The sequence below is a fragment of the Amphiura filiformis genome, chromosome 6, assembly GCF_039555335.1.
Source record: "Amphiura filiformis chromosome 6, Afil_fr2py, whole genome shotgun sequence".
Classification (NCBI taxonomy): Eukaryota; Metazoa; Echinodermata; class Ophiuroidea; order Amphilepidida; family Amphiuridae; genus Amphiura; species Amphiura filiformis.
Window position 1 is genome coordinate 34207454 of NC_092633.1, and position 144179 is coordinate 34351632.

Here is a 144179-nt window from a genome sequence, read left to right on the forward strand (position 1 = left end):
TATCTACCGGTTTATTGATCGCGAAACCCAACGAACGCTTGGGGCAACGTCTATTTCTAGCAAACAGAGGGAGTCGGTGATTAAAAAGATCAGATGTGGAAAATGTATCAATTATGCATAACTTAATACAAATTGATGTTTATGTGTAAATTCAATATCTGGAATATGCACGATCTTCGGGCAAATGGATATGGAGAAGTCTAGAATGAGGAACCTGGCTGGATTCCCATTGAAACATAGCTCCTTGTGTACGTGTAAATGTTAATCATTGGTATAATTGCATTATATCGTAACATGTTCCTCCCACCTGACGTGAGCGGCGGCCAGCGTGTTTTGCTAAAAGCCATCTCTGTCCGCGGTCTAATATGGAGAGCAAGTCAACCACACCACCGCTGCAATCGCACCATAAAAGTTTGGTGTCATACCACAGCTAAATAAAGTCCGCTCTACACGTTCATTATGAATTGTGTTAATTCCTCAATTTGATCGTGCTCAAATAAAAGTTAAGGCCACTCAAATAAATAAAGGGCTTATACTTTTTTTCTGTTATTTCCACTATTATTAATTAAAGCCCACGGAAGCTTTAAATTTATATTAAAATCAATATGGGAAGGAAATGGTTTGAGCAGATGACTAAGAACACTTGTTGTTTGAAATAGTTCCTAAGTAAATAAATGCGTTTGCAAATAGTCCAAAGGTCGATTCTAAACCTGCGTCCGTCTGCGCGCCAGTTTACAAACGTCCACTGACAAAACGAAGATGGCTTCCGCAGTATCATTGAAACTAGCAGTTAGTTCTGTGTTCATTGGCTTGGTGCTATATTATAGTAACGTCCCCGTACCAGAAGCTTTTCAGTCCTCACCAGATAGATGGAGAATGAGGTTATTGGTTGCTGGAGGAGATTTTGTAAGTATTTCATTCATATCAAGCTATATCATTATTTTAATCAAGTCATGTGTCGATTGATCAAATTTGACCATTTTATCCTTCTTTCCACTGATTTTTCACTATTATTTTCTGAAAGCTGATGTTTTAAGGAACCTAATTTTGCTAGAATTTAGTTAGTCATGTATACTGGGTAAGTAAGAAAACGGGGTGATGTCATCAAAACTAAATAATTTATTGCATTTTCATCTGATATGAAATATTTCAAAAGTAATTTCATGTTGTTATGCACTGAAAGTTTGTTACAGTTTTGGAAATATTTTCTTCAGGGTGTATCCTACATTACTGTATATTTAGGATTCCCCAAAATGTATTTTTCTGATCTGAAGTTGTATAATTCTCAAAATAAAACATAAAAAGCCAAAGGCATTTTGTGACTGAAATCTTGGCATTTTTGTGTAGATGTAGTGAAGATGTTGAACAGGGAATAAATTGCAGTCCGTATGACGTTTGTCAGAGAACCCTGTTCAAATATGATTTTTAGATAGATAAATTTAATAGCTGAATTCGAGTTTAGAGTTAATAAGCTTTCATTTGAAATCAGATTTGCATGTAGCGCAAAAGTTTGACAATGATATCGTTCAAAATTCAAAAAGATGTCATGTCTCAACAAAATTTCTTCAAAAAACATAAAGGTGCGCTAGCCCTATCTTAACGATTTATAGATGACATACTAGTTTCTCATTTCGTTTCACAATCATCATTTTGTTCAAAATGATGATAGCCTGTTAAAAATCATACTAATGACTGTTAGATTTGTCATGATGCCCGACCCTATTAGCCGACACCCCTTTGATTTCCTTGGGATGACCATTGTATAAATTATGATATGTTTCCAATATTTTTCCATATTGATACAAAGCTTTCAGGTTTAGAAAATAGCGGTCTGATACGACTGGCCGTCTGGTGGGAGAATATCATGATATCATTCAGAGGTTCGTGGGGTGCTACAAATGTAACGTTTGCCGATACAACATTTGACGGAATCAAAGTTCGTGTATACCAACCGGCGAATATGAAACATAGGAAAGAGATGATTGCTGGGGTAGTGTTTATTCCCGGTGGCGGATGGATATATGGAGATTCAGGTAATTATTTTACATTGATAATTGCCGAATAGGGCCTACTTACTTCACATCTAATTATAATTACGAACCATTCTGCCTAACGACACACAAGGGCGCAACTAGTTTTTACCTGATCATATCGACTCTCAATTTCAAACCCTATCCCTAATCAAACCCCTTTATCGGGCGTTCAAGTGTGTTTATTTACTTGTTTAGAATTTAAAAAGTCAGGTCTAACTCAGGTTTAAAATCACAGATGATGATGATGGACGCTATAAATACCGTCCAATATCCGATACTAGAACCTTTTCGAGATATGGCGGCCACAATTAGGATGGCGCCACACGAATTGGGTAAAGTCTTTTGAATTTGCCGGGTCACCCAGATTGAAGACTGCCGATGCCCTCCTATAGCCATGCTCGTGTGTTACTTCGAAAAGGCTATAAATGGATGTAAATAAGAAATAAATTGAAGTACCTAACTTGTGACGGTCACTGTTTCCTTTTCTCTATAGATTCTTATCACGGTGTCACCGTCCACATCGCATCAAAACTCCATGTTATGCTTGTATCGATAGAGTAAGTATAATAATGATAATTCAATGGGCAAAGTGCATTAGTCAATATAATCGCACGAGGCCGTGGAATTACTGCATTTAGTTCGAGAGCCATTGACGAATGTACTTTTGCGAAGTAATTATCCATCATATACTTCTGAGTGCATCAGTTAATATAATAAAAGAATAGGAAATTAATGTTTTCATTGATTATTTTGGTTTGAACAGTTAGCGAAAAATCTTAAATTACAACGCTGTCAGTTTAGTGATTATTGATATAAGTATTATGACACAACGCGCATGTCTGGAACCAAGGTCTTGAATGGATATGAAATAGGGCACAATTTTATATCTTGTAAAGATCGAAATTACACAGCATCATCCTAATTTAATCACGTCTACTATACAAGTTTGAAGAAATCAGTTACAGGTGGAATCAACTTATGCTTATTCTATTTTGCATAGGCCTAACGATCACAATCATGTTCAGAATTTGAATTATTTCGTTTATTCACTCAACAGCTATCGCAAAGCTCATGAACACCCATTTCCCGCTGCAGTTGACGACTGTGAAAAGGCAACAATATGGTTTCTCAAAAATGCAGAAAGACTGAAAGTCGACCCAAACCGTATAGCAATCGTTGGAGAAGGCTCTGGAGGAAATCTGGCGGCAGCAATAACACAGAGATTGCGTTTCGATGAAAAACATAATACCTTGCCCAGTGTAAAACTTCAAGTGTTATTTTATCCAATGCTACAGGCGTTTGACTTCAACACTCCATCATATCAGCAAAATGGTAAAGATTCAAGTTTGCTATTTACCAGAGCAGCGTCGGCAAGATCTTGGTCTTTTTATATGCATGGAAATGACGCATTAGTGGAGGAATTGGCCACAAACAATCACACAAGCTCGTCTGCCAAAACTAATTCATCTGCAAGCAAGATTTTGTCACATGATAAAATAAAATACAAACTTAAGAGTGACAATTACGTAACACCGTTAAGTAACTATGGAAACGAAGACACCTATAAAAGAATCCAACTTATTTTAGAGAATCCGGATTTTAATCCTTTGTTCTGTGACGATTTATCTGGTTTACCACAAACTTATATAACAGTTGGTGAATTTGATGTCGTTAGAGATGAAAATATTATTTTTGCAGATAGACTCGAGGAAGCAGGGGTTGCGGTTACCCGAAGATATTATGATAAAGGACTTCATGGAATGTTGTCTTATTTTATGGAACCGTTAATGTTTACGGATGGAAAGCAATGCATGGTTGACTTTATTCAATTTGCTAGACAACATTTGTAAAACCAATTACGCGAACATTGTCCAATTTGGACAATGTCGTCGTAATTGGGTTTACAAATGTTAGTGTACAGGTGTATGAGCCTGGCCTCAGCAAATGGGGTGTTTGGAACCAGTTGGGAGGGGGGCAAAGTTGCACTGCTATCAGAGATAGATGACATCATGGGCTACACAAAAAAGGCTGATAGTAATTGAACCGGAGTAGCTTTTGGCAGGAAAAGCCTCGACCTATACACAGGGTCAAATTTCAAACTTGCTCAAATTGTGTTAAATTCCAATGTATTCCTCTGGTCACAAGGATTCAGAAAACGTATAGTTTGACCCATCTAGGACGTACCGTTCTTGAGTTATAACCGAAAAGGTCAAAGGTTACGTTTTTTTGGCTCTGTGTGGGTCAAAACATCAAATCGTTCCGATTTTTGCCAAAGGAGGTGTCAAATTGTTCATTTTGATAAATCAATTTAAAAAAAGGATAGGATTGCTCCATCTAGGATGTTACGTTACCTAGGTAACACAGCAAAATAGTTCAAGTTAGTACCATTGAGGTCTATAATCTCATTCTATTAGCGGCTCAGCGGGACGAATGGGAAATTTCGCCCTCTCTCTTGGGCCGGAGTCCCCGATACCATGATACGCACCTGGTATAGAAGAAATAAGACAGCTTGGCACGACACAACTGCTTTTAAAAGAATCGTTTTATTTCAGTTCAGCGAAGGAAACGTTTGTGATTCAATTTGAATCTAGTAAATACCCGGGAGTAAATATTAATTACTTTTGGCATTATACATATCAATATACATTGTACTAATGGTATCACTTTGCATCGTCATTGTTCATGTTGTTACAAGCATACTTATTGTATTGTCATATCTTGAAAATTATGCACGATGCGCGACTAATTAATTGTTTTTAAATTGTTATGAATATTATGAGTAAACACAGATTATATTTACAAAATATAGCCAGTCACGTAATAAAGTTGATTTTTTTTTCAGAAAATAAAAAATAGATTATTTTGGCGAATGGCTTTTCACATAAAATCATATCATCTGATACTAGTCCATGGTGATTTCAGGATCACATGAAGACTAGTACAAAGATTTCTCAAGAGCTTTATAAAAAAATTGACAGGCATGTGTATGATTTGTTCTGGACGTCGATGGGTATGGATCTTGGCCATCTAAAGCCAAAAAATATATATTTGTCTCATGTCCCATGTGTAAAATCTATACAGTATGCATTTACCCTTAGGCAGAGAAAACCAAAAAGGACAACGAAACAAGTTTTGGTAATCGACAATCAATGAATGATAAACAGAACCCTAGATCACGCCCCCATTGTCCTCACGCCACGGCGACTCCCATTGGTTCATGGGCCCTGACAGCAACAACAACCGTCGGCACAGCACCGACCCGACCAGGAACAATGGAATCGTCAATTCTCAGCATGGGTAAATGAGTTTTACTTTTGTTGCGCCTTGTAAAACTTTAATTTAATTTTTTATAAATTGAACAACGCCAATTTTGGGTATTTCATAATATCAAAATCAAAAATATATTTGGCTGGAATACAAGCTACATCTAGCGTTAAAATTTTGTAGTTGCGGTGCGATCCGAAACAAGATTGAAATTGTACATTGATTTTACAGTCGAAATTCGGCCAAAATTCGTTAAAATGGGAAAAAAACGAAATAAAATTGAACTTCTGCACAGCAGAAATCAAATATGCGTGGGGAACATGAGACAAATCTATTTTTTTGTCTAATGGATCAATCAAATGAAGGCAGGTTGGGGCCTTTTATGGGGGGGGCACAAGGGCCGCTATACCTGCAATGAGACTCTTCGATAAAGACGCGCTGAAAACGCATGGAATTGCTCCTTGATGAGTCATTAACATTGTTTTTAGGGCTTTAAAAAGATTTTTTTTATCTTTTTCCCTAAATTTTAAACTAATTTACAGAAATTTTTGGTTATTTTCTTTTATATATACTTAAGGCACGCTGGCGATTTCAAAAACTAGGATGATATCCGACAATTGCCATTTTTCGTCATTTTGACGCACATGAACGCATTACAACATAACTTCAAAATTTAAACATTCGAAGTACGTGCAGAACATTTAACACAAAATGACAATCAAATATTTTGCATAATTAAACAAGCATGCAACTGGAAGTATGAGGTTTTGATCATTTTGTGCTGGATTATTTTCTGTTCATGGCTTGATACACATTTTGTATAATTCTTGGTAATATGGCTCTGCACGTGCTGCTAACTTCACGACATCTTCTGGAAGCGGAGTGGGTAAATCTTCAGGCGGTGGAAACCCAGTGCTTGAGAAAAATGGATCGTAGAACCCAACGATCTGATTGGCTGCCAAGTACCCTCGTGATATGTGCCAATTAGGCGTCGGATCTCCTGCTGGCCACGTGTGCATACTATCGCTGTATGGAATGCCAGTTGCCTCGCAATATTTACGCATAATTGACTCCGGATGCTTCAGAAGGTCGTCTGCATCAATCACGATAGGATTTGATTGGACCATGTCGCGATCCTTGAGGCACGCAATCAGATCTAGTAACTCGCCATATCCATACTTCGGGTAGATTTTCCAGGACGGTACGTCATTTATGTCGAACTTTGCTGCAACCTCCGACGGGAGATTCTCCATCGTGCCTATTCTGTTGGCAAGAAACACACTCGTGGGGTTGCGGATGAAGAAAGTATGAGTGAAACCATGTGGAACCTTATCCTTCTTCGTAGATATGGGATATATGTAATCTTCACAGAAAACAAACTTCTTGCCCGGCCAATCACCTTCGAGGGTGTTCTTAACCCAGTCATACGTGCACTTCTCATCATCCCATCCGTGATCGTACTTGCCAGGATTCTTCTCGATCTCCTTTTTAACGCTATCGAGAAAGTCACCATATTCTTTGATACCGTTCACGTGCCCAGTCTTCCTGAACCCTTCCGGGCCAAAGGTCATAGCACTGTTGTAAGGCTCGTTGATGATCTGAAATTGAGGAATATAGCTGAAACATTTCAGCAGGACTGTCGATGATGCACGTGGAAGTGTCCACATCATGATTCGCTTTGGGTCTGATTCGGCCATTTTGCTGTAATGGAAATAAGAAAATCATTATATTAGTAGTAGGATTACGTTTTTTCCTACCAATTTAGGGAAGATACCGTAGTGCAATATATGCGCGAGTAGGCCTCGGTCGACAGATTTCAAGAGTTCCTCAGGCTGTGACACGAACTATTTGAACAACAACTATTTTTATTACTTTGTAAATTAAATCTAATACTGGAACTAAAATTTGAAACTCATTTTGCTATGTTGCGTCCGAAAACATCGGACTTCATCAGGCATCTGATTGTTGCTGTTGTAACGTCCCATGCGTGTGACAACTGGAAACGTCTGACTTCGCAACATCTGATGTCATAACATCATCATTCAGATGCCTGATGAAGTCCGATGTTTTCGGACACAACGTAGCAAAGTGAGTTGCAAATTTTAGTTCCAGTATTAGAATTAATTTACAAAATAATGTTTTGAACTACAGGATGAATAATCTACACTAAGATAACAACTTTTAGTTCACAAGCGCGCGAGCGTAGAAAAACAGTGTTTTGCCCCTAATTTTAAAGGGAATTAATTTTCGTTTTCAGTCAATGTTGGTACCCTCGGGAATTAAGGCCAGGGCTTTTCGGAGAAAATTATGATCATGAAGGCCTAAATATAACATATTGAAGCTTAAAATAATGGCCAATATGGTGTAAACTGCAACATAACTCGCGCGAAGCGGGCCTAAATTTGATTTTTTTTAAAAGCTGAAATGACCAAATAATTATGATATTAATCTTATCAAAATCACATGCATGCACGCAGGGTTTTCTCTTCTCTTTTTCTCCAATTTATTTTTTCTTCTTCTTTTTGATACCCGGGTGGCGCGCCCGTTTAAAAAGGATGTATATGCTTCTCCATTGAGCCCCACCACCCCCCTCCCCACCCACTAACGTTTTTCGGACAAGATAACAACCAGTAATATAAAAGATACAGGTCAGCTTGTGGTTTCATAATATAGGCCTATAGCTCATCCGACTCTAGGAATTAATGTTCTCATGTTTTCCATTAAAATATATTAATAAAAGGGGGACAAAATCAGTATTTCCTAAATTAATTATTTCAACCTTATCTAGTGGATATTTCTTATAGTTGGTCAAATTTGAAAAAAAAAATAGATCTTCCTATCCATGTTTTGAAAGAAAATTAACAAATAATATACCAAAAGGTTTGTTTGTTTGTTTATTTCTTCTTTATACTGGGTCCATATTCAGGGGAAAATTTAAGTATTCCCCTGTTCTTCCATATGGCCCAGTTATCATGATTCCCATAATAATTCCAGGATTAAGGTGGAAATGCTCCAAGCATTTTCTTTTTAGATTTTTCAATTATTTTAAAAACTTAATGATTTATGAAAACTTCATGCTCATTTTACACAAAAAAAATCCTCCCCCATCAATTCATGAAAATCCTCTGTACGAGAACCAAAAAACATTAAATTACGGCCTCAACATAACACCAACACGACTCGTATTTCAATGGAAGGATTTAGTGGTGTGCTCCCTTAGAGTGACCTGTGCTGTGCTAGCTTGCACTGTTTAATATTCCCGTGTTTAGTGTTTTCTCACATGCTCATGCGAAGTTCAATGTGTTTTCCAAAGGATAGCATAATTATTGGTAAGTATTAATATTATTTAATATTGAATAAATTGATTTTCCATGGACCTAAAGCGTACGTGCGTACCTTACGGATTGGTAAACCAATCAACCAAAGGCAATATTAAAGCATACTATTTTTATATTAAGGCTATCGGCCCGGGCTATCGGCCACTGTGTAATAATAATTCTTAGCAGAAATTAGTATTAAATACTGTAAATATATTGCTTCATACTAGGCTAAATATTAAATGGCTATGACGCGCATACAAACAAATCCCTGAATGCCCAAAACTTACCTCGCCTTGGATAGTAGTACGTAGCTCCTTGACTATGAATGATGTACGCAACTCAGATATATTCAATAGCTCTTTACTGGCTCTTTACTAAATTAAGGGAAATTATGTGCAACCTGTGCTATATAACCACGATCTTGTTATTACTCTGTGTGGTGCAAGAATTAAAGGTAAATATTAGCACAAAGGGCAATCCTACGGGCTGTCTTTTGTTAAAATGTCTTTGACCTATATAAATGTCATGGTAAAAACCCGCGAAAAATATGTACATTTATTTCAGATTCGATTCGTTTGTAACTAGTGTATTTGTTTAATGTGTGTTCCACTTGGAGATATTAATAAGTTTAAATGTTTTAAAATTATGTTGTCAACTTAATTTAGTGTAAAAATATAAAAATTTTGAAAATAAAGGATAGTCCTATGACTAAAACAAATATTCAGAGGTGAACTCTTGCAGATAAAGCTATGGCAGAGATTTCACAACAGATGCCAAAGGGCACTTAAAACCAATAAACACGCGACCCGGTCTCACGAAACAAGGAACATAAGTACTGACCGTTGCCAGAAAAGGGAACGTGCAAAAGTGACCTGTGCTACCGTATATAACCACGATCTTGGTATTGCTCTAGTGTGGTGCAAGAATTTTCTTTGGATGGGGGGGTCCCAAATTTACAAACTTCCCCCACCATCGATCCACCTTACCCCATAAACAGGCTAGAATTGTACAGTATTGAAATCAGTCTTTTTGAATAAAATAAACACTGTGGTCATCTTATGACTCCCTACATTTTGGTCATCAAAATTTTTTGACCCCCTCCCCCCTATTTTTCTTTCCAAATATTTATGACACCCAGTATTGGGACCCATAAAAGAATGATGGCAGGAGATTGACAGTTTACAACACAATAGAATCCAACGCACTGAAGGGTCTATTGTTCTATTGTGTCCGATTTGAGCGCTGACATATTAAATTCATGAAGTCGTGCGATCGACACCTAACAGCTGTTCAATTGGGCGACTTTATTGTTAGGTGCTTTTATTCATACATTGGGCGTATCGAGCTGCATCGGTTGGCTTGCAAAATTCGGACAAGTTTGGTCCGCAATTATATTTAATATAGCATTATAGGCCTACAAGTATGATTTGCTTTGCTTTATTGATTGATCGACTGACTGGCGGCTGACAGAATGATTGATTGATATGTTAATAGATCGTTTGATTTATGCATATTTACCGTTAGCTTGCCATATGATACGCCGCCGTGCCTATGTAAATTATTATATGGTAGGCCTATAGGCCTACATAATAACATACTAAATAAATACTACAGTAGGAGCGAAATGAACAAAATATACATGCGTTAATATGGAGTAGGCCTATATCATAATTACTTCAATTATGTAGGCCTATTGGCAAACAATATAGACAACTTACTTGTGTAGATTCTTATATCGGATATCCGCCACACAGAGCGCACACTTTACCCATGCTGCTGAACTGTCCGTAGCGAAATGGTAGAGCAAAGCGTGTTCACCGAGTATAATCAAATGAGCGCCCAAACCAATTTGGGCGCTGCAATAAATAGGTTTGTATTGTAGGCGAACCTCTGTTTTGTGTGCATGCGACAACTCAAGCACACCCTTGGGTTGGATTAGAACAAAGGGTACCTCTCGCTCGTGTAGGCGCTTTCACGTGACTTTCGTTTCATCACTTATTGACAGTAACCTGCCTACTATAGCGTTAATACGCTGTCAGGTCAGTTACCGATTTAATGGCTGAAGCCCTTTGTCTCGAACAAAAGGTACCTCTCGATGAATAGCGTTTCGGAAACTTAAATAGGCACAAAGGAACAATAGGCGTTACGTAATCTATTTCATCTCCTTTCTATATATAACCTCCTTGATAGAATCTAACACCGATTTTTGAGCGGCCTTAAGGGCTGGGGTATGAACGTTTGGACAGTATTTATTTTGGGACATTAGAGCACATCAGACATATCGAATTGCATTCTGAATACGAAGAATGTCATTCTGATATCAAATAATTTTGAATTTTTGAAATTCGGAATTTAATACACATTTTATGGCAAATCATTAAAAAAATTATTTTTGATATTTAACAGTACTTGAAGTAAACTTTATAAATCTGATGATTTATACTTAAAGTGTATGTAGGTGGGTTGAAAAGCCGACGATCAATTGAAAATTTTGACCTTTCGTATTGAAAATATGGATTTTTTTCCCAAAACACCAAAAAAAATTAGGTCTTTTTGGGAAAAAAATCCATATCTTCAATATGAAAGGTCAAAATTATCAATTGACCGTCGGCTTTTCCTCCCTGCTACATACACTTGAAGAATATATCATTAGATTTATATAATTTACTTCGAGGACTGTTATATATCAAAAATTCGAAAAATATCAAATTTTTATAATTTGTCATAAAATTTGTATTATATTGTGATTTTCAAAAAATGAAAATTATTTGATATCAGAAAGACATGCTTCGTATTCAGAATACAATTCGATAGGTCTGAGGTGCTCTCATGTGCCACAAAAAATACTATCGAAACGCAATAAACGCTCATTTTAGATCCCTTAATCCACCCAATTGGCATTAGAGAATGAATTTGGAGAAAACCTTCCGATAATTACAAACACTCGCTGAGCAGCAATACCTTCCCTCTAAGCTTTTAATCCGATAAGCTGATTATCTATTTGTTTTCATGAATTGGAAGACATTCTTTGATGTATTACTGAGCTCAATCATCTGAAATTACTGGAGCGTGAGCCGCCCAGGCTGGTGGCTCAGCATAGTATTTTATTAATAGATGGTTTTCTCCAAATTCGTTTCCTAATGGGCAGTCATAACACCAGTTTGGTGCTGCGGGGACCCAGTAATGGCCGATCAAATCCTGACCATGACTTGGCTCGTTGGATTCGTCTAGTACAATGTGGCGGGTAATATAACTCATAAGGAAGTGATGTTGTTGTAAATAAGAGATCCAATGAATGCAATGATGATGTCATAAACATAATACATGTATAGAAAGACCTTCATACAAGTAGTATAGTTGATTATCTAAATCTATAATAGTGAATATAACTTTATATCTCACTAAACAAATAAACATCGAAATTTGATGGGTACTAATCATTTTGATACAGCCTGTACTAGAAACACAAATATTTAGGTCAAAGATTTTAAAGATAATTAATTAAATTTACAAATTCCTTTCATAAATGATCAATCATTCCTATTTAAATGTTAGTTTTGACTATAAAAACGGGTGGTTTTAATCGAATGAGTATAACTCGGGTTTACAGTAAGCAAATAGGCCTACATTGCAACAAAGTTTTAATTTAAGACGTTCAGAATCTGCTATTTTCAATAATATTTTCATTTACAGCAGATTCCTTCTACAGCCTGTCTCCAAAAAAATTGTGCAAGTGAAACGCGCCCTCTTTGGCAACTAGAAAATACCGTTGTGACATGATGCTTACATCAACGTCAAGGGCACAGTCTTAGCTCTCAAATACCGTTTGTTCTGTTCAATTTGCTCTTTTTAATCTCGAAATATGTTTAGTTAACAACGAAAGGGTAAAATCACAATTGTGCCACTTTTACTAGGAAATAGGGCTGTACATGCAAATCAATGATAGTTGATGTTGATGCGTCTAATGCACTCCCCCCCCCCCCACCTTCAGGGCTCGTGCATTAAACGCATCAACACCAGCGTGCGTGCACTATTTTGTCTAATTTCATTAATTTGTCAAATTTCATGAACTTGTCAAAGTTAACCTATAAGTGTGCAATATTTGTTTGTCTTTTAACATGTCTTGAACGACAAAGAGAACAGTATTTACCATGGTAAAATCATTGACATGCACATGTATTTAATTTTACAGCAGAATGTGACATATTTATTTATCGTTTAATTTGTTGAAAAAGAGAATCATTATACCTTTATCATGATAAAACACTAAAAACAATTTTGTATTGTTGTGTAATTGATGCATTTTTTTGATTTCACGAATGAACTCTTGATAAACTTGATGCTATCATTGATTTACATTGTACAGCCCTCTTCCCTAGTAAAAGTGGCACAATTGTGATTTTACCCTTTCATTGTTAAGTAAGTGTATCTCGAGATTAAAACAAGCAGACTAAACGGCATTAGCTAGCATTTGAGAGCTAAGGCTATGCCCTTGACGTTGATGTAAGGATTATGTCACAAAGGTATTTTCTAATTGCCACAGAGGGCGCTTTTCACTTGCACAATTTTTTTGGAGACAGGCTGTAGATGTCGTAAAAATGCCCCACAAGCATAAGTTCACTTCATTTAAAATCATCCAATATACAATGTATCACAAGCAAATACATTCAAAACTAAATTTCAAGAATTTGACCACTATTATTTATTAGGCCTAGTCTTATTTTTCAAAATGAAGTGCACAAAAATGTTTTGTTTTTTTCCTCTTTAGTGGGAGCTTGTTGAAACGGAATACATTATTAATTGAATATGACTGTATCATATCACAAAGGAACCTCGACCTGAACCTCGACCAAAGAACAATGGTCAAACGATATAAGTTGGCACACATACGATATTGATATTGATATTGATATTGATAAGTTATTATAAATAAATTAGTATAAAGTGATTATCATATAGCACGTGCTGTCATTACCCGGTTAAACGGTACGTGTAATTACCATTTTTGCTTTGTTTTTATACAGAGTCGAACATGGGTCCAAGATTGAATCGACTATCGCTTAGGGTACAAGTTATTCTAGCGCTATTCGTGGCATATATTCTTCACTATGCTACCCTACCTGTTCCAGATGATTTGAATCAAATTGACAGATGGACGATGAGGTTTGTTGCAATGGGTGTAGACGGGGTAAGTTCTTCGAAATGTTTTGCAAATTATTACTATTATTGAATAGAATGTTCCGGAGTACAAGCCAGAACATCTTGAGGGGCCGGGGGCACTGAGTCTAATTCAGCATGTTCAGGGGCACAAATCTGCACCATGACCGCTCATTTTCAATTAAATTATTACGTCGACTGGACTTTTGGGAAATTTGGACATTTGTTAACAATTTTCAATGTTTTCTGTGAGGGGACATGGATCCCGGACACACCTGAATGGGGCAGGTAGAAAATGACGCCGCGCTAAGTCGATCCGGAGTTTATCCTGGTTATATATCCAGAGTAAACGTATGATCTTAAAAATACACTGTCTCGACCTGGTTTTTGCTGATCAAGGTCTCGGTCTTGATCTCGGACCTCAAAAGTTTCTGTTTGTTGAGACCTGAAGAAAAAAAAAGATTATCTGTTGTTGTTTTTTCTTACTCTAATGAATGTTGAAACGCATACTATAAATAATCGAAATATACTAACTGGAATGACGGTACTGCCATCTTTTATTTAAAATATGCGTTTATGAAGTTGAAAGGGCGACGAACCAAACAAAAGGACAAAGACCCCATAAACATGATAAACCAAATAAACAAATTAAACAAGTAAACAAATTAAAGATCATTCACAAGCTAGAAATAAATTTGATTTTAAGGACATTGAACCGTTAAAAAGGCCTGCATAATTATACAGGGTGTATCACAAATATCGGTACCTATCAGTTTCCATTGATTATGGACAAGACTACAATGTACCTCATCGAAATGCAACATAAGATCCACCATATTTTGTAGATTGATGTTATATAAAAGGTGTAAATTCATTATTTTATTTGAAGGGTCGACTGGCAGAAAAGTTCGAAACGCCTTTCCGAGTTCCGATATTCAACTCTGTAATATGGTTTCTCGGGGCATGGGGTATTCGTGACGTAATGCATCAGGACACATTCATTGACGGGGTGAAGGTTCGGATTTACGAACCCAAACACAAGAGACCCGGTCCAATGGCGGCAATTATTTATTTGCACGGCGGTGGCTGGGTTTATGGTGACACAGGTGGGTATGAAGAAGAAATAAACTACAAATAATTAATCACTCTAATTATTGTTACTATTGAATCTAAAATCATTTCCTAAGGAAAAAAATATGTGTCACAGCTTCTGCTTTTACAATACTGGTCGATCACGATAGGATTTCGGTTCTTAATACTTAGAAACTTTTCTGATGAGCGTTTTGATCTTGTTTGAGCCCTCTTTAGCTAGCTTTTGATTCATCAAGCTACTGGGGGGGGGGGTCCAACCTTTTAATTATTTTATGTAAGCTAATCCTAACCCTATAACCCTAAGCCTATTCATAACCCTAATCCTAACCCTAACTCCAACCCTAACCAATCAATGACATGCGACAGTGCCTGTTTCAAGCCTGTAAGCCTCCGTGCATAATCGCCTGCCGAATTCGACCTCCTTCGACCGGAGTTTAGACCCAACCCTATTATGGCTGAAATCCTATCGAGATCGACCAGTAATGTACTGATCATTTTAATGCATAATGTGAAAACTTGCTGAACCATAATAACATTCAATCAAAAGCTGATCGCTCACATTCAGTATCAATTTTGTTTATATATTCCAGGTTCATATCATGGCTTAACTGGATATCTTGCTTCAGAATTGCGGATAGTTGTCGTGTCTGTTGAGTAAGTAGGCCATATCTGTCTATTTATTGGTTTATATGTTTAGAGGTGATGGGTTCGAGTCCCCTGAAATGAACGAAAATTACAACAATCCAATATGACGTATACATTCCTTTGCATATTGTTCAACCAGCCCAAACAACAACACCTTGATCACTCTTAACAATCATGACAATGGATAACCATAAATGTAAGGACTAGTTATGAAAATATTAATTTGCTTTCAATCTACAAAATTTTAATAATTCAAATAAATTGTAAATCCTTGACCTTGCTGAAACCGCCAGCCTATGTACACGTAAATATTGCCACATCCGCGAGAGGTTTTTGGCTAAAAAAATAATTCACACTCAATCGGATATGTCAAGGTTTTTCGAACAAAGCATTGATACGATACTGATATCCCAAATTTCGAGAGCTTACCGGTATATGGCGGAAGAGAAGAGCGAAAGTCAGGGGCGTAGTAAACAGGTGGACAGGATGGACGAAGTCTATGAGCCCCGAGGGTTCAGGGGCCCCGAGCAAAAGCGAAAATGAAGTAGGGCTGATAAAGGAGGGCCCGCACTGCTCCTTGTCCATGGGCCCTGAGACTCTTGCTACGCCCCTGACGAAAGTCCCGTACCACAGAGAAGAGAGGCCTTTGGTCCAGAGAATATCAAAAGATAATAAGATATTATGGTTTTGGTATTCAAGTACCGCCAAACAGTTGATCTAGTTTGTGGTATGGGTATCGACGTCACAAATTTGAACAGAAAGAGCTACAGAGGTACTGGTCGGATGAAAGCTCTGTCTCCCTATATACGATTTATTAGAGATTGAAAAGACGGTAAAAGATTCTCCCGAAATGATAAGGTCACGTGGTTAGCTTTTGTATTCTACCGGGTTGATCCTATTTGTCACATGGTGAACAATGTCCACGGTGCCTCTGGGGTTTCTGAATTGTTCTCCTCCAAGGTGGTCATCTATATGGTGTCCTCACTGGAATCCTGGAATTTTTTCCCAGTGATGGAAAGTAGGGTAATTACCCTGTAGTTCAGTGGATCCAGTTCATCACCTTTCTTGAATGCTGGATGTTATCATGCCCTTGATCCAGCAGCTACCATTTACCCTTCCGCGCAGGCGGTGTGATTATTTTCAGGGTTTCATCGGAGATTTCATCCAATCCATACGTTTCGGTGTTTTGCAATTTCTTGATGGCCTTTTCTGTTTCCTATATTGAGACAGGTATGCCTGTAGAGTTTGGATTAGTAAAGGTTCCAGGATAAAGTACAGATATACTTCCTCATCTCAGGGGAATTCGGTGTTCAGATGTTTGTTTTCCGCACTTTATCCCGTCTGGATCATTTCTAGGAGAGCCTGCACGTTTGTCTTTGGTGGCTGCTTGCAGTTGCACTCTTTCACCAGCTAGTTTCCGGACGCTTTTGGACATCTTCCAACTTCCTTTTCAATCAGCTTCTTCTTTCCAAGGCTTTAGTTAATACTTGACTGACTTGTTCAGTTTGGAGATGCTAGACCTGTTGAGTTGTTTATCATTATGGTCCTAGCTCACCTTTTCTGATGACTTACTTTTGGTACTTCTTCAGTGAGCCCTCTAACTTGCTGGACCCTCTTCACATCCATTGTCTCCTCCATTTTTATTGTTGATTGCTTCCATTGTAAGTTTATCCATGAACCTTTCTACAGTGTCTTGCAAATGTGCAAAAGCTTATATCTTTGACTGAACTCTTCTGCAATTGTGGTGCCATTGAATCGACTGACGTCAGATATATCTCTTGGGTACTGTCAACCACAAAGTACAAACATTTAAGTAGCACCATTTTGTGATTGCCAATGACAAAGCCACGTGGCATTTCAAAGGAACCTCAGTTTTCATGGTCTTACATTCCTTGGATTCCTTAGGGGACAACCCAAAAGTTCGATGAAGCCCTATAAACGAAAGTCATTTCGTTAGAAGGCTAACCCCCTCCCCCCTCCCCTCTAACGTATGTGACAAATATCGAAAATTCCAACCCGTATATTCATATAGGATACAGGGGCCGTCGCTATATGGTGCATGGGGTTGTGGAGGGGATGCGACAATGCTAGGATATTGATCATGTTTATGGAAGAAACGAATATTGCATTCGATTTTAACATATTTTTTCATTATCTTTTTGGCACGGAAAAAAATAGGACTTGCTGGATTTTCAAATAAAAAAGAATGTGGTATGAAACACAAAACGTTTTCGACATCATTCGCCAAAGGTTAGAAAAAGTGGTCAGAAAACGTTTAAATGTCGGGTTATATAAAGGGTATGTTAGTTAAAGGTAGTCCCGTAGCTCGACCTATTGGCCAGCCATATGGGCAGTGGATATTAGGGTTTCACTGATACACGGGCTCGGCTTGAAAAGGGCGGATGCCCAGTCCTCTCCCTTGAAAGGGTATATAAAGGGTAAAAACATTTTCATATTAAAGATTTGAAAACATTTTGATAACCCCCTGCAAATATTCTAACATAATGTTCTTTAAACAATATTTTACAATAACTTTTTGAAAACATTTAGAAATAGTTTTGTAGTATGTTTTCATACATAACGTTTTTTCATGACGGTAAAAATGTATATAACCAGGAGATGAGACTGCTCAGGCGAAATGTCGGGACCTAGGTCACAATTTGAGAAGAAATGATATGCCATGTTCGAAGTTCCCTAATCGGTCCATGAGTGACCAAACCGTTCCTGGTAAGCCGTATAGGGGCCTACTTCTATTACAGTATGTGCAGTCTACATGTTCTTTGTTGACAAGGGGCAGTCTTCAGTGAACAGCTCTCTTTTTCAGAGCCAACAAACCTTTAAATTTAGCAGATCGGCGAGGTCTGCTTGTTTTCTGTAGACAAGGGGCAGTCTTCAGTGAACGGCTCTTTTCAGAGCCATCAAAACCTTTTAAATTAGCAGATAGGCGAGATCTGCTTAATCTCTGTTGACAAGGGGCAGTCTTCAGTGAACGGCTCTTTTCAGAGCCACCAAACCTTTCAATTCAGCAGATAGGCGAGGTCTGCTTGTTTCTGTAGACAAGGAGTAGTCTTCAGTGCTCTTTTCATAGCCACCAAAAACCTTTTAAATTAGCAGATAGGCGAGATCTGCTTAATCTCTGTTGACAAGGGGCAGTCTTCAGTGAACGGCTCTTTTCAGAGCCACCAAAAACCTTTTAAATTAGCAGATAGGCGAGATCTGCTTGTTCTCTGATGACAAGGGACAGTCTTCAGTGAACGGCTCTTTTCAGAGCCATCTGTAGGCAAGGGGCGGTCTACATGTCTCATTGTCCTGAAGAGGTCAGAGCTACTCCTGACGAAAGCTTGACAGTTCTAAACTTGTCCGACGGCGAACCCGGTAAAAAAACCCACTAATTGTTATGAATTCCCGTCGTAAAAGCCTATCCCACAATTTCCCTGATATAACCCAACATTTAAATGTTATTAAAACGTTCATGATGCAGTCATGTCTACAGTAGAATTCATCTCGACCTTTGCAGGACTTAACCCCATTAAAAGCTATTAAACCAAGATAACACTCATTGAAACAGCTCAACTGATTAAATCGGATCTTCTCTGGTTGTGCACAAGTGACTGTTTTCATGTGCGATATCGCAATAAAGCTGGTATTCATAGCTTCAGTTGGGTAACCGATTATAAAGGAAACGAAAGGAAACAATGTTATGTGTGGCTTTGTTCACGAAATCAGACAATGTCGTGCTTTTTGTAAACCAGCATTCTTGAAAATGAGCAACATAATGATTTTTGACTTAACACGGTTTAGAAATAATTTCTTCATATTTTTGGTGTTATCTGTCGTTTACATGTCCTTCCTAAAACACAAAAGTACGACCCTCTCCAAACACCTAAATTAGCTAAAAATTTAGGACATGTTACAAAACTTTATTTTCTAGAACCTATTTAGAATAATTTAAATGTAGCTTTTACCGGGTTTTTTGTGGCATCCTTCAGAAGTGAGCGGTCCGATACCAATATTTTCGGTCAAATCTCCATTCAAATAACACGGGGAGTTGGCTAGCTATGCCTTGCCCTCACTCATATTTTACAAAAGTGCGACCATTTCTGAACATCTAACCTAGCTGTAATTTTAGGTCATGTTAGAGAAATATATTTGCTAGAAGTTTTGGAGAATAAATAAAATATTGGCTGGTTATTTTTCACACAGTGATGTTAACTAGGCAAGTGTCCATTCTCCCAACATACATCATTTGTAGGGGTCACGCGTCAATGGTGAGAGCACTGTGTATTGTGTATAGGAAAACGGACAGTAACTGCAGTATGTTTTACCAAAACCAAAACCCCAAAATATAACTTTAAAACGTTTTGTGTTTGCTCGGTCAGTTGCTTTAAAAATGAACTTACATGAAGTTGCAGGTTGCGAGTACTGCACTCCATGTTGATTTGAAATCATTTTGAAGAAACCACTGTAAAATCTAAATATCGTACTTCGGAAAATACTAAAATGTGAAAATTATATTTTAAATACTTAAAAAAAGATAACCTTTGACCGATGTTTTAACTACTTTTTTACAAACGTAATCGGACTTTCTGACCCCCTCCCCCCCTAACGAAAGGACTTTCGTTTATAGGGCTTCATCAACTTTTGGGTTGTTCCCTTACTCAATGGCCACTTTGCAACATCATTTAATGTGGTCCTCGGATTCAATAAAGATTGACCACCTCTGAAACAATTACCACTAAAAGCTTTCCTGAATGTAGCAATATGGACAGTGAGTATTTCTATTTGAAATTACTTGGTACTCTAGGTCGGTACCGATTGGGCACAGGTTAGGATTTCGACGTTGAATCAACGTTGATACAACGTCGAAGTTTCAACCTAACCTGATTTCAACCTGATTGGAGTCCATCAGGTTGAAGTCCATTTGCAAATACAACGTGATTTCAACCTGATTTCGACGTCAAACTTGATTTCGATGTCGAAATTTCAACGTGATTTCAACGTCAGATGTGCCCACTGGGTAAACATGAGTAAGATTCTGAAGATGGCACTCGGTCGAGTTCCGAAAGCTCAGCAGCCTTCTGAAAAGGACTTTTCTAAGGAAAGATTAAATTTCACTCATTGAGTATTTCTGTTGAGAAATGTTTATTGGTGTTATGTTATGGATATTGAATATAATCATGTGTGTTTCATTCTTTTCAGCTATCGTACGCCGCCTACGCATCTCTTCCCTGCTGCCATCGACGATTCCACAAAAGCTGCCGTGTGGTTCTTACAACATGCAGCAGAGTACAATGTGGACCCAACTCGCATTGCTGTAGTAGGAGACAGTTGCGGAGGAAATTTAGCTGCGGCTGTTACGCAGAGACTAACTTTCCAACCAAAGTATAAGCACTTACAGAAGTTGAAGTTTCACGGATTGATCTACCCGGTTCTCCAATCTTTTGATTTTAACCTACCGTCTTATCAACAAAGTGGTGATAAATCTACTCTTATTGTACGCAAAGAGATGATGATGGAATTTTGGAGTGTTTATATGTTTGGTGATCATAGATTAGTAAAACATTTTCAAACAAATAACCACACTACAGCTGAGGCAAAAACAGACTCTTTTGCTAGTAAAGTTATATCTCATGATAATTTACCTAGACAATATCTTTATGACCCGTACACTCCTCCCGGTGCCAGCAGAATAGGCAATGAAGAAGTATACAACCAAATAAAAGAGACTCTTTTCGATCCAGATTTTGCTCCGTTGATGAGAGAAAACCTAACGGGACTTCCGCCGGCGTATGTGTTAACCGCTCAACACGATCTTCTACGCGATGAAGACATCTTGTATACACAGAGGCTTCAGAAGGCTGGGGTTGATGTCACGTGGAACCATTATCAGCATGGTGTCCACGGTATATTTTCTATGTTTGCAGTACCGGGGGTAAATATTGCGGCTGGTCGTGAATGTATGAGAGACTTCATCAAATATGCACGTGAAAAACTTCAATGTGTTGAAGATTGTAAGCTCTGAGCGCTTCTAAGACTAATTACTTGACCTTGTGTGTTCTCAAATTAATATACTTAAAATTATTAAAACAATTCATATATACGAAGTTTGTATCCATTGCTTTATTTCTTTCCCTTCTACTGTCTGACTGTCTATGCAGAGCTATGCAGAGACGGATGAATTTCCTGACGCAGTGAAAAACTTTTGTAAACATTTAAAATATAATGATGTTGTGACGATACTTCGTCCCAGCATACTTTACTTAGTTAATATGCGATACAATCCTCCTGTATTGCCCGTTGGAAAGTGGCGGGAGCATTATGTAAACCAAATGGCATAACATTGAATTCATAGAGACCGTCTTGGGAGATAATTGCGGTTTTGGGCTTAGCTTACTCCTTAAGGCCAATTTACCAGTATAATTGAGGCATTAGCGCCAATTGAAATGTGGGGGACACCGGCCAAAATTGTTAAAAAGTAGCTGAAAAGAACAAAAAATTGATCATTTTGGCGAAAGGTGGGGGACACGTCCCCTAGTCCCCCTGGATTGACGCCCATGACAAGAGGCTAAGTCTCATACCGCAGTTATCACCCAAGACGGTCTTTATGAATTCAATGTTATGCCATTTGGTTTACATTATGCTCCCTCCACTTTCTATCGCGTGGGCTATATTTGGGTCAATATCTAACCTAGCCCGGTATAACAAGCATTTGTCTGAAGATTAAGTTCTGTACCATCAAATCCTGGATAGTCCAGAATTGGAGGCTCAAACAGAGGTTTAGTTTGAAAGTTTGAAATGTTTTCTGCACTTTTCATTCCAGACAAAATATACATTTCTTTCTGGTTAAAGGGATAGCAATTTTGTTTATTAAAGCATTTCACTGTGTGTTTGACACCACACGTCTCTGCAATCTGGCAAGCAGCGGGAGGTCCAAGGGCAGGAAAGACTGCATGGGTTTGCTAGTTTGTGTTGCAAAAACGATTATATTGTATTCACAACCACGGGGACATCCTGATTATATTCATGATTTCTTGGTATTGCATTAGTGTCTTGACATGCCTTGGCAATAGGCCATCAAGCGTCTTCAACAATAGAAATCATAGAAAATAAACAATGAAAACACAATCTAAGATCAGTGGCGGCACCAGGAATTTTTTCAAGGAGGTGTGCAAAATCGACCAATTTTGCGCAAAATTGCCGTAATAAGTGGAAATGTACGTTATTTTGGGGTTTTTTGCCTCAAAAGAGGGGAACTGGGGGGTTTTCTCGTCTCATGCTAAAGCTATGATTTAAAAAAAATTATTTCATAAAGCTCCAAATGCTATCATCAGTAGACAACAAAATATTTTCAACCTTTCTCAATTTCTTTGTATTTTATAAATAAATTCTATTTTGAGTAGATAGCGTAAAAAAAGAAACGAAACATACAAACAAAAAATTTGTGAAATATTTTCTGTTGTTTTATTAGGCTCGCAATGCTATCTTCAGAAGATGGCCATTTGCGCGTTCCGAGAAAATGATGCAGGCCATAAGTGGGCTATGCTCGCGTGTGTCCGCAACGGGCCTATATTAAATGATTGGAAAATCGCACCGTAAATGCTATCTTGAGTAGATATGATAACACACAAACAAACATGAATATGGAAAAAATATATACCAACTGACCTTTTTGACTCATCTCATGCTACAATCTATATGATTTCTTTCTTTTTTGTATTATTTCATTAGGTTCATAATGCTATCATCAGAAGATAACAAAATATATGCAACCTTTCTCAATTTCTTTGTATTTTAAAAATAGATATACTATCTTGAGTAGAAAACTGGCAAACAAACAAATAAACATAAAACGTCAAAACAAACTTTCCTAACAGACGATTTCTGTGTTGTTTATTAGGCCCACAATGCTATCTTCAGAAGATGTACCGTAGCTGTTTGCGCGTTCCAAGAAAATGATGCAGGTCGTAAGTGGCTCAGCGCGCGTGTGTTTGACAGCAGATGATGCATGTCGCAAAGGGCCTACAATGATTTGCAAATCGCACCGTAAATGCTATCCTGAGTAGATAACAAACAAACAAGCAAACAAACATGTAATATAATACAAATATACCAAATGAAATTTCTGACTCGTCTCAAGCTTAATCTATGATTTAAAAATTTTTTCATAAGGTTCCAAATGCTATCGTCAGTAGATAACAAAATATTTTCAACCTTTCTCAATTTCTTAGTATTTTTTGAATAAATACTCTCTTGAGTAGATAGCGTAAAACAAACAAACTAAAAACATCAAAAACAAACCTTCCTAACAGACGTTCTCTAAATTTGTGAAATATTTTCTCATGGCTCGAAAAAGTGGGGAATTTGGGATGCTCATTCCCAGGAAATGTTGGTGTTTGGAGGGAAATTCTGGTATTTGGAGGGAAATTGTGTCTTTTTTTGTGTATAAAAACATGCTATAAATTGTGGGAAATTTAGTTTGCTTCCCGAAAGTTAACATTTTTTCGAGTCCTGTATTTTCTGTTGTTTTTTAGGCCCTCAATGCTATCTTCAGAAGATAGCCGTTTGCGAGTTCCGAGAAAAGGATGCAGGCCGTAAGTGGGCTATGCTCGCGTGTGTTCACAGAATGTCGCAACGGGCCTTTATTAAATGATTGGCAAATCGCACCGTAAAGGCTATCATGAGTAGATAAACAAAGAAATAGACCAACAAACATGAAATGTAAAAAAATATACCAACTGACTTTTTTGACTCGTCTCATGTTAAATTTATGATTTCTTTCTTTTTTGTATTATTTCATTAGGTTCAAAATGCTATCATCAGAAGATAACAAAATATATGCAACCTTTCTCAATTTCTTTGTATTTTAAAGATAAATACTATCTTGAATAGATAGCGGAAAAACTAACTAACAAACAAACAAATAAACAAAAAACGTCAGAACAAACTTTCGTAACAGACGATTTCTGTGTTGTTTTATTAGGCCCGCAATGCTATCTTCAGAAGATAGCTGTTTGCGCGTTCCGAGCGAGAATCGTAAATGATGCAGGTCGTAAGTGGCTTTGCGCGGGTGACAGCGGATGATGCATGTCTCAAAGGGCCTACAATGATTTGCAAATCGCATCGTAAATGCTATAGATAACAAACAAACAAGCAAACAAACATATAATATAGGCCTAATACAAATATACCAAATGAAATTTCTTACTCGTCTCAAGCTAAATATATAATAAAAAAAAAAATCATAAGGTTCCAAATGCTATCGTCAGTTGATAACAAAATATTTTCAACCTTTCTCAATTTCTTAGTATTTTATAAATAAATACTCTCTTGAGTAGATAGCGTAAAACAAACAAACCAAACTAAAAACATCAAAAACCAGGCGGCGAGTGGTATGATTGAGCCGGCAACTTGTGAAACTGCCCGGCCGTATGGCATTTTCCATATACTGGTTAGTTTTGTGGGGTTCATTATCGAACCCCAACGGTTTTAGCTTGTATTTATATTATTTATTAACATAGGCCTATTTGTTTGTGATATTTCAAGCGTTTTAAAATTTCAAAATAATCCCATTCAATTACACGGTTGACGATGAAAATTTACTGAATTTAGAGAATGCAATGCGACCACCACCTGTCAAAAACAAACCTTCCTAACAGACGTTCTCTAAATTTGTGAAATATTTTCTCATGGCTCGAAAAAGTGGGGAATTTGGGATGCTCATTCCCAGGAAATGTTGGTGTTTGGAGGAAAATTCTGGTATTTGGGGGGAAATTTAGTTTGCTTCCCGGAAATTAACATTTTTTCGAGTCCTGTATTTTCTGTTGTTTTATTAGGCCCTCAATACTATCTTCAGAAGATAGCCGTTTGCGCGTTCCGAGAAAAGGATGCAGGCCGTAAGTGGGCTATGCTCGCGTGTGTTCACAGAATGTCGCAACGGGTCTATATTAAATGATTGGCAAATCGCACCGTAAATGCTATCTTGAGTAGGTCATATCTCAAAACTGGCTTCAAAGACACGTCTTGCGAAACTGAAGTAGGCCTATGTTGCATGAAACATGACTTGTGAATGATGAGTGTCTTACAAAGAGACGTGACTTTGTGTCTAACCAGACACGTGTGCCAAACTTAGCTTCACAGGATGTGTCTTTCTGCAAGACATCGGTTTTACCTGTGTACAGTGTAGGTGCAAGATAAGAGGATGCCAATAGGCCTATATAACATTATTATAAAATGCTATTTTAAAGTGGCATTTCGTGATTTAAGCATTGCTTTTTAGGGATTGGTTCAGTTCTGATCCACTAAAATAGCTAAAAATGCCCATTTCCCAAATTTCAATTGATTCTCACATTGAATTAGCGATATTAGGCCTATGGTTAAATTTTAGTATTTGACTTTATGGTTTTTAACGGGGTTTCATAAAAATTAACCTAATAGAAAGTTACGATTTTGCGCTCTTCGCCGCACACCATATTTCATAATTTTAGCTTCAATATGGCAAATTTTTCGCGCGGGCCGGGTGACCCGGGGGGTGATTTACAAGTAGGTCATAAACTTAGGCCTATTCTGTCGCCAAAATGTTGTGCAAAATTTACCAAGTTTAAGGGTAGGCCTACATAACAAGTTTTTATAATCTTAGGCCTAACGTGCAAAAAAGGGGTCGCGTTTTAAGGCCATATAAAGTCGAATTACCGTTGAACTTTGAAATATATAGGCCTATTTGATAGGCCTATCATCTTAATCAGAAAAATTTTCCGGCTACTTTTTGAGAAAATTAGCGCTATATAAAAAGTATTTGATTGACTTACTTCTGCGTCCCCTAACCTCCCCTATCCGCTCGGTATATGCCTATCCCCGAATGCCCGCACCACACCAATGTCAAGAAACTTTTTATCTTTTGCATAGGATTTAAATGTCTTATGCTTTTATTAGGAAAAACACACAAACAAATGAAAGAAAAATTATTGTATCATTAGAAATCAAAAAGTTTAGGCCCTATGTCAAAAAGGAACTTGACTGCTCACAAGCCTTCTGAATGCTACAGAAGGTCCTACAGTCACTAGGCCCCTACGCCTATTAATTATTTAAAATAGACTTGTGTCAAGACTTTGAATTTTGTTGCTGCAATTGAAAGAAAACATGTAAACAGGCTTCATTCAAAACTGCACGTTCAACTTAAGAATCGTGAGTATTTTTAGCTATTTTTATAGATTAAAATGGTTTTTCTATCAGCCTATTTTTACTCGTTTTTACTCTCGGTAACTCGCGATGCCCTACTCATCAATTATATACGACCTCTCACAGTCGGGGTCAAAGGTTAGTTTGGGACAGCCCGACGTACATGGTTTTGCAATCACAAATTCGTGATTTTCGTACAATAAGAAGTTACATATTATAGACCTCAAAAGACCCCAAAATAATTGGTTTTGCTCAAATTGAGAAGGTGAGTTGTTTGCTGAATGAATCTGCATATTGATCACGAAAATATTTACGGCGACGATCCGAACAAAGGTTAACTAATTCTGTAAATTGTGTTAAATTAAGTAAGCTTAAATTTATTGTCAACTCATTCATACTCATAGGACATAAATTATAATAGTCATATATGATTTATAAATATCTTTGCATTCTCTTGGTCAGGTCATGCATGAAAATACTACTTCTATGGTCAGGCTGACGTCACACAAAAAGCCTTGTAAAACTTGTGTGCGCATAATGTGTGTAGTTCCTTTTCGTAGTAGACTCGACCGAGGAACCCGGGCGGGCTGCGGAACTCGAGTCATTTATCTTTTGGTCGTTACATGACTCTCATTTGGACTGAGTTCTTATAATACATCTTCCGAGGACATGAGGAACACTTTTTAGACAATAGCTTGGGATTATTGGGGCAGAGGTTATCTTTTTAAAACTTTCATGACCACTGAAGCAAAGTCAAACCTGTCAACGACACTCGGCGTGAATTGAAAGACCATGATGTCACTCACCACAAATTAAAAACTAAAAATATCTCCTTAAGATTTATAAATTTATTATTTCACACAAAAGGGCAGATTTTGGGGAATTTTTACAAAACTACACATTTCTTTCTTTCCACAGAATATGGATTATCTCAATAGGTTTTACATCTTGTTTGCTATTCTTAAAATTTGCAGGTTAATTGCCATGGAGTGTTAACTTAAAACTTGCTAGTTGCCGGTAATCCTTTCAATAAAGGACCATGGGAGTGCATGGTCTTTGGCAGCTGCTGGAGTCTACAGGAAGGCCAGTCACATTGGAATCTTTAGAAGGCAAGATTCTTGCTGTTGGTATCCTTATTTTTAGATGATTAATAGATTCATCTTTAGGTTACTTTAGCAATTCTTGTTGTTATCACATTGTATAGCTTGTAATTAACTACTTGAAATTTGAATTCCTAACTTTCCAATTTACACTATATTTGAAACTGAAAAGTTGAGCCAGTTATCCTCACAGGTCCCTGTAACACCAAGATGAGTATGGCAAAGATAATTGAGTAACTTTTTCTCACAACATGTTGTTAAACATGTAGGCCTTATGCTGGTTTCAGAGTGCCGCTTTGCCACTCCACCACTTGATTTTTAGGTCACTAAGCAATCTGGCAAGCAATGCCATAGGCAAGCCGAGATATCGATCACTATTAGCTTTGCCTAAATCACTTGGCGTGAGCTCAGGAGTGTTGCCGCTCTGATGTGTGGCACAGTATACAAAACCAGCATATAAAATCAGCATATTTAAATCAATTAAAAGATGGTATTAAAAACAGAACATACTATAAAATACTTCAATTTCACTGCAACTTAATTTGGCGAATTGGCAAGAAGTCATCTTTTAATGGCAATTTAAATTCCAGAATTTGTATCCTCTTGCTATGTAAATAAATAAAAATAAATAAATGTAGATATTTATATAGCGCTTTATGCCGTAAACAGCCTCAAAGCGCTTTACATTTATTCCGCCGTTATCAGAATATGTCGGAACCACGCTTGCAGCCTACAATTGGCGCAGGGGCCATCAGTACAACGACTGTGACTACCCCTAACAGCTTCCCATTACACCTGGGTGGGGTGAGGCAAGCGAGGCAAAGCGCCTTGCCAAAGGGCTTAACATGGTGGTGGGACGGGACTCGAACCAACGCACATCGAGCAAGCTCTCAGATTATGAGTCCAAGGCCGTAACCACTGAGCCACCGTGTCATAAAACCATTATAAATGAACTATTTTGCGGCAATATAATTTAGCGATTGAAGGCGCTAGCGAAATTAGCAAAATTAAATTGCTAGCGAAATATAGTTGTTTTACAGTATATGTCTGATTATAATTTTGCCCTTAACAAGAGTTGTTGTGATCAGATGTGAGTTTATGGCTTCACCAAGCTGTGCGAGGCATGCGTGATGACCAAGGAAATGCAGCCACCAATGCTCATCTACAGGTGTTGTTTAATCGCATTTGTAAACTGCTTTTCTACCGCATCAAGCCTGTATTTGTGTTTGATGGAGGAGTACCTCAACTCAAGAAGCAAACAATGGTAAGAATTATTAATTGTTCAGGCAACATGTTAGTTTATACCATGTATGATGCCTACTAAAGCCAGTAGCTGACAAGGTAACATAAATATGTTTCTTTGTTCTATTATTATTATTTAAAACCTTATATGATAAAAAGGCACACAAAAATTCTAATTTTTGGTATCCACTGATAGAATTTGAAGCATAAATTTTTGTAATATAAAATGTTATTATTGAAAAAAAAATGTTAACCACACATTGCATGCCTCATTAGTAATGATATAGTTGTAATCATGTTTTACTTTGATATACCACTAGGTTGCCAGGAGACAGAGGAGGGACATGGCTTCCAGTAATCTGAAGAGCGCTGTCAATAAGGTTTTAAACAACTACATGAAAACACATGCTTTGAAGGCTGTTGTTGGCTGTGCCTGTGAACTGTGAGTAGATACGTATAATAAAAATAAAACAAGCGTACATAACTCTTATTAGACCTATTCTTGAGTATGGAGCCGCTTATATGGGATCCATATACTCAAATTCTCATTGATAAGCTCGAATCTATTCAGAGGAGAGCTGTTAGGTTTATTATGAATGATTATGGCCGTTACAGCAGTGTGACAGATATGATGTCCAATCTTGACATTGAACCCTTGGTTAACCGTAGAAAAATTGCTAGGCTCACTAATTTCCACAAGGCACGGGTGGGTCTCCTTGCAATCCCGGTACAAAAACTACTTCGCCCGGTCACCCGGTTCTCACGCCGCCTAACATCAACAGCTATATCCCATTACAAGCCAATAAAGACTGTTTCCTGAACTCATTTATACCACTTACGACAAGAGACTGGAACGCACTACCTCAACACATCACCAGCATCAACGACAGCAACCTCTTCAAGCAAGCAGTAACAGACCTCTACCTCAAATAATTTTTTTCAAAGCGCACCACCTAATCCTACCCGCATTACCCCTCCACCAAGGGGAGTTGGGTAGTACAACTACAAGACAAGACAAGACAAGGGATTTAGTTTTATAATATGCAGGTGAATGGAAGTGAAGATTTTGAGGATATTGGTAAAATGTGAATATTTTGGAGTGAATATGTGCAAAAGTCTAATATTTCAATACTGGTTGGATGTCTTGCTCACTTTAGGCATTGCTTGAATTACTTAGTCAAAGAGATATTTAAAATTGGTTGATAACTCTCACAGTTTTGATCCAAATATCAGTCTACACCCAGCTGATGACAGAGAACAGTTTCTCTGAAATATTCGGATCAAAATGTGACTGATGTTGACCAGTTTAAAATTTCTCTTTAATGTCTTACACTACATTCACAAAGTTAACTGGCCTCTTTTTTTTTTTTTTAATGTTGAGAAAAGAAATCTTCAAACAGATTAGAAAATGGTGGCAACAATTTCACTGGTGTTTTGCCTCTTTAGCAGGATTTTGGCATCATAGATAGCATAATCACAACATTGGTAAAGAATATATTTACAAATTGTTCATGATTTTGAAGACATCATAATACTAATCGTATTCTTTGAATGCTACCTGCTTTTCAGACCAGAGCCACCAACCAGAGTACCATTACAGCGTGGTGGCAGCAGCAAATCACAGGAACCAGACTTATTTGAACTGCCACCGATGCCTGAAAACTCAGAAGAGGGGTAAGGTCTTTTAGCAATAAGTAACCAAAAATTGAACATGAGTACCAACACGCTTAGCCCAAATTTGGTAATTTTGAAAATATGAGTTATCATTGTGAAATTATTGCCCATGCGATGGTGTAGTACCATTGCTTTTACCAAGCCTTTTAAAAACACAGCCCATCCATCTTTTAGTCAAAGCGTTGGTGTCTATCTAAATCAGTAGTTGTGGAAATTGTGCCCCATTTTGAAATTTTGCCTGGTATTCCATCGATAAATAACAGCATTTGTGTTATGCTATGGGTTGCGCCATGAAATTTGAGTTTGGGAATCATTGATTCTAAATTATATTTCAGAACAATTTGTGTTTCTTATTCATGGCCAAAGTATTAGAACTCATGTTTACTCTTTTGTTTGCAGTGCAATGCAAACAGTGTAATTACATGTATGTTGTATATATGTAGGATACACAGATGTAAATCTTTATTTCACTTTTGTATATAACCTCACAGACAAAAAGATGAAGAAGAACCTGAAGACATGTGGGTAGAGAGTCAGCAACATATGTCAGAGTTTGCACGTGAAGAAGACGTTGATGTTATGGATATCGATTCTGATGTGTTCAAGGCATTGCCCCTAGAAGTACAACATGAACTAATTACAGTCAAGAAAGAGAAAGGAAAGAGGACTTCTTGGAAGAAAATCAAAGAATTGCCAAAGGTAAGAAAACACAGAAATATTTCTTAATTATTAAAAAAAAAGCTTTTTAAACACATAGTTGAAAAACACACTTCACACATAACTATATAATGGGATATTTTTGTGGGGTTAATTTTTCGGCGGTTTTAACTGTTCAAAACAGCTTTGTTGTTTCTTTTATTTGTGAATAATGAAGAAGGAGGCGGCCTATATGCTTCACCCTAGCAGGGCGTAAGACAATGCGAAACACAAAGTAATATATGCGAGGATCGGAAATAAACGATGCAAGCTAGAGAAATTATAATTTAAATGGCGTGATTTGTGGTTTGAAAAAGCCACATAACTATTGAAGCATTAAAATATTTTGAAATGCAGCTTCAGTTTGTGAAATTTGAATTTACTATATCAAAATGTTCATTATTTTATGGTTGTGTATAGTGCATCAGTATGCATGGTGCACATGCAGATATCTTATCACAGAGCTCTTTAACAAATTGTATCATTGCTATTTCGAAAGATCAATGAAGTCCTATAAAAGAAACTAGTTTTTTTACTCGTGTGACCTCCTGCCATATGTGATGTGATCGAGCAAAATCAGTCGGAACTCGGAAATATTAAATTTTCAGTTTCTTATAGGATAATAAAAAGTATTTACAAAGCTGCATTTTGCAGAAAACCCCATTGAAATTGAGCAACCAGTACCAAAGATATGAGCAATTAAAGAGTTTCCAAAACAACAGAAAACATACGCAAATATTTCATTTGTTTGTTTGGCTTTATCTCAAAATCAATATTTCTGAGTTTGACTGATTTTGCTTGATCGCATCACATATATGTTACCTGCCAAATACATAATCATGAAATGTTGATTCGTTGGCCATATCTTTGGATGCACAATGAGCAAAGCAAAACTATCTATTATTTGCAACCAACCAATACAATGCTCTTTGTTTTTTCCATTCACCAGCAAGCTGGAGACTTCTCCAACTATCAATTGTCAAAACTTCTGAACAAAGGAAAGATGACTCAACGTTTGGACGAATTACGTAAAGAAATGAAAGTGCGCAACACTGGAGCTGTAGCAAACTTGCTAGATTATGAAAATAACATTGATGAACTCCATGCGGGGCGAATCATGTCCGAAGATAGAGAACATTATGTGCTTGTCAAAAATAAACCGTCCGATAAAAATGCAGATAAAGCCTCCTCAAGTGGTGCTAGTCAAGAAGCTTCTTCTAGTGAAAAATTGGAAGAGGAATTATTGACAGACACCAACAAATCCACAGCTGAAGTCAAAGATAGCAGCACATCATGGGATGTTGATTTGACCGAAATGGAGGATTCTTCACCCACTGCTGAAAAATCTAAGGAAATCTCCGATGCAGTCAAGTCTTTCTTTGCCAAGAATAATTTGCAAGTGCACTCTGGTGCAAATTCAAAAGAGCAAGATCAAACAGACTCAGAAATTCATAGCCAAAAGTTAACAGCAGAAAGTAAAGGTGCAATCAGAACGATATCAGAATCAGAATCCAAAGAGGATGATGTAGAGATAATTAGTGATGGTGAAGTTGATGCATCCCCTCCAATGGATAATGTTGAGATTGTTGATGTGAAGCGTGGCACAAAGACCAGAAATATGCAATCGTTAGTTACCACAGCCATTGACCTCATATATTCTGAGGTCACAGACTCAGGAAAAGAAGGCAATACGGATATGACATCAAGTGGTAAAATTGTTAGTGATGATGTCATTGCATCAAAAAGCCAGGAGAAAGAGCAACTTGTTGAGGAGAAAGCAGAGTCAGATGATGTTATGTCGGATGATGTCATGATTGTGGGTGAAGTTGAGGGCACAAAGAGTTTGAAACAACCAGCAAAGATGTCAAAACCTCCGACAAATATGCAGAAAATGGCAGGCCCTTTCCCTTTCATGTCTTCATTGATGGATAAGCTTATCGCCTCGGCTCTCTCTGACAACTTGGAGGTTAGCGAGGATGTTTTGTCTAAGAGAGCAATGTTGTCAAAAGAGAATGGACAAGATGGGAAACCAGAAATAGTTGGCAGTGGTGATGATTCAGGAATGTTAGATAATAGCGATGATTCAGATGGTAAGCCACACAGCTTTGTAGTGACATATCCTTGGTCATAAGTTTTCTTACTTCCTGAAATTGAATATTATTATAAAAAACCCTTACACTTCAGTCAGCTCAAAGAGTTGGACCATTTCTTAAGCTTACATTAACTGAGAGATCCTGGGTGCATCTTATTGATGATTGTCTAAATTCTCTTACTGTCTAAACTAATCTTGAACTACCTATTCAATTGCTGGCTTAGAACAGATCATGTTTGCAGGTCAAGCCTGATAGAAAGAGAGAGATTCAATATCCATATATGTTACAGCCCACCAGGCCACCACAAACTTCTCCAAAAGTCCTGGTCAATGTTGTTTTATTTTACATTTATAAAGCATAATGTCAGAAGCTTTAAAATCATATATTATTTGACTTTATACGATATCTTGAAGCGGTGTTATCATTGGCTGCACTTGCCATTTCATGTACAATACATACAAATACAACATTCATGCTTAGTTTGCACTGTTACTAGTTACTCAAACAAAATCAGATTTCCCAACTTTACGAGAGGCTGTGGACAATTACACATATTATCTTGTAACATAGACCAATCTCATTTTGGAATTCATGTCATCATACTTATACCATTGGCGTTTATTAAGTTCTGTAGTCAGAATGATACTGTCAAACCTTTTCACCACAGATGACTTTGTAGAAGTACCCGTCTACCCCGTGAATGACTCACCAAAAGAAGAAGCAAAGCCCCAAACACCTGCATCACCTGTGCTAGAGAGAGAAGTGGTATTAGAACCTGAATCACATGAACATAAAGATGAGAAAGATGTTACTGCTGATGTGATAGATTTGGAAGAAGGGGACATGAACTATGAGGAAGATGCTGATGAACACAATGAGGTGGAAATTGAGGAGGAGGCGGCAAGGTAGAATCAGTTGGGCTTTTCTATTTAAATCCATACTACCCCTGTGGAAGATTTAGCTAAAGTCTTCCACAGAGGGAGTATGAGTTTTGAATAGAATTGGGTAACTTCCATTTGAAATACTCACTCCCTTTGTGAAATGTATAAGTAAAGCCATAATACAGAGGGAGTATGGGTTTCAAAATGATTAACCTGACCAATTAGATTTGAAAAGCATACTCCCCCTGTGGAAGATATTTCCAAAATCTTCCACAGAGGGAGTGTGAATTTCAAGTGGAATAGCCCATTGGCATTAATATTTAAATGATAGTTTTGATAACACCAGTTTCAGCAAAAAATAAATGATATGATATGATGTGATATGATATGATAAATATATGAAGTGATGGAAATCAGTACATGTAGAAAATGACAAGGATGTGTAATTAGGAGTCATGTTCTGAGGATATCATTTGACAAGGTAGACACAGGGCAATGCTAGGCAAACTAAGTGAAATAGGGCAGTAAGGTCTGAGGAGCAGCAAAAACATACACAAATCAGCCCTTTGAAGCCTTCAAAGGTGGCATCAGATGGGCATCTCCTTATATAGGCTGCACTGAGTAGACAAATGTTACCCATCACATCAAAACCGACCATTTCGAGGCAGAAATGAAAAAGAAGATTTAAACACTCGGATAAACTGCTTTTCTTAGCGTTAATATGACACCTTACTTGTTGAAATCAGACACAGTAATAATGTTTTATGAGGCACAACAAGCTCAAATTTCTTTTTGTTTTCTTTATATTTTCTCATCTTCTTTCATTGTTATCTGCTAATGAAGCCAGTCGCGAAGTGGTCGGTTTTGATGTGATGGGTCACAAATATCAAAAGCGAGTGAAACTTTCTTGCTTTTAGGAAGGAGGACATGCATGGAATTAGTTTTCCATCATTTCAAACGTTTCTTTTTTCCCCCCAATTATAGTGAAAAGGATGATAATATAGACGATATCCAGGATGATGATGGTGATATTGCCATGGAAACCAGAGAAGAAGAAAATCAGGAAGGCCAGAGGGAAAGTGCTGTTCAAGAATGGGCTGGAATGAATGTAGTAAGCTTAAACTTTTTTCTTTGAATATTCTAAAAAAAGTAAAGAATTCTTTACAAATTTGCTATCTATTCATCATGAGAGCCTATATATTGATAAACATTGATTTACTTTTCAAATTTGAAAATGGTCCTAACACTTTTCAAAAATAGTGTTGTTAATTAACTTAGCCATTTAGGGAAAGAAAGAACTGCCATACTGTATTATTTGTCATCTATATAATCATAGGCGTAGATCTTGGGGAACTCCCCCAATATTTTGCAAGGGGTGGTCCATACAATCACCCCCCCATGTTGACGCCTGCATGCGGGATTCTAACCAAATTGACCTCTTAATTGGCCATTTTAGCCTCAACAGTGCCATTTTTTGAACACTTTGCACAAATTTATTCCACTTTTGCACCATATTTCATCAATTTACCTTCAATATGGCAAAATTTTTCACGTGCTGTGCACGCATTTGTACCATAAACTTATTCTGTCGCCAAAAGGTGTTGGATTCACTACACTTCAAGAAGTTTTTCAAACCCATTCCCCATGTCAAAAAGAAATCTACGCCACTGTATATATAATATACCTATAGCTCAGCACTGTCTAGACTTCTTTGGCCATTGATATTTTATAAGAATGTTCTGTGCTAGATCTCTCAATACCTATTTGAATATGTATTTAAAATTTCACAAGAAATGTGATCGAGGACGGATATAAATGTTTTAATATTTTATCATTGTTACAGGAAAACCCATCACAGTTACAGGATGACTTGGAGAGTGAAAGACATGCGCTAGCCACAGAACGTCAAAGGCAAGAGAGGGTAGCTGTCTCCGTCACTGATGTCATGTATGCTGAAAGCAAGGCAAGGTGCAATTTCTCTGACACTTGGATATTCCATTTAAAATCCACACTACCCCTGTGGAAGATTTTGGAAATATCTTCCACAGGGGGAGTATGAATTTCAAATGGAATTAAACATTAGCAGCTCCATTTAAAACTCATTCTCCCTTAGGGGAAGATTCAGGTTGAATCTTTCTCAGATGAAATTCAAATGGAGCTGCCTAATGTGCTTGTTCCATTTGAAATTCGTACTCCCCCTATGGCAGATATTTCCAGAATCTTCCACAGGGGTAATGTGGATTTTAAATGGAATAGCCCAATTTGGCAAATATAATCCATATTTCGAAGTTCAATTCCTACAAGCTCTGTTGATAAATTTATATTATATCACAAATTTAAAAAAAAAATCAAAATTATTTGATATCAGAAGGACATTCCTTGTATTCAGAATGCAATTTGATTTGTCTGATGTGCTCTCATGTCCCACAAAAAATACTGTGTAAACATTGCTATCCGTTCCCTTAAGGGCAGAGTAATGGGAGAGAACATGGACCTTTTCGAGCTTCATTATTTCTGAATTGTATGTCCAAAGTATATAAAACTATACATTTTTGGAAAGGAAATGAGTCAAGGAATCCCATGGTGACGTCAGATTTGTTCAAAAATCTCAAGTTTTAGAAAAAATCACAAAAATTCACTTTTTTGCCCCAATTTTTTTGTGACAACTTAGAAAAAAATCCGTTCGGAGTAAAAAAAAAATTCAGTTAGCTTTTCATGAAGAAGAGACATGAACTTAGGGAAGGTTTTTTTATTTTTTTGAAATTCGTCTCTTTTTTCGAAATATTGAAAAAAAAACGTGAAAAAAGCCATTTTGTCACATTATTAAGCTAAAAATTGCACATAATGGTGTATATTTTTGTTTAAAACAAATATTTTGAAAAAATGAAATAACCTTCCCTAAACTTTGATGTACTATAAAGGATAGCGCAAAAAGTTTACCCTTTGCTTGCATATTTTTCGAAAGTTATCTTGTCACAAAAATCGCTCAATATTGTCAAAAGTGAACTCTGAGAAATCTACGTTTTAGTATTATGCACAAAACGTCCTTAAATTTTAAAACGGTAAGACTTTCACACTTGTAAAAGCTGTATCTGGTGCATGGTCTAAATATGCATCTTTTTGCACCAATGAATCTATAATCTCTGCTTTCAGTGCGCCAACATTCAAAATAATTAAAAAATCTAAGTGGCATTTTGACTGCAAATTTTTGTTTTGTTTACACCACATTTGCTGGCGTTAACAACATACCGAATGCGCCTTGACTGCGTTGGGCATACGCGCAGAGTTACGCCACGTCACGTATCGCGCTCGTAATCACAATATTTTGCATTCGCGCATTTCTGACTCATTATTTCCCGCCAATTTACTAAGCTGTCTTGAGCCATGTGACTTTTTAGAGTTGAAAAGAGTGAAAGAAATCAAGCAAAAAGACGAATAAATATTAGCAAGTTGTATTTTATCAGTTTCAAGTGAAAGAATGCATCTTAGTGTTGATAAATATCAAAAAATCTCAAATTCGGTCGTGGACGAATGTGTCTTCCATTACTCTGGCCTTAAGTGAACTGATAAATCTAATCTACGAGTCTCTCCATGGTTTGTTGAAATAGATTCTAACTAAATCCATGTTATCTCATTTTGTAAATCCTTTGATTGAATGCATATACATAGATGATGTGTTGCTACTATTGATTTGGAGGTTTTGATAAGAATATGTGATACATTGTTGTACTTTCATTTGTTTATAAAGTTTAAGAATCTTACTCATAAATCAGATGTCCACATTCAATGGGTTTTGGACTATTCTTTGGTATTTTCAAAGAATGAATAATGAACAAAATCAAAATTGAAAATTGTCAACATAAGGTTCATTCTTCTTAATCATGTCACATTTAACTTTTATTTCCAACTACTAATTACAGGAACTGTTGCAGTTGTTTGGTATTCCTTTCATTGTAAGTCCCCAAGAAGCCGAGGCTCAGTGTGCATACCTAGATGTCACCGGGCAAAGTAATGGTACCATTACTGATGACAGTGATGTCTGGCTCTTTGGTGGTCGCTATGTCTACAAGAATTTCTTTACAAAAGGCAAAGATGTGGAGTTCTATAGGAGCAATCACTTGGAGAAACAGCTAGGTACTGCAAAATTGGAATGTTACAGCAGTGGCGTAACTAGGGGGCGGGGCGGGCAACATGCCCTGGGCACCACCCTTAGGGGGGCACCAGATTGACCAATTCAGCATCAATTGAAAGAACATTTTAGTATCAGTGGTATTTAGTGGTAGGCCTTATTTGTCAAAATTTCGCGTGCCCCGCGCTCAATTGTTTCAAGAATTGGGGGGGGGGGGGATTATGGATCCTTAGCCCTGGGTGCCACAACCCCTAGCTACGCCACTGCCCGCATCTAAGATATTCTCAGGTGGGGGTAGGGGCGCCAATTTTGCTTCTTGCCCCGGGCGCTACCAACTCTAGTTACACCACTGTGTTGCAGACAGTTTCATGTCTTTCATATCATGTATTGTGTTCATGATGTGAAAGACATGAAACTATTGTTACAAAAGTCTGGTACCATCCGGTATACAAACATGTTTCATACACTCTTAGATATAGCGAGAACCAATCAGAGCAAATTAGAAAACTGCGAACCATGCATTGATTGTGTATACTAGCATATGCACAGTGCTTTCGGACGTGTTCATTTTGCTTGTGGGTTGATGCATTTATATTTGCTTGTATTTTCCAATACATTTAGTGACAATTCTGTTATAAAAATAGCAAAAATTGTGGGAATTTTTTCTCAGGTATCACTTGTTGCTTGAGAAATTGTACAAAATAATGCACTTGTACTAAGATGTTGATGTGTCTAATGCCATTAGCACAAATTCAATCAAACTTGAAATTTTGATGTGTGGCACGCATCTTCATCAGAAGAAGTCTTATGATGAAGATGTGTGTCATACATCGAAAATTCAAGGTTAGTTGAATTTTTGCAGTAAGTCAGTTTAAACTTTCACGTATGAACATACATTTGAGTACAAATTCAATGTTTTGTTTTTTCATTTAATTTTTATAAAATGCCCAATCTTTTTATTTATTTGCAGTATTGACGAGAGAGAAGCTGATCCAGCTAGCATACTTACTAGGGAGTGACTATACAGATGGGGTACAGGGTGTAGGTGCAATCACTGCCATGGAACTGCTTAGTGAATTCCCTGGGCAAGGCTTGGATGCATTGGAGAAATTCAAGTAAAGCGCAATTTTGCTTAGGGATATATATTTAGTTATTTGTTACATGCATTTATATGGTGCTCTACAATATATGTATGTGATGTGGTAAATATCAGAACAGGCCTCAAATAGCTTTTGTTTTTATTTTGGGGCTACTTAAAAAAAAGCCCACATAATGTAATTGTCTGTGGCTACTTTCGGTATTTCAGGGGCTAAATACCCATATTCACCCCATTAATTTTGAGCTACAAGGAATTTTGAGCCACAAAGGAATAGTTTCCTTTTACTCAAGTTTCAGGGACTACTTTCTATTAGAAATCTCCCCCGTTATTTAATTTTCAAGGGCTAATTTGGGATATTTTTGGGAAAATGGCCCTTGTGAGCTCTGTCAGAATCAAATCACTTCCTCCAAGTGGAAGCCTTTCAATACACATCTTGTCTTTACTATATTGTAAATATCCAAACAACACCAGGGCTAATTGGGGCATATGAAGGGTTATTGAATTTGGAGGGCTTAGCCTGAACACTGACAGGGCTTTTTATTGCTGGGAAATTAAAGAAGGAAGTTTTAAAGGAAGAAAATGAACAAAGAAGTCAGTTACCAGCAGCCACATGGTTTTACTGGCTTGGCCAGCGAAACCATGTGTATACATTAAGGTGATTATGTCATTGCATCACATGGGATACATGTATGCACAGTGCCTTCACTTATTAGTGTAGGGTTAGTGCGTTACCAAATGGGGTGAGCATTTGTTCATCATATGAAGCCTAGGAGCTGCATGTGGTTTGAAGTTGACAGTGCAATTCAATAGGAGTTTGAGTTTGCAGAAAAAGTTGGTACTGAGGCATCTTGTTTCAATACATATAATTTCTCCTATTCTCCCATAGAATTTAGCCACAGCCAAGCAACTACTAACCTGTTTGAGCCTGTCTAATGAAGTGTAATCATTCTTTTCTGATTTTCAATTGCAGAGACTGGTTGGAAAAGGCCCAGAAACAGTTGATGCCTCCAGTAGAATCAGTCATCAAATCTAAACTGCGCAAACTGACCATCAACCCAGGCTTTCCCAATCCTCATGTGAGGGAAGCTTATTTAAAGCCCGTGGTAGATGAGTCCAAGGAGAAATTCACATGGGGATCACCAGATTTAGATTTACTCAGGGAATATCCTTTTTATGATTAGTGCTAAAAACAACCAGCAACATCATCAAAAATAACAGGGAATGAAAACTAACACTCAATGTTGTTCACATTAAGAATATGCAAACAGAAGGATGTGTTAAGTTGTTACGTGTACAGGAATAGTATGAGATGTAATGTCAGGCAAGTTAAAGTGAAATGCAAGAGGCTTAACGACCTTATGCTATACGGCCATCTTAATTAATTTAATAATTTGTATCAAAGCCCCCCGCTCGCATTAGTAGCATCATCCGTTTTTGTGCGTGTTATTTCAGCTGGATTTAGTAAATTGCAAGTTTTTTTTGCGGCTGTTTTACTTTTTTTTCAAATCCACCATTCAAAACCTTACGTCTGACATCATCAGACATCAAAATAGCTTATCCATAAATCTCAATAAAATCCTTCATCTTGACCACATTGAAACCTCCTTGAGAGATGAAAAGGTGGTCTATTCTTGTCAAAAAGCTCACCCCACAGATTAAAAAAATGAAAGTAAAAAAAAGAAAACCTAAAAAAATCGCATTCCTCATTAGGTTTTTAACTTATGAAGGGCTTTGAGACATTTTTTCCATTTCTTGACAGCTTTTGTTTCAAGCATGCTCTATAAAGACTCATTTTTAGGAGTATTGAGGTGATCAATTTTGTTAAAGACAACTTCTGACTGAACTCCTTTTAAAGTCTTTTAAAAGTCTTTTGAACAAGCGATGTTTCTTGAGCAAGTTGTGAGCAATGTTGCAGATCAGTCATAGGGAGCAATTTCAAAAACATGCTACATGCCCATACAAAAATTAAGTTAGATATCAAACTCTTGACTAACAAGTCTATTTTCTTTAACCTTCCGTGAACATTTGCTTCTGCAAAGCTTGGTTGGAACAGATCAAAGATCGATGAAATGCTACTACCAGTGTTGCGAAAACTCAATGAGAAACAGGTAGGTAGGAAAGAAGACATAAAGTTATGGGCACTCAAACGATTGGAACTTGGGACAGTTCATGTGGAATAATGAAAGGTCCCTGAGAGCACACAGTGGTGGGCTAGTTCTTTCTCACAATACTGAGGATCAATACTTGCCCTATTGCAAAGAAATTCCTTTTTAAATGACTATTTTTGAATTTGGATTTAAAGAGGCATGAAACTAGCACTACAGCCCTGTTATATTGATTTTTCAAAGCAAAATGCTAATACCAATTTCAATACATCCAAAGGTCCATGGAAATTAATGAGGTGTCACTGGAGCTGCAATCTTGTGCGAAAATCATTGGGACAGATGATGTTTTATAGATCAAATTCCTGTGAATTGAACATAAGGCTGAAAATACATGATACGTTTCATAGGTCATGTTATGTACTTGCTTACTTCCCCTCCCCTCCCCCTTGGAAACAATGTTGGAGCAGATATTGAGCGCAACCACTTTTGACTATTTTTCAGCATTCAACATTGAATAAGGGGAGCAGGGATGCGTAAAATAAACAAACTGTCCCAAGTTTTTCGCGCAGGATTGTGGAATGGATAATAGTAGTACTATTACACTTAATTTGTAAAAAGTGTTTGGCAAGAAAATTTTATGTTTCTTTGAGTAATAAGTAATCCCTAATCAAAGTCAATACTTTGCACTCTACTTACAGGTTCAGAGTAAAATCAATCACTACTTTCCTACAGAGGATAACGAGCCAAGACCAATAAAAAGCAAGAGACTCCAAAGGGTATTAAAGAAGTTCCACAATCCAGATGCTGCAGATGATGAAGTGAATTGCAAAAGGAAAAAATACGAATCTGAAAGTGACGATGACGATAAGCCTATGTCACATTCACGGAAAGGAGAACAAGATGAAGTCAGGAGAAGTGGACGAGTCTCACGAAAAGTTATTCCGTCATTAGGGGAAAAGAAGAAGAAAAAGAGAAAGAAAGAAGGAAATGATGCCGATGTTCACTCGGCCATTCCATCTGAAAATACCAGTGCTGATCATGTGCAAGTTATTGATAGTTCCAATGGTGCTATGGAAGTTAAAGGGAAGAGTGAAAGTTCAACTCGTGGAAATACAGGGAAGGGTGAAAGAAGGGGGAAAGGAAGAGTTGGGGTCAAAGGTAAAGGTAAACTTCTTGCCAAAAAAGGTGGGGGTAATAAGGGGACATCAAGATCAGGACCAAAATTATCAGAAAGTAGCAGTAATGATTCAGACTAATCATAAAAATGAAGCAACTTTTACTTAGTTTGGCTAAAGATAGCTATTGCAAGAGAATTTGCCAAAGGATAAATCATTAATGAGTCCAAATTCTGTCATGTTTACTTTATATGTGATGCGATTAAGCAAAATCAGTTGGAACTCGGAAATATTGATTTTGAGATATAGCTAAACAAAGGAAATATTTCCTTTTGTTTCCTGTTTTGGAAACTCTTTGATTACTCATATCTTTGGAACTGGTTGTTCAATTTCAATGGGGTTTTCTGCAAAATCCAGCTTTATAAATGCTTTTTACTATCCTATAAGAAACTGAAAATTTAATATTTTTGAGTTCCGACTGATTTTGCTTGATCGCATCACATATGTCACTAATATAGCATCACTGGGTGGGAAAAACATCATGTACTTATGGCCCTTGAACATGGATAAAGCCTTGTAGGTGTAGACTTTATATTGAAGAGGTTGCTTCATCCATGTTCAAGGGCAAAAATTGCATATGTGACACGATCTGGTCCATGGGGGCCAAAGGCGGCAAATGTGAAACTGAGATAAAGGCAAAAATATGGAGTAAAAAAACAATAAAACACATAAGAAAATAGACATCAAAAAACTTCATAACTTTGGAACCAAGTGTGCTATACCTTTGGTGTTTTCAGTAAATGATAGCCTATTGTATTTATAATGTGATAATTACAGTAACTCAATTTTCAAAAATGCCTCCTTTGGCCCCCATGGACCAGATCGTGTCACATATGAGGTTTTTCGCACCCATTGACGATAGGGCAAAATACTGTGCCTCTGGATTATTTTGCCATGCACCTAGCAAATACGGGTATAAATATGGTTTGTGTATGCATTGTGCTGATAAACAAATATGGGCTATTCAAGTTGGACTCCATATACCCGCTGTGGAAGATATAATAATAATAACAACAATGATAATAATAATACTTTATTAAGACATGACTTTAATTTTACACACAGGGAGTGTGACTTGCAAATGGGGTTACCTTAATGTGTGACTCCATGTGAAATTCACACCCTGTGTCTTTCATAGGAGTGTATGGATTTCAACTGCAAGAGCCCAAATATCAATGCACCCAGCAAACAAAATGTTTTATAGACAAAGTTTAGATGTCAGTTTATGTAAAGGGTATATAAAGTGTACAAAATGTTTTAATGATATTCAAAAACATTTTTAGAGACTTCTTTCAAAACATTCTGTTATTTAGGTGTTGAGAAGAAAAAAATCCCAAAATGTGTGCCAACAAATATTTTACTATAACATTTTAATATGGTGTTGACCGTGTTGTAGTGTTTATTCAAACAAAGTATTTTAAAGTCATTTTTGAACCTCACTTACAAACCGTCACAGATATTTATTAACCCCCTGGACACTACTGGTCATCTAACAGCATTGCTGATTGGTTGATAACTTGAAATGCTCATTTCAATTGCCAATTATGACTAGGCTAATTTATGGTCAAACTTGCATTTGCAGATGCTCTTAATTAATACCCTCATTGATTGGTTCAAAATTGGACACAATATTCATTTTGGCCAATCAGCAGGTAGTTCTCATGGGTTTAACCCTAACACTCCCAGGTACTACAAAATACTACATGATATATGCACTGCGCATGCATGCAATAACCTTAAGTGATATATAGGCACGCTTTCATTGGTTTGGCCACAAGGGGTCTTGGGTTCGTATCCCGACCAGAGCAAACAACATCTGTGTTTGTTTTCTCTCTTGATTCTTTCCTTCTTTCCCTTCCAGTTGCCAAAAAGCCCTTGGGGCATTAGGGTTAGTGTGGAATGGGTAACCATGATCATTCTTAGTAAGTCTTTTAGCATAACCAGGGAGGAGCATACTGATTGGCCTATAAGTAGGGGTCTTTAATATATCAAAAGCATGGGACCCATGTTTGTGTCAGATCCCTGTATGGTCATTTGTACTGAGTACCCCCAGGCTCACTTATTTAGTTGTCAGGTTTGGTAGATTTCATTTGGTGTCATTTCATATGAACTGGGTTTCTACTTGGTGTGCTGATGTATAGATCCTTTGGGATGTATAATGTGCACAAGGGTGCACTAGAAATTGTGAGTGCATAGCGCTATTGAGCACATCAGCAAGAAACCTACACATCAGCGTAGGCTTGGCTCAGGCTGGTCACAGCTTACTTGACTATTTTGCCATGGTGACTATTTTGCCATGGTGGATATTTCGCCATGGCTCTAAACTAGAACTAGGGTTTTCATGTTCTTTTTTTCTTTCTTCATTTGAGAAGGTTAGTGTGATGGTGCTATTCATTTGTTTTTGATGTAACCTTTTTAAATGAAGAATTTAAAAAGAAAACAGTCAGAACGGGTCTTTGAAAAGTAATCATTAGAAAAGGGGGGAGGGATTTGGGGGGGCAAAATCAAAGAATTTTGTGCAAAATTGCTGCAAAAAGTGGAAATTTACATAATTTTGGGTTTTTACTGGGGGAAACAAGGGGGCAGTAATTCTGACTGGGGGAATTGCCCCCATGGCCCAGCCACTGCAAGCTACTACCTGTTTCTGTATTTCACAGCAGCGTAGCCAGCCTTAAAGTGTGTGGGGGGAGGACAAAGCCAAAATTTTGTCCCCATTTGTCAATTTTTCATCCCGTTTTTAGTCATTTTAATTACAGTTTACTCTTTGCTGTCCCATTTTTGGGACAGCAAAGTTGGCTATGTCACTGTAATTTCACTAATATTATTTAATGCTATTTCTATTTTTCTTATTTATTTTCATAATTTATGCAGATATACAAGTACAGGGTGTCAATTTGTGTGGTGCAGTTTTGCCCCAAAACACATTTTGTGTTCAAATAAAAAATGTTCAATGCAGCAGAGGTCATTTCAAATATTTTGGATAAATTTGCAATTGAGTGCATACATTATTTAGTTCTTATATTGTAAATGAATTTTGTTTTGCTCCAAGCAAGCATGAAATCTTGTATAGATTAAAACAATTATATTGATATGTAATTATGTATGGTATATTGAAAAAAGAATGTTTGCAAATAGAACAAAATTAATGCAGTTCTAGAAATAAAAATTAAAGGTCAGAATCGGACAATCCTGATTTGCTTTCTTTTGTCCTGTTCTCATGGTGCACACCGACATCGCCTGGTTAATAATTACATTGTACAGCAGATACACTAAAATGAATACACGGATCGAATCGATACATGTGAATGTGCTATGCACGATTTGATATTCAGACGATAAATCTGTGGATACCGGGTAGAAAATGATGAATATCTCCGGTAATTTTTTTATTCTAAAGAAGCCATATTTTTTTCCTTGCACTTGAACATATGTGTTGAAAGGATATGATAGTCGTTAGCTTTCAGTATTGAGAAAGAAGCGCGTATTGAGCTCAAAAACTGACAAAAATTCTGATTTTATATGTGCCGAACTATAGCACAGCGTAGGCTAGCTGCACTCACTTGTGGAGGCAGTCTAAAAGCAGATGACCTCATGGCGTATACATGCTCACTCACACACAGAGAGGTCAGTTACCAGGCTATTGTTAGTAGCCTTAGTCAGATGTCCCTCGGCTCATTTATGCGTCTCAAAACTATTAAACAGGTCAGAACAAAATGGCCATGCGTGGCTGTGGATTCAACCTACCATGGCGATTTCTGCCATAAAGATCTTCATTTCATTTCATTTTATTTAGCACTCAATATACATCAAAAATTGAAAACAAAAAGAAAATACAATAGATTGCACATTATGGATAAAATACTTTAAAATCTACTGTACATGTATGTAATTCAGGGTACCAGAATAAACTATTGCACAAGGTGACAATGGAATAAATACCAATGAGTACCAAGTCCTTGTAAGGCAAAAAAAAAACCCAATTAAGCAGCAGCAGCAATGATTGAGGCAGGAGGACGAGCAAAACATAAGACGAAAAACAAACGAGCAAAAAAAAGGGCATAATAATTTTCGTGATGCATAATATCACGCTCAGCCAAGCCTGTTCAGAAAGGTGCTTCTTGACAGCACGTTTGAATTGCGGCAAATTCCCAATTTCTTTGATTTGGGTAACAAATTCCAATGGTGAATAGCAGTGAAATAAAAAGTATTGTATGCTTGGCCTTTGACTTTGGGGACAATGAAATTGACTGAGCTACCCCTGGTACTATATTTGTGAATGGACGAAATACGGGTAAAATTGGAATTAAGATAATCTGGGGCGGTACCCTGAATATTTTTAAAAACGTTATTCATTTTCATTTGAATCACCCTATCTTTCACTGAGAGAAATCCTATCCCGCTCTCTCTGTCCAATATGGGAGCGAGGACCTAAGTTTAAAATAAGTCTTACCACTCTGTTTTGCATTGTCTGTAACTTTTTCTTGTAATGTACAGACAAACCTGAAAACCATGAAGAACATGCATAGTCATAGTGACATAAAATCAGGGCAGTGCTCAGAGTTTTTCGGCACTTTTCATTCAAAAAATGAGCATGCCTATACAAAAAAGCAAGTCTAGCGCCAGATTTTTTAAGAATATCACGGGCAATTTCTTCCCCAGATAACGAATCGTCAAGGGTTACACCTAAATACTTAGCTGAATTTGTAGGCTTAATTAACTCCTTAATTTGATTACTATACTATTGATGTAACTGAAAACTTTTGAACCAAATATTATACTCTCAGTCTTTCCAAGATGTAAGGAAAGTTTGTTATCAACAAGCCATTGACGACAAGTCGCTAACTCTTTACTTAGTTTATCAGCAATACACTTTGGATCTTTGTCTGAAACTAGCAGAGCACTGTCATCTGCATAAAGCAGGAGTTTACATTCGACACTGACGGCCATGTCATTTATATAGCACAAAAAAAGGAGTGGCCCTAGGATACTGCCCTGAGGAACTCCACAAGAGATTGGAAGGGGGTCAGAATCCACCTTGTTCACGTGGACAATCTGATTCCGACCGCTCAAATATGATCTAAACCATTCCACCATGTGTGTGTGACAAATTTAGGCTCTCACCGCCGTGGCCCGGGTTCGATTCCCGGTGTGGGAAGAAAATATTTTCCCTTTTTTATTATCCAATTCCTGATCTTTCAAAATCCCACTTCATTCGCTGGTACTATCAGGGTTCCTTGTGTTATTTTTTTCTTCATGGCATGAGAAAGAAAGAGGGTCGAAACTCCTAGTGCCACCGAATATATCATTATCTTGGTCAACAAACTTAACATGTACATTGAGCATAATCTACCAAAAAACGTAAAAAGGGGCTTTTCACCCTTTTTTAAATTTGGTCCTATTTATGAAAGTGTCTTCCTAAAATATGAAAAGGTCAGATACGAGTATCAAACTAAAGGCTTGGATAGGGACAGGTGGAATCATACAGGTCTTCATGATGATGATGATGATGATTATGGATTATGATGATGATGATGAAAGAAATTTAAAAAAATTATATTCGTTGCTCAAAAAAAAATCATTCAAAATGAGTAGCAGTGGCATAGCGTCATAGGGACACGGGGGGGGCAGGCACGTGCCCCAATCGATCTGAAATTTTAAAAATCCCATAGGAAAATTGCCGAAAAACGGCTTGTGCCCCCCATCAGATCCGGTGCCCCCCCCCCCATCATGGTCAGTGCCCCCCCCCCATGTGATGACCCACGCTACGCCACTGATGAGTAGGCCTTAGGCCTATGATAGCAACAGCAAAATTGTGTTTTTAAGTTAAAATGACCCGCAAGTTACGCCACTGCTTAACTCATGTTAATCATTTGTTAATTGACAGACCGTCAAAAATATGAAAGAAAAACTTTGCACTACAATTTAAACAGTTTGTAAATTGAAATAGACCAAGGCTTACTAAGACCTGCTCTGAGGCAGGGCCAAGAAAAGCCGCTGTAAGCCTGGTCTAACAGGCTTGCGTAGACTACGGCTACAGAAGATTTCGGCTTCAGTAGTAGCAGATTATGTATCACTGAATTGTTGAATATCATTGGATAGCTATCTTTAGTAGATAGCAGATTATGTATCACTGAATTGTTGTATGTCACTGAATTGCTATCTTCAGTAAATAGCAGATTGTGTATCACTGAATTGTTGAACATCACTGGATGCTTTAGGTCTTTTTTGGAATAAAATGTGTATCTTTAATACGAAAGGTCAAAATTTTTAAATGTTCGTCGGCTTTCCTCCCAGCTACATACACTTCAAGTTTATATCATTAGATTAAATAATCGAGTACTGTTAAATATCAAAAATAAAAAAATGTAAATCAAATTTTAATAATTTGCCATAAAATTTGGATTATTATATCACGATTTTTTTTAAATCAAAATTATATGATATCAGAAAGACATTCCTCGTATTCAGAATGCAATTCGATATGTCTGACGTGCTCTTATGTCCCAGACAAAATACTATGCAAACGTTGTATCCGAGCCCTTAACCGCATATATGTCTTAATTGACTAGCCTAATGAAGACAAAAATTAACATAAGGAACATTGCAAAGTAGATGTATGACATGTATAATAAGTGAAATTTTGAAAGATCAGATATTTTAATAATAAAAAAGGAAATGATTATTTCCCACACCGGGAATCGAACCCGGGCCACGGCGGTGAAAACGCCGGATCCTAACCACTAGACCATATGGGATGTGATATTAGATATATGCTAAATACATTATTAATTTGCAATTTAATTACTAACTATGCGTTTCTGCAATTTTACCTGTTTTTTTGTTATTATTATTATTATTAATTTTATTATCCCTCATGTAAAAAGTTTTAATAGAATACTGAGACGTAGGCCTATAATTATGCCCTTTTCGCTGAATTGTTGAATATCATAGGATAGCTATCTTTAGTAGATAGCAGATTGTGTATCACTGAATTGTTGTGTATCACTGAATTGCTATCTTCAGTAGATAGCAGATTGTGTATCACTGAATTGTTGAATATCACTGCATTGCTATCTTCAGTAGATAGCAGATTGTGTATCACTGAATTGTTGAACATCGCTGGATGGTTTAGGTCTTTTTTGGAATAAAATGTGTATCTTCAATACGAAAGGTCAAAATTTTTTAATTTCGTCGGCTTTCCTCCCAGCTACATACACTTCAAGTTTATAATATTAGATTAAATAAGTTTACTTCGAGGACTGTTAAATATCAAAATAAAAAATTTCAATACTTTGCCATAAAATTTGGATTATTATATCACGATTTTTTTAAAATCAAAATTATATGATATCAGAAAGACATTCCTCGTATTCAGAATGCAATTCGATATGTCTGACGTGCTCTTATGTCCCAGACAAAATACTATGCAAACGTTGTATCCGAGCCCTTAACCGTATATATGTCTTAATTGACTAGCCTAATGAAGACAAAAATTAACATAAGGAACATCATACTGCAGTTACTGTCCGTTTTCCTATACACAATACACAGTGCTCTTTCCCATTGACGCGTGACCTTTACAAATAGCCCTACGTTAACAGTATGGGGATATGACTAGTTAACGTCGCTGTGTGAAAAATAACCGGCCAATATTAAAAGTACTCTTCTAAAGTTCTAGAAAATATAGTTTTTAACATGTCCTAAATTTTTAGCTAATTTAGATGTTTGGAAATATTCGTACTTTGGTGTTTTAGTTAATGTTATAGGTAATAGTACATTGCCTAGTTAACGTCGCTGTGTGAAAAATAACCGGCCAATATTAAAAGTACTCTTCTAAAATTCTAGACAATATAGTTTTGTAACATGTCCTAAATTTTTAGCTAATTTAGGTGTTTGGAGAGGGTCGTACTTTTGTGTTTTAGGAAGGACATGTAAACGACAGATAACGCCAAAAATATGAAGAAATTATTTCCAAACCGTGTTAAGTCAAAAATCATTATGTTGCTCATTTTCAAGAATGCTGGTTTACAAAAAGCACGCTATTGTCTGATTTCGTGAACAAAGCCACACATAACATTGTTTCCTTTCGTTTCCTTTATAATCGGTTACCCAACTGAAGCTATGAATACCAGCTTTATTGCGATATCGTACATGAAAACAGTCACTTGTGCACAACCAGAGAAGATCCGATTTAATCAGTTGAGCTGTTTCAATGAGTGTTATCTTGGTTTAATAGCTTTTAATGGGGTTAAGTCCTGCAAAGGTCGAGATGAATTCTACTGTAGACATGACTGCATCATGTTGCAAAGTAGATGTATCACATGTATAATAAGTGAAATTTTGAAAGATCAGATATTTTAATAATAAAAAAGGAAATGATTTTCTTCCCACACCGGGAATCGAACCCGGGCCACGGCGGTGAAAACGCCGGATCCTAACCACTAGACCATATGGGATGTGATATTAGATATATGCTAAATACATTATTAATTTGCAATTTAATTACTAACTATGCGTTTCTGCAATTTTTACCTGTTTTTTTTTTGTTATTATTAATTTTATTATCCCTCATGTAAAAAGTTTTAATAGAATACTGAGACGTAGGCCTATAATTATGCCCTTTTCGCTGAATTGTTGAATATCATAGGATAGCTATCTTTAGTAGATAGCAGATTGTGTATCACTGAATTGTTGTATATCACTGAATTGATATCTTCAGTAGATAGCAGATTGTGTATCACTGAATTGTTGAATATCAATGCATTGCTATCTTCAGTAGATAGCAGATTGTGTATCACTGAATTGTTGAACATCGCTGGATGGTTTAGGTCTTTTTTGGAATAAAATGTGTATCTTCAATACGAAAGGTCAAAATTTTTAATTTCGTCGGCTTTCCTCCCAGCTACATACACTTCAAGTTTATAATATTAGGTTAAATAAGTTTACTTCGAGGACTGTTAAATATCAAAAATAAAAAAATGTAAATCAAATTTTAATAATTTGCCATAAAATTTGGATTATTGAATCGAACCCGGGCCACGGCGGTGAAAACGCCGGATCCTAACCACTAGACCATATGGGATGTGATATTAGATATATGCTAAATACATTATTAATTTGCAATTTAATTACTAACTATGCGTTTCTGCAATTTTTACCTGTTTTTTTTTGTTATTATTATTATTATTATTAATTTTATTATCCCTCATGTAAAAAGTTTTAATAGAATACTGAGACGTAGGCCTATAATTATGCCCTTTTCGCTGAATTGTTGAATATCATAGGATAGCTATCTTTAGTAGATAGCAGATTGTGTATCACTGAATTGTTGTATATCACTGAATTGCTATCTTCAGTAGATAGCAGATTGTGTATCACTGAATTGTTGAATATCACTGCATTGCTATCTTCAGTAGATAGCAGATATTTGTGTATCACTGAACATGATGCAGTCATGTCTACAGTAGAATTCATCTCGACCTTTGCAGGACTTAAACCCCATTAAAAGCTATTAAACCAAGATAACACTCATTGAAACAGCTCAACTGATTAAATCGGATCTTCTCTGGTTGTGCACATGTGTCTGTTTTCATGTGCGATATCGCAATAAAGCTGGTATTATAGCTTCAGTTATGTAACCGATTATAAAGGAAACGAAAGGAAACAATGGTATGTGTACCTTTGTTCACGAAATGAGACAATGGCCTGCTTTTGTAAACCAGCATTCTTGAAAATGAGCAACATAATGATTTTTGACTTAACACGGTTTAGAAATAATTTCTTCATATTTTTGGTGTTATCTGTCGTTTACATATCCTTCCTGAAACACAAAAGTGCGACCCTCTCCAAACACCTAAATTAGCTAAAAATTTAGGACATGTTACAAAACTATATTGTCTAGAATTTTAGAAGAGTACTTTTAATATTAGCCGGTTATTTTTCACACAGCGACGTTAACTAGGCAATGTACTATTACCTATAACATTAACTAAAACACCAAAGTACGAATATTTCCAAACATCTAAATTAGCTAAAAATTTAGGACATGTTAAAAAACTATATTTTCTAGAACTTTAGAAGAGTACTTTTAATATTGGCCGGTTATTTTTCACACAGCGACGTTAACTAGTCATATCCCCATACTTTTAACGTAGGGCTATTTGTAGAGGTCACGCGTCAATGGGAAAGAGCACTGTGTATTGTGTATAGGAAAACGGACAGTAACTGCGGTATGATTGTTGAACATCGCTGGATGCTTTAGGTCTTTTTTTGGAATAAAATGTGTATCTTCAATACGAAAGGTCAACATTTTTAAATGTTCGTCGGCTTTCCTCCCAGCTACATACACTTCAAGTTTATATCATTAGATTAAATAAGTTACTAATGAAGACAATTAACATAAGGAACATTGCAAAGTAGATGTATGACATGTATAATAAGTGAAATTTTGAAAGATCAGATATTTTAATAATAAAAAAAGGAAAAGATTTTCTTCCCACACCGGGAATCGAACCCTAGCCACGGCGGTGAAAACGCCGGATCCTTGCCACTAGACCATATGGGATGTGATAGTAGATATATGCTAAATACATTATTTGTTTGCATTTAATTACTAACTATGCGTTTCTGCAATTTTTACCTGTTTTTTTGTTTTTATTATTATTATTAATTTGTATTATCCCTCATGTAAAAAGTTTTAATAGAATACTGACATGCAGGCCTATATGCCCTTTTCGTTTTCGTTTTTACAATTGTATTACAATTTTGACGAATATAAAAGACATGCCAAAACGTTTCCATAGTGTCCCTGAAAGAGCCTTTTCCACCAATCCTCCGAAATACCACCAGGAGCAGGCCCGTAAAATGATTGAGAAAATAAGCAAAAATGCGAAAGCACATAGTAAGTAATTAAATTGCAAATAAATAATATGTTTAGCTTATATCTTGTGTCCCATCCCATATGGTCTAGTGGTTAGGATCCGGCGCTCTCTCCGCCGTGGCCCGGGTTCGATTCCCGGTGTGGGAAGAAAATCAATTCCTTTTATCATCAAATTCCTGATCTTTCACAATTCCACTTCATTCGCTGGTACTCTCAGGGTTCCTTGTGTTAGTTTTTTCTTCATGGCACGAGAAAGAAATTAGAAGAGGGTCGAAACTCCTAGTGCCACCGAATAGCCGAGATCATTATCTTGGTCAACGAACTTAACATGTACATTGAGCATAATCTACCAAAAAAAACGTAAAAAGGGCTTTTCACCCTTTTTAAACTTTGGTCCTATTTATGAAAGTGTCTTCCTAAAATATGATAAGGTCAGATAGAGTATCAAACTAAAGGCTTGGATAGGGGCAGGTGGAATCATACAGATGATGATGATTATGGATTATGATGATGATGATGATGATAATGGATTATGATGATGATGATGATAAAAGAATTTTTTAAAATTATATTCGTTGCTTAAAAAATCATTCAAAAACGACTAGCAGTGGCGTAGCGTCATAGGGGCAAGGGGGGGGGGGGCACGTTCCCCTCAATCGATCTGAAATTTTAAAAAATCCCATAGGAAAATTGCCGAAAAACGGCTTGTGCCCCCAATCAGATCCGGTGCCCCCCCCCATCATGGTCGGCCATGCTAAATACATTATTTATTTGCAATTTAATTACTAACTATGCGTTTCTGCAATTTTTACCTGTTTTTTTGTTTTTATTATTATTAATTTTTATTATCCCACATGCAAAAAGTTTTAATAGAATACTGACACGCAGGCCTATATGCCCTTTTCGTTTTCGGCTGAGGAGAATTGTATTTTGTATTACAATTTTGACGAATATAAAAGCTATCAACATGCCAAAACATTTCCATACTGCCCCTGAAAGAGCCTTTTCCACCAATCCCTCCGAAATACCACCAGGAGCAGGCCTGTAAAATGATTGAGAAAATAAGCAAAAAATGCGAAAGCACATAGTAAGTAATTAAATTGCAAATAAATAATATGTTTAGCTTATATCGTTTGTCCCATCCCATATGGTCTAGTGGTTAGGATCCGGCGCTCTCACCGCCGTGGCCCGGGTTCGATTCCCGGTGTGGGAAGAAAATCTTTTCCTTTTTTATCATCAAATTCCTGATCTTTCACAATTCCACTTCATTCGCTGGTACTGTACTCTCAGGGTTCCTTGTGTTAGTTTTTTCTTCATGGCACGAGAAAAGAAATTAGAAGAGGGTCGAAACTCCTAGTGCCACCGAATAGCCGAGATCATTATCTTGGTCAACGACTTTATCTTGTACTTTGAGCATAATCTACCAAAAAACGTAAAAGGGGCTTTTCACCCTTTTTAAACTTTGGTCCTATTTATGAAAGTGTCTTCCTAAAATATGTGATGCGATCAAGCAAAATCAGTCGGAACTCGGAAATATTGATTTTGAGATATAGCTAGCCAAAGGAAGTATTTCCTTTTGTTTCCTCTTGTTTTGAAAACTCTTTAATTGCTCATATCTTTGGAACTGGTTGTTCAATTTCAATACGGTTTGCTGCAAATGCAGCTTTGTAAATGCTTTTTACTACTCTATAAGAAACTGAAAATTTAAAATTTCCGAGTTCCGACTGATTTTGCTTGATCGCATCACATATGATAAGGTCAGATAGAGTATCAAACTAAAGGCTTGGATAGGGACAGGTGGAATCATACAGATGATGATGATGATGATGATGATGATTATGGATTATGATGATGATGATGATGATGATGATGATGATGATGATGGATTATGATGATGATGATGATGATGATGATGAAAGAATTTTTTAAAAATTATTTTCGTTGCTAAAAAAATCATTCAAAATGAGTAGCAGTGGCGTAGCGTCATAGGGGCAGGGGGGGTGGCACGTGCCCCCCAATCGATCTGAAATTGTTACAAATCCTATAGGAAATTTGCCGAAAAACGGCTTGTGCCCCCAATCAGATCCGGTGCCCCCCCCCCCCCCCATCATGGTCGGTGCCCCACACGCTACGCCACTGATGAGTAGGCCTTATGATAGCAATCTTTAGTAGATAGCAGATTGTGGATCACTGAATTATTGTGTATCACTGAATTGCTATCTTCAGTAGATAGCAGATTGTGTATCACTGAATTGTTGAATATCACTGCATTGCTATCTTCAGTAGATAGCAGATTGTGTATCACTGAATTGTTGAACATCGCTGGATGCTTTAGGTCTTTTTTGGAATAAAATGTGTATCTTCAATACGAAAGGTCAAAATTTTTATGTGTTCGTCGGCTTTCCTCTCAGCTACATACATTTCAAGTTTATATCATTAGATAAAATAAGTTTACTTCGAGGACTGTTAAATATCAAGAATAAAAAAATATATATCACATTTTAATAATTTGCCATAAAATTTGGATTATTATATCACGATTTTTTTTAAAAATCAAAATGATATGATATCAGAAAGACATCCCTCGTATTCAGAATGCAATTTGATATGTCTGACGTGCTCTTATGTCCAAGACAAAATAGTATGCAAACGTTGTATCCGAGCCCTTAAGGGGGTACTAAACCCCTGTGGTAAATTTGCGACTATTTTTGCATTTTTCTCAAAAAATAATAACACGCTGGTAACAAAAGTTATGTATATTATTGGGGCAAGGAATCCAATTACTACACTGAAATTTCAGTGACTCATGACAAGCAGTTCAGTATATATGATAGGAAACGAGGTACATCATAGCGGTACCTTATTTCTTATTATAAATAACAAATCGCTTGTCTTGGGTCACTGAAATTCCAGTGTAGTAATTGGATTCCTTGCCCCTATAATATACATAACATTTGTTACCACTGTTTTATTAGTTTTTAAGAAAAGTGCAAAAATAGACACAAATTTATCGAGGGTGTAGTACCCCTTAACTGCATATTTTTCTTGACTAATGAAGACAATTAACATAAGGAAGATTGCAAAGTAGATGTATGACATGTATAATAAGTGAAATTTTGAAAGATCAGATATTTTAATAAAAAAAAAAAAAGGAAAAGATTTTCTTCCCACACCGGGAATCGAACCCGGGCCACGGCGGTGAAAACGCCGGATCCTAACCACTAGACCATATGGGATGTGTTATTAGATATATGCTAAATACATTATTTATTTGCAATTTAATTACTAACTATGCGTTTCTGCAATTTTTACCTGTTTTTTTGTTTTTATTATTATTATTAATTTGTATTATCCCTCATGTAAAAAGTTTTAATAGAATACTGACATGCAGGCCTATATGCCCTTTTCGTTTTCGTTTTTACAATTGTATTACAATTTTGACGAATATAAAAGACATGCCAAAACGTTTCCATAGTGTCCCTGAAAGAGCCTTTTCCACCAATCCCTCCGAAATACCACCAGGAGCAGGCCCGTAAAATGATTGAGAAAATAAGCAAAAAATGCGAAAGCACATAGTAAGTAATTAAATTGCAAATAAATAATATGTTTAGCTTATATCTTGTGTCCCATCCCATATGGTCTAGTGGTTAGGATCCGGCGCTCTCACCGCCGTGGCCCGGGTTCGATTCCCGGTGTGGGAAGAAAATCAATTCCTTTTTTATCATCAAATTCCTGATCTTTCACAATTCCACTTCATTCGCTGGTACTCTCAGGGTTCCTTGTGTTAGTTTTTTCTTCATGGCACGAGAAAGAAATTAGAAGAGGGTCGAAACTCCTAGTGCCACCGAATAGCCGAGATCATTATCTTGGTCAACGAACTTAACATGTACATTGAGCATAATCTACCAAAAAAACGTAAAAAGGGGCTTTTCACCCTTTTTAAACTTTGGTCCTATTTATGAAAGTGTCTTCCTAAAATATGATAAGGTCAGATAGAGTATCAAACTAAAGGCTTGGATAGGGACAGGTGGAATCATACAGATGATGATGATTATGGATTATGATGATGATGATGATGATAATGGATTATGATGATGATGATGATAAAAGAATTTTGTTTAAATTATATTCGTTGCTTAAAAAATCATTCAAAAACGAGTAGCAGTGGCGTAGCGTCATAGGGGCACGGGGGGGCACGGGCCCTCAATCGATCTGAAATTTTAAAAAATCCCATAGGAAAATTGCCGAAAAACGGCTTGTGCCCCCAATCAGATCCGGTGCCCCCCCCCCATCATGGGCGGCCATGCTAAATACATTATTTATTTGCAATTTAATTACTAACTATGCGTTTCTGCAATTTTTACCTGTTTTTTTGTTTTTATTATTATTAATTTTTTATTATCCCACATGTAAAAAGTTTTAATAGAATACTGACACGCAGGCCTATATGCCCTTTTCGTTTTCGGCTGAGGAGAATTGTATTTTGTATTACAATTTTGACGAATATAAAAGCTATCAACATGCCAAAACATTTCCATACTGCCCCTGAAAGAGCCTTTTCCACCAAATCCCTCCGAAATACCACCAGGAGCAGGCCTGTAAAATGATTGAGAAAATAAGCAAAAAATGCGAAAGCACATAGTAAGTAATTAAATTGCAAATAAATAATATGTTTAGCTTATATCGTTTGTCCCATCCCATATGGTCTAGTGGTTAGGATCCGGCGCTCTCACCGCCGTGGCCCGGGTTCGATTCCCGGTGTGGGAAGAAAATCTTTTCCTTTTTTATCATCAAATTCCTGATCTTTCACAATTCCACTTCATTCGCTGGTACTGTACTCTCAGGGTTCCTTGTGTTAGTTTTTTCTTCATGGCACGAGAAAGAAATTAGAAGAGGGTCGAAACTCCTAGTGCCACCGAATAGCCGAGATCATTATCTTGGTCAACGAACTTAACATGTACATTGAGCATAATCTACCAAAAAACGTAAAAAGGGGCTTTTCACCCTTTTTAAACTTTGGTCCTATTTATGAAAGTGTCTTCCTAAAATATGTGATGCGATCAAGCAAAATCAGTCGGAACTCGGAAATATTGATTTTGAGATATAGCTAGCCAAAGGAAGTATTTCCTTTTGTTTCCTCTTGTTTTGAAAACTCTTTAATTGCTCATATCTTTGGAACTGGTTGTTCAATTTCAATACGGTTTGCTGCAAATGCAGCTTTGTAAATGCTTTTTACTACTCTATAAGAAACTGAAAATTTAAAATTTCCGAGTTCCGACTGATTTTGCTTGATCGCATCACATATGATAAGGTCAGATAGAGTATCAAACTAAAGGCTTGGATAGGGACAGGTGGAATCATACAGATGATGATGATGATGATGATGATGATTATGGATTATGATGATGATGATGATGATGATGATGATGATGATTATGGATTATGATGATGATGATGATGATGATGATGAAAGAATTTTTTAAAAATTATTTTCGTTGCTAAAAAAATCATTCAAAATGAGTAGCAGTGGCGTAGCGTCATAGGGGCAGGGGGGGGGGCACGTGCCCCCCAATCGATCTGAAATTGTTACAAATCCTATAGGAAATTTGCCGAAAAACGGCTTGTGCCCCCAATCAGATCCGGTGCCCCCCCATCATGGTCGGTGCCCACACGCTACGCCACTGATGAGTAGGCCTTATGATAGCAATCTTTAGTAGATAGCAGATTGTGGATCACTGAATTATTGTGTATCACTGAATTGCTATCTTCAGTAGATAGCAGATTGTGTATCACTGAATTGTTGAATATCACTGCATTGCTATCTTCAGTAGATAGCAGATTGTGTATCACTGAATTGTTGAACATCGCTGGATGCTTTAGGTCTTTTTTGGAATAAAATGTGTATCTTCAATAAGAAAGGTCAAAATTTTTATGTGTTCGTCGGCTTTCCTCTCAGCTACATACATTTCAAGTTTATATCATTAGATAAAATAAGTTTACTTCGAGGACTGTTAAATATCAAGAATAAAAAAATATATATCACATTTTAATAATTTGCCATAAAATTTGGATTATTATATCACGATTTTTTTTAAAAATCAAAATGATATGATATCAGAAAGACATCCCTCGTATTCAGAATGCAATTTGATATGTCTGACGTGCTCTTATGTCCAAGACAAAATAGTATGCAAACGTTGTATCCGAGCCCTTAAGGGGTACTAAACCCCTGTGGTAAATTTGCGACTATTTTTGCATTTTTCTCAAAAAATAATAACACGCTGGTAACAAAAGTTATGTATATTATTGGGGCAAGGAATCCAATTACTACACTGAAATTTCAGTGACTCATGACAAGCAGTTCAGTATATATGATAGGAAACGAGGTACATCATAGCGGTACCTTATTTCTTATTATAAATAACAAATCGCTTGTCTTGGGTCACTGAAATTCAGTGTAGTAATTGAATTCCTTGCCCTATAATATACATAACATTTGTTACCACTGTTTTATTAGTTTTTAAGAAAAGTGCAAAAATAGACACAAATTTATCGAGGGGTGTAGTACCCCCTTAACCGCATATTTTTCTTGACTAATGAAGACAATTAACATAAGGAAGATTGCAAAGTAGATGTATGACATGTATAATAAGTGAAATTTTGAAAGATCAGATATTTTAATAAAAAAAAAAAAAGGAAAGATTTTCTTCCACACCGGGAATCGAACCCGGGCCACGGCGGTGAAAACGCCGGATCCTAACCACTAGACCATATGGGATGTTTTATTAGATATATGCTAAATACATTATTTATTTGCAATTTAATTACTAACTATGCGTTTCTGCAATTTTTACCTGTTTTTTTGTTTTTATTATTATTATTAATTGTTATTATCCCTCATGTAAAAAGTTTTAATAGAATACTGACACGCAGGCCTATATGCCCTTTTCGTTTTCGGCAGGAGAATTGTATTTTGTATTTCAATTTTGACGAATATAAAAGCTATCAACATGCCAAAACGTTTCCATAGTGCCCCTGAAAGAGCCTTTTCCACCAATCCCTCCGAAATACCACCAGGAGCAGGCCCGTAAAATGATTGTGAAAATAAGCAAAAAATGCGAAAGCACATAGTAAGTAATTAAATTGCAAATAAATAATATGTTTAGCTTAATTCTTGTGTCACATCCCATATGGTCTAGTGGTTAGGATCCGGCGCTCTCACCGCCGTGGCCCGGGTTCGATTCCCGGTGTGGGAAGAAAATCATTTCCTTTTTTATCATCAAATTCCTGATCTTTCACAATTCCACTTCATTCGCTGGTACTCTCAAGGGTTCCTTGTGTTAGTTTTTTCTTCATGGCACGAGAAAGAAATTAGAAGAGGGTCGAAACTCCCACTGCCACCGAATGAGGAAGGTTCGGGATTGGCTCTTAGCAAAATTAGCGCTATTTTGCTAAAACTGCTATTAGCCCGAAATTAGTGTATAGAGTCTATGAAAAATAGCGCTATTAGCAACGCTATCCCAAAAAGTGTTAATTCTGCTAAGAGCCACTCAAGAATTAGCACTAATTAGCGTATTATTAGCGTCATATGCAATTGTGCTAAATTTGAAAATAATCTAACTATAGGGAAAGTGCGCTATTAGCGCTAATAGCAATTAATAGCACGTTATATGCAATTGTGCTAAATTTAAAAAGATTCTAAGTCTAGGGAAAGCGCGCTATTAGCGCTAATAGCGAGTAATAGCACGTCATATGCAATTGTGCTAAATTTAAAAATTCTAAGTCTAGGGAAAGCGCGCTATTAGCGCTAATAGCGCTATTAGCGATAATAGCGATTAATAGCACAACATGTGCAATTGTGCTAAATTTAAAAAGATTCTAAGTCTAGGGAAAGCGCGCTATTAGCGCTAATAGCGCTAATAGCGAGTAATAGCACGTCATATGCAATTGTGCTAAATTTAAAAATTCTAAGTCTAGGGAAAGCGCGCTATTAGCGCTATTAGCGCTAATAGCGAGTAATATCACGTCATATGCAATTGTGCTAAATTTAAAAACATTCTTAAGTCTAGGGAAAGCGCGCTATTAGCGCTAATAGCGAGTAATAGCACGTCATATGCAATTGTGCTAAATTTAAAAAGATTCTAAGTCTAGGGAAAGCGCGCTATTAGCGCTAATAGCGAGTAATAGCACGTCATATGCAATTGTGCTAAATTTGAAAATATTCTAACTCTAGGGAAAGCGTGCTATTAGCGCTAATAGCGAGTAATAGCACGTCATATGCAATTGTGCTAAATTTAAACAGATTCTTAGTCTAGGGAAAGCGCGCTATTAGCGCTAATAGCGATTAATAGCACGTCATATGCAATTGTGCTAAATTTGAAAATATTCTAACTCTAGGGAAAGCGTGCTATTAGCGCTAATAGCGCTATTAGCGCTAATAGCGATTAATAGCACGTCATGTGCAATTGTGCTAAGTTTGAAAATATTCTAACTCTAGGGAAAGCGTGCTATTAGCGCTAATAGCGCTATTAGCGCCAATAGCGCTAATAGCGGTTAATAGCACGTCATTTGCAATTGTGCTAAATTTGAAAGTATTCTAACTCTGGGGAAAGCGTGCTATTAGCGCTATTAGCGCTAATAGCGAGTAATAGCACGTCATATGCAATTGTGCTAAATTTAAAAAGATTCTAAGTCTAGGGAAAGCGCGCTATTAGCACTAATAGCGAGTAATAGCATGTCATATGCAATTGTGCTAAATTTGAAAATATTCTAACTCTAGGGAAAGCGTGCTATTAGCGCTAATAGCGAGTAATAGCGAGTAATAGCACGTCATATGCAATTGTGCTAAATTTGAAAATATTCTAACTCTAGGAATAGCGAGTAATAGCACGTCATATGCAATTGTGCTAAATTAAAAAAGATTCTAAGTCTAGGGAAAGCGCGCTATTAGCGCTAATAGCGATTAATAGCACGTCATATGCAATTGTGCTAAATTTGAAAATATTCTAACTCTAGGGAAAGCGTGCTATTAGCGCTAATAGCGAGTAATAGCACGTCATATGCAATTGTGCTAAATTTAAAAAGATTCTAAGTCTAGGGAAAGCGCGCTATTAGCGCTAATAGCGCTAATAGCGATTAATAGCACGTCATATGCAATTGCGCTAAATTTGAAAATATTCTAACTCTAGGGAAAGCGTGCTATTAGCGCTAATAGCGCTAATAGCGAGTAATAGCACGTCATATGCAAATTCAGGGATGCAAATTGTGCGGGAGCGGGGAGCACCGCTCCTAGGAAATGAGAGTCAAAATTGAGGAAATAATGCCATGGGAAGAAAAAAGAAAGAGAGGGAAAAGGAGGGAAAGAGAAGAAAAGAAAAATGAAGAGGAAGAGGGAAAAGAGGAAAGAAAAAGAAGAAGAGTGAGGTACAAGATAATAGGGGAGGACTGTGGGGCAGTGAAGCTACTGAATGGAAGAGAGGAAATCTTTTAAGACACTGGTTGTGCAAAGTTTGGAGGAATTCACATTATTGTTCAAGAAATAAGAGCAAAAAAGAGGAAGGTGTTGGCGTTAGATAGAATATGAAAATGGGATATGAGGAATTTTACAATTCATCACCATAGGAGGTATTCGATGTAATTTTAAACAGGAAAAAAAGAAGTTGGGTGAAGACATGTGGAAACAGGGCTCATATCTATATCTGAGGAAGTTTAGAGAGCCGGGAATCATATCTGAGGAAATTTATAGAGAGGCAGCAATAAGGATTTTATGGGAATGAAAGTCATGAAGGAATTCAGTGTATCAATACTAATGCCACTGAGAAGAGGACAAACTGGAAAATATTGAGGAAATTTAAAAAGAAGAACCATAAAGCACTAAACAAGTTGTGCTCCTCTGACAAAAAAAGAAAGAGGAATGGGGTAAAGGAAAACTATAGTGTAAAATACCAAATTTTTGCGCGCTACACGCGTACATTGTCATCATAAAGCCCTTTTTGGAAGCTTGAAAACCTAATTATACAGTCGCTCTAAAAATACACGCTATGTTAACATTGTCATCTTTTGAAGTGCAGAATAAAGCTATTTTATGCATGGTATGATTGAGGAAATCTTGAGCCTAAAAACGTTGCTCCTGAGGAAGAAATCACAATTTGCACCCCTGTATGCAATTGTGCTCAATTTAAAAAGATTCTAAGTCTAATGATTCATTAATAGCGCTAATACCGTTATTACCACACCCTGTGCTATTATCGCTAATAGCACCTACCATCCTGAGAAAATTTTGCAATTTTGCAAATATTACGCTAATAATACGCTAATATACGCTAATAGCGCTAATGCAATAATAGCGGGGAAATAGCGCTTACGCGTTAATTCTGCTAAGAGCCAATCCCGCACCATGTACCACCGAATAGCCGAGATCATTATCTTGGTCAATGAACTTAACATGTACATTGAGCATAATCTACCAAAAAACTTAAAAAGGGGCTTTTCACCTTTTTTAAACTTTGGACCTATTTATGAAAGTGTCTTCCTAAAATATGATAAGGTCAGATAGAGTATCAAACTAAAGGCTTGGATAGGGACAGGTGGGATCATACAGATGATGATGATGATTATGGATTATGATGATGATGATGATGATGATGATGAAAGAATTTAAAAAAAATTATATTCGTTGCTAAAAAATCATTCAAAATGAGTAGCAGTGGCGTAGCGTCATAGGGGCACGGGGGGGGGCACGTCTCCCCCAATCGATCTGAAATTTAAAAAAATCCTATAGGAAAATTGCCGAAAAAAGCTTGTGCCCCACAATCAGATCCGGTGCCCCCCCCCCCAATCATGGTCGGTGCCCCACACGCTACGCCACTGATGAGTAGGCCTTATATGATAGCAATCTTTAGTAGATAGCAGATTGTGTATCACTGAATTGTTGTGTATCACTGAATTGCTATCTTCAGTAGATAGCAGATTGTGTATCACTGAATTGTTGAATATCACTGCATTGCTATCTTCAGTAGATAGCAGAGTGTGTATCACTGACTGTTGAACATCGCTGGATGCTTTAGGTCTTTTTGGAATAAAATATTGTATCTTCAATACGAAAGGTCAAAATTTTTAAGTGTTCGTCGGCTTTTCTCCCAGCTACATACATTTCAAGTTTTTATCATTAGATTAAATAAGTTTACTTCGAGGACTGGCGTGAACAAAAATGCGAAAGCACATAGTAAGTAATTAAATTGCAAATAAATAATATGTTTAGCTTATATCTTCTATCACATCCCATATGGTCTAGTGGTTAGGATCCGGCGCTCTCACCGCCGTGGCCCGGGTTCGATTCCCGGTGTGGGAAGAAAATCTTTTCCTTTTTTATCATCAAATTCCTGATCTTTCACAATTCCACTTCATTCGCTGGTACTCTCAGGGTTCCTTGTGTTAGTTTTTTCTTCATGGCACGAGAAAGAAATTAGAAGAGGGTCGAAACTCCTAGTGCCACCGAATAGCCGAGATCATTATCTTGGTCAACGAACTTAACATGTACATTGAGCATAATCTACCAAAAACCGTAAAAAGGGGCTTTTCACCTTTTTTAAACTTTGGTCCTATTTATGAAAGTGTCTTCCTAAAATATGATAAGGTCAGATAGAGTATCAAACTAAAGGCTTGGATAGGGACAGGTGGAATCATACAGATGATGATGATGATGATTATGGATTATGATGATGATGATGATGATGATTATGGATTATGATGATGATGATGATGATGATGATGAAAGAATTTAAAAAAAATTATATTCGTTGCTAAAAAAATCATTCAAAACGAGTAGCAGTGGCGTAGCGTCGTAGGGGCACGGGGGGGCGACTGAATTTTTAAAAATCATATAGGAAAATTGCCGAAAAACGGCTTGTGCCCCTAATCAGATCCGGTGCCCCCCCCCCCCATCATGGTCGGTGCCCCACACGCTACGCCACTGATGAGTAGGCCTTATGATAGCAATCTTTAGTAGATAGCAGATTGTGTATCACTGAATTGTTGTGTATCACTGAATTACTATCTTCAGTAGATAGCAGATTGTGTATCACTGAATTGTTGAATATCACTGCATTGCTATCTTCAGTAGATAGCAGAATGTGTATCACTGACTGTTGAACATCGCTGGATGCTTTAGGTCTTTTTTGGAATAAAATATTGTCAATACGAATGGTCAAAATTTTTAAGTGTTCGTCGGCTTTTCTCCCAGCTACATACATTTCAAGTTTATATCATTAGATTAAATAAGTTTACTTCGAGGACTGTTAAATATCAAAAATTAAAAAATATATATCAAATTTTAATAATTTGCCATAAAATTTGGATTATTATATCACGATTTAAAAAAAAATCAAAATTATATGATATCAGAAAGACATCCCTCGTATTCAGAATGCAATTTGATATGTCTGACGTGCTCTTATGTCCAAGACAAAATACTATGCAAACGTTGGATCGAGCCCTTAAGGGGTACTAACCCCTGTGGTAAATTGCGACTATTTTTGCATTTTCTCAAAAATAATAACACACTGGTAACAAAAGTTATGTATATTATTGGGGCAAGAATCCAATTACTACACTGAAATTTCAGTGACTCATGACAAGCAGTTCAGTATGTATGATAGGAAACGAGGTACATCATAGCGGTACCTTATTTCTTATTATAAATAACAAATCGCTTGTTTTGGGTCACTGAAATTCCAGTGTAGTAATTGGATTCCTTGCCCCTATAATATACATAACATTTGTTACCACTGTTTTATTAGTTTTTGAGAAAAGTGCAAAAATAGACACAAATTTATCGAGGGGTGTAGTACCCCCTTAACCGCATATTTTTCTTGACTAATGAAGACAATTAACATAAGGAACATTGCAAAGTAGATGTATGACATGTATAATAAGTGAAATTTTGAAAGATCAGATATTTTAATAATAAAAAAAAAAGGAAAAGATTTTCTTCCCACACCGGGAATCGAACCCGGGCCACGGCAGTGAAAATGCCGGATCCTAACCACTAGACCATATGGGATGTGATATTAGATATATGCTAAATACATTATTTATTTGCAATTTAATTACTAACTATGCGTTTCTGCAATTTTTACCTGTTTTTTTTTATTTTTAATAATTTTTATTATCCCACATGTAAAAAGTTTTAATAGAATACTGACACGCAGGCCTTGTGACTGACCTTTCTGAGCTTCTCTGTGTGTGACTATGAAACTCCTAGTGCCACCGAATTGCCGAGATCATTATCTTGGTCAACGAACTTAACATGTACATTGAGCATAATCTACCAAAAAACGTTAAAAGGGGCTTTTCACCCTTTTTAAACTTTGGTCCTATTTATGAAAGTGTCTTCCTAAAATATGATAAGGTCAGATAGAGTATCAAACTAAAGGCTTGTATAGGGACAGGTGGGATCATACAGATGATGATGATGATGATTATGGATTATGATGATGATGATGATGATGATGATGATGATGATGATGATGAAAGAATTAAAAAAAAATTATATTCGTTGCTAAAAAAATCATTCAAAACGAGTAGCAGTGGCGTAGCGTCGTAGGGGCACGGGGGGGGGCAACTGAATTGTTTTTAAATCATATAGGAAAATTGCCGAAAAACGGCTTGTGCCCCAATCAGATCCGGTGCCCCCCATCATGGTCGGTGCCCCACACGCTACGCCACTGATGAGTAGGCCTTATGATAGCAATCTTTAGTAGATAGCAGATTGTGTATCACTGAATTGTTGTGTATCACTGAATTGCTATCTTCAGTAGATAGCAGATTGTGTATCACTGAATTGTTGAATATCGCTGGATGCTTTAGGTCTTTTTGGAATAAAATATTGTATCTTCAATACGAAAGGTCAACATTTTTAAGTGTTCGTCGGCTTTTCTCCCAGCTACATACATTTCCAGTTTATATCATTAGCTTAAATAAGTTTACTTCGAGGACTGGCGTGAACAAAAATGCGAAAGCACATAGTAAGTAATTAAATTGCAAATAAATAATATGTTTAGCTTATATCTTCTATCACATCCCATATGGTCTAGTGGTTAGGATCCGGCGCTCTCACCGCCGTGGCCCGGGTTCGATTCCCGGTGTGGGAAGAAAATCTTTTCCTTTTTTATCATCAAATTCCTGATCTTTCACAATTCCACTTCATTCGCTGGTACTCTCAGGGTTCCTTGTGTTAGTTTTTTTTCTTCATGGCACGAGAAAGAAATTAGAAGAGGTCGAAACTCCTAGTGCCACCGAATAGCCGAGATCATTATCTTGGTCAACGAACTTAACATGTACATTGAGCATAATCTACAAAAACCGTAAAAGGGGCTTTTCACCCTTTTTAAACTTTAGTCCTATTTATGAAAGTGTCTTCCTAAAATATGATAAGGTCAGATAGAGTATCAAACTAAAGGCTTGTATAGGGACAGGTGGGATCATACAGATGATGATAATGATGATGATTATGGATTATGATGATGATGATGATGATGATGATGATGATGATGATGATGATGATGATGATGATGATGATGATGATGATGAAAGAATTTAAAAAAAATTATATTCGTTGCTAAAAAAATCATTCAAAACGAGTAGCAGTGGCGTAGCGTCGTAGGGGCACGGGGGGGCGACTGAATTTTTCAAAAATCATATAGGAAAATTGCCGAAAAACGGCTTGTGCCCCCAATCAGATCCCCCCCCCCATCATGGTCGGTGCCCCACACGCTACGCCACTGATGAGTAGGCCTTACGGCCCTGATTTGGTAAAAAGATCTAACTTGAAATTTGGACATTTTGAGATAAATCCATATCTTGGGTAATGTGAGGGCTCTCTTTCCATTGGTGACATCCTCAAATCACCACCATGCCACCAAATAATGAGATTTTTATATTTTCTAAGACATTAGATCTGTTTAATAATTTATTTTATTCAAAAAGAAAAACGTCAAGGGTTCAAACTTAAAAGCTCTTTTTCTCGAAACAGCGATTTTAATTTCAAGTTAGATCATTTTACCAAATCAGGGCCGCTTATGATAGCAATCTTTAGTAGATAGCAGAGTGTGTATCACTGACTGCTGAACATCGCTGGATGCTTTAGGTCTTTTTTGGAATAAAATATTGTATCTTCAATACGAAAGGTCAAAATTTTTAAGTGTTCGTCGGCTTTTCTCCCAGCTACATACATTTTCAAGTTTATATCATTAGATTAAATACGTTTACTTCGAGGACTGTTAAATATCAAAAATTAAAATATATATATCAAATTTTAATAATTTGCCATAAAATTTGGATTATTATATCACGATTTTTTTTTAATCAAAATTATATGATATCAGAAAGACATCCCTCGTATTCAGAATGCAATTTGATATGTCTGATGTGCTCTTATGTCCAAGACAAAATACTATGCAAACGTTGGATCCGAGCCCTTAAGGGGGTACTAAACCCCTGTGGTAAATTTGCGACTATTTTTGCATTTTTCTCACAAAATAATAACACACTGGTAACAAAAGTTATGTATATTATTGGGGCAAGGAATACAATTACTACACTGAAATTTCAGTGACTCATGACAAGCAGTTCAGTATATATGATAGGAAACGAGGTACATCATAGCAGCTCATAGCGGTACCTTATTTCTTATTATAAATAACAAATCGCTTGTCTTGGGTCACTGAAATTCCAGTGTAGTAATTGGATTCCTTGCCCCTATAATATACATAACATTTGTTACCACTGTTTTATTAGTTTTTGAGAAAAGTGCAAAAATAGACACAAATTTATCGAGGGGTGTAGTACCCCCTTAACCGCATGTTTTTCTTGACTAATGAAGACAATTAACATAAGGAACATTGCAAAGTAGACGTATGACATGTATAAGTGAAATTTTGAAAGATCAGATATTTTAATAATAAAAAAAAAAGGAAAAGATTTTCTTCCCACACCGGGAATCGAACCCGGGCCACGGCGGTGAAAACGCCGGATCCTAACCACTAGACCATATGGGATGTGATACTAGATATATGCTAAATACATTATTTATTTGCAATTTAATTACTAACTATGCGTTTCTGCAATTTTTACCTGTTTTTTGTTGTTATTATTATTATTATTAATTTTTATTATCCCACATGTAAAAAGTTTTAATAGAATACTGACACGCAGGCCTATATGCCCTTTTCGTTTTCAGCAGGAGAATTGTATTTTGTATTACAATTTTGACGAATATAAAAGCTATCAACATGCTTCATGGACCATGGAAGTACTACTCATGGTCAGTTTGTGAATATTGATTTTGGTCTAAAACCATGAAAACATCCATTTAATGGAGTTTATTTTAGGCCCTTCCCATGCTGCACAACAATGGAGTAGCAAAAATTGTAAGTCCTGTGTGTGATCATGCATCATTGATTAGGCCATTTCTCAAGTGCAGTAAAATATGTATAGGCCTATAGAAGTTTGCACTGTACTGTAGGCCTATAGACTGTGCCACATCTCTTGTATGCCTACAGGCCTATGAGGCTTTTTTTATTATTTCATTTTAAATGAAACTATTCTGCCAAAACGTTTCCATAGTGCCCCTGAAAGAGCCTTTTCCACCAATCCCTCCGAAATACCACCAGGAGCAGGCCCGTAAAATGATTGAGAAAATAAGCAAAAAATGCGAAAGCACATGTAGTAAGTAATTAAATTGCAAATAAATAATATGTTTAGCTTATATCTTATATATCCCATCCCATATGGTCTAGTGGTTAGGATCCGGCGCTCTCACCGCCGTGGCCCGGGTTCGATTCCCGGTGTTTGAAGAAAATCTTTTCCTTTTTTATTATCAAATTCCTGATCTTTCAGAATTCCACTTCATTCGCTGGTACTCTCAGGGTTCCTTGTGTTATTTTTTCTTCATGGCATGAGAAAGAAATTAAAAGAGGGTCGAAACTCCTAGTGCCACCGAATAGCCGAGATCATTATCTTGGTCAACGAACTTAACATGTACATTGAGCATAATCTACCAAAAACGTAAAAAGGGGCTTTTCACCCTTTTTAAAATTTCGTCCTATTTATGAAAATGTCTTCCTAAAATATGAAAAGGTCAGATACGAGTATCAAACTAAAGGCTTGGCTATAGGGACGGGTGGAATCATACAGGTCTTCATGATGATGATGCACAGTGTCATCGCCCCGATATCTTCATGGCAGAAACCGCCATGGTAGGTTGATCCACAGCCACGCATGGCCATTTTGTTGCGACCTGTTTAATAGATGTTTTTGAGACGCATAATGAGCCGAGGACATCCGACTAAGGCTATTGACAATAGCCTTGTGACTGACCGGTGTGAGCTTCTCTGTGTGTGAGTGAGCGTGGTTTGCGCCATAAGGTCAATAGGTCATCTGCTTTTAGACTGCCTCCACGAGTGGCCTACGCTAGCTGCGCTATAGTTCGGCACATATAAAATTGTTGTCAATTTTTGAGCTCAATACGCACGGCTCTTTCTCAATACGCAAGCTAACGACTATCATATCCTTTCAACACACATATTCAAGTGCAAGGAAATAAATATGGCTTCTTTAGAATAAAAAAATTACGGGAGATTATTCATCATTTTCTATCCCGGTATCCAAAGATTTATCGCCTGAATATCAAATCATGCATAGCACATTCACGTACATCATGCGCGGTTTTTTTTGGGGGGGCTTTTGGGGCGCCAGCCCCGGGAGTCAAAGTAGGGGGGCGGTAACAGGGCGGTAAAAACGAAGGGGCGGCAAAATGAATTAGCAAAGAAAAAGGGCGCCAAAATTGAAAAAGCATAAAAAATTTGAAAAAGGTTGCTTTTGGGACGCTAGCGCCTAAAATCCTTTTTTTTTGCTCTTCACTTTTTCAAACGACCGTGAAAAAAATTGGGTCAACCTTTTCGGGCTGTTAAGGAAGGGGCGGCAAAATTGTTTCTTCTTCAGCCCCCCGGGGTTGGGGCGGCCACGGTACGCCACTGTACATCGATCCCGGGTATTCATTGTACTATTTGTAGTGTCTCTGCTGTACAAAGTAGTTATTAACCAGGCGATGTCGGTGTGTGATGATGATGATGATGATGATTATTATGGATTATGATGATGATGAAAGAATTTTAAAAAAATCTATTCGTTGCTCCAAAAAAAATCATTCAAAATGAGTAGCAGTGGCGTAGCGTCATAGGGGCAGGGGGGTACGTTCCCCCAATCTGGACTTTAAAAAAATCCCATAGGAAAATTGCTGAAAAATGGCTTGTGCCCCCCCCCATCAGATCCGGTGCCCCCCAATCATGTTCGGTGCCCCCCCCCCCTCCCCCCATGTGATGACCCACGCCACGCCACTGATGAGTAGGCCTTATGATAGCAACAGCAAAATTGTGTTTTTAAGTTAAAATGACCAAATATGAGGTTATTGATATGGCCTAATCAATGATTTTGATTAAATGCTCTCAGATGAACAGTTCAGATCCTATTGCAAGGAAACGAAACTTGGGCCATAGGTGAAGCATGAAGGTCTTTACATTATGAAGATGTGTCACGTCACATAATTTCAAGGTCATTTCAAGGTCACTATAGGTCATTTGAGGTCAAATGTTTTCTTGAAATTTGGATTAAGTTGCTCTCAGGCTACGTATTTCGCCATGCTTTGACGTATCGAGCTGTAATTTTGAACAGTGATAGGGGCAAATGTGTCGAGCTGCTCAGTGATGGGGGAAAGTGCGGGAGGGCAGCAGAGTGGGCAGTACAGGTGGGGGAGGAAGGGGACAAGCCAGAAGAAAACAAGCAAAATGTGAACAAATTATCTGGAGGAGATCCGTATGGGGTACAGTGACATAACTTGGTGAGGATTAGCGCGACCAGAGGTTCTAGACCTGATTAGATTTTAAGGTCATTTGGGGTTATCCGGGGTCACTCAGGGGTCAAATTACTAAAAAACTGTCGTATGGGCACGAAACTTGGTGGGTAGGCCTACATTTAGAGTCGAATTTTTGGAAGGCCATTTCAGGGTCATCCGAGGTCACCCAGGGTCATCTGAGGTAAAGTTACTAAAACTGTCGTATGGGCATGAAACTTGGTGGGTACAGTCAACATATCACATCTAGAGCCAAAGTTTTGAAAGGTCATTTTGGGGTCATCCAGGGTCCCCAGGGGTCACCTGAGGTCAAATTACTAAAAACTGTGGTATGGGAACGAAACTTGGTGGGTACAGTCAACATTTAGAGTCAAGTTTTTGGAAGGTCATTTCGGTGTCATCCGAGGTCACCCAGGGTCATCTGAGGTCAAATTACTAAAAATTGTCAAATGGGCATGAAACTTGGTGGGTACAGTCAACATTTAGAGTCATTTTTTTGGAAGATCATTTCAGGGTCAAACAAGGTCACCCAGGGGTCATCTGAGGTCAAATTACTGAAAACTGTCGTATGGGCATGAAACTTGGTGGGTACAGTCAACAGTTAGAGTCGAATTTTTGGAAGGTAATTTAGGGGTCATCCGAGGTCACCCAGGGTTCATCTGAGTTCAAATTACTGAAAATTGCTGTATGGGCATGAAACTTGGTGGGTACGATCAACATTTAGAGCCAAATGTTTGGAAGGTTATTACGTGGTCATCCGAGGTCATCCAGGAGTCATTTGAGGTCAAATTACTAAAAACTATCATATGGGCATGAAACTTTGTGGGTACAGCCAGCATTTAGAGCCAAATGTTTGGAAGGTCATTTCGGGGTCACCATGGGTTGCAGGTTCATTTACTTCTACCAAAAGTAATTGCGAAAGCAGGCGGTTGCAAAAGCAGGCAAGCTCGTAGTTCGAGAACCGCCTTGTTTTTTAATATTATTGTTTTTTGGCAAAAAAAAAAAAGAAAAAAGAAAAAAGTTAGGGTCGGGCCTAATTTTAGGGTAGGTCGGGTTACAATTTTTAGGCTTTAGCTATTCTTCATACATAAACAGCTGTAAATTTTGTTTGATATAAAAGGCTTTGGAACTTTTTTTTTTTAAAGATTTATTTATGTTTATTTATTCTTTTTAATTTTATTGTTTTTTGGCAAAAAAAAAAAAAAAAAAGAAAAAATTAAGGGTCGGGCCTAATTTTAGGGTAGGTCGGGTTACGCCAATCAAACAATTTTTTATGCCTTAAATCGAGGGTCTTTCAGCACTGTTTTGTTAAGGGTCTTTCGAAGCTTCCGTTGTCCAAATACTGGGGTCTTTCCGGGGGAGCCTACCCAGAGCCTACCCGTATAGGGAATTTGTGTTAAGTGCCTCCCCCGGGCGGTGTTTTTCATGGTAATTTGACTGTCTCTCAAGTAGTAGTTTGATTTTTCCGCTTTAGCGATTTCTCCCTTTGTCTACTCTGACCCGGTCTATAGAAAGAGCATCCCCGTGTATTGTTGGTCTTAACAATTAGGCTGCCCAGCAACGAACAACGCTATCGCCGATCTCAAGTCTAGGTCTGAATGATTCGGGTGAATTATAAGGTCTACTAACTGTTTTGCACGGATCATTCCGGATCAAACCGATGATCATGTAGCGGGTTCTCGGAAGGATTCTTAATTACGATAGCTTACGATAAGGAAACGTATATTAGTCTCGTATTATGCACCGGATTATGCAGCTCACCATCTTTTACATATAACTTCGTTATGGCTGTCTGAAATGGTATGTAAATAAGACTAAATAAACCTATGACTTTACGACTTCTGTTTACATTACACATGCTGATATTTGTGTATGTCTAGATGTAAGGGACTGAATGTACATATTCACGGAAATTCACCTGTATTTCAGATATAGCCTATGGCATATCGAGCTATACTATTATATAGGCCAGTTTTGCTGTGAGAAAAATGTGATAAAAGTTATTTTCCTGCGTAAAATCTTAAAATAAAATAGTCATACGGGGCACTCTCTAAAGTGACGGACATTTTTAAATTTTTATCTGATAGAAAAGAAGATGATTCGAACTTGACCCGGATTCTAAATTGAAAAGGTATAGACCTACTAACACCTGCCTTGGAAACTAAATATTTGACATTATTTTAAGGTACTTCTGGGGATTGTCGCGATGTTTTAAATCAAATTAAATATAAAATTAAAGCGCAACTATTCGTCTCTCTGTCGCTACTAAATGTACACCGAGTGGAAAGAGTGAAAAAAAATAGTGAGAGAGTGAAATGGTGACAACTCTTTTATGAGTAGAAAAATATCACTCAAAAAGGATTGAAAAAAAGTAGTCTGTATACTCTCAAAAGAGTGAATATTGCCCGAAGAAAATATATTTGCTCTCATTTTAGAGTGTTTTCCACTCAAAAACGGGTTGTTCTTCGTTCAACTCCTTGAAAGAGTGGAAATTCACTCAAATACGAAATTCTTGTCGGGGTTCTTGCCCGGGGTTCTTGCCCGGGGTTCTTGCCCGGGGTTCTTGCCTTGAAAATTAACTGCACATACAATACGATCTCCTCTGTTCAGTTATGTCACAATCCTATTATACTGTAGCAAAAATCAAATTCAAATCAATGTGATTGCTATGTGTGCAAATAAAATATGTTTTGCCTTGTCCATTAAGTTTGTTATATTGATTTTTATGAATAAAAGATACAATTGCAGACGTAGGAATCAATTAATAATGACATATTATATGCCTATTATGTATCAGGGCCGAACTGCCATCTTCTGCCATGTTTGCTCAGGGCAACATTCAGGCAAAGACAGTTGTCTCGAAGTAAGAAAGAGGAAATACGGATAAAATTATTCCTGATTGCTTTGGTGTTTTTCAAGTCAGATGTTAGAAATTTAGAAATTGTGTCGCTCAGAATGTTTTATTAAATCTTGCTTGGTAATGTCGGCTGTAGGTAGGCTCCTTCGACGGATCACAAACCTGCTCACCGATCACGTCAGTCATCCGGGTGTCACCCAACTTTCATTTGGTAAGTGGGGACTGCATGTGGTGTGAGAGGCATAGGTGTTGCTTTTAAAACTTCTTTAAAAACATTTACATCACTTACATCAAAGCCACTTAAAAAGATTTGAGTGCAACTTAAACTGACAACTTGTGACACTAAAAATTCGATTTGTATTTATAAACCAGACTGACTGCACACCCTCGACTTGCTAATTATATACCGTAAAACCTTGTCTACAAGCATATATAGGCCTATGCCTCTAAACGGTTTTTTTTTAATGCAAGAGACGAGAGGCAGAAACTCTCCACAAAACTCTCCACAACAACATTATTTGGAGTTTGAACAACTATATTACTGATATAGGGGACTGTACAAACACGTATTATCGTAAGACCAATCTATTGTAATGTGTTTGTGGAGGGTAGCCTATTTGCCTTTCGTCTCTTTCGTCAAAAAATACCTCGTTTAGAGGCATATATGCTTGTAGACGGGATTCTACGGTATACGGTACTGTCACATACACTGACAATTCTAAAGACACTCATTGGTCATACATGTCATGATGTAGAGATGAAGTTATGCCAGTTGCAGCATCGAGTTGATTGCAGACCATAATGTGCTTCACTCCAAAAAGCACAAATCGCTAAGAGGAAGCACCACCAGAGCAGTTCTTCTGGGGTAAACCAAACCTGCCTGGTTATCAAATTAATTAGTGACAAGCTTACCTCTGAATTTGACAGGTGCTAATTGATGCAATAACATTAAAACAATTAGCACTGGTCAAACTCAGACATAACCTTGTCACCGATCAATTTGATAACCAGGCAGGTTTGGTTCACCCCAGAAGAACTGCTCTGGCGGGGCTTTCTCTTTAAAATAAAATGACTCTGAATACATAAAGGTGAGGGATGTTATGTGATATTTATAAATGGATATAGGCCTAATGAGAAAGAAGCGCAATAAGGACACACGATTAACGGATGAAGAACTATATATATTTCCACAGCTAATAACCACATATTTTTGATGATTTTTCTTAGTTTTTTGAAAGTGTTATTACCCAGATTCTAAAAGCTTCTAAAGGATGATATATATATATATATAACTAGGGATAATGACGTGTCCTTTATATTAAAATATCTACAGCCTACAGTAGGGATATCACATATCAGATATGAATTATTAATGTAATATTGTATTGTAATCATTACTTGACATTTGTTGGTTGTCCTTGCTTTATCGATTCGGTTTGTTAGCTTTTGTTTGACCGTAGACTTTACGGTCCACGTCTCAAATCCAGTTTACCGAGAACGCTCAAAGACCCGTACCGCGTGTGTTGTGTTGAATTCTTACGTTTTACATGTAAAGATGAACTGATCTATTCTCATCTTCTCTGATCTGATTAATTGTTTTCTGAATAAAAACACATCACAAGAAGCATGATGCAGTCATGTCTACAGTAGAATTCATTTCGACCTTTGCAGGACTTAAACCCCATTAAAAGCTATTAAACCAAGATAACACTCATTGAAAACAGCTCAACTGATTAAATCAGATCTTCTCTGGTTGTGCACATGTGTCTGTTTTATATGTGCGGTATCGCAATGAGCTGGTATTATAGCTTCAGTTGGTTCCCGATCATAGTTTTTTTACTTCACCCGAAATTATTGGGGTGGGCCGGGGGCAGGGTGGGGCTAAAAATTAGGGGCCGCAACTAACTCTAGCCCCGGTTCTTCTTCATCTTAGTCCCCAGTTCCAGAGCATGTGGCTCAATATAGTATGCTCGGATACATTCCTTTTCTTTCTTTCTGTGTTAACATTCATTTTGACTTCATTTGTCTCCTTTCTATCCCTTTTACAGAAAAATAAGAAACACTACATCCACACATTGACGATCTGTTAATTTCCTAATGGGATATGAAGATAATAGCCAAAATATGACTGCAGAAACCGAGAAACCGAAGCCTGAGTATGGTGGATTAAACCAACTTCAGATATTTATCCAAGGAGAATATATAAAGGAAACAAGAGCCGGTGTTGATGCTCTCTTGGATACATTTCATGAACTTTTAAAATTAGAAACTAACAACTTCGCTAAAACTGAAGATGCCGTGGAGTCGCTGCAGGGACGTTTAAAAGAGATAGTAAGTGTTTTATTTATTAATTTCTATTAGCAGATAAACCAATGTGAAGATGGTGAACTTAATTTATATTTAACGAGCGTTGTCAAAATTAAACCTGAAAATATTGTTGAAGTCAAAATGTACACGTATAAAGAGGAAGCCCTGCCAGAGCAGCTCTTCTGAGGTGAACCAAACCTACCTGGTTATCAAATTAATCAGTAACAAGGTTAGTGGATTTGACAGGTGCTTATTAATGCAATAACATTAAAACACCAATTAGCACCTGTCAAATTAAGAGATAACTTTGTCACTGATTAATTTAATAACCAGGCAGGTTTGTGGTATGGGTTGAGCATGTATGAAAATTAACCATGTATTTTAAAGATTACTATATTTGGTATCAATAATGCATGTTCAATGTATAAACGTATAGGAGAATAGTACATATGCATGATATTCTATAATGTTGAAATTTCATTTTACAAACATACTTTATGAAAACGGAATTCTATATTATGAAAAATAATGATGCTTGTATTCGCTGTCTTAGTGCACGTTAATTAGGCAAAAAAACATTGTTTGTTTGTCCACGTCCGACCGACCGTGTACTCTGGTCCCGACCGTGTCTTTTTTTTTTTTTTAATTTGCGTTGAATGTGCTAGTAAAACAGTGGTTAGTATAAATTTAAAGAAAGAGAATGTAAAGAAAATGAACAGTATAACATGCAGAACCATCTCAAGAGTTAAACCAGTAAATAGTGCGGTGTGTTTTGACTTATTTACCAGTCTTCAAATTGTCAGTTTCAAGTGCAATATCTGTAAAAAAAAAAAATCCGACCTACCGACCTCAATGTTTCATAAGCCTCTATGGACAAACAAACTTTTTTTTTTTGGCCTTAGTATCCATTGGTTACTGGTTCAAGCCTGGGCTCATACACCTGCATATTCCGAATTTTGATATGCCTTAGTAGGTTTGGTGTTACGATCATTTCGATCAGTGGTTCGTAACGAAGAAAGCGTGAGCCACTTGACCTAGCAACGGTCATATTCTAATGTGCACTACGACAGCGAATAGTCGTCTCAGACGCTGATTTATTGATAGCTCACTCTGTAAAAATTTAGAGTTACAGATAAATAAAAAGAAAAAAACTACCGTAACAATTCGTTTCCGCAAGGCACATACATGTATGCTTATTAACTAATTTTTACGGTATAATTATGCGCACAACATTTATTCACGTACAACTTGTTTCATTTCAGGAAAACGAATGCTGGAGTCGTGTTAGATCTGAATATATATCGAAATTAAACGTAGAAGATGGCGAGGAGCAGCCGTCAAGTTTGGCAGAGATGGTGGTTACATTAACAGAGAAATTAGATAAAATTAAAGATGGACTTGAAATGAAAATTCAGGTAATAACGCTTTGCCATTTTAAAATATTTTTAGATCCTTTATACGAGTAGTATACTTTTTTTGCTGTTGTTTGGGGAAAATCTATCTTCAATACAAAAGGTCACATTTTTCATATGATCGTCGGCTTTTCATTCCAGCTATACATACACATTAAGTACGGTATATATTATTAGATTTATAAAGTTTACTTCGGGGGCTGTTAAATATAAAAACCATTAATTTTTAATAATTTGCCATAAAATGTGTATTATATCGCGAATGTCAAAAAAAAACATATGTCGATATGTCTGATGTGCTCTCATGTCCCACAGAAAGTACGTGAAAATGTCGCTATCCGAGCCCTTAATGTGAAAATCTATCATTTTTGTTATATGCGGAGAAAGATCTAATAATACTCACTAAAATCAAATATTAATTTCGTCCATGTTTACCATTGCACCACGTTAATTATTGCACATTTATTTTTTTAATTACATTTCAGAGTATTCTCTACCAAGAAGAAGAATACAAAACGGAAATACGCAATCTCAAACGTAAGTTTACATAAAAAAGACCAATATTGTTATACGTATGCAGGTTTATTGTATATTATTTATTCTTTTTAAGGTGGGTCGGATGGCAGGAGCTATCTTGTCCAGTTTTAGCCATAAAAACTGCAGTGCACTTCTTCATTTTAATACATTGATCTTGTCAGTCAAGGAATCCAATACTATACTATTACTATATATGTTTTGGGATCCAAGGCCAAGACGAAAGTGTTGGGTGTTTCCCCCACCACGAGAAAAATCATGGATATTGGGGCAGACACGACGCCCCTTATGTCAACCCTTGGGATTCCTTAGAACTCATGCCTCTTCTCTTGAGTGTCAGCTTTACTTATCTCAATATTTGAACGCAATTAAAATAGCCCTCCGACTCGCCTTAAAGAATACTCGTTTGTCGTGATTCAATTGGTCCTTTTTGGTTAATATAAGCTGGAAATTGTTTGACGACATCAACGATGAGAGGATTGATGGATGGATGGATGGGTGGATGGGGTGGGTGGGTGAATGGGTGGATGGATGGATGGATGGATGGATGGATGGATGGATGGATGGATGGATGGATGGATGGATGGATGGGTGGATGGGTGGATGGGTGGATGGGTGGATGGATGGATGGATGGATGGATGGATGGATGGATGGATGGATGGATGGATGGATGGATGGGTGGATGGGTGGATGGGTGGATGGATGGATGGATGGATGGATGGATGGAGGGATGGATGGATGGAGGGATGGATGGATGGATGGATGGGTGAATGGGTGGGTGGGTGAATGGGTGGATGGATGGATGGATGGATGGATGGATGGATGGATGGATGGATGGATGGATGGATGGGTGGATGGGTGGATGGATGGATGGATGGATGGATGGATGGATGGAGGGATGGATGGATGGAGGGATGGATGGATGGATGGATGGGTGAATGGGTGGGTGGGTGAATGGGTGGATGGATGGATGGATGGATGGATGGATGGGTGAATGGGTGGATGGATGGATGGATGATGGATGGATGGATGGATGGATGGATGGATGGATGGATGGATGGATGGATGGATGGGTGGATGGGTGGATGGGTGGATGGATGGATGGATGGATGGATGGAGGGATGGATGGATGGATGGATGGGTGAATGGGTGGGTGGGTGAATGGGTGGATGGATGGATGGATGGATGGATGGATGGATGGATGGATGGATGGATGGGTGGATGGGTGGATGGATGGATGGATGGAGGGATGGATGGATGGATGGATGGGTGAATGGGTGGGTGGGTGAATGGGTGGATGGATGGATGGATGGATGGATGGATGGATGGATGGATGGATGGATGGATGGGAGGATGGATGGATGGGAGGATGGACGGATGGGAGGATGGATGAAGGATGGATGGAGGATGGATGGAGGATGAGCATGATGGCGATGATGATGACGAGGTTAACGATGATCTATTTTGATGATAATATTAACCTCGCTATGTCAAAGATACTAATTTTTGTATATCATTTTAATTCTAATTCATCAAATAATAGAACAATTAGCAGAAGAAAGACACAATATCGTTGAAATGAAATGGAAACGACAGAAAGACATGGAGGACGCAAGTGTAGATCAGTTATCAAAGGAGATTCTTGTTCAACAATTGGAGGAGAAACGGGATTTGATTGCTGAGTAAATATTCTTATTTTCATTCCTATCTTGCTCATTGTAGTTAGAAATCTGTTATTTAGAGCCCTTAACTAGGTTTTATAGTTTCAATATTTCGTCAACATCTTACAAGTTAGGCCTAAGTTAGGTAAAAAAAATATTACCCTTAACTCTTTACGTTTATTTTCATACTCGCGCATGATAACACAAGAGCTTTGAGAAAACGAGACATGATAGCTTTAGATTCATTATCCAGAACATGTATACTGACTAAAATCAGTCTTTACAAAGATTTGCGAGCTCAACTTTTCCGAAGTGTGTAAATAAGCCTAAATAATTAAATTTGACTTCAGTTTTATTCAGTGTTCATTAGGCCTATAGTATACTCAATCTTTTGGCAGGGAAATCACATTACATCCTCTGCTTTACTTGAAAGTTTCTATCTAACAAACATGACAAATGAAAAAGGAAAGCCAAACATTATAAAGTTGCTGAATGTTAAGAAAATTACATACATTTGGGACGTCATATTTTAGTAATGAATGTTAAGAAACTTGAAACGTGACATACAATTTAGTTACGGAATGAAGACTGTAGAGACAAAACTGACTGAGGAAAAAAGTGAGCAGAACAGAGGAATAAAGAAGGGAAATAATGAAGTTAACGCATTAACAGTTATACAAACATGAAAAGAAAAACTGATCGAAATGAGGAAGGGAATTGGGTACCAAAACTTAATTATTAAGGGTAGACGAGGTATTGTTGGTCGAAGCAACCTAAAAATCGATTTTCATTATCTAGAATAGATCAATATATTATTGAAAAATAACACCTTGATGTTTTGCAAAAGTTCATTCTACAAATCGTATACTTAGCAAACTTGCTTAATTTATTGTTGTTAATGAGTTATGTACGTTTTACAAAAGTGTTGTTGTTTCAGCCCTTTTTACAATGATAACTCAAGAACCGCAGCACCTATAAAAGTATATCTGTAATATTTTAATTCTTCTACACACTCGCTATGAATTGAGCAATGCAGTTTTTGCCAAAGCTCACTACCATTCGTAAGATGTTGTGAACTACCAAATCACAACAGTTTAAAATAATTAATAACCTTAACCGATTAAAACTGTCATTTTTTTTAGATTACAAAGAAGTAGTACTGTACAACTCTGGGAAAAGGAAAAAGAGAAGGTATTAGCTAAGGCTAAAGAAAGGGAAGAACAAATGAAATTAGAATACGCAGAGTTGAAACAGACTTACGATGAACTAAGGGATAGAACTACGAAAAGAATAAAGGCAAGTATAACATATTTTTATCCAAAAAGAATATTCTGAAATTTCGAAAATAAGCAAAATATGGTTTAAGAATACAGTTCCACCGACACAGAAATATACACAAGTTAATAAGATTTTGAAATACAAATAATGCTGAAACAAATGACTTTCCAACACTACTACCAGTTTTTGAATTATTTTTCAATCATTTTGTTATGTTTCATTTTGGCTATATCAGTTATTAATTTTACGTCGATATTTTGTATATTTTTATACAGGGATATAATGTCATTGTAATAGATAACCTAACACAGAAAGCAATGTTCTTTGTAAGTGGTCCAATAATAATATAAAATTGGATCGGTTGAGCCCATATTTATTGGTCGAGCTTTGAGTTTTAACGGCGAGTCCAATATTTTAAAACTCATATAGCGAGACCAATAAATATTGGGCGTAAAACATCCAATTTTATCATTATTATGTTTTGGATCCAATATTTTCACACACTTGGATTCATCAAAACATAATAATTGTAATTGTTGGACCAGATACAAAGAACCTTGTTTACTGTGTTTATTCTACCGATCCTGGTGACGCTATATAAAGAGTAAAACAAAAATAACTACCCATTTGGATTTGTTTCTATATTTCAAAAAGTATCAATTGGATTTTTTTTTTTTGCATTGATCATCAGCAGACTCCGGATTTCATACCTGTAGTTGACTTCATGCTTGAATGAGCATACGTTAATTTTTAAAAAGTTTCAAAAAGTTAGTATCAAGTACTCGATTATAATGCACGTTTTCCTGATACCGGGTGCTCGATATTATAATCCAAGTGTACTTGCTAATAATGCAAGTTTTCCTGATACCGGGTGCTCAATATTATAATCCAAGTGTACTTGCTAATAATGCAAGTTTTCCTGATACCGGGTGCTCGATATTATAATCCAAGTGTACTTGCTAATAATGCAAGTTTTCCTGATACCGGGTGCTCAATATTATAATCCAAGTGTACTTGCTAATAATGCAAGTTTTCCTGATACCGGGTGCTCGATATTATAATCCAAGTGTACTTGCTAATAATGCAAGCTTTCCTGATACCGGGTGCTCGATATTATAATCCAAGTGTACTTGCTAATAATGCAAGTTTTCCTGATACCGGGTGCTCGATATTATAATCCAAGTGTACTTGCTAATAATGCAAGTTTTCCTGATACCGGGTGCTCAATATTATAATCCAAGTGTACTTGCTAATAATGCAAGTTTTCCTGATACCGGGTGCTCGATATTATAATCCAAGTGTACTTGCTAATAATGCAAGTTTTCCTGATACCGGGTGCTCGATATTATAATCCAAGTGTACTTGCTAATAATGCAAGTTTTCCTGATACCGGGTGCCTGATTATAATGTAAATGCCTGATTGCAATGAACATGAACATCAACGATAGAGTGAGTGGATAGTGATTCTACTTGAACATCCTCCTGTAAAAGGATACTCATTTTTGTGACTTTTATTTTACTTTACTTTACAGGACTTAGAAGATAAAGTAAATATGGGCAAAATGAAAACACTCGGCAAATTAACACCGAGAACCGGTAAGTGTATGAAATATAATTATATATATTATCAAGCATATGTCGTGGTATACTAAATCCATCACTGATTCAACCGAACGAATACATCATGCAACACTCCCAAGTTTTATTTTGTAAGTCATTTACTGGCTGTTAAAAGCTTTAAAAATTTGAAATGAAAAATTCAACTTAAAATGTAAAGGACTTGGATTTACTCTCATTCTTAAGGATTTACAATGTTTTAAGTCCTAAAAGTTTAGTCACTCTTATAAAAAATAAATCTAATAGGGCTTGAAGAATAATCATTGGCTTAGTCGGGGGTGGTGGGAGTCAGCTGCCCCCTCCATGGGCAACGTGCCATAATATTTTCAATATTTTCCTTCCCTACACTCATAGAAATTGTTTCTTTGGCATTACTCAGTAAGTTGATGTAAGTCGTTGCGTCAACTTTCCGAGTAATGCCAACGCGTACAATTTTGAGTAACACTGACTCGATATCATTATGTTGGTCGCACTCATTTGCACTTACTTTATTGAGTTGTTACAACTCAGAAAATGAAACTAGCCTAGGTTAGCATAATTTTCTAGAGGTGTACTATAGTATACAAAATTTTGCACTGATTACAAAAATAAATATTTGAATACTGCTAATTGTGCAGAAAATGATCCAATTACGTGAAATTGGAATAACTCAAAACAATAAGTACCAGTAACTTAATATGAACGAGTTACATCAACTTACATGTTGAGTTACAATAACTCAACTAATTGGTTCTTTGAACCTTGTTTATTTTTCTAAGTTCCCTGAACTTGAATTCAGAAGTTGGCATTACTTAAAAGTTGACGCAACGACTTACATCAACTTTTTAAGTAATGCCAACAAAGTTGATTAGTTGACGGAACTTTTTGAGCTTTTTCAGCATTTTTAAAGTTCGGATAACTAAAATGAATTTTGTTTTGGCAACTTTTACACTATTTTTGAGTTGTTCAAACTTACTCCTTTTGAATTGCGCCAACAAGGCGAACAAGATACGAGGGTTGGTCAATAATATCCCGCAACCATTATTTATCTCCGCTCATGCATGACTTAGATGACTGTTACTTACGATCAATAAAGTTTGTACCTTTGTCTTTCAAAACACACAGCAATTAGTATCAGAGTACCTTTAATTACGTAATCTCATTTGCATAAAGTCATTGCCATATGTACACTGACAATTGTCAACATTGGCGGGAAATTTGAATTGTAGTTGAGGAACGTGTAATAAAAAGAAGCAGAAGTAAGAAACAAAGCAATTTACAAGCCTTATTTTTGGTATGAGGTAATCTGAGTATATTCAATTGATAATTGTGAAAGAAGAAATGTATCCGTCAACAGATCAGGAAAGGGACTGTCTTTGAATTTCACCAAAAATAGGCCTTAACGACAAACAAAAATGGTGTGAAAATCTGGAGAAAAGAGCCCACACGGTAGAAGAAAGAATCCAAATTATCTCCAAAATAAAACAAAAACAAATATGATTATTGATATGGTATGAGAGATCATAGTCAAGACCAGGTCAAGACAATAGAATTTGTTGCAATAAAAATAGAAATGTGCGCATGCGTAGATGGTACGCATGATTGAAAGTACCAAAAATGTATGAAAAAAGTAAAATTTCATCAAAAAAGCGCTAAAAATATGACTAATACAAGGTTTGTGGAACAGTAGCTGTGTGAGTGAATTGCTATACCAAGTCTTATGCTAGAATTAGACATACCTTTCGAAATTCAAATTTCTTATTCAATCCAGAGTCTCTCTATCGTGTGCTACTTTGATTACAAAAACAAGACCTTTTGAAAACAAAGGTTTATTAAGAAAGAAATGTTTGTGATTTCACCACTGGGATCTCCCTTTTTAATAATCAGTAGATACCCAATCAAACCAGGTATCATTTGTTAAATTTTGTCATCGATTAATATTTCTATCTCTTATTATGTAAAGAACAATAGGTGATTAAGCCTACTCAAAATTGGAGATATTCAACACGATCTCTTTTCTTTAATAAAAATGGTATAGATCTAAAAAGAGTACAACATCATTCCTATGTTATCGGTCTACAAAGTTGCAAAAACCGCGCCAGATTCCATACTTTTATTCTCGAGATATTTGGAATTATGTAACAATACCTCAATTTGGCGCAAGATTGTCTTGACTATTTTTCACCATAAATCAGGCAGTGCCCGTACACTATTGTGTTTATGCTAATGTCATTACGTAATCAAGTATTCAGCATCGCTAATACATATTTGTTTTGAAAGACAAAAGTACAAACTTGTATTTAGCGTAAGTAACAGTCATCCAAGTCATGCATGAGCGGAGATACACCATAGTTGCGGGAACTTATTGACCAGCCCTCGTATGAGTGTATTAAACCTTTTTTTGCCCACTTTGGTCAAATAGTTTATTTGAAAGTCGATTCCTTCTGGACAATCCTGGCTACACCACTGGAAATAAGTTGTTTTCATGTCTTCTACAGAATGGGAAGCCGATAATGAGAATTTAAAACGTCAAATCTATATGAAACATATGGATTTAACCAAGATCGAGCAAGAGATTGTGAAACAACAGAAACTCTACGCGGGTTGTGTGAAAGGAATCAGGCGGGACTTCAAGTAAGTAACGTATTAAAAAAACGAAATGATAAAACACCTTAAAACCTCGTCTACAAGCATACAGAGTGCTTCTGATGAAAGCTAAATTAATTAGTTTGGGCAAATAAATTACAGATCCAATCATATACAAACAAGTATTATTGTAAGACCAATCTATTATATTGGCATATTTACTCTTGTGTCGTATTAATTTAGCTTTCATCAAAAAACTATATATGCTTGTAGACGAGGTTTTACCGTATATAAGTTACATATTTTACCGATTGGAAAAGTAAGTTACAAAATGTTACCGATTGGAAAAGATTGGAAAAGATGATAATCATGCTAAATCAATACTGAGATAATCAAATGAAAAAACAAAATATATTTTTGCCATGCTTAGCGTATTTCAGGAATTAAATTTACATACAACCATTCCATGCGTTTTGACACCAAATAAATTGTTAATTTTATACAAAAATGAAATTTTTTTAGCATATCAGCAATTAGTAGAGGTATTACCAAACGAATAGGTATGCCATACATTTACCTTCGAGACACCTGGTAAATGTAATTTATTCTTTGATTTTCTTCTATTTTCTTCTATATCACCAAACGAATAGGTAGGCCATACATTTACCTTCGGGACACCTAGTAAATATAATTTGTTCTTTGATTTTCTTCTATAGAATTATAACAGAACGTCAAGAAAGCGGGAAGATAGCTGCCGAGGATATTCGTAAATTAAGAGCGATATTGGAGTCAATATTTAAAGGAGCTTGTGATGGGAGATTAGAACAGACCAAAGCCGACTTACCACTACATTACTTTGCCGTAGACGAGGTAAATTTTGTTAAGTTTTCTTTCTTTTCTGTTTTTGCATATGAACATCCGTGTTAGTCTTTGTGGGATGGGACCTGAAACCAACCCCCAAAAGAAATTTTTAACCCAACCCAAACCCTCCCCAAAAAGTGTAAAATTGAAAATGGTAAACACAAAAGTTTACCTTAATTTTGGGCTAAATTGATTTTGTGTCGTGCTTCCCGCGCAATAACAGATCAAAACGATACCCACCGGGATTTTTTTGTCTTTGCCCCCTCCAATACTTGTAACTCCAAAGGATGTCTTTTTACAAAGACCACAATTATTCTGTGCACCACCAAAAACACAGCAACAAATAAACAAACAAACACACAAAGATCGGATGCCAACGTCATTTATTTTAATTTTACCTTTTTTTTACTAAGAAATGTTATGTTAAAGATGAAAGAGTGTTAATTTTGAGGCTAAATTGACTTTCTCTTTTCAGGACATTACAGGACATCCTATAAAGAAATTGTCCAAATTAAGGTAAGCATTAAATTTTTTTGTTATCACCCTGTATATAGCTTTACGAATTCATAATTGGTCGTTTACGACGTGACTATGAACACTTAAATATGGGGGGAGGGGGAGGTCCACCTACCCATCCAATCACCAAAAGCCAAAAAGGTTTACTTTGCGAGCGTAAAAGGTTATTTATGCTTTTTCGGCACGTTCAAAAAGGTCAAAATTAGAATTTTATGGTCTCTTGGTCAAAAATCCCAAAAGATTGGGAAAAGGTCCAAAAATGTCATCCTGTACGCCCCTGAACTTGATTGATTGAATCTTGAAGAGCAAATTCTACCGTATTCAAGCAAAATGGTGACGAGTGAATACCCGGTTACTTTTATAATATTTTTCTTTAAGTTATTTTTTGAACATTTGCTACTCCTGGTGTGTTAATACCTCGTTTATTCTGAGCTTTTAACACCTGCTTAGGGTTGGAAACAAATCCGATAACATCCACTCCATAGTTTAGATACAAGTGAGGGATTTATATATTTGATGTTCAGTGTATGAAACCACAATGACTTCTATACCAATGACTTTCCTCCATTTTAGGCTTCAACCTGTTCCGGTCAAACTTGATGTAATCGAAGAAACATTACCCGAGGGTCAAGAAGCAAGGAGGCAATCCCGAGTTTGGTCCTACAATTCATCCAGCGCCGAACGCCCAGTCGTGACCCAACGTCAAACATTATCTCGCATCTCTGATGACGATTCGGCAACTAATCATAATTCGAACTCATTGAAAATGAATGGATCCAGTGGAGTGAAAGATAGTTATCATAATGGAGAGATATCACCAGAAGGCACTTCGTCGAGTGATGGTAACGTTTGCTCATGAACAATTTACCTCTGAGTGGCCACAGCCCGTAGAAAGACAATACTATCAGTTTCAAATTAGGATTAGGCAAATAATGTTATCATTTCATTTCTTCAAATTCATTTTCTATTTGATTGATTTGTAACTTGTTGCGTCATCAAAATTTTGAAACCCTTTTTCTATATTTTATCTTATCACTTTCATTTTGTAGAACAGTGGCGGCGGAAGCATTAAAATTTAGGGAGATTTCTCGTGAAATGCATGATTTTTTTTCAATTTACGGCTATTTTTTTGCAGATATAAGTATATCTGATAATGAAAAAGTAAAACGTGTCTCCTTAGACATGTATAACATTAAGTAATGCAAACTACAGTATAGAGTGCAATGAAAAGATAAAGGATTTCATTGGTGTAAGGTGTAGGTGATTTTGAAGATAAAATTGAGCATCTGTTTTGTTTCCAGCCCATCCTGATCTTACAGATGAAGATGGCATCTTAGATATGGAGTTGACAAAAAAGCACTTCCCCTTCTTGACAGAACAAGAGGTTAGTAAACACAACCCTATATCATTGTATACCCATCACACCCACCCCCAGACCCACCCTCCGCACACACAAGTATATAGATAAGGGCACTCGCAGATGGTGGTAAGAAAGTATTACTATCAATATCGTCACAATGAGAGAAGTATAGTTTTTCCATAACCTAGATACATATGTACAATTGTATAATGTGTTCGCAATACAATGTTTAAAAAATATAAAACACTAGCAACTAAAAGAAGAAGTATCCCCTCTCTCCCCTCCCTTTCCTCCTCCCTCTCCCTCTCAGGCTCTCTTCCCCTTCGTCTCCCCCTCTCTCCACTCCCCTCTCGTTCCTCTTCTCTTTCTCTCTCCTCTTTTCTCTCCTTTTTGTCTATTAATTACCATATCCCCATCTCTCTTTGCCAATTTATCTCCCATTCTCATATATTTTTTGATACCTCACCTTTGTGATACCATAACTTCATGATTTACGTGTTAAATGTGTGTTTTTTTAAATGTATTTTACATTTCTGATTCATTTCCAATCATTCCAGATCAAGGATCATTACGAACAATTCCAAAACTACGATTCCAACGACGATCGTACGTTAGACTTTGTAGAAATGTTGCAGGCAATCCGTGGCACTGTTGGGGACTACTTCAAACCTAGACAAATTAAGGTTAGTACAATAATTATGTGTTTGTATTGTACTTGCCATTTGTGTTTAATAGCATGTAGGCCTATACATGAACCTAAAAAGTAATCATTTATATACTACTTTTTAAGTTTTCCCTTCTTGATCCTTCCCCGAAATTTTGTCTAGTATTCAATCTTTATGTAGACTTTTGTAATAAAAAAGGAAACAATCACATTGCTATCATAAAACCAAGAATATAACCATGCCTGATATCTTTTTGATGATACAAAAGTTCAAAATAAAATTCATGTCACAATAACAATCTCGCTTATTCAGAGGATTTATAGAACAAGGGGGAGCGGGGGGACTGACCACCCACCCACTGAATATTTTAGGGATAAATGGGGACGGCAAAGAGTAAAGTGTCCTTACAATGACCAAAAATGGAACAAAAAATTGACAAACTTTGCCCCCTCGTACTAAAATCCTGGTTACTCTACTGGGAACAATCATATTGTCAAGCTATTTTAACCCAAAATGAAGGTGCATTTTGGTATTTGATGGACCGGTTTGGCGTAACTTTATACCTTTCAATGGTTTTAGTTTATAGCTATCCGTATTGCTCTATTCCTGTTTAACACGAATTTCACTTGTTTAACACGAATTTCATCTCTTTGTCATTTCAGGAAGCAATTGCAGAAATTGACGTTGATCGTTCAGATTCAGTTGACTTTTACGAGTATCTGAGAATAGCTGCTCTTTTATTGAAGAAAGCGGGAAAATCAGAAATCTTCAGAAGTGGACTTGTAAAGGATGCAGGCAATTCCATGTCGCGAGTGTGCTCAATCCAATAGTATAAAACGCATAATTGCTCGGTACCTGTAATTGAAAACAGACCAGGCAGGCATACATAGCAAAAATCTGATTCCTACTGCAACTTGTCATCTAGGACCCCCGGTCCCCGCACTCCGTGCATCCTCGGGTATTCATGCTCGTCGAAAATTTCGCGAAATAAGGGGTGTTTTCAGATGAAGAAACGCGATTCGCGAAACATACAAAATAAGGGGTGTTTTTTCAAACCACGTGTTCGCGAAATTGAAAAAAAAAGGGTATTTTCATCGAGCAGCCTACGTGTAATACTGCCAGAAAAGGGTATATTAGAAATATCGTTCGCGTTTTAGCGAAAATAGGGGTATTATCGAAGGGCAAATAATTCGCGAAATCACTAAAAAAGGGGTGTTTTCCCCTAAAAACTTCGCGAAATGAGATGCAAAAGGGGTGTTTTTAAAGTTCACCGACAAGCATGAATACCCGCGGATGCACGGAGTGCGGGGACCGGGCTAGGACCACATTGGAACTCCGTTAGTTGCAAGTCTTTTACTATGGAAGTCATCGACCTCAGCCTTGCGGGGCTTACAGCGTATATTATATTTTTAGCATTGCGGTCTCCTGGCTGGTGAACCATAAGTTTGGGATGAAACATAGATGAACGAAATTAGAAACCAAGTATTTTGCAGCATTATTCATAACACACATGAGAGGAGTGTAATCATTAATTTTAAACTTTTTAAGGGTTCTATTTTTGCACTAATTTTGGACCATCCTTTTATGGGCATAATTCTTAAATGTAATTTGAGAAGCTCTTGCAATTATTTTATTAGTTCCCAAGTGACCATGTTGTTATATTAGACCAGGCCCATATGTAAGGGGAGGTGTGGCCCAAATTTGCAAAAGTTACAAAAATCACAAAATCAGTTGTTACGCTTTTTTGGTATAAAAAGGTTCAACATGTACCATATAATGCGACCGTAGCGAGCAGGATGTTGCATTATTTTAACGTTTTATCCCATTAGTCCGAATGGTCTTGAGTCCGAAAAGGGTTAACGTAAGGCCAGTGCATTTAGTATTAGGTTAAGGATAAGGTTAGGGTTACATTGATGGTTAGTATGAGCAGAGAAGATGAGAAAAGAGGAGATCGCTCGAACATATAATCCGATTACCCACAGTTAACCTCCATTCACTTTTCTTTGTTTGGGGTACTTAAAACACCACTTGAAACTTCCTTTGTGGTAATCTGTTCATCCGCCACACGCTCGACTGATCTGGTAGTTCTCTTTAGTGGAGAAAATATTCCACACACGGAAGTACATCGTTAAATTCTCAATTTCGCAGTCAAATCATGCTTTTTTTCTTTAAAAAAAATAATACTAACCAGGGTGACTATGAATTTTAAACGAGTGAAAAAGCATTATATTTATCGCAACTCCCATTAAAAAAATCAAAAGCTTTTGTTAAGGCATGGAAAATCAAGCATAATTAATTTTCCAGTAAAATTAAAAAAGGTCAAAGGAAAAGAAATTTAAATGATAACCATTTGAATATTTGCGGCAGTTTACGGACACTTAAAACTAGTGTAATCAGTAATTCAAACTCGTGTCAGTTTCTCCATATACTCCCGTTTTATGTCCAAACGTGTCCAAAAATGCTATTTGGATCCAAAATGCGGGTCTTTTTCACAGGGATGTCGGGTCAAACTTAGTAGCCGGTCATGCCAAACAATACAGAAATTATTTTTCGCGGTCAACTGACGTAACAAATTGATATCCGGGCATGCGCCGTTTAGAGCTAGACAGTCGTGACTCGCAAAGCTACTTATCGTATTAGTCGATTAATCGGATTAGACCATTGTTTCCATCAATAGGCGGATGCACACATTATTTATTTGATGTGGGCAGCGAGCGACCTCCTCTTTTATCATCTTCTCTGGTATGAGTAATGTTAGGAACGGGTGAGGTTAGGATTAGTGTAAGTGTTACGGTTATTGTAAGTGCTAGGTTTATGGTTATGTTTTGGGTTATAGGATTAGGACTTGGGCGGGCCATAGGTTAGGGTTAGGGCGAAGTTTAGGGTAAGGGTTAGCATTTATAATTGTTATTGGGTTTTAGGACTATAAATGACCCTTTGGAACATCGACCTCAAACAGTTTTCTAATGCCTCCTCCCCTGAGGCTTGCCAAGATATCACCCACACAATTCATACCCGGGTACATTAATGCACCACCCTAAAGTGAAACGCCATGAGCCGCGTCACTCGAAACACATTTTGTTTCTAATTTTCCAGGCAGTGAGACTTTGATATATTCTCCACTTATGATCTTGCACGCTCTAGATAGTTGTTCAAAATGTAAAAGAATAATTATATGACAGGACCTGTTTATATATTTTGTTATTTTGTGTAAATAAAGGTGTTATAAAATTAAAGTTTATGATAGTTGCTTGTCATTTCAACAGTATAGTGTACGTATAACATGGTATCAGGACACCTCGCCCCCACGCACTTCGCCTACACGGCATCTGCGCGTCTACATTCAATGGAGCCCAAAAGATCCAAAAAGTCTGAAGCCGGCCACGAATAGTGCAAAATACTTTTTTTCTGAATCCATGAAACTAGACAACAATTTGCATCGGTTTAAACTATCGAATCATTTTTTTACCCATTCAAATTCAAGAAAGAAACTTTATGAAGCGACCGTCATTTTATTATTTTATGACCACCTATTTTAGCCGCGCCCAAAAATTATGACCCCAACATGATTATTTGGGACCTCCGTCCAAAGAAAATGACAGTACCCTTAAACATGCTAAACGAGACGTTGCACCTTTATCAACTTTCAAGGACTCGTCTTCAATTGTTGTTTATTTCTGTTTTAAGGAGGACGTCTGACAGCTTCCAACCCATGTAAATAAAGGGTTTTTTTGGGAAACGTGCCCCGTCCCCTCCCGCGGTCGGGTCCCCTATCAGGCCCCATCAGTTCCGAAGACCCTCAAAAGTTGGTAATAATGAGAAAAAACTCAAAAATTGTAGCGCCTTAACCCACTACGGGCAAATGAAATAGATCTTCCACTCCCGCTTCCACTAATATTTTGCCCGATTTCAATTCACTAGAGACCATGAACATTTCGCCAGTTCAGCCAGGGTGAGTTCAACCTGAAATTCTAAATGAGTGCCAAAAATTACTTGCCCTTCGCCTGCCAAACATTGCTTGGCATCCCCCATCCCCCACAACAGCCTGGCAAATATCTTCATCAAGTTGCACATGCCAAATTTGTATGCCAAAAATACTTGCACCGCCCCCCCTCGATCCTTCGACGGAGTTTGACCTAGCACATAATGCTCGCCGTTCCTTTTGGCTTGCCTCCTCCAATACCGGCTCATAAAGAGACTGTGCAATAATTATGAGGGGGCATGAAATGGGGGAGGGGGGGGCATTTTTCGGCCAGTCGAAAAAAAAAAAATTCAAGCCAAGAGACTAAGGGGGGAAGAATCGATTTTGGCACACCATGTTCGCGGGACCCCGAACAGGCTCCGAACAATCTATATAAAAAAGCTTAGGAAATCAGTACGGAAACGTTTATCGCAACACTATCTAGACCAATAGGTTTTCAAAATGGGATCCCAAGAAAAATTTGGCAATTAAAGGTGTGTGGGGGGGTGGCAAATGTTTTGGCAGGCCGAGCCCGAGGCAAACGATTTTTGGCACTTGAGAGGGGACCCTTTGGCAGTGTAAATGTAACTCCTCCGGGGCTCATAATTATTGCGCAACCCCTAATAAAAATGATCATTGCCAAGCCTAAAACCAGGGAGATTCGAGCCAGATACCAACTTGGTGTGGGGAACAAAGACAAAGACCAGATAAAAACTAATGCAGTATGTAAACCAGAATGGTGTAGGCCTACATGCACTGTTACGTCTGCATTAGAAAAAATCCAAAACCACAGGGATGGTAGACAAAGTTAACAAAAATACAACCGACGTTTCGAGCAGATAAACTGCTCTTCTTCAGGGACAGACAACAAAATATAAAAGCAAACAACGAAAACTACATACTATAACTGTAGTTAAAAAACAATTTTGTAAAAATAAAATTCAAGTCAAAAACTGAAGGCAAGTTCAAATAGAACTCAGTAGCAAACAAAGCTCAGAGCAAAATAAGCACGTCTTAGTCTTACCTCAGTACCTCTATGAAAGACGGTTCACTACAATGAGAAACAGGAAAGCAATATAATTATGTAAATGAGCAACACCGCAGGACAATAGGGTATTGTCCTAATTGACAGGATGTAGATGTCAAGAGGGGCCGCAGACAATAGAAGAGGAAGAGAATGAATAGAGAGAGATAAGTGGACTAATGTCACTCAAACTAAAAGAGAGAAGAGTGATATGCATATTACAAACCAAGTATTGTAAGCCTACAAAATACACGTGTGTTAAAAAATAAATAAAAAATACAATAAAAATAAATAAGAAATAAAAAAATTAAATTAAATTAAAAATTAAAAAATTTAATTTTGTTTTTTGTTTAAGTTAAATTTGCTGATTAAAACAATAAAGTCGAGGAAGTACTCAAATATTAAAGTGTAGCATGCATACAGAAAAAGAGTAGGTGGGCCTAAAAAGGGTCCGTGTTTTCACTAGTCTACTGTGTAGACCGTTTTTATTTAATAATCACTGTTATTTGACCTTCCCCTCTGACCATGGAAGCGCCATCTATGCTGTTCTGAGCCAACAGCTAATCTTCAAGTTGAGGGCTCACTCCGAAAACCGCTGCCCGTCGAGAACCGCACCATCCAGAAAAAAACGGTCTACTGACTTTGAAAAGTCCCCAGAACTGCGCTTCACTAACATTGCGCACTCTAACGATGATGCTGTAATATTAATTACCCCCAGCAAAGTTATCGTTTCCACCAATCAGTAATTCGCAGGTAATTCGGATCTCGTTCAGATTTGACCATTATATAAAAGGGTTTAAATAAATGCAAATTTGTTACTACTCCTTTTATATATTATTTTTCTCACATCGTATAGTGAAATAAAATTTTCTGACCGGAATCTGGCGCAAACAGACACATGTTGAAAAGTATAAAACTAGAAATTCCAAATTATATTAGTTTAATTATGAATAAATATGTATGCTATTATTTGGATAACCCCCTACTATTTAAATGGCAAAATCTTTTCCGATAATTAATCGATATCGACATGTATCCTCCTAATACTCGGCCTGGTTTTCTACGGCGCGAGGGGAATCCCCACAAAAAAGTGAAATGTAAATATTGAGAACTTTTCACAAACATGACAAAATATTTTGTATCAACCTAGTGGCCCGTGGTCAAGCTATCTTGGGGAGTACCGGTACCGACCCTGATTGGGGAGGGTGGGGTGCACCAGCCCGGGGGCACCAGGGGTGTGGCATTTTTTGACAATTTCATTTCCATATACCGTGATACATGATACCGTACTAGTCATGCTTTTCGATTGGCCCTCCGCGCGCTATGCCCGGCCCGATGTAGCTACATGTACGCCACTGCATACCCGGGTTGCATGCAGTGCAACCTTGCTGAAAAAGTGCGATGAAGTTTCCGATATGTCAGAGCCTTTATTTGTTCATTTACTAGACATCAGCAAACGGCACAGTGAAGTTGGCTCGAGATTAGAGATTAGACAATTTTTTAACTTCGTTATTTGGACGAATTTTGACCTAAAAACCACTTTTATGTATCGATCAGGTCTTCTGGAGTATTTTGACACCATTTTTGGACATTCAAAAATTTCAGCCAAAAATTTCAAAATTTTTGAACTTCGTTATTTGGGCAAATTTCGACCTAATAACCACTTTTATGTATCGATCAAGTTTTCTGGAGTATTTTGACACCATTTTGGACACTCAAAATAGATAAGCAAGATAAAATTTTCGGATGTCAAAAAATAGTATAAAAAAACTGTAGAAGACTTATAGAAGACTTATACTATACATAAAAGTTGTTTTGAGGTAGATATTTGGCCAAATAACGAAAATACACAATTTTGGCCAAATTTTTTGAATGCCCAAAAATGGTGTCAAAAGACTGAAGAAGACTTAAACTATACATAAGCTTTTATGTCAAAATTTGGTCAGAGAACGAAGATCCAGATGTTTGAATAATTTGGCCAAATTTTTTTAATGTCCAAAAATAGTGTCAAAAAACTTAAACGATACAATAGAGTTGTTTTTAGGTCAAAATTCATCAAAATAAAGAATTTCAAAAACTTTGTATGAAACGTATTAAATTATTCAATTGCGAATGTCTAATTTCTAATCTCTAATCTCGAGCCAACTTCACCACGCTCAGCAAACAATGTTTTCAATGCATGGACTAATGTGGAACAGTGAATTTATTAATTAAAATCCGTGTGCTGACACTATTTCCCGACTATTTCAAACATATTATTGTACGAGAAAAGAGAATGACGCCAGCGAAATCAGCACATAATGTCCGGAGGTATCCCACTTCCCCGGTCTACTCCCTTAGAATTTGGAGTTCAAAAGAGCATATCGATACACAAAATAATATTGCTAATATTCATGGTAGATGCAGTAATCTCTGTAAAATTTTCCAGATCATTTTGCGGAAGATTTACATGCATCGGCAGGGGATTAATCGAGGGGTTCGATGGTTGGGACGGCGGGTGTGACTCGCGGGGCGTTGGCCCGGGACGTAGGGTAGGCTTGTCCGTACCATAAGTTGTTCAAAAATACATGGACTGATTGGACTCATGTTCATGCTGCCAGTCATAGCAAATAAACAGTTTCAAAGTTTTTTCAACTTACGACATTGCTACACAAAATGAACATGAATGTGGGCATGAATGCTGCCGCACATATCTAAGGTATAAACAGCCTGTGCACACTGCAAACTGCCACCCATGTATGCTACATGTACATGTCTCATTCACACAATGACTGTTCAATCACAGATTGTTGAGAATCTGTGGTTCAATACAGAAAAAGACATGGCAAACTGGGAAAACATTTAAAGATTTTTTTCTTTTGTGGTGAATTTCAAGTTATCATGTTAAAATATCATTATTTTAGCTTTTATTAATCATTTTGATATTCCCCATTCAAATACACTCCACAAATTGTATGCTGCATACATGTAGCCTAATGATAATGTGACTGGCAGGTGTGACAGATTTTCTGCCAGCCACATGAGCTGACAGTGTACTTCTTGTGCCAGGCTTGGGCTAGTACATCTAGAAAATGAATACAGAGGTCCTTACCATACAGAAATTTGAGAAACATGGATGTAATTATCTAGATGTGCATAATTAATGATAATAATTATAATGATTAAGCTAATGGACAATCTGTTGAATGTGTATTGTGTAGATGTGCATGAATGTACTTGGAAAATTGACAATCAATTGAATTCCAATTGATGTTTTAAGATAAATAATTTTTCCACATTGTACATGGATTGATTAGACTGGAATCGGACGGGGTCGTCTTCAAGCCCGAGTCGTATTTTTGACCGAGCTGAGCTGAGCCTTTTAATGTTCAATTCCGAGCGAGTCCGAGTCCAGTAAAAGTGGACTTGAGTCGAGTCCAGACTCAAAAGCTGCTAAATATACTAAAGTATGTTGAAATTAGTATTGCACAGTCTGGGTGTCCATACATAGACATAGTTTTTTCACATGCATCCCAAAATATGCCACATTCACCATGACCACCAATATTTAATCTCTTTTTGTACTTGTTTAATTCATTTGTTTATACTCATACCCATAATTGGACCCATTCAAGTCCAAATTTCCATACCCGTTCCCATGGCCCGTACCCATACTGGGACCCATACCCGTACTCGAGTCCCAATTTCTGTACCCGTACTGCGTGCCGTAGCCGGACCTGTACACGCACTGCCGTACTCATACCCTATTTTGACTTCGGACCCGTACCCGTCATGGACTGGGACCAATACCCGTACCTGGGACCTGTATCCGTACCCAGGGCTTGGGACCTTTACCCGTACTCATGGTTCGGGACCCGTACCCGTAACCGTACTCATGGCGGTCCCAAAAGTATGCCATATAATCTTAACAAAATGGTGCTGCTTCATATATAGATGATTTTCCATAGCCCGTTGGCAAGCTTAGGGGGCTGGCATTTTTTGCGGAAGGGGGGGGGTGTCCCAAATATGTCGATGACCGGAGTCATTTTTTATGACCCCCCTATCGCGGGCAAAATTTTTCTATGACTCCCCCATCTTAGGTCGAAAATTTTTATGACCCCCCCTTCCACCTACACAGACAAAGACAAATTATTCATTGACGGAACTAAGGCGCGGAGCGCATCAAAACCTGAAGAGTGAAGGACGTGGGCAGAGCGCGTTAAAATTTTTATCGTAAAATTTACGCGACACGGAGCGCGTAAAAATTTTGCATAGATTGTACGCACATTTCTATTGTGAAGTGAAAGAATGCGCGTGCAGCGCGCAAAAATTTTGAGTCACCTGCCCTTAATAATTCTATAACCCCCCTATTTTGGGTGTTAAAAATTTATAACCCCCCCCCCCTATTTTTGGTCTGAAAATTCTATGATCCCCCCTGTATTTTTGGGACCCCCTCCCCCTCCGAAGAAAATGTCAGCCCCCTTATGAAAACGTATTTCCCATGAAGAAATTGTGAAAGAGCTTCGTGTTGCGCTGGTTTGAATTGAAGTCCGATGATTTTACTGGCTTAGTCTATTGCATCATTTTTAGTTTTTGGCGAGGAAGCTGCCATATTAAAATGAAAAACAGACCCGTAGTCAGATATGCAGGCAATAAAAATTACTTTGCTAATGACCCAAAACTCCCAGGGCAAAAACTCTTGCAAACTTTCAACAGTATATTTTCCTCAAAAAAGTATCACTTCAAGTGTACATGTATATGTGCACAACAACAGCCCGGTCGTACCGGTAATTATAAATTGTACACTTTCCGTCTAATCTTCATCTTCACTCTCGTCATTCTCTCCATAAATCATTATTTGCATTGAATGGTAATTTGCGTACGATAGCCCCGGGGATTGCCCTCCCAAGTATCGATCATATGATGAGCAAAATGCATCGATTCATATGATGAATTATTCATATATTGCTCGTCTGTCATTGGTTGCGCTTGAAACCCCACACGAAGTTTGCTTCATTACGCATTCATCTCAATTTTGAGATTTCGCCCCAGGTAAAGCTATAGGGAGGGTCGAAGGTCAAATCGAAAGTCAGTAGACTCCTTTTTCCGGGTCTCGGCTTGCAGCTTTCGTAGTGAGCCACCAACGTTAAAGATTAATAGCTATGCTGTTGGATCAGAATAGGAAAGATGGCGTTTCCATGCATAAACAGAGAGGGGACGACAGAAAACAGTGATGCTAAATGAAAGGAGTCTCCGGGTCTCGGCTTGCAGCTTTCGTAGTGAGCCACCAACGTTAAAGATTAATAGCTATGCTGTTGGATCAGAATAGGAAAGATGGCGCACACCGTCATCATCCCTATATCTTCGTGTTAAAAACTGCCGTTGTAGTACGATAAATCCTCACGTTTTTCAACAACTACGCATGGTGATTTTGTTCGAGATAGGCCGTGCGACTCAGGCTATGCATACAATTTGAGATTTTGAGAGCCGGCCACACTGTTTCTATTCTATGTTTTAAGATTTTCGCATGATCAGTATATGGCTGGCCGTAACCGCCACAACGTGGAGCTGCTACGCGTAGCTTACTTTTCGCTTCGCGGAGCTAAATTGACCAATCATGTTAGATCTTTTCATTACGCGGAGCCAGTTGATGCATCATCGTTCCAGAGAGAGAAAACTCTTGCCAAAATTAATGTTTACTAGGCCTATGTGGATTTTAAATGAATCGAATGTAAATAAACCACCAACAGTTGTACAGGATCAATACCATTGTTTGATTAGTGTATAGTCAATGTTACCTTGCATGCATGTGCCATGTGTGTGGCGTGTTTGTTTGTTTGTCTACTGTGTCAGGCCAGGATCACTGACACCCACGGTACTGATACTGTCATACTATCACGGTGATCATATTGTTGAATGTTGTTGACTTTAAAATAATCATGATGCAGTCATGTCTACAGTAGAATTCACCACGACCTTTGAAGGACTTAAACCCCATTATAAAAGCTATTAAACCAAGATAACACTCAATGAAAACAGCTCAACTATGTTACATCAGATCTTCTCTGGTTAAATACACACTGCACTTGTGTATGTTTTACCTGTGCAATGAACAATGAGCTGGTATTATAGTTTCAGTTGGGTGAATGATTATAAAGCGAACGCAAGGTAACAATACTGTCTGGGCTTTTGTTTACGAAATGAGACAATAGTCTGCTTATTGTTAACCAGCGTTCTTGAAAATGAGAAGCATAATGGTTTGCAGACTTAACACGGTTTAGAAATAATTTGTTCATATTTTTTGGTGTTATCTGTCGTTTACATATCCTTCCTAGTACCAATATTTCCAAACACCTAAATTAGCTAAAAATTTAGGAAATGTTACAAAACTATATTTTCTAGAATTTCAGAGAATACTTTAAATATTGACTGGTTATTTTTTATTTTTTGTCGTCATATAGGCAATGGCATAATACTTCTAACATACACTAGGTCACGCGTCAATGGTGAGCGCACTGAGTATTGTGTATAGGAAAACGGGCAGTACCGTAACTACAGTATGTATGGCCTACTACTAGTATATAAAGTAAATCCGAACTGGTTTGCTGAAGGTCGAATTCGGCGCAGGCCACGCCGCGCAAGATGTACAAATCAGGTCCCGGCGATACACTGCAGATCGCAGAATTGTGTGCATGGTTTACCACCACTCTGCCTAGCTATATAGTTGTGTACAATACTGTATGAGTTTCTTGTGAGTGCATGTCCATCTTAATAATAAGTCGGTTCGTACTTTTCATAAATTACTTTTTGAATCATAACTATCGTGACCGAGGATATCTTGCAACTACGTGAAGCTCGTCTGGCAAATTCTTAATGACTAAATTCGCTTCACGTAATGAGTAAGTCGTACTTGATTGGTCAGTTTTACCTCCGAGTAATGAAAAACTCTAACATGATTGGTCAATTTGGCTCCACGGAACAAAACGTCAGCTACGCGTAGCAGCTCCACGTTGTGGCGGTTGCGGCCTACCATATCAGTCTCCCATATGATATTTCTATTGTAAGAAAATTTTATTTGTTGTCGCGTAAATCACAGGTTTCGTTTAAATGTACTAACTGGAAATTAAATGTACTAATTAGTGAGGACCGGTATTTTGCTGTGGATATGTTTAACTGCAATTTTGATGTAAAACATTTGAAATCCTGGGTAAAAATTTTGATAATATTTAACTCTTTGAGAAAATTATTTTATAAAGGAATGCTGGTAAAACCAGGTGCAATACAATGTACATTATTGACACACTATCACGCTCTTTATCTTCGTCAATAATAGAATAATCGATTTCAATCGAATTGAATGCATGAGTTTGTAGTTGACTACTGAGCGACCTAAGCGATCGATTGCTAGCCAATCAGATAGAACTCCTTTTCTTGCGTTCAGTGAAATACCACTCGCCTGTCGCTCACTACCACTCGCCCGTCGCTCACCAACGGAGTAGTTAAATTTATATTTATCGTATAGGACGTCGACGGTGTGTGGCGTTTCCCATGCATAAACAGAGAGGGGACGACAGAAAACAGTGATGCTAAATGAAAGGAGTCTCCGGGTCTCGGCTTGCAGCTTTCGTAGTGAGCCACCAACGTTAAAGATTAATAGCTATGCTGTTGGATCAGAATAGGAAAGATGGCGTTTCCCATGCATAAACAGAGAGGGGACGACAGAAAACAGTGATGCTAAATGAAAGGAGTCTCCGGGTCTCGGCTTGCAGCTTTCGTAGTGAGCCACCAACGTTAAAGATTAATAGCTATGCTGTTGGATCAGAATAGGAAAGATGGCGTTTCCCATGCATAAACAGAGAGGGGACGACAGAAAACAGTGATGCTAAATGAAAGGAGTCTCCGGGTCTCGGCTTGCAGCTTTCGTAGTGAGCCACCAACGTTAAAGATTAATAGCTATGCTGTTGGATCAGAATAGGAAAGATGGCGTTTCCCATGCATAAACAGAGAGGGGACGACAGAAAACAGTGATGCTAAATGAAAGGAGTCTCCGGGTCTCGGCTTGCAGCTTTCGTAGTGAGCCACCAACGTTAAAGATTAATAGCTATGCTGTTGGATCAGAATAGGAAAGATGGCGTTTCCCATGCATAAACAGAGAGGGACGACAGAAAACAGTGATGCTAAATGAAAGGAGTCTCCGGGTCTCGGCTTGCAGCTTTCGTAGTGAGCCACCAACGTTAAAGATTAATAGCTATGCTGTTGGATCAGAATAGGAAAGATGGCGTTTCCCATGCATAAACAGAGAGGGGACGACAGAAAACAGTGATGCTAAATGAAAGGAGTCTCCGGGTCTCGGCTTGCAGCTTTCGTAGTGAGCCACCAACGTTAAAGATTAATAGCTATGCTGTTGGATCAGAATAGGAAAGATGGCGTTTCCCATGCATAAACAGAGCGGGGACGACAGAAAACAGTGATGCTAAATGAAAGGAGTCTCCGGGTCTCGGCTTGCAGCTTTCGTAGTGAGCCACCAACGTTAAAGATTAATAGCTATGCTGTTGGATCAGAATAGGAAAGATGGCGTTTCCCATGCATAAACAGAGGGGACGACAGAAAACAGTGATGCTAAATGAAGGGAGTCTCCGGGTCTCGGCTTGCAGCTTTCGTAGTGAGCCACCAACGTTAAAGATTAATAGCTATGCTGTTGGATCAGAATAGGAAAGATGGCGTTTCCCATGCATAAACAGAGAGGGGACGACAGAAAACAGTGATGCTAAATGAAAGGAGTCTACTACAGTAGACTATGTTTTCACAGGGCCTGATGCTGAATTGCTGATATTTGTCTCAGGTTTCACCAGCCTGTGTTTCACCACCTGCGTTTCACAATCGCAGTCACAGCGCCAGCTGTTGAAACTTAGTTAAAAGTACGACGGGCTGTATATACCAGGATGAGATCGATGTTTTGCGTTCTTTGTCAGTATTTCCTGTCGTAAAAGTAACCAAAAATACAACTTGATAAGGTATGTAATGAAATAAAGACACATTCCTAGCTTTCATCGAACTTTTAGGAGTTACATTTGCAAAGGAGAAAGATTCTAATATGCATATTTTGCCTCTATGACATGACGTATGATTATGAGTGAATGATGCAAATGTCAATAGTAATAATTTAGGTATCCCAGGGCCCCCGGCAAACCTTAGTGCCGTACTATTACGCTGACTTTCGTATTCGGCGAGGAGGACGATTTCGACCTCCTGGTTTGTTTACAAACAGAGAGGTAGACAAAAGACCGTTTCGCTTGTCCAAACACTCAAGTATCAGAAGGATGGTCCACAATAGCGTGATTCACGTAACATGAATAGCCTAGGATTAAAAAGCTGTCACGTAAAGTTAATTTCTTTAAACTTCCGTGGTCCGAGCTGTGCGCCAAGCGTCTACGAGCGTACACACAGAAAAAATAAGCAATCACGCTGATTGGCTGATCAATGCACTTGACAACAAGTCGGTTGACCCATTGGTTGTCTGTTCGGTAGCGTAGTAGGTGACCTTGTCACTTTTACGCGATCGCAATTCACCAGCGCGTACCCCGACCACGGAAGTTTAAAGAAAACAACTTTAGTCTCGTAGAACCATGTGCTTCTATTGTCCAATTTGCCATCAAGATTTCATATATGGAAACAGTTCAGACCCAGTACACGATCATGTCAGAAATTAATATTTTGTTCTGGGTCTGATTATTCGGACTAGGCAAACCTTAGTTAACACATTTGCTAGTCAGCCAAATTCGCCGAAAATGTCAATGCATATTTACATAGAAATTTAAAACAACTGGCAAGAAGGAAACCTACATAAATATGTTTTCTATACTTCACTTGACCCAAATATATGATTTTTATGGTGATAAGACAATCGCACATGGAATTTTAGAGGATTTTGATAGCAGTTCCATTAAAAAGCTGCTATCATAATGAGACTAAGATCTAGAAACACCCCGAAATGCCGTTTTGGGGAATTTTGCTAGCTGAATCTTTTTGATGAAAGTCAATCTTTGACAAGATGTAACTTTGCTACGGAAAGTGCTATGAAAAACGGTTTTCAGTTTTGGCTTTGTTTACTCAAGGGCTTTAATTTGATATATAAAATGATGCAGTTTGATGGCGAATTTGAATTCACCTAGCAAACCTAAGTAATAGCGCATATTATGGATGATGATGATTGATGATGATGATATGGTTTGCATCATCATCATGAATTGCATTGAATTTTATGCTACATGTACAATGTATATACCGTATTGTTTGTAATAAAGTATTAAACGCCCCGGGGGGAGTTGCATTTTTCTAAAAGGGGGGCGTTTATTGGAAGTGAATTGTCAGTGAAAAAAGCTTAAAAATCGTGTTCAATTTCCCGATGGTGCTCTTATTAAAAGGAGGGATTTACACTATACATGATGGCGGCGCCCACGGAAAATGATATTTTCGTGGGAATACAACAAAATTACACCTGTAAGTGCATGGAATTAGTGAAATTCTACTATAATTAGGCAATAAAATGGATGGGAGTTGAGTCATAATAGGTTTTGTCCATTCAATTTTGCGATCGTGACTGACATGACTGATGCAAGTTTTTAAGCTTACCTACACGATATGTCATGGAAATGTTAGCATTTTTGTCAAATTTTCACAGAAAAATTGGAGGGGGCGTTTATTAGAGGGGGAGCGTTTATTACAAACAATACGGTAGCTTTTATTAACTTGACTGGAGTTGAGACTCGACTCAAGTGACTTGTTACAACACTGGGATGATATAGTATTCAACAGAGAGCCTGATTGAATTCCGGTGACTAACATTTTTTGACCAAAATCCAACTAGTTTAGTTTTAACGTTTTCATACATGTGGTACTACCGGTAATTGTGTATACGGCCCATTTCACGGTTAGGCGCCACTTTTGGTGAAAAAAACTCGAAATTTTCAAAATGTATTAAATTTCATTTAATGAAGGTTTTCTTTTCCAAATAAGACCAAATTTTCATAAAAATATAATTTCCCAGCTTAAATCTCTCTACTTCTTGAAGAAAATTATGATTTATTATCTCATGTTATGTAATTTTTAAACAAATTTGATAAATATTGAGTAGTGAATATTTATACTTTGACTGTCCATACATATATAATAGATATTTAAAATAAACAAGTGTGTCATAGGCTCTCTTCTGACCAAATTTGGGCAACTTTTGTTGTGTAATGCCAAATTTATGGCCACTTAAATGTAATTTTTGTGGTAAAAAAGGGAAATTGACATGAAAAGGTTTACTCAACAATTTTAATAATCAATGACTGACTCTGATATTTCACAGCTTTGAAGGTCATAATATGGGTAATGTTCACAATTAATATCAGCCAGTTTGAAAACACCGGTCAAATTCAACATTCTGATGTTTGTGCAATTTTGGATGTGACTGATGTCAATGTGAACGGAAACCACACACTGTAAAGCAGAGTATATTTCAGAAAATAATGATTCAACAAGTTTTTACACCCCCAGTAAATTAAATGGGATATATTGAAACATATCAACCTGTGTTAGTGTTCATTTTAAAACATTGTTTACAATTTATAGAAGTGGATGTGACATTTTCAATTGTGAACAGAATATTTCATTATTACAAACAGTTTGCTTGTCAAAAATATAAGCTTTAAGCACTTATAACACATATCTTTTGTTAGATTCTATTGAATTGAGCAATGCTAAAATGTTTTTCCTGACCCTTTATATTTTTGACAAGCAAAATGTTAATAATACTGAAATATTCCGTTCACAATTGAAAATGTCACATCCACTTCTGTAAATTGTATACAAAACTGTCCCCTAAAGACAATCAACAAAGCCATGAAATAATCATATGCAACATGTATGAAATAATAAACCTATTTTAGAAAGTAAAATATCATGTTGTTTAAGTATTTTGACCTAAAAACTACTAATTTTGAGGATGTGACATGTGAACGGAAATTGAAGCTTTTTGAGTCCCCTGTCACAATTAAAGAAGGCATACTGAATTAAAGATTTGTTGTGCCTTTTGATCCCCCACAAACCTGTAATGAAAAAACTTCAAACTGGCATCCTAGTCCCATTCCTGTCTTAGTTCTTTGAAGAAACTATTTTGGATGTGACAGGTACCATGGATGTGACACATGTGAACGGAAACTTTGAAATGACATCTGTAAGCTAAGTTGATGAAGGAGTTTTCATTAAATGGTGTCATTAGATAGCTCATAGCAGGAGATTTTTTAAAATCAAAAAGAAAAAATTCTACCACTTATTTGTTAATAAATTATACTATTTGGAAAATTAATCGGATGTGACAAAACTGAACGGAATTTGTTGGCAAAAATTCAAAATATCGCTGTATCTACATATTAAGAGCAACAAGTGTAATTTGTTCAACAAATAGTAACAAGACTCTGAACTTTACTAAAACACACTAGTTTGCCATTCTTGTAAAGTATTAGTTGATCTATTCCACATTGAATATGGTACATAGATGTGAACGGAAAATGTCACATCCGAATTCAGAAATTTAAATGGTTCTCATGCTAGTTTAACTGACAACTACAACTTTGTTCATGTATGGCCGTATAGTGCAACTTGTTCACTACATAAAAACAACAAAAGCAGCTGGTAGGCTCAACATAGTTAAAAATGGCAGCATTGGAAAATAAATGTCTGTTTCCAGGTTGGTAGTAAAATGTGGTTTTTGACCACTTCTTACCCCTGTACGCCCTGAAAGATAAAAGCAGAAAGGCCGATTAAGCTAGTGGAGGTAGGCCATACAGAGACAATGAAAAATCACCAACAGTCAATTCTGTAACCCCATTATTTTTTACACACCAGGCCAGATATGTTGAAAATCAAAAAGTGGCGCCTAACCGTGAAATGGGCCATACCACATCTGTATTGGGAATCCATATGACGGAAAGATTTGAACTAAAGCTTGTTCTCAACAAGTATTGCATTGAGATCAAGAGTTAAAATTTCCTTTCACTTTCTGGGAGGAAGGGAGAGTTTGAAAGAAATATCTGAAATGTGCATTAAAATACTTGTACAGGAAAGAAACAAAAACAAACTACATGTACATGCAAAAATAAATATACAATATGAAATAGACTTGTTCAGAGATTGAGATTTGTGCTACAAATCACATTTCTAGAAATGTCAAGGCAGTTTGTCAGGTGTGCTATTAAATTGCATTCTGTAAGAAGTTTAGGATGGCAATGGCGTGCGATCGCACTTGCGCACCTTAAAATTCAATCTCTGCTAAGTTTTATTTCATATCCAGATTGGTAAATTAATATTTCATAAAAGCAGCAGTACATGCTTTTATTTAGCATATTTTGTAGCTTTGATTTTAATCTTTCAATTGATGGTCATGTCATGTAACATGTTACTCTGTTTTGTAGTGCAACACTATGGATATGATGTCTCCACAATGATGTTTCTAATCAGATGGTGGATTGCTGTACAACATGTCACCCAATGAAACCAGGTAGGTCAGAAGTAAATTTTTTCTTTCATTCTATAGTTCCCGCAACATAAGCAATTTGACACTGACACATATCATGTGATAATGTAAAATCTGACACTCAGAATGAAAATAGGATGAAAGTAATAAGTATACATACTTTTATTATCACGCCAGTGACGTTGATGTATTCAGACTTCTTGGTTAATAATGCTGTAATATACAAGCAGTCAAAGCTGGGATAACAATTTACACTTACAGAGCAAGTTTTTTTGCTGTTTTATAAAACAGACATGAGATGTCCATAGTTACTTCTTAAATTCATGAAGAGATTCATCAGGTTTGTTGATTATTATAATTTGGAGTTTTCATCTTAATATATTTTGACACTGACCTGATAGTTTTATATGTCGTGGATGATCGACCTACTCCTTCAGAGTGTAAAACTGCTCAACTCTGAAGATGGATGCCATCCATGACATACAAAACTGTCATGTCAGTGTAAAAATAATTTTAGTTTTGTAATGTAAGATGTAAACTCCAAATTCTAGACATGAGATATTATCAAATGGGCTATTCCATTTAAAATCCACACTACCCCTGTGGAAGATTTTGGAAATATCTCCCACAGTGGGACTATGCATTTCAAATGGAATGAGCACATTAGGCAGGTCCATTTGAAACTCACCCTCCCTCTGTGGAAGATTCAGGATGGAAGCTTTTTCCAAAATCTTCCACAGTGGGAGTGTGGATTTTAAATGGAATAGCTGAATTGACCTGTTTATGATTGTTTAGTGGAGCAGTTAGGTAAAATATTTTGTACAGAAAATTGTTGATTGTCACTTACTTATTTTAAAAATCCTACCCACTCTCTTTCCATTCTATTTCAGTGTATGAACAAGAAGCAGCCGTGTCTAGAAACAAATAACTACCATTAGTTTGATATTGGATCAGTGTAAGTTGTAAGAAATGTAATGTGAGCATACAGGGAGGGGGGATGATGTTTGTGTCTGTTTGTATGGGGGATGTATAAAGGGTGTCTGTGTGATTTTGTTTATACCTGGCTAGTGGCTTATCTGTTTCAGCCATGATCTCACCTGTATCAGTTTGGAATCTTGAGATATTAAAGAAGTTTTGTGAGACAGGTGCCCTTTTCAATCCTTGGTAAATATAAAGTGTATTGATGTCAGATATAATGTATTTGTTTCAATGTTTCATTGCATTCATGTCCACAAATCCCCAATGCCAGTGAATGGAATGTGTTTACAAATTATGTTGACAGACTTCATGAAACAACCGTTATAAATATATATTTTGACCAATTATTTCATTTCAATATCTTTTTTTCAGAAAGATAAGGAAAAGATCTTGAGAATGTCTAGATCAGCCGGATTGCAGCATGAATCTGGGCCATCTCGTCCTGTAGTCATCAAAACAGAACCAAGTGGCTTCTTTGATATCCCGATTATAGATAGGTCTCAGCTTACAGACACAACACAGACAGCTATATCATCGAAAAACAATACGGTTAAAGTTGAAGTGGCATCTGCTTCTAAATCCTGTATAGGGACTTCTGAGTCTTCAATAAGTAGGTCCTCTGAACACTTAGGAAGTACATGCGGCATAGAGAAAGTTGCTCCTTTGCCCTTTTCTCATGCAAGAAAATTCTGCTGTAAGTACTGTACAGAGACATTCTCATCTCCAGAAGCACAAGAATTCCATGAACTGAGTCATGCAGAATTTTTGTCTTATAGGTGCAGCTTCTGCCCAAAGAAATTTACTGCTAATACAAGCAGAGATGAGCATGAAGATGTATGTAAGAAAGAAGCTATCTTAGCACACATCAATAAACTTCAACATGGAGGTAATCAAGCTGTTTCAGAAGCTGACGACGATAATATTAGCAATGTATCTGAGCATTCCGCTATTGAAATGTTAGGGACACCTCAAACTGTCACTTTTGAAAGTTTTGGTGATGAGCCACTGTGTGAAAGTAGTATGCCTGAATTGCATGCACACAATTTTGAGGAACAGAAACCCAAGAACAATACCAAAGATCAGGATGAAATTGGTTCAGTCAAAACTGAACCTGAAGTTCAAACAAGAGGTAGTAGTACATCTAGTACATCTGTGATCAATATTCAGGAAGACAATGACCAAAGAAAAGTTGGTATGAAAATCTCAGGGCAATTATTTAAGAATAAAATAGGTACATATAGAAGTATGGGGGATTTCAATTGTGTAGATACAGAGCTAGATGAAGTTGATATAATAATTAATAAGGAAAAATATGCAGAAGGGGGAAGTGTAGATATGGGTATAGAGCAACAAATGCAAATGGACTACAAAGATGATAATCATTTATCTGTCTCTAATAATCTTGGTACAAGGAACAAGGAATCTGGCCAAGAATTAGATTTAGAAAGCAATCCTCCATCAACCAGACAGGTGGTTCCTGTAACACTGACTACATCTGTGAGCAACTATGATAGTGAGATAGCCAAGAATGTTAAACAAATAGGCTGTGTGGAATGTAAAATTTGCTATGAATCATTTCCTTCTTCTAAAGTTTTACAAGTTCACCAAGAAAGCCATATTGAAAGTAGACCATACCGATGCATTCTTTGTTCCATAGCGTTCAAGAAAAACAGTCATCTAAAGAGCCATGTGAAATCAGTTCATGCTATGGACGGTATGAAGTGTAGTTTGTGTAAGAGATTCTGTATGACTGAAGAAGAGTTACGAATGCATGAAGCACAACATGCATGCCTAAGATGTGGAAGAGTTTTTGCAGCTTTGTATTTGGTTAAGAAACATGTTGCGTCATGCCTGGATGAGTTAAGAGCGATGGAGGAAAACCGCACTAGAAACATGATTACACAATTAAGTGGTCAAGAACAAGGGTGTTCTGAAATGATGGAAAATCCAAGTCCATCTTCAAGCTTCTGTGGAGATGAAACTATTGAGAGTAAACCCTTCGGAGTTAGTAAAGACATGCCAATTGAACAGGATGTTGTGGATGAAAATATTGCTGTAAAATCTTTAGACCAACTCGGCGAGACGACACAGTCAGTTCAAGATCCTGAATATCAAAGTCGGATGACCTTAGCAGATAACAATGTTATGGTCAGTAGTGATGAAGGTGAAACCAAACCTAGTGTGACATTGCAAGAGAACCAAGAAGCATGTGGACAAGAACAAACAACCCCTATATCCGGGTACAAATGTAAAATTTGTCATCAGGTTTTTAAAACTCAGGAAGGTCTTAAGTGGCACACTGACCAACATGCTAGTGATCGACCATTTGCATGTACGATATGTTCATCAACTTTTAGGAGAAACACTAACTTACGTGAACATATGAAAAATGTTCACGGTGTGGATGGTTTCAAATGTAGCATGTGTAGAGCTTTCTGTCCATCGTCAGCTCATTTGGCTGAACATGAAGCTAAGCATGCGTGTTCCATATGTGGCATTACTGTCAGAAATTTGTCACAAATTGAAGTGCACAAAAAGATTCATGAAAATGATGCCGATGGCCAACATGTTGGTAATCGACAATTTGCTTGTACGTTATGTGCATCAGTTTTTAGGAGAAACGCCAACTTGCGTGATCATATGAAAAATGTTCACGGTGTCGATGGATTCAAATGCAGCATGTGTAAAGCTTTCTGTCCATCATATGCCTACTTGACTGAACATGAAGCTAAGCATGCATGTTCCATATGTGGCATGTTTATCAGAACTTTGGCACAAATTGAAGCGCACAAAAGGATTCATGCTTACGATGTTAAGGAAGAAGACCTTACAAAGCCTGGTGCGTCTGAGAAGTATTACGTAACACAAGATAAGACAGTCCAACCACAGTCTCCTTCGAACACACAAAATGAATGCGATGTGTGTCATAAAATATTTCAAACCACAAGAGGTTTGGAGAGGCACAAGTCCCAACATACAGAAGTCAGGCCTTTCAAATGCCATATCTGTGCATTTGGGTTCAAGAAAAACTACGATTTGTTGATGCACATGAAACGAGTGCATGGTATAGATGGGTATAAATGTTCATTATGTCGTCGTTATTGTGCAACTGAAGAACTTCTAGCCGAGCATGAAGCATCTCATAACTGCTCCATCTGTGGCTCAAAATTTGTCAATCTGAAACTAAAGGAAAAACACATGCAATTTCATTGTCAAGGAAAATCTGAAGAACAGAGTGCTGAAAGTGGAAAAGTGTCATCAACGGAAGTCGCCAGGGTTGACTGTCACATTTGTCAAGTTAACATGAGAGTGACCTCACTTATGCCCCACATGAAAGAAAAACATTCCTTATATGAGACATTTAAATGTATCACCTGTAGAAAGGAATTTGTCAAAGAGGCTGACTGTCAAGAACACCAAGCCTTGCATTTTTGCAAGATCTGCGACAAGAAATTCCTGATAGTGTCCAAAGCAGTGAAACATGCAGAGAGCCACAAAGAAGAGCTGCATCTAAAAAAGAAAGTAGAAGAAGACAACGAGGAGAGGAGATATCAGTGCAACCTTTGCCGATGGGCTTTCAAGAGAAACACACATTTATCATCGCATTTGAAACGTGTGCATCTCTTCGACGGATTCAAATGCAAGTTCTGTCGTTTCTTTTTGCAATCTGAAGCAGCACTCGTAGATCATGAGGCATCCCATACGTGTAAGGAGTGCGGTAGAACATTTATACAATTCAGATTGTTAAAGCAGCACAAAGAACTCCATGCTAAGTCAGAAAGTAAAATGGAAAACAGACCTTTTGCGTGTCAATTATGTGGTCTATCTTTTAAACGAAACGATCATCTCAAAGGACATGTTAAGCAGATTCATCCCAAGTATGGTTTTCAGTGTGGTTTTTGCAAGTTGTTCTGTCAGAAAAAGGAGGGATTTAAGCAGCATATGGTTGAGAAACACCGGAAGGATGTTGACATGGAAAAAGGAGTGCGCTGTAAACTGTGCTTTGTTTACTGTTTGTCTAAAGTAGAGATGCAGCAGCACATTTCCAAAATGCATGCCAAATCTAGAATGCACAAGTGTAGGTTCTGCAGCCGGCGTTTTATAGCTACATCGCAGCTGCGGAAACACATGAAAAGGCATAGAAACTACCAGAAATTTGCATGTCCACATTGCCCAGAGTCGTTTAGATTCAAGTATAAGATGCAATCACATATAACAAAGCAACATGAGAATGGAATGCAGCATGCATGTAGTATATGTGGATTCACTTGCCAAACACAGGATGAATTGAATAAACATAGTAAAACATGTGAATCGGGTACGTTTTTCAATTGTAGTTTTTGTCATATGAAATTCAAACAAGAGGAAGAAAAAATCATCCACGAAAGCTCACACTCCCGGAGCCTTGACAATCAGTCAGATGATAAAACTGAAAGCAAAACAGAAGGACTAGAAACACTGCAACATGATGATGAACAAAAGAAATATTGTTGCCATTATTGCAATAGTGATTTTGAGACGGAAGACAAGTTCACAGAACACATTCAAGGACATCTGACCCAGAATGCAGATCAGAGTGGAGTTGCAGATGCATTTGACTGTCGCATATGTGGCAAGAAATACAAACATAAAAACACCGCCAGAAATCACGAAAGAAGTCATTTTCAGCCGCAGAAATATAACTGTAAAAGTTGCTACAGGAGGTTTTATTCCAAAGAGAAAAGAGATAGTCATCAAACCGAGTGTAAACCAAATTTCTTCCGCTGCAGAAGCTGCACGGAATGTTTCAAGACAAAGACCAAATTGGAAGCCCATGAAATTACCACGCACACAGGTGAATATTTGATCTGTTCCTTCTGTGGCAAAAAGTTCTGCACCAAAGTTTCATGGAGAGGGCATGAACGCTTACATACCAAAGAAAAGGATGTGATCTGCCCGACATGTGGTAAGGCATTCCATTATGAAGCTAATCTGAAAGAACATATCTTGCATACTCATAGCGATGCCAGGCCATTCCAGTGTATGTACTGTGGCTTGGGATTGAAGACACTTAGACATTTGAAATGGCACGAGAAACATCATAGAGGTGAGAATATATACAACTGTAACTACTGCAGTGAAGTGTTCAAATCCCGCACTAAATGGCAGAATCATGTACAAGATGAACACGAGGGGAGAAAGCATGTTTGCTTTACCTGCGGGAAAGGGTTCACAAATTCAACGTTCTTAAATAATCATGTTAGAATTCACACAGGAGAAAAGCCATTCAAGTGTCCGCATTGCGATATGAGGTTTAACCGTCGGCATCATGTGACACAGCATATACCAAGGCACTTTAAAGAGAAACAAAAATGAAAGGGTCACCCTACTGATGTGATTTAATGCAACATCAGTATCATAATAGTCTTGGTTCAGCAGGTCTTGTAATTCTGGAGATATTGGTGAACATATGAAGTTACAATGAAAACCTTTCATTTTGGTACTTTTACCATGTTCCACAAATCAAGAGATCTGCAGATGTGTGTGTGTGTGGGGGGGCACTTGTGTTCTGAGGTGAATATCATACTCATGCATAAACGTTCATAACGGACCCTTAAAAAGTATTTTTCCAAGGCTTCCATAATAGTACCCTAAACATATTATATTACTACCCTAAAACAGCGGGAGAATTGTCATTATTTTGCAATTATTTGATGCTTTATGTTGGAAGTCATTTCAAATAGAAATTTTTTCTATTTTTGACACCTAAATGATGTGCTTTTTGATGTTTCTTGTTTGCGGGCCTGTCAAGCATACCTTTTTTCAGATTTTTCACACCCTACATGATATGTAAATAATGTACTCATGCAAAAGTACCTTTTTACATGGTCAATAAAAAAAAGCAAATACAAGTGGGGGGGCTTGGATCTGCAGCTCAGGGAATGCAATATTTAAAATCTCAATTGGCAAGCTTATTATGTGATTAAGACATGTTTCAGTTTTATTAGAAGTGTCTGAAAAGTAATTTGTGCACAAATTTCAAGAAAGGAATGAGTAAAATGTCCATATTTCACACTTTAAAGATGTCATAATGTGTTAATTAGAGACAGAATGCGGTAACCAGGAAGGGGAGGAGGGGGAGATAAGTGTACATTTGTTTTGATGATTTTAAGGCTTTTTTAAATGTTCAATCTTGCACCCAAAAACAAATCTGGGCTGTACAAGCTTAGTAAAAGACTGCATTTTTGTATGAAGTTTCATATACAGTGTACCAGGTACTTAAACAAGAATTTGATGTTAAGGCCTAAAATAAGTTTGTATTACAAATCTGGGCTACAAGCCTAGTAAAAGACTTCTGCATTTGCATGCGCATATTTTTTGGGGGCGCCAGCCCCCCGGGGTAAAAGCAGGGGGCAGCCAAAATGAAGGGGCGGCAAAAAGAATTAGGAAATAAAAAAGGGCGGAAAAATTTGACAAAGCATAAAAAATTGTGAAAAAATGGTACTATACATCAAAATGTGCTGCTTTTAGGGCGCTAGCGCCTGAAACCCTTTCTTTTTTTTTTTTTTTTTGCTCTTCACTTTTTCAAACGACCGAGAATAAAATTGGGTCAACCTTTTTGTGCTGTTGAGGAAGGGGCGGCAAAATTGAATTTCCTTCAGCCCCCCGGGGTTGGGGCGGCCACGGTACGCCACTGATTTGTGTGTGAAGTTTCTTATACAGTGTACCAGGTACTTAAAATAACAGTTGTATCATGAAACCAGAATCTAATGATAAGGCCTAAAAAGTTTATATTTTTTTGTCGTAATATTTCACCACAATGATAAAAATTAAGGTTTGTCAGGCTTGTTTTTTTTTGAACATATCAGAGTTGTCAGTAGGAATTACGAACAGGCAAAACATGTTGACAATATTGTAGCAAATGTATGAAAATTAAAATATGGATAAAAATAACCTTACAAAAACCAAAAAAAAACCCAAACAAATGCAATGCTATTTTTTCAGAATTTTGATTCGATTGAAAAGGGCAATACAATTTTTTTAGGCCTAAATAACTGTATGACAAAAAAATAACAAAAGATAAGTTCGTGCATACAAACTGTTTGTTTTTAATTTCAAATGTGTCCCCTAAGTATATTGTGCTATCTAAACTTGTATTTTAAGCAAAGATCTGTTTTTTTTCATTATCTGTAGTAGTGTAAAATCACTTAAGTGATCTTGCCTCGGGAATTACATTAATTTTAAAAGTACTAATTTATTTCATCAAATGAGTCCTGGTCTTGTGGTTACAATACGTAATAAATGGGGAAATAACATGTAAACGACAGATTTATAGAATTTAGGGCTCGCTTTTTGGGGCCACCATGTAGGCCTTAGGCCTATTACTATATCCTGCAAATGCATAAATCTGTAGACACACACTGATATGCTGAGAACACTTGATATAAAATATTGTAGCTTTCAGTATTTTTAAACCATGATTATGTGAAAAAAGAATATATGATGTATTGCTTGAAACAAAATAAAAGGTAATTATGTTTTGAAACTTGAGTTCTTGTTAACTTCTTTGACCATACTTTATGTGATTGAGATCACGCAAGAATCCCGATCAAATCAACAAACTTTCTGAAAACTTCCTTGGTGACCCTTTATGAGAACTACATGCCGATTGGCCAAAAGAAGTTTTCATTATCAATTGGACCAATCGGCAACATTGCTAGAATAATTTCACCACACAAAGCTAGAAATTGGGGTGAATTATTTGCATAGCTCCCATTCTGATTGGTGGTTAAAGTGAAGATATGTAATTGACCAATCAGAGGCAAGGTTACTTGAGAAACCTATGATACCGTAGAAACCCGTCTACAAGGAATAGTAGCGACTGTGATGATAGCATATTTCACGCTAGCGCCCTCCACAATATTATATCATTATGGAATTTGAGCAAATCATTTACCGACACAAGCAGGTATACAATGTATTATTTTATCTTTATTTCGCATCTCACGAGCATAGCTCACTTGGCAAGGCATAAGACTTTGGTTCTTTAGATCGGAAGATGGTGAGTTCGAGCCTCATCACGGTCACACAAACTTTTATAAACAAAATATAGTTCAAACTTTTCATTTATATTTTCTTGCATTTTCTAAAGACTCCTTTCGTGATCATTTTTTTTTTCATATTTAGTTTAATTTGTTCTATTGTTTTTCTTTTATTGTTTCTTTTGTTTGTCTTTTTTTCTTGTTTAATTTTATTTTTTCTTTATTTTTCTTTGATTCATATAATATTGGCAGGATAAGGAGAGGAGGGAACTAAAGACCCATTCAGTGATTTGCTCATCCGGACGATCGTAAAAATCATCAAAATTCACCTTTGTCATTGTCATAGATGTGGTAACATAGCCTGCTAGTGGTTCAGCAGAAAACCGTGTGACACATAATATACATTTGGCTACATTTTATTATACGATAAATACGAATTTATTAAACATGGTAACAAATATTCTCTAGCAGATCGGTTATACGATGGAACTGGTAGGCATAGGCCTATTATAAATTTAGGATATTAAATATCTTCCTGACGAGACAGATCTGCGCATGTGGTGAAAGACGATTCCTTACTAGCCACAGACCGTCCGCTGGAATTAGTTGAACATGAACCATTCGCTATGGCTGTTGGTCGGACCTCTCATCTCTCCACATCGATTGTGACCTATAATCCCCGACATTGCCCTTATGATCTCACATCCTCCTGTTTTATTTCAATACGCTGGCGAAGTTACGTAATAATCGGATTAACTACCATAGCAATAGGTGAAAACAATTTTTGAATATACCGCGTTATGCACTGATACGTTCAGGCGGTACCTCTTCATTGAACCATATCATGCTGCACCTGTAAGATTAGTATCTTTGAAAAGACTAGTATTGTATTCAATCTATGATTGCAGACATACACAGTACAGGTGATGAGTATAACCTGCTTGTAGCGCAGCGCGATATGTTCAAAATTGTTTTCACCTATTGCTATGGTAATTAATCCGATTAATTACGTAACTTCACCAGCGTATAATGGCCGAATAAATTTTGACCATCACTTGGCTTGTTGGATTCGTCTATACTACAATTTGCTGTCGAAGTGACGTAATAATCGCAATAACTACCATCAAGCAGATTGCACTAATCACCCGCGTATGTCACCAAACATAGATTGAATACCACTCTTTTCATAAATACTAATCTTACATGGCGAGTGATTAGCATTTCTTTGACAACTATGGTTCAATGCATAGGTGCCACGTGAACGATGACGTGCAGGGCTATATATTCGAAATTGTATTCATCAATTGCTATGGTAGTTAATCCGATTAATTACGTCACATCGACAGCGAATAGCCTATGAGTATGGGTTCAAGTGGAACAAAAATAGTGTATGTCCATTGCTAGCTATGGTAATTAATCATGTTAGTGTTTACATCACTACTTCGGTGAAGACAAGAGAAGTGTGCCTTCTCTACCAACGCCTGTGATATAACAGGTGCAAGCGAAACAAAATTGAATGACCAGAATAGTTTCCTTTGTCAGATGAATTGATTGAAGTTTTTGAAGACACTCTATTCTTGATGGGACAATAGATTCAAATATGGAATAATTATTATTCCTCATCTATTTTTTTATTGAAAAAACTGCAATTGTGGCAACAGAACAATATTTATTTTGATTTCATTTCAAGTAGAAACAAAATCGTGCTTAAACCAAAAACGCACCCTACCTACCATTCCTCAAGAATTGGGATGGCACAAAGGTGCAACATAGGTTTTTATTGCAAAGACGAGGACAGACAAGTAGTTACAACACATCTGTCTAACCGTGGGTTTCGCTATTATTTAGAATAAATGCTTTTACTAGTTTCTATAAAACCACAAAATTACTAAAAAAAAACTATAAAAAAAAAAAAACTAAAAAAAAAAAAAAAAAATCCACACCTAAAATTAAAAGTAGAAAGGTAGATTTGAAGAAAGATAAAAGGAACATGTCAAAAAGTTAAAATTAAACGAGAATGAAAAAACGGAACCGGTGCCCGGACCATGCTCTCTTCAGCATCTTCAGTTCCAAAGTCTGACGCTCTATCAATTGAGCTATACGATCCTGATATACGAAACAGTCGTTATTATGTCAATACAATTGATTGGTGTTACAACATACTTAGATGGAATGCATAGCCACCCAGTGCCAGTATATATTTGCTCAAACTCCAAATACAAAAAGCAACCAATTTTATTGAGGGCGTTTCTTAGGTATATCCTTGTAGACGGGGTTTTACGGTATAACTTTTTAAATGTGATAAACCTGGTTTGCCAAACTTTATTTATCGATTCGAAAAGACGCTACCCAGCAAACGTAACGTTTTCGACATTATTCGCAAAAGGTTGCCAGAAAGCGTTTAAATGTCGGGCTCGACTTGATAAACCAGGTTTTAAAAAATTTGGCTTTTCAAATTTGACAAACCTTGTTCACGTTTTGAAATGCCAAGATTGAACTGATCAGTACATATACGACAGAAAAAAAAGAAAAGAATTGGCTCAATTGATCACCTATGGGCATTTTATTTTTGACCATACATACAATTAGGCCTAAACTTAAAAAAAACCACCAAAAAACATTCACATGCTATGCCCCTTAATTAGAACTTGGACCGATACCAGTGTGAAATATGGTATGGAAATATGACAAACGACCTCTAAACCTAACCCTAGTGATGTTTCTGTCTTAAATGTCACATCTACCGATGAAATATGCGGCCTTTGTGACATTGTATGAGGTTGCAAAATGGTCATTGGGCGAGTAGGCAAAACGTTTTCCCCGAGAAATTTTCAGGGGTAAAATGGGGGCAGAAAGAGTAAAATGTCCTTAAAATGACTAAAAACGGGACAAATGGGGAAATGAAGTTAGCTTTGCGCCACCCCACCACTAAAAGGCTGACTACGCAGCAGTGGCGTAGATTTCTTTTGACATCATTGGGGGGGGATGGAATTCTTGAAGTATAGCGATCCAGCACGCAAATTTTTGCTATTTTGAAGCTCAACTGATGAAATATTGTGCAAAATGGAATAAATTCGCGCGTAGCGAGAAAAAAATTGCACTTTGGGGGCTAAAATGGCCAAATATGAGGTTAATTTGGTCAGACTGACCCACATACAGACGTCAACATTGGGGGGGGGGGGATGATTGTATGGACCACCCCTCCAGTGGCAAAATATTGGGGGGGGGGGATTTATCCCCCCGGGATCTACGCCTATGCTACGCAGCTAAAGGGCCTGCCCCCTGGGCCTGCCACTGATATGACAGTGCGCCCTCCCCTGAAAATTCAGGATTTGTCGAAACTCGCTCGCAATGGCCACCGTCAAAAAGTAGATGAATGACCGCTCCTATTATCACTTTTGCATAGGCTTAGGCAGTGGCGTAACTAGGGAGGGGGGTGCAACGTGCCCCGGGCGCCACCCTTAGGGGGCGCCAAATTGACCAATTCAGCATCGACTTCTGCATGCGCACCTCCAAGCGATTAAAGTCCGGGCACTTGAAATTTTCGCGCGCTTCGCCCGCATTTCAGCACAAAATCAATTGAAAGAACATTTTAAGACCGACATTCAACTTCTAGTAGGCCTATAAACCAACATTAATTACACTGGTATGCCTTATTTGTCCAAAATCCGCGCGCAATTGTCAGAATGGCCGGGGGGGGGGAGGCATTATGTATCCTTAGCCCGAGCGCAACGCCACTGCCCGCGTTTAAGATATTCTCGGGTGGGCCCGCCCGGTGTGGCATGTGGGGCTGGAATACGAAGGTCTCACAGCTCCGACCCCCGCCCCGCCCCCAATAATCCGTAGGTGAAGTTAAAAAATTGTGACTGGAAAATGGGTGTTTGTGACCTATATTTTGCACAATTTTCGTACTCCGAGGGACACCTCACAGGGTGGCCCACCAAACTTTTTCAACTCGGGGCCCCCCAGAAGACAGTGTATTGTAGGTCGTGTGTCGGATGTGTCCCACCCGCCCTGACCTGGCCAGCGCGAAAAAAAGTGGCGCCATCTATCAATTATTACGACAGGCGGTTAATAGCAGCTCGAAACCAGTCCATTTCATGATTTTGGGGAAATGGGAGGACCTGAAAATGTTATAATTTTTCGCATTTTTAGCTCGTGTAAGTAATAATTTTCATTATTCAGTGCACCGGTGTATGCTCTATGTAGAAACTTATCAGTGTAAAGCAAGCAAGTAAAGTTAGAGCTCTCCATCCTTAAAATTTTAGCCTTTCCAAACCTCCCTTTAAAGGTCCGTAACCCGATCGACAGCATCATCCCCCCGATTTTTTTCATTGTTGATGAGGTTTTGGTATCACATGATAGATACGATTTTTCTCATTACTATCCTGAAATTTGACGCTCCAAGTCGATGTATTTCCGGAGAAATCATGAAACACAGCGGCTTTTACAGGTTACCAGTTTGTAAATACTAAAACTTACTTCGGATTTCTGGCATGTCTGGGTAGAGAATGAATTGCGAATCATGGGTCTCCTTAACAGCTACTTTGGTTTCGCGTCATACACATTCTGTGAAAAAAGCGAACCACACTAACTGCTGAGGAGACGGTGTGCCGTATATATTTATAAAACTTCCACGTCGCACGTAGTATATAGTGGGCCGAATAGCTCAATTAGTTAGCGCATCATGCTTCACCCGTGAGATACCCGGTTCATAATCCGGTATCGGAAGATTTTTTTCCTCTCCATTTTTAACCCAAACCTTTTTATATTCATTTGAAATGTACATATTGCAAGGGGAAATATATTTTGTTTCTTTTTTTTTCTGAAACGGTACGAAAAAAAACCCAAATATTTTCCGTTCAATACGGGCCGGAGATTGTACAGCATACATGCATTCGTCATACGAACGGGAATTGTTGTTGTTGCTTGCCTGCCCAGAATGCAATTCACGTATACCAAGGTATTGGATTGCAAATTTGGCTATTTATTCACATTTACGCTGAAAATGCTCTTTTTTTTTTCACAAAGCAGCATAAAGGGGGCGATATTTGATATTATTATGTAATTTTAAAGACAATCCATATCCAAAACCAATAGGGTTACCCCCCTTTAAACGTACATCATCATTAGCATGTTAGACTGCGGAACTCAGTCCTCAATGATAGTCAGTCATTTATCTTTTGGTCATTATATGACTATCATTTGCATCATCATGTCATTGTCGATTGTCATTGTTTATATAAACCATGAAACGTACACGTACATGCAGGCCTACTTATTGTAAAGTTGTATACACTGCTGGCTGCGTTGCATGCATGGGCCATGGCGACATTGGCTTAATTCCTCTAGCCTTCTCCATAATGACAGCCATATGAGGAGTTATGAGTCTGAGGCTGAGCAACCTCAGTCTATGCATGGGAAATACATTGTACATGTACAACTAATACAAGATACAACAGAACAGGCTTTTCCATACAGTGAACAATAAACAAGAAATGGAATCCAATGTTATATATCTGCACTGCCTGCACAAGCGACTGATAGCCTATCTTTTAGGTATGCTAGGTGAATTCAAATTTGCCATCAAACTGCATCGTTATCAAATTAAAGCCCTTGAGTAAACAAAGCCAAAACTGAAAACCTTTTTTTCATAGCACTTTCCGTAGCAAAGTTACATCTTGTCAAAGATTGACTTTCATCAAACAATGTCAAAAAGATTCAGCTAGCAAAATTCCCCAAAACGGCATTTCGGGGTGTTTCTAGATCTTAATCTCATGATGATAGCAGCTTTTTTTAATGGAACTGCTATCAAAATCTCTCTAAAATTCCATGTGCAAGTGACTTATCACCATAAAAAATCATATATTTGGGTCAAGTGAAGTATAGAAAACATATTTATGTAGGTTTCTTTCTTCGGCCAGTTGTTTTAAATTTCTATGTAAAAATGCATTGACATTGTCGGCGAATTTGGCTGACTAGCAAATGTGTTTGCCTGGCATACCTATATCTTTAGTATTGATGCTTTCAGGCTTTAAATGATAGCAAGAAATGGAAATCGCCCCAAAGGAAAGATTTTAATCGTGAAATTGATCGCCACATCTTATGGATTCACATTATCCTCCGGCAGAACGGTCAAACTGTCATTTACAATGTCTACTAGTGGACTGGTTTTTAAATCCACTCTCATCAAACTAATCAAAACTGTAAACTACAATTTTATCGAAAAAATCAAAAGAAGAAATACTAAATATTGCTTAGTTTCAATGATGCTTACCGATCGAGTCGCCTTGATGGTGTATTTCCGATCATTTTGCAACGTGGTTGAAAAATATTTCCAAGACGTGAGTATCGCCATTAGGCATGGCCCGGTAAACCTGTATAAAATTTAACGCAATCGATCGTCCAATCCTAGTTCACCTGAGTGATCACGTGGTTTGCCGAATGAATGGTATCGGTGTCGGAACAAGGATTGTTACTTGTAAAATCGTTTCGCCGGCACGTTCAAGAAATTAAATTTACGATCTTTTGATAATTAGTTAGGGATCGGTTTTATTTTAACCTCTGGCATGAGAGATTGAGAATGTGGGTTAAAGATAAGCCACTCTGTGTTCTCATTTTGCAACTAAAATAGGCTTCTCATAAAGCTTAAATTTGCAGGCCATTATGCTGGCCATCCATGTATTTGAAACATGGCGGATATACCAAGCACCCTCACTACGTTCGGGTCTGTGAGGGTGCTCGACCAGGCATACCTCGGTCTAGGCTCTCATCTGCTGATGCTGTCTCGCATATATTCGCTGTTCGGTCACGGTCTCGCACCAAGGTAGTATAATCTCACGCCTACTGTAGTAAATCCAGGCTTGGGCGATATTTTGATTAATCGAAAATAATCGATTATATTTTTAAATCGGGTGCTCGATTTATATTTAAAAACACTGTAATCGACATTTTGATTTTATCGAAAATAATCGACTGTTTTTCTAAGCAAATAGATTTTTAAAGCAATTTTTTCAACTGAGATAGGTGGTTTTTTAAATAGTTGCATCTTCATAGGTGATTTATATTAGCTGAAACTACAACCAGAATAACAAGTGAAACCACTGTTAAACACATCTTTCTCGACTTAAAATGCACAGCAATGTTTAATAGTGGGATTCTAATGCAACAAATGATGCTCAACCTATTAGAGTCATTATTATGTTTTGTTGAATCCAAGTGTGTAAAAATATTGGATCCAAGACATAATAATGATAAAATTGGATGGTTTACGCCCAATATTTATTGGTCTAAGCTATGAGTTTTAAAATATTGGACTCGACTCACGTCTCGTCCAATATTTTAAAACTCATAGCTCGATTAATAAATATGGGCTCAATCGATTCAATTTTATATCACACGATGTCCAATACATTGAAAATAATTGATTAAAAAAAAAAAATTGAAATCGATTGTTTTTAACAATCGCCTGAGCCTAAGTAAATCTCACGCAAAGAGCTGTCAAATTAGTAAAAGCTCACGCATTATAAAAATAATTGTTTTCTCTTTAAAGCAGTGATTAAACCCTGGGATTTAAATAGTGTAAAAATGATGCACTAAATGGCTTCAATTGGACCTTCATTTTGCAAAATTTTCCAACTTCTCAGGGGGAAATGTCCCCTCTCAGACACTCCCCCTTGTGAAGTGGATAAACAAGTGGCCATTTTTGTTTCTACTTTCGACATTTGCTAATGTATGTTTAACACAATATATAATAGGCCTAGTCCTACAATAATAGGGGAACTGCTACTTGTCCACAAAAGGCTTCATGGATCATCATTTCATAAATTTTCGGCTTTTTCAAAATAAAATTATTATTTTACACACTAATACAAAATGTAGTGCGAAAATGGTCCACCAAATCGCTTCAATTAGGTCTTCATTTTGCAAAATTGTCCAACTTCTGAGGGGAGACATCCCAAAATCAATTATACATCCACTGTCCTGTCCTTTTGCCAAACATATTAAGGGTTGAGTATTTTTAAGGCATTTTTAAGGGTCTCAAACCCGGTGTCTCAAAAAACATCCAGGAGCTTTCGGGGGTGCTGATCCCACACACAAGGGGCATTTACATATGTTGGTAGCTCTGATATTGCCGCTCCCAGAATAAAAAAAAAAAAAAAAATAGCCAAGAAAGCAAACAATTGGAGATCCAAAACAAGTCAATAATGGTTTATAACAAAGACTTCTTTGGTGTCTATGAAACAAACTCAATAACCCTAGGATTTTTTTCAAGAATAAGTCGTAAATAATCTCCCAAATACAAAACACATTTTACTAGTAGGCATGTCCACTCAGGGCCGGATTTACCTTTTTGGGGGCCCTGGGCCAGGCCAAAATTTGGAGGCCCCAAATGCACCGTGAGGAAGCCATGTGCACTCAAGTGGCAAGTGTTTCAGATCTTAATAGAACATTTGCGCGCGTAAAAATTTCAATTTTAGACTATTTTTAGCCCGAATTGAAGCTGATTTTGCTTTATAATAGGCCAGTGCGCGCGAAGCGCTCAAAATTTTGCAATTTTTGTAGGCTGATTTGGCCCAAAACATGGTGTTTTTCGGCTAAAATGGAAGATGCACACTACACAGGCCAATTTTGGGGCCCCCAAAATTTGGGGGCCCAGGGCCCATCTGGCCCTATGGTAAATCCGGCCCTGTGTCCACTAAAAATTGAAGTACATTTAAGTTGATTCAGACCTAACTTATTGGCTGAGACTTTATGAAAGAAACATTTTGGCATTTAAATAATCTTAATCGGACGTTCCATTCCAGAGATATGGCCTTGCGAGTGGCACGGTTTTATATAGGGCTGCTAGAACATGTAAAAAGTTTAATTCCAAAAAGTAATAATAACAGAAAGTGCAACTGTAAGGTACTTTTTTCTTATTAATGTATTTCTTAACTAGCATTATCTGGAACATTATATTTGCTAATAAAAATCTAATAAAAATCTGCATGCCATAACCAAAAAGTTCATACATGTACTTTAAATCAAAGAAAACATGTCTTATTTCAATTAAAAAAAACACATGTTGAAATCAAATGATAAAATGGATGTATGGTGGCCACATTAAGTTGAGCGTGACTGACAGAACGAACAGTACATCACTTTTCAAACAAAGTAGATTCTTATAAGAAGCTACCTGTTCTCAAATAGAATTTATTGCATAGTCTGCTCAAAATTAAACACTGGTATGTAACAATTAGGAAACACTATATTCAATATAAAAAAAGCTGTGAATTCCAAAACTAGGCCTGTCAAAGATGTGACTGACAGGATATTTTGCAACATATTCTAACATGTCAACCACTCATTAGAAGGAAACTCATATTTTTCTTATTATCCCAGTAAAATTTAATGCCCGAGATATTTTTATTTTAGATGGTGTGAGCAAAAATGTGGTGAATTGTGGTAACCACACCAGAAGTGTATGTACTATCCTATGGGCCATACAGCTCAACTGATCATACTTTTCCTACATTCGACCTTGCATGATTTTTGAGTTGACACAGTCATGAAAATAACTATAGACTACTTGACAGACCATTAGTAGCCCAGTTCTGAACCTTTTCATTGATCATTCATAACAATAGGTATCTGATGGATCAGTGAAGATAAGAAGGGATTATAATATCCGTAACCTTGATATTATAGTACATCTCGAGGAAAAAGTGCAATGGACATGTTTTCATTTTATGTTTCAAATATCCCGCGCATGAAAATTGAGTATTTAACCCAAAATGGAAAATGGAACAATTTATTGGAAATCTGTTTTAACAGATTTTTTGACATCTTTTTCTGCACTGTATTATACCTAAATTAAGAAATTTGATAAATATTCAAAGAAAATATAGGTCATCCAAAAAATGTTGATTTTTACACATTTTGGGGCAAAAAAGGAAAAATAAGCAAAAATATCAAAATCTGTTTTAACAGCTTCATTCATCAAGTCATAACAAACGGCTTACATGCTTAATTTCTAATAAAATATTGAAATTGTGAAAAATATAGGTATTTATTGATTTTCATGTTTTTTCTTGCAAATACAGTGGCGTAACTCCTATGGGCTCTGGGGGGCCGCGCCCCCGGGCACCCGGGCTAAGGGGGCACCCATCAGACCTGGATACCCTTTCGACACGATAATACTTTGTTATAGGAAAGAAGTGGAAACCTTAACCCACCATGCATAGAATTATACTTTTCATTTGGGTGCCCCTTCAACACAAAATTTTCACACAGCATTGCATATAAATTAAGATTTGAAAGACCAAAACTCAACTTCATTATACCAAGTTTGTATGCACATTTTTGCGCGCCCACACCAGTAGCGTAGCCAGCTGGGGGCAGAGTGCCCCCTGACAAAAAAAATGAAAGAAAAAGTGCCCTCTGACAAAAAAAAATGAAAGAGAAAATCAGGAGGGCAAAGGAAAAGAAAAAGGGCAAGGAGCCCCTTTTCTAGCAAAATTCAGGGCCAAAATAGTGTAAAATGCAAAAATTTTCCGCGCTACGCGCGCACATTGTGACAATAAAGCCCTTTTTAGCCGGATAATGAGCGAAAATAGTGTAAAATACCATTTTTTTTTTGCGCTACGCGCGCACATCATCCCAATAAGGCCCTTTTCGGAAGCTCAAGACATACAGTCTCTATGTATTGTATGATGCAACTGCAATTTTTTTCGTCTGTGCCCCCAAAATTTTATTTTGCCCCCCCTGACCAAGAAAGCTGGCTACGCCCCTGGCCCACACCATGCACTGGTATCCTCAAAAGTAAAGACATTGGAGAAGATGAAAACTTTTTTTTTTATTAACATGAAGTTCATTGAAACATGAAACAAATTTGATCTGAGAGACTATTTGTAAGTTATATAGTAGGTCTATAATGGCTTTCAATACCAAATTTGATTAGCTCTGCTCTGTATCATGCACACATAGTCCAACGAGTAGGGCCCGACCTGTTTTTTTTCTTAGTTGACAACTATATACTCAAGACTCTGATCGCTCAAGAAAGATTATTAACTATTAGAAAATAGGTCCTACACCAGTGGCGTATTGACGGGGGCAGAAGGGGAGCGTGCCTGGGCGCCACCTTTAGGGGCGCGAAATAACCAATTCAGTGTCGATTCTCGCCCCTCCAGCGATGAAAGTCAAATTTTTAAAGCGCCATGAGCATTTCAGCACAAAATCATTTGAAAGATCAATCTAAGACCGATATTCAACTTCATTATGACCAAAATTAATGCTTGATTGGCCATATTTGTGGAAATTTTCACTCCGCGCGCACTTGTTTCAAGGATTGGGGAGGGGTGCCATTATGTATCCTTAGCCCTGGACGGGCGGCACAACCCCTAACACGCCACTGTCCTATATACACGATTATGCACACCCTTGGTCAGGGGCACCCAATCTACTTTCGCCCCCGGGCATCCTGGCCAAAAGTTACGCCACTGTGCAAATATGCTAATAATATGCAAATTATGAAATTGCAAAATAAAGTTACTACATAGCATACATCTTTCAAGTGTGATGTTCAAAATGACAGACATCAAAAAGAGATTTGATGAAATGTAAAGGCGTAGTAACAATTTTGGCATGGACTGTCGGGTTAGGCAAAGTACGGTAAGTTGAGCTGTACACATTATTTTTTGTTTCTCATATCAAAACCGCTGTCAGAGCAATACAACTCCAAATCAATATTTAAAAAATGAAGCAAATTTGATCTGTTTGCTTATTCATAACAGCTCATTTTAATCAGTGTAATTGCAAGTCAGACTATATCCTACAGTATACATTGTGATTTATGAGATGCCGGATAGATTGAAATTTACCACAAAAACATAATTAAAATGTCATGTATAGTCCCGGGTGAGTACCTTTTTCTTTGAGTCAAATGATTGATTAATGGGATTTTGGATAATGATATCATTGACATTTGATTATTAAAATAACACATAGCAATTTTCTTCATTTTACCTCATTTGTTTGGCTCAAAATTAAAAGGGGGCAATGTGATCAGTGAAAAGTAACATTTAAATAGGAATCAATTTTTCATGCAAATCACACATTGTTTTAATGATTTTATTGCAATTAAACAGAATATTTGATTTGATCTGTGTAACACTTTGACAATTCCTATTTACATTTTGCCGTTTCTGTTTCATCAATTTCGTTTCTTTTTCAACTTCCTTTTAGTATGTTGCCATATTTTCTTACATTGCATAACACAGTATGATGATTACATATTACTGCACCTGAGGCTTGTATGATATAGGCATAAGGGATAAGTTAATTGAATTTCAAACATCACATTGCATGAGTATTGATTGGAGGTGCCACTCACTTGTTAAGGTGATACGGGTATGTGCATCATCCACGAGTCAAATTTGACATTTTTTGAAGTAGGAGCATCAGTTTCAACAAAACTAATCAATGTTTTTATTTCTCTTGTTCCCTCTTTCTGCTGCAGAACCTGGTGTCTAGTCTACAGACATTGACTTTGTTTTAACATACCAAAGGTGAGAACTTGTTCCAGGAAAATGGAGAATGACGAGCGTATGACCACTGCATCACTTGTTACCTTGGAGACGGAACATACAACACAATCCCAAGGTGATTCCCAAAATGATGCATGGCCCATCATGGATAGCAACAAAGAACTCAGATCAGAAGATGACAAAGGGGTTCATCATTGTCAGAATCAAGACAGAGAGATGTCACATCTGGATTCGCACACGCTTGAAGAAAGTGCTGCACATGATCAATCACAAGAAAGCAAAGATCAGAGTAAAGAACATGTTGACATGACTATCAGTCATCTATCATCACAAAGTTCAACCCAAATGATACGTGGGGTAAATCAAGGAAAAGAAGTATCCCACCTGGATTCAGACACACTTGGTGGAACTGCTGTAAATGTTCAATCAGAAAAAAGCAGCGATCATGAAACCCCTGTTGACATGACGATTAGTCGCATATCATCAGAATCATCGACCCAAATGATACACAGTACACCAGCCAATGAATGTAGGGAGGACTTTGATGAACATTCACCAACTGGAGCTAATGTTACTGACGAGGGAGTCCTGCAAGGCAATGTGCCAACTGATGCGACAAATGAAGACAACGAAGCAGGTGGGAAAGTTGATGCTGATTCACCTGCAGGAACAAGATCTCAAAGTTTGCCATCATCTAAAATTAAGCAAGAGTGTCAGGACATTGAGAGTGATAACCCTCAAGATTTGCCAGTAGAAAATGCTGAAGAAAATCGGAGTGATGGGACAGAAGATGATATCTATGTGTGTTTTTGCTGTATGCAGCAGTTTGATAGCGTGGGGGACTTAGAAAGCCATGAACAAAATCATTCTAATGAAAATCCATATCGTTGCAGCTTCTGTCCACGTATATTTAGGTCTTATGACAGCAGGGGTGAGCATGAGCAAGCATGTAGGGAAACTACATCGACTCAAGTCAAAGTGAAAGAGCAGCATGTAATAAAGCCTAAAACAAGTAGCCGTGGACGAAAAATCAAGGTGAAAGTAGATTACACTGAAAAGGATGGTGTTGATACTGATGAAGATGTGGCAAAAGATGGGATTGGGAAAAAGAAGCGGCAATCAAGCGGTAAAATAACATTGGGTAGTAAAAAGGTCAAGAAGAACTCTCTTCCGGTGAAGAAAAGGACTCTTCCGGTGAAGAAAAGGACTCTTCCGGTGAAAAAAAAGACTCTTCCGGTGAAGGAAAGGAGAGAAGTGAAGAGTGAGAAAACAGGTGGAACTGGTGGTCCTCATGTTTGTTCCTTGTGTTCTGTATCATTCATTAGAGTCGGTCATCTCAACAGGCATCTAAGTAGTGTACACTCGGTCTCCTGGTTTCCTTGTAAGGTATGTAAGAAATTGTGCGAATCAAAAGAAGAACTTGAGAAACATGAGCAGAGCCACACGTGTGACATCTGTGGTAAAGTCATTAAATCTGTTGTATCTCTTATACAACATAAGATGATCCACAACAGAGCCAAATCGAAGCTTAACCCTACAGATGACGAAAAGTTAGAGTGTGGGATCTGTGGAATGAAGTTTAAATATACACGCTTCGGCGAGGGAACATGAAAACGACACGTTGAGCCACCGATTTACAAGTGTGTAAAATGTCCAAGAAAGTTTGCTACTGAAGAAAAGAAAGAGAGTCACCAATTAATCTGCAAACCAAATCTACACCAGTGTAAGCGATGCGAGCAAACTTTCAAATACCGCTACCAGTTAGAGATGCACGTTGTTGAAGTACATACAGGTGATTATTATGTATGTCAACTTTGTGGCCAGAAATTTAGTAATAAGGGAACATGGAAGACTCATGAAAGGCTACATACAAAAGAGAAAGAATTCATATGTTCTATATGCAACAAAGCATTTCATTTCCAAGCAAGTCTCAACGATCACAAGTCTCAAGTTCACTCCAACGAAAAACCTTTTCAGTGCATGTATTGTGGAATCGGCCAAATCAAAAGGTGCGTTGAAGAAACACGAAGGGCTGCACACGGGGCGTTTGTGTTCAAGTGCAAGTACTGCGACATGCAGTACAACAGCCGCTTGAAGTTAGACACGCATGTTCAAGAGAAGCACACTGGTAGGAAGTTTATTTGCAAAGCTTGCGGGAAAGGCTTCACCAATGCACGATATTTGAGAAATCATGAGCTGATTCACACAGGAGAGAAACCTTACAAATGCCCGCATTGCGGTATGGGATTTCGACGTCAACATCATGTGACGCAGCACATCCCACGACATTTTAAGAATGACAAGCAGCAGAATAGTTACGTTGATGTTGCAGTTGCAGTTGCAAGTGGCATTTCCACTGGGAGGTCAACTGATCCAGAAGTTGAGCAATATTTCATACCGTTATAGTTACTTGATTGACAGAGGGTGTACTTTATCATTTAAGCAGGTGTAATATCTACCATAATGTAGCCATATATTACTAAATGTAGCTCAAATTGTTCAAGACTGCACTAAGCTGGGGCATTAAAAGGGCATTTCGTGATCCACAGCATCATCCCCCCACTTTTCTCAAAAAAAGTTGAGATTTTTATATCACTGGAAACCTCTGACTACATAATGTTTATATACAAAAGATTTCTTGCAGATTAATTCGTTAAGCAAAGATATCGTGAAATTTGAATTTCAGTCTGGTATACCAGAACGAAATTACAACACATTGTCTATGGAGCAGTGTAATTCACATAATCATGCAAACGCAAAAGCAGAATCAACTGAAATTTTGAGAATGAGCTTTTTTCGTGGATATCAATTGAAAAATGTCATAAAAAGAGGATGCTAGGATCACGAAATACTCCCTTTAAGTTAGAATATTGGTAAGAAACTGGTAAAACATTAGAAAGATCTGAACATATTTCAGTCAATTTTCTTGAAATTTGTACATGTACATTACGTGTACATTCTTGCTATACTAGCCCTATATATACTGCGCCAAGAAAGTATCCTTACACTTGGAAAAATAATTACAATTTCAAAACTGAACCATATTGGGGTAAATTTGTTTTTGTAATAGATGCACTATCTAATCCTGCACATTATGACACCACATTGAATCCAATGTGACCTCAAAAAGTAAAGTTACAAGCAATTGAATAGACGAAGGTCCAGTTTTAAAAGTGACAAATTAGCCTATACAAGGCGCAAAAAGATTCCAACAAAGCGCAACAAAGAGACTACACAGTTTCTTCAATGGAGCCTTATTTAAAGCAGTATTTCTTTCAGTTTTTACTTCTCTGTACTTTTCATAACTTGCATTAGATTTGCCAGCTCTTTTGTTTCAGTTTTCTTTTGTTCTTTTTTGTTTTAAATTAAAGGCACACACAAATTAGCCATTTATCACTCTCAAACCAGATGTCTAGTCCGTGGAGTTTTGAATAGACCAGTGTGTCACTTTTAAAACTGGACCTTCGTCTAATCAAATGCTTGTAATTTGCTTCTTGAAGTCACATTGGATTCAATGTGGTGTCATAATAGTGCATCTATTAAAAAAACAAATTTACCCCAATATTGTTCAGTTTGGAAATTGTGATTATTTTTCCAAGTGTAAGAATACTTTATTGGCGCAGTATATATTGAAACTGTAAGAGCAAGTCATCACTGAGCTGACATCACAGTCAACATGTTGGTGGAATTTCTAGATCATCAACAAGTAGCAAAGTATAGTCTCAAATTGGCTGACATTGTTTTGCTATAAACATACAGTGGAAACTTTTTAACATACATGTAAACTTCCTGGTACTATCTAGCACAAAATGCTTTTCAATTCCTCCCAAGCATATATTTTATACTTTATAAAGACCAGATAACACAAAATATTGTTAACATAACCTAAAATCGGAGGCCCAACAATTTTGTGTTTATAGCAAGGTTCTATTGTATTTTGGTAAGCAGAAATATGCATTTTTGGTCAAATGAAAACTAAAATAAAATCCTTTTAGGACCCAGCCTAAATATATACATGTGGCAGATTGTCCTTGTCAACAACTTTTGATTAACTTCTAGCACTATAAATTCAGATTGAGCATGAATACCCAGCCAGAATCCAATAGCCCCCCGGCCATTCAAATCTTGCCATAAAATAATTCAAGTAAGATATACGATATTGTAATTTTGTTAAGTGTATAATAGTTTAACATTATTTTAATCCTCATTGTGCCAAATTAGCCAACATTTTCAAGAGCCATTTGTCACTCGACTTTGGAAGTGACAGGGATCCAATGTGCGGACAGCAGTTCGAAACAAGGGGTCTTTCGGTAAGAGCCTAGACACCAAAAGGAGGGGGTCTTTCGTGAGACTGAGGAAAATCTTACCAAAAAAGGGTGTACATGTAATATAAAGGCATAATTTGACCAGCAATGGTAAATTTGGAAAATTTGATGTATTAAAAAAAAAATTATTTGAAAACAAATACTTCTAAAACCACATTAATATTTCACAAGTGTAGTGCTTTTTCCATTTCAGAAAGCAACAGTCCTGTTAATTCACCAGCACAGATCTGTATAGCTAAGTAACCATTGCTACTGTGCTATATTGTTTTCAAGTAACTTTGTTTTATTTAAAAACAGCTTGTTTTTACATCCTACATGTTGGTCGTACGACCTAATATGTTTTCCCATTTTGCAGCAGCAGCAACACATTTCTTAATGCAAATCTAAATATCACATTTATAAGCTCAGCATACAGGCTGTATCAAAATGATTGTTCTCTGTCTGCAGCCACTGATCTGATCTAGAGATCTTCTATGCGTCTATAAACACAGATGGAGAACAATCTTTTTATGCATCTATAAACACAGATGGGGAACAATCTTTTTGATACAGCCTGTATAATAGCTTAAAATGGGGTTTCGGTAACATATTACTGGTGCCATAGAGCCTCTTCTGGAAGTGGGCCAAACTTTAATAGCTTTTATTTGCTAGAAAACATTAGATCTTAATATGAAAATACTTTTCCTTTATGATACCGTAATAAAGCATGCCGTATCATATCGTCATCTCTAATCTGATTCCATATAAAGTTATTGCAGTGATTATGAAATGTAAGTCACCATGAAGTAATCCGTATTTTCAAAGGGGTAGCACTCACTACATATGGGTCATTATGGGTGTTGGGGATGTCTGCCCACATGACATGATCCCCTTCTTAAAACTAACTCACTCACTCACCCAAAGACCTTTTTTTGTTATCACGAATGTAGTCGCCCACCTACATCTTATATAATTTCATACAAATTTGAAAGTTCTCTTACCAAATGACCCAGTCTTTTAAACATTCACAGAATTTTTGCATTTTCAAACTATTTACATTTCTTTGTTTTCATATGAAATGTTTGTTTTTTTGTTTTTTATTTTATTTTTTTATTTGACAAGATCATTAGAATACAAAAACAAATGATAGAGACAGAAAAGTCATTACAAAGCACATCAATGTGACAAATTAATTAAAGCTTATGTCCCTGGTTGTAGCCGCGTCACTGTTGAAGAGCCCACATTTTCTCTCCCCAAAACCCCCTTTTCAATGTCAAGCCGCTCACCTAAAGATCCCTCGTTTTAAATTTCTTGCCTCATATATGGGTATAATTATATACCAGGGTTCAGTTTTTGCTGGCAATAATTGGCTGTTAGTGTTGCACTAGTGAGCAATTTTTATCCATGCCTTTAATTTCCTACTAATCCTATGTTACTTTAATATTTACAAAATCTGGCCTTGTTTAATACACTCGGGAAATTATTTTTGTATTCCCCTAATGAACTAAAAATTTAAACCATTTTTTAAGATAGTTTTTGTTGACAAAACCCACGTTTTTCCACCTCCGGCAAACACCTGCAAACCCTGGTATAATTATACTCCGGGTATATAGCACATCACTTCCAAAAATTGAGTACCCCAGCCTTTGACAGAGTTTGTATATTATTCCCATGAAGTTGTGTATATTTTTCAATACTGCTATTATTAATATTGTAGTTGTTCAGCTGATAATCTACTAATTGTGAATAGAAGCTGCAAATTAAAGTGTGTGTATATAACAACCAGAAATACTTTGTGTATTTGTTGTATATTGTTCACGTGTATTTTGTTTTATACCAATGGCTTTCTAAGAGCTTCTAAGGGCATACTGATATAACTTAATCAGGTTTGGCATTTCTTGGGCCAAAGTGTTATAATAGGCCCTATAGCAGTAATACCTCATATTATATCTATTGTAAACAATGTTAAATTTATGAGCAAACTCATAGTCCAGTTTTTGAATGCTTAGACTTGTGCCAAGTCTTTGAATTTTGGGACTGAAATAGTATGAAATCATGCAAAATTGCATGTTTTTGGCACATTTCTACTCGAATTGCAAAACTATTGAAATTTGCTTTTATTGCCAGTAAGAATTGACTTAAGTTAGTTCTAACTAAAGGATTCAGATTTAGCTGTTTCATTTGGCAAAACAGGATATTTGTAATTACAAAAAGTTAGTGATTTATTGAATTGGGAGTAGTGAAGTATGCTGTTAAGGGTAGATGAGGTATTGTTGGTCGAAGCAACCTAAAAATCGATTTTCATTATCTAGATCAATATATTATTGAAACATAACACTTTGATGTTTTGCAAAAGTTCATTCTACAAATCATATATTGAAAGCTTGATTGATTAATTGTTATTAATGAGTTATGCACGTTTTACAAAAGTGTTGTTGTTTCAGCCCTCTTTACAATAGGGGTAGGTTAAATAGCCTTTTAAAAAGGGTGATGTTTCATATTTCTTAGGGAACAGGCTTATTTGATGCAGTATGATCTCCTGAGCATTTTGACACCATTTTCATCCAAATCGGCCAAAAAATGAGTTGGTGCCGGCCAAAACAAGTATTTGGACAGGGGGGTCTGTGGGGGGTCTGAAAATCAATATTTTCAACAATAATCATTATTATATGCCTAATTATGTTAAAGTTGGTGCTGATTTGCATGTAATTGATGTCTAGAATTCCATTTATGAAAGTTGCATAAAAATTGGAGTTGTCGTTTTCTTAAAATGGCTGTTTTACGTCCAAATATGGATGTGAGGGCGCTTTGCATAAAACACGCACATATTCTTTTTACAAGAAATGTTAATGATGCCAGTTTGAAGATAATCACATGTGGCATATCCTCAAGAAATTTGGGCGTTATATTGCTTTTCGTTTGACCGTGGTACTATTTTTCGTATTCTCAGGAAGCCTTCCATTGAAACGTACACGTTTTAAAGTGCATTGACCCCTGTACAGTTAAATGGGAGCATTCTATGAAATATTCAAATGGCTGCCAAAATCAAACCGTACTATGTAAACCGCTCAAATTTCTTGAGCAGGTACTAACCATGATTATCTTCATACATACATCATTGAAATTTCCGTTTGAAAGATCGTTTGCATGTTTTATGCAAAGCGCCCTCAAATCCATATTTGGACGTAAAACGGCCATTTTCAGAAAACGACAACTCCAATTTTTATGCAACTTTCATAAATGGAAATCTAGACATCAATTACATACAAATCAGCACCAACTTTGACAGAATTAGGCATACAGTAATTATTATTGTCGAAAATATTGATTTTCAGACCCCCCACAGACCCCCCCTGTCCAAATACTTGTTTTGGCCGGCACCAACTCATTTTTTGGCCGATTTGGATGAAAATGGTGTCAAAATGCTCAGGAGATCATACTGCATCAAATAAGCCTGTTCCCTAAGAAATTTGAAGCATCAGGATTTTTTAACCGACCACTATTTACAACATGACTCAAGGACCACAGGACCCACAAAAGTATCTGCGATTTTTGAACCCCTTTAGTGCCTTTACATACTCGCTATGAAATGATCAATGCAATTTTTGCCTAAGCTCAATACTCTACCATTCGCAAGATACTGTGAACTACCAAATCGCAACAGTTTAGTTTTCCAAACTATTATCTGAACGTTTTATACCTTCACTGAAAACGAAACTTGGGGTGACTAACTAAGGAAAAGTTAGTTAAAACAATGTCAAGTACGACTAACCTGTAACTAATACGGCTGGACTGGACTAAACTATATGTTAGTAGGTCAGGATACACTAGGGACTTTACTATCAAAATACTAGTTCAACCTTGACCTACTAATATAATAAATTAGTTCAACTGAGACCTACTAGAGCTTACTAGGGACTCTACTAATATATTGGGGTGTTCTACTAATGGGCTCTACTATCAAAAACGATGTCAAGTACGACTATTTTTTTTAATAGGGCATTCTGTACTAATGTTCGACTAGTTCAGCTGACTGAACTAGTCTGTAGAACTAGCCCAATTCTAGCCCGGTAGAAGTGGTCGAAGATATGGAAACTTACGTTTTATTGACCTTTTTTCCCAACCTTGTATTTTTTAATAACTTACAAACCGTTTTAGCATGGTTAGAATTTGAAAAACAGATTTGGCCCCGTTTTTTGAGCCCTGTTTTCTACTACACACGGCATGATGAAGGTTTCCACGAATTCGGCAGCCATGGCAGCCTCAACCATGCATGCACAAACCCACGGTCCATGATCACGACATTTGTGTTCCGATTTACAATCTCATTTCAAATTCTAACGGTTTGTAAGTTATTCAAAAACAAGCTTGGGAAAAATGTCAATAAAACATACCTTTCCATTTCTTCGACCATTTCTAACGGGCTAGAATCGGGGCTAAAATGTCCATCTCCAGACGCTAGATGTGCTATGTCCACAGCTGCATGTGTGAAATGTCGTCTATAAGCTAGTAGAGACTAGCTCTACTAGCTTAATTTGTCATAAGAGTCATGTCATGTGATCAAAAGGGCGGTAAATTCAACTTTAGTACAACCCTTGGTACGGTCCACAACCATGATTCGTTCTACCAATTCGTAAAGCCAGAAAAGTTAGTTGGACCAACTTTTGCGGTGCAACTAATTTTCACTTATTAGTAAAGTACCATAAATTTGGCATAGTTCGGCATGTCCGTACTAACAATTTCCCTCAATGCATGCTGTACTAGCCAACCATACTAGATGGACGTTTAGTTCGACATTAAAAACTAGTTTACCAGGGGAAACTAGTGGTCCTACTAAACAAGAGCTTAGTTCAGCTTACATAATACGAGTTTTTGTTTTCAGTGTTAACACGACAGTTAAACGGGTTTTTTTCTGTACGTTTTGTGGTTGCTGTGTGCACTGTTGATAATTTGCTTCAATAAACTGGTTAAACTCGTATTTCTAAAAAGCAATTAAGATTCTTATACTGCCGATTAAAATAAAGCACTAATTTTTGGGGATTAAAAATATTATCCAGTTTAGCCAAATGAAACATAACTAAATCATAATCCTTTAGTTCTAACTGGCAATAAAAGTCAAATGTTTAAACATTTGACTGTTATTATCACCTCGAAAATAAGCGCAGCGGAAACACGTTATTTAATGTTTCTACATGAATGAGCTTTGAAATCGGTCAATGCATTGTGATGTAGTGTCAATTTTAAGATGCTCATAAGTGGAATGCAAATCTGCCACAAATTGCTGTAATGACAAAATTGGCGCATTTCGAGATTTTGAAGGTTTATTTGGACGCTTGCTTGAAAAAGCAACGTTAATTTAAGTATCACAGGTTAATTGCCTATCTTTTCTAACTTCGTCAAAGAAAACAAAATTAAAAAATCTATCATTGAATAATTATAATAAATTAACCAAATATACTATTTTAGCAATTGCGGCCAATCTGCAGACAAATTAAAGCTGAAAAAATGACTAAGTTCAGCTAATTAATATGCAAAATTGATGCCAATAGAAAACCATGATATTATTATGTAAATTAGGCATGAGCAATTTTTTGTTTCAATATTTCATACTTTAATATAATACAAAAAATACAAACTTTAACATTTTGATGGTGTCTGGGATAGAATTTTAATTTTTTCTGTAAATATGGTATGTGTCACCATTGCTCAAAGCCAAATCCGAAAAGTAAAAATAAAAATTCATTTGCAATGAGACTTTAAATTAACATTTTGTTATCTGGATTAACATTGGAAGACAAACGGTAAAAGGCACAGCCACTCGATCGACTATACCGCGTATACAAAAATGGTGTGGCCTTGGACACACACAATGGCTTAGAGCTAATATTGTGGTTTGGAATATTACTCCCTTTAAACTCACTTTAAAAATGGTTTGTTTTAACTCGTTTTCCTCAAGTGTGCCATTCGTTGTCGACGGAAATAATTTACATGCTTAGAAAGATTAGTATTTCAGCTAAATGGTGGTAGGTCTTGATTTTTCAAAAGGCCTATATTTATTGATTTATGAGGGATCTTAACAATCCATAAAAACAGGTAGTAGCTCTTAAACGAAGCAATGTTTATTTAAAAAAAAACCCCGATGGTAGTCACAGAAAGGTTTCACACACCATATATCAAAAATTCAAACAATTGTGATAAATAGCACATTATGAGGAAATTGATTTTTCGACATGGATGTTTGCCAAAATTGAACAACTTTGATGCGCGCGCTTTTCAATTTACTGTTATGCTTGCATGCACAGTGTGGCAGAATTAGTGTGCAGCCACTGTGACATGCCTACTTTTATTAAAATATTTGGCCAATTTTTGGAAATAAGCCGGGCCAAGAAAACTGCGTTTTAGGGTGTTTTTCGTGATAATCAAGGCCAAAACCTTGAAATAATTTCACGTTATGCATTCTACTTTTGGAAAACACATTTTCTTATATCTTTTATAACCAATCTTTGAATTTGTGACTGAAATTATAAGAAATCATGCAAAATTTCACGCTTTTGGCATATTTCCCCTCAAATTGCAAAACTTGAAATTGACTATTATTACCAATTAGAACTAAAGGATTAAGATTTAGATATGTTTCATTCGGCAAAACAGGATAATATTTTTGTAATAAGGGCAAAAGTGTCTCATATCTCCCGGCCGCGCGAATTGGATTTCTGATGGCGGAAACGTTCAAAAATTTTATTTCACAATTTTTATTTTCTTTTCAAAATATGAAGACAAATTGCCATTGGCAAAACATAATGGGCCAAACCGGTGAGTTTTCAAGGGGTGACCCCCTGAACACCTGATTTATTGAAAAATAAAAACCGCATAGTGCATTAGATTTCAAACTCCCATGGGCCATGAGACAAATATGTGTTTTTTTTTGCCTAAATAAATAAAAAACAAAACAACTAGTGCTGTATTACATTTGTGTTTGTTGAACAACAGAGCAATTTTGAATTAATGTTTTATTCCCTATATAGAGCTCCGCAGTAAAGCGGTCAGAAGAGAAAGTTGGGTTACTTTCATTTTACCTCATTATTTTAGCTTAAAATGGTCAGAAAACCTTCCTGACTGTTAATTTGTTCCTAATAGTATTTCATAATTTTTGAAAAGATTAACAAAATTAAAATTTGACTCAAACCGTTTCTGTTTCTACTTTACTATTTCTACTACTGTTTCTACATTAACAGTAATTCAAGTCTATTCAATTCCACACAAGTCATATAGACGTGTATATATTCGTGATAGTATGGCATGAACAAAAGTATTAATTTTTGAAAAACTCCACGTGTCGATCACAAACTATACAAAATGCATAAAAAATCGCTTCCAAGTTAATTATATCCGCCAGCTAGTATCGATAGACCTGACAAAACACCGTGTGATGATGTGATGTCAGACAGATATAATCAAATGCATTGTCCCTGTCGTCGCAGGCAATGGAAAATCAACACTGCTACCAAAGACGAGCTTCATAAAGCGTAATTCTTATTTCGCGAGATAACATCGCGGTATTGAATGAGATATATTTAAACACTATAATATATAAATTGGAACTTCATATACTATAAAAGCTGACCGGACTGGGCAAGAGACCACTCACATTGATGTCTGATTAGTCTTGCAGGGGTAAGTAACTTGCTTTAATGAGGGACAGAAAGGGTATACAGGGGGAACAATAAAATCTGTTTTATAAAGGGCAACAAATTGCGCTGTAATACGATAATTAGCAAAATCTGTAACTTTAAATGTAAATGTAGATATAAATTTATACATATAAAGAACTACTTAAATAGTTGACATGGACATGTGTTTACAAGAAGATCAGTTAAAACAATATCAATAAAACATGATAAAAGGTTGCACATGCAGATATATAATAATAGTTCTGAAACAGGGAAGTTCTAAAAATAGCCTATGACTATACAAGTGGTAATTTTTTGATAGATAAATCCTATGTTTTTTTCTTGCTCTTCTGAAAGCTCAGAAAAGTAAAAACGTTGAATTTGTATAAGAAAAATCACCAATTACATTGTATATATGTAACTATATCTTACATATGAAACTCTTTAGTATATTCAGTGTAAATTACGTACAGGGTGAGTCAAAAAAAGTGCAATAGAGAAAAGAATCCATTTTTACTTAAGAACCGAGTTGAACTTTTTAGGTTTGAAAACATTTTATGTATAGTATATCCATCATTGACCTTGTGTGTAAAAATTAAGGAATTAGCATTTACCGTTTTGTTTTTATAACACATTTTATAGCGCTACCCAATTTGAATGTTTGTCCAAGAGACATCTAAAATTTGAATGTCAGCCCACTCTGTGTAAGGTAGATTTGGAACAACTGCCATTTTCCTAACCTCATTGTCATTAAAATAAAATGGAGCACCCAAAGTGTTATTGTCCTTGGTCTTGTTTAAGGAGAAGAAACATTATTTGTTGTTATTTTCATTTTACCTTTACTTTAAAGATGTTTATTCTCTAACAAAAACATACAAATTTGCAGGCGTGGTTTTCGAAATGAAATGCGCGCAAATTGAAATGGAGTGAATTACAAAATATCCAGTAAGTTGGACATATTGGGATTAAAAAAAAACTGGAGTTGGAGTCGAGTGAGGTATGAAGGACTTAAAGTAATGTTAGAAAGTTTGTTTGAACAGAAAAAAAAAGAAATTAAAATACCGCAAAATCAACCTTATTTAAGTTAAAGTCAGTTTCAGATATGGTGCCTTTACCGCACACTGTGTGCTCTCATTCAAAATACATGGTACCTCGTGGACAAATAACGAAATTGGGTATCGCAACAAAAGGACTCATCAAAATTAAACGGTAGTTGCGATTCACTTCATATTTTCACAGAAGGTGGCCATTGAGTGTAGCATTTATAGAATCTTTCAATATTGGGAAAGTTCGATTTGGTTCTTACATAAATATCGATTCTTTGCTCTATTGCAGTTTTTTTGACTCACCCTGTATTAAAAGACCAAGTTTTCACAGCAGTCTTGAAAACACCATTATATCTTCTTCTTTTTTTGTCTTTATATAATGGAGAGGTGTAAATCAAGGGGATCGCAGTCGCACCATGCAATGATAGATCCCGTGCTCGTAATTTTTAGGCTGCTGAAACGTAAGAATTCAATTTCATCGATATACTCCCAATATTTATTTTTTTTAAAGTGGGTCATGGTACTAATTTGTGAAAAATAAACAGTTTAAAAGCCTGTTTTTATGAAACAATACAGGCACCTGTGGAAAATGTTAATATCCAATATACATTTAATTATAGCCAAAAAATCCTCGTAATTTTTGGGCAATTTGCGATTTTGTGATACATGTGGTGAATGTTTCAGCTGTGCTGATTTAAATTTGGGCAACTGAGCTACTTTTGTCGTAATGTGATGATTGTGATCAGGTATTGCATATTTTTGGTACCAAAATATCAGTGCTTCATCGTCTATAGTCAACAACATGCCTATTTAGACAAAACAAATAATTGCTCATATCAATGCTGTATAT

General features: G+C 37.1%; 7 protein-coding genes and 13 non-coding genes across 20 annotated transcripts in view; 13 read left to right on the top strand and 7 right to left on the bottom strand.

The window, feature by feature from the left end:
* The first annotated feature begins 1950 nt into the window (after positions 1 to 1950).
* Positions 1951 to 5338, top strand: LOC140154479 (neutral cholesterol ester hydrolase 1-like). The gene is made up of 4 exons (XM_072177046.1): positions 1951 to 2033; positions 2527 to 2590; positions 3091 to 3703; positions 5132 to 5338. Exons 1-4 carry the CDS (start codon positions 1961 to 1963, stop codon positions 5336 to 5338), a joined length of 957 nt encoding a protein of 318 aa, XP_072033147.1. The 5' UTR covers positions 1951 to 1960.
* Positions 5339 to 6026: 688 nt separating this feature from the next.
* LOC140155324 (uncharacterized) lies at positions 6027 to 9095 on the bottom strand. The gene is made up of 2 exons (XM_072178115.1): positions 8905 to 9095; positions 6027 to 6998 (listed from the first exon to the last, which is right to left on the bottom strand). The coding sequence occupies exon 2, from the start codon at positions 6992 to 6994 to the stop codon at positions 6095 to 6097; it is 900 nt and encodes a 299-aa protein (XP_072034216.1). The 5' UTR covers positions 6995 to 6998; positions 8905 to 9095; the 3' UTR covers positions 6027 to 6094.
* LOC140155323 (neutral cholesterol ester hydrolase 1-like) lies at positions 8529 to 22710 on the top strand. The gene is made up of 5 exons (XM_072178113.1): positions 8529 to 8626; positions 13642 to 13805; positions 14664 to 14880; positions 15457 to 15520; positions 20711 to 22710. The coding sequence occupies exons 1-5, from the start codon at positions 8578 to 8580 to the stop codon at positions 21531 to 21533; spliced, it is 1317 nt and encodes a 438-aa protein (XP_072034214.1). The 5' UTR covers positions 8529 to 8577; the 3' UTR covers positions 21534 to 22710.
* A 4128-nt stretch (positions 22711 to 26838) lies between these two features.
* On the top strand, positions 26839 to 43454 carry LOC140154480 (DNA excision repair protein ERCC-5-like). Its single transcript, XM_072177048.1, has 15 exons — positions 26839 to 26951; positions 27661 to 27813; positions 28875 to 29050; positions 29349 to 29470; positions 30598 to 30702; positions 31194 to 31401; positions 32348 to 33488; positions 34159 to 34396; positions 35357 to 35483; positions 36216 to 36335; positions 38293 to 38506; positions 39472 to 39616; positions 40571 to 40762; positions 41624 to 41708; positions 42404 to 43454. The coding sequence occupies exons 2-15, from the start codon at positions 27726 to 27728 to the stop codon at positions 42959 to 42961; spliced, it is 3519 nt and encodes a 1172-aa protein (XP_072033149.1). The 5' UTR covers positions 26839 to 26951; positions 27661 to 27725; the 3' UTR covers positions 42962 to 43454.
* A 6109-nt stretch (positions 43455 to 49563) lies between these two features.
* On the bottom strand, positions 49564 to 49635 carry Trnae-uuc (transfer RNA glutamic acid (anticodon UUC)). Its single transcript has one exon. It is a non-coding gene; the product is annotated as a tRNA-Glu (tRNA).
* Positions 49636 to 51264: 1629 nt separating this feature from the next.
* Positions 51265 to 51336, bottom strand: Trnae-uuc (transfer RNA glutamic acid (anticodon UUC)). Its single transcript has one exon. It is a non-coding gene; the product is annotated as a tRNA-Glu (tRNA).
* A 2498-nt stretch (positions 51337 to 53834) lies between these two features.
* Positions 53835 to 53906, top strand: Trnae-cuc (transfer RNA glutamic acid (anticodon CUC)). Its single transcript has one exon. It is a non-coding gene; the product is annotated as a tRNA-Glu (tRNA).
* A 994-nt stretch (positions 53907 to 54900) lies between these two features.
* Positions 54901 to 54972, top strand: Trnae-cuc (transfer RNA glutamic acid (anticodon CUC)). The gene has a single exon. It is a non-coding gene; the product is annotated as a tRNA-Glu (tRNA).
* A 1951-nt stretch (positions 54973 to 56923) lies between these two features.
* On the bottom strand, positions 56924 to 56995 carry Trnae-uuc (transfer RNA glutamic acid (anticodon UUC)). The gene has a single exon. It is a non-coding gene; the product is annotated as a tRNA-Glu (tRNA).
* Positions 56996 to 57388: 393 nt separating this feature from the next.
* Positions 57389 to 57460, top strand: Trnae-cuc (transfer RNA glutamic acid (anticodon CUC)). Its single transcript has one exon. It is a non-coding gene; the product is annotated as a tRNA-Glu (tRNA).
* A 994-nt stretch (positions 57461 to 58454) lies between these two features.
* Positions 58455 to 58526, top strand: Trnae-cuc (transfer RNA glutamic acid (anticodon CUC)). The gene has a single exon. It is a non-coding gene; the product is annotated as a tRNA-Glu (tRNA).
* Positions 58527 to 60465: 1939 nt separating this feature from the next.
* Positions 60466 to 60537, bottom strand: Trnae-uuc (transfer RNA glutamic acid (anticodon UUC)). The gene has a single exon. It is a non-coding gene; the product is annotated as a tRNA-Glu (tRNA).
* Positions 60538 to 60943: 406 nt separating this feature from the next.
* Trnae-cuc (transfer RNA glutamic acid (anticodon CUC)) lies at positions 60944 to 61015 on the top strand. Its single transcript has one exon. It is a non-coding gene; the product is annotated as a tRNA-Glu (tRNA).
* A 4022-nt stretch (positions 61016 to 65037) lies between these two features.
* Positions 65038 to 65109, top strand: Trnae-cuc (transfer RNA glutamic acid (anticodon CUC)). The gene has a single exon. It is a non-coding gene; the product is annotated as a tRNA-Glu (tRNA).
* Positions 65110 to 66747: 1638 nt separating this feature from the next.
* On the bottom strand, positions 66748 to 66819 carry Trnae-uuc (transfer RNA glutamic acid (anticodon UUC)). Its single transcript has one exon. It is a non-coding gene; the product is annotated as a tRNA-Glu (tRNA).
* Positions 66820 to 67837: 1018 nt separating this feature from the next.
* Trnae-cuc (transfer RNA glutamic acid (anticodon CUC)) lies at positions 67838 to 67909 on the top strand. The gene has a single exon. It is a non-coding gene; the product is annotated as a tRNA-Glu (tRNA).
* A 1833-nt stretch (positions 67910 to 69742) lies between these two features.
* On the bottom strand, positions 69743 to 69814 carry Trnae-uuc (transfer RNA glutamic acid (anticodon UUC)). The gene has a single exon. It is a non-coding gene; the product is annotated as a tRNA-Glu (tRNA).
* Positions 69815 to 77606: 7792 nt separating this feature from the next.
* Positions 77607 to 91223, top strand: LOC140155325 (uncharacterized). Its single transcript, XM_072178116.1, has 13 exons — positions 77607 to 77854; positions 79093 to 79245; positions 79728 to 79779; positions 81321 to 81459; positions 82581 to 82734; positions 84249 to 84312; positions 86811 to 86946; positions 87615 to 87768; positions 88235 to 88275; positions 88849 to 89117; positions 89577 to 89659; positions 90193 to 90318; positions 90963 to 91223. Exons 1-13 carry the CDS (start codon positions 77621 to 77623, stop codon positions 91128 to 91130), a joined length of 1773 nt encoding a protein of 590 aa, XP_072034217.1. The 5' UTR covers positions 77607 to 77620; the 3' UTR covers positions 91131 to 91223.
* An 18934-nt stretch (positions 91224 to 110157) lies between these two features.
* On the top strand, positions 110158 to 115580 carry LOC140154481 (uncharacterized). The gene has a single exon (XM_072177049.1). It carries the CDS (start codon positions 110158 to 110160, stop codon positions 115114 to 115116), a length of 4959 nt encoding a protein of 1652 aa, XP_072033150.1. The 3' UTR covers positions 115117 to 115580.
* A 26621-nt stretch (positions 115581 to 142201) lies between these two features.
* LOC140155327 (uncharacterized) overlaps positions 142202 to 144179 on the top strand; it is a 32853-nt gene continuing 30875 nt past the window's right edge. Inside the window, exon 1 of the mRNA XM_072178120.1 lies at positions 142202 to 142287. The gene's annotated coding sequence lies outside the window, so the exon portion shown is untranslated. The remainder of the gene's footprint in view (positions 142288 to 144179) is intronic.

Bases quoted from the DNA above. Each gene is read 5' to 3' on its own strand.
- LOC140154479 (XM_072177046.1), top strand. From the start codon at position 1,961: ATGAAACATAGGAAAGAGATGATTGCTGGGGTAGTGTTTATTCCCGGT. The intron at 2,591-3,090 runs GTAAGTATAATA...TTCACTCAACAG, and splicing joins GTTATGCTTGTATCGATAGA to CTATCGCAAAGCTCATGAAC. The intron at 3,704-5,131 runs GTTAGAGATGAA...ATTTACCCTTAG, and splicing joins CAGTTGGTGAATTTGATGTC to GCAGAGAAAACCAAAAAGGA.
- LOC140155324 (XM_072178115.1), bottom strand. From the start codon at position 6,994: ATGGCCGAATCAGACCCAAAGCGAATCATGATGTGGACACTTCCACGT.
- LOC140155323 (XM_072178113.1), top strand. From the start codon at position 8,578: ATGCTCATGCGAAGTTCAATGTGTTTTCCAAAGGATAGCATAATTATT. The intron at 8,627-13,641 runs GTAAGTATTAAT...GTTTTTATACAG, and splicing joins AAAGGATAGCATAATTATTG to AGTCGAACATGGGTCCAAGA. The intron at 14,881-15,456 runs GTGGGTATGAAG...TATATATTCCAG, and splicing joins CTGGGTTTATGGTGACACAG to GTTCATATCATGGCTTAACT.
- LOC140154480 (XM_072177048.1), top strand. From the start codon at position 27,726: ATGGGAGTGCATGGTCTTTGGCAGCTGCTGGAGTCTACAGGAAGGCCA. The intron at 30,703-31,193 runs GTAAGGTCTTTT...ATAACCTCACAG, and splicing joins CCTGAAAACTCAGAAGAGGG to ACAAAAAGATGAAGAAGAAC. The intron at 31,402-32,347 runs GTAAGAAAACAC...TCCATTCACCAG, and splicing joins AAATCAAAGAATTGCCAAAG to CAAGCTGGAGACTTCTCCAA.
- LOC140155325 (XM_072178116.1), top strand. From the start codon at position 77,621: ATGGGATATGAAGATAATAGCCAAAATATGACTGCAGAAACCGAGAAA. The intron at 86,947-87,614 runs GTAAGTAACGTA...TTTCTTCTATAG, and splicing joins GGAATCAGGCGGGACTTCAA to AATTATAACAGAACGTCAAG. The intron at 89,660-90,192 runs GTTAGTAAACAC...CAATCATTCCAG, and splicing joins CCTTCTTGACAGAACAAGAG to ATCAAGGATCATTACGAACA.
- LOC140154481 (XM_072177049.1), top strand. From the start codon at position 110,158: ATGTCTAGATCAGCCGGATTGCAGCATGAATCTGGGCCATCTCGTCCT.